This window comes from Bos javanicus, chromosome 9 (genome assembly GCF_032452875.1).
Source record: "Bos javanicus breed banteng chromosome 9, ARS-OSU_banteng_1.0, whole genome shotgun sequence".
NCBI lineage: Eukaryota > Metazoa > Chordata > Mammalia > Artiodactyla > Bovidae > Bos > Bos javanicus.
In genome coordinates, this window is record NC_083876.1 from 54,236,753 (window position 1) to 54,380,931 (window position 144,179).

Consider the following 144,179-nt stretch of genomic DNA (forward strand, 5'->3'; position numbering starts at 1 on the left):
ATGAAAGTACCTCCATTGTTGGGTGAGGGCTCTCTTTTAGGTCACAGACTTGTCATGTGTCCTCATGTGGCAGAGTGTCGAAGAGCTCTCTGGAAACTCTTATGAAAACACCGTGTCCTTCAAGAGGCCTCCACCTGCATCACCCAAGCACTTGCTAAGAACCTCACTTCCTAATGCCCACATTTTGGGGCATTAGGTTTTCAACAGTTTGTGGGGTAGGGGGAACACAAACATGCAGACCTTTTAAATGATCCAGAAATTTCCCCTAATTTGGAGTTTAGGAAAGATTACAAATAAAAATTTCTGACTAGAGAGACAAGAAAAAAATCAAAGAGAAAGCCATTCTGACCACTTGAAATAGCAACAAATTATAATAGAGACTGAAAGGAAGAGTGAACCAAGGGATAAAGACAAGGAATCACAATTTTCCTGAATGCTTTCTTTGGCTGGCTCATATTTCATTCTCAATAGCAGCACTTGACCTCAGATCCAGGAAAGACAAAATCAGTCCTGCTCAGAAGCCCATATATTTTTGGCAAGGTCCAACAGAAATTGCTTAATGAACAACATGATTAGGTAACACACACCTCTCTTGCATCAATCGTGACTCTGGGTATTGGTCTGTTCAGAACATCAGGGCTCCAGAAGGGCCCAGGACAAGGGCTACTGCAGGAACCAGGCTAGCTGACTTCTAACTTATTTCCTTTTTTATTCAGCAGAAAACAAACTTAATAAATAGGCAGGGAACTCTCATATTTATTAACCAGAAAAATAATGTAGTTAAGATATTGATTCCAACCTAAGGATTTAATCAATTTGAGAAATCACTATTTTTAAGCCATACTTAAGTTAGTTTTATATATTATATCCAGAAGTTAGAGTTCAGTTTAGTTCAGTCACTCAGTCATGTCTGACTCTTTGCGACCCCATGAACCACAGCACTCCAGGCCTCCCTGTCCATCACCAACTCCTGGAGTCTACCCAAACCCATGTCCATCGAGTCGGTGATGCCATCCAACCATCTCATCCTCTGTCATCCCCTTCTCCTCCTGCCCTCAATCTTTCCCAGCATCAGGGTCTTTTCAAATGAGTCAGCTCTTCTCATCAGGTGGCCAAAGTATTGGAGTTTCAGTTTCAACATCAGTCCCTCCAATAAACAACCAGGACTGATTTCTTTTAGGATGGACTGGTTGGATCTCCTTGCAGTCCAAGGGACTCTCAAGAGTCTTCTCCAACACCACAGTTCAAAAGCATCAATACTTTGGCACTCAGCCTTCTTTATAGTCCAACTCCCACATCCATACATGACCACTGGAAAAACCATAGCCTTGATTAGACGGACTTTTGTTGGCAAAGTAATGTCTCTGCTTTTCAATATGCTATCTAGGTTGGTCATAACTTTTCTTCCAAGGAGTAAGCGTCTTTTAATTTCATGGCTGCGGTCACCATCTGCAGTGATTTTGGAGCCCCCCAAAATAAAGTCAGACACTGTGTCCACTGTTTCCCCATCTATTTCCCATGAAGTGATGGGACTGGATGCCATGATCTTCATTTTCTGAATGTTGAGCCTTAAGCCAGCTTTTTCACTCTTCTCTTTCACTTTCATCAAGAGGCTTTTGAGTTCCTCTTCACTTTCTGCCATAAGGGTGGTGTCATCTGCATATCTGAGGTTATTGATATTTCTCCTGGAAATCTTGATTCCAACTTGTGGTTCTTCCAGCCCAGTGTTTCTCATGATATACTATCCATAGAAGTTAAATAAGCAGGGTGACAATATACAGCCTTGACGAACTCCTTTTCCTATTTGGAACCAGTCTGTTGTTCCATGTCCAGTTCTAACTGTTGATTCCTGACCTGCATACAGATTTCTCAAGAGGCAGGTCAGGTGGTCTGGTATTCCCATCTTTCAAAGTTTATTAAAATAAATCATCAAGTCCACTCCTTTCCTTTATTTCTTTGAACTTCTATGATATTTTCTGAAGCTACTCTGAGACTACAATAACATAATTTTTATTTGTTTTTCACTAAACATGCAGATTTTTCACTGAACCTTAGCTTGATTTTTAACATAATAGTCTATTTGCATATGTTCTGTGTCATGCTGCTGTTCTCTTTGCTATAATGTTAGCACTTCATTATGAAATCCTATATTTTAGGTTTTATAGCATACCAGTAAATATTCCCTGAAGCTAATACTAACCTCAATTATTTATATTTCCTTTTTATATATAGATATATAATTGTGTATGTGAGTCTGTATTTGTCTGTGTGTGTTTCCTAAGTTTGGAAATAGTAAAAAGTTCAGAAAGTGTTATATTTTGGTTTTTTTCATATCTTACTCTCAGTTTGAAATTTACTTCAGTTTTACAATGACTGAAGTTAATAAAACATCATTAACACTTGTTTTATCATTGCTACCAGTAGTTTGTGTTATGTATATCTGAAGATACATTTTCTACATCAAAAGCTTTCATGTTAAATCATCTCTACTATCTTCTGATTTCTGTGAGTTCTGAATAATGCAACTATTTCTGAGTGGATTTCTTGCAATCCAAATTGACCTTACCAGAACTATGCTCAGGGCTAACACCAGCATAGACTCAACCAGTTTTACTAAATTTAAGAACTCAAGGAGAACATCAAAGCACTGACATCATTTACTTTCCAAGACATAAAACATGTCTAGTTTCTCTTCTAAATTCAACTTTACTAACTTTGAAGAAAATATTCTAAAAAAGCAATTGTGACAATATGGATTGGTTGTCAAGAGACCCAAGTTCTACCCGGCAGTCTGACAGGTAGAAGTCTCTTAGATTTTTTGGTATTTGGTTCATAGTACAAGAGTTTTGATGAGATCATTTATAGGGTCTTCTTTTAAAATTCTGAGATTCTAAGAACTGAAATTTCAATGTCAAAAGACCCATGTCTATATCCCAAATCTACTCTCACAAACTATCAATTGGCTATTAACCGCCTTCAAGTTAGGCTTTTCATCTGTGAAGCAAAAGAGAGTATCTGATCTCCATAGGCTTTCCCTGGTTTAACATTTTCCCTGGTATAAATCTAACATAGGTTACTAGATTCATGTGTTCAGTTCAGTTCAGTTCAGTTGCTCAGTCGTGTCCGACTCTTTGTGACCCCATGAATCGCAGCATGCCAGCCCTCCCTGTCCATCACCATCTCCCGGAGTTCACTCAGACTCACATCCATCGAGTCAGTGATGCCATCCAGCCATCTCATCCTCTGTTGTCCCCTCCTCCTCCTGCCCCCAATGCCTCCCAGCATCAGAGTCTTTTCCAATGAGTCAACTCTTCGCATGAGGTGGCCAAAGTACTGGAGTATCAGCTTTAGCATCATTCCTTCCAAAGAAATCCCAGGGCTGATCTCCTTCAGAATGGACTGGTTGGATCTCCTTGCAGTCCAAAGAACTCTCAAGCGTCTTCTCCAACAGCACAGTTCAAAAGCATCAATTCTTCGGCACTCAGCTTTCTTCACAGTCCAACTCTCACATCCATATATGACCACTGGAAAAACCATAGCCTTGACTAGACGAACCTTTGTTGGCAAAGTAATGTCTCTGCTTTGGAATATGCTATCTAGGTTGGTCATAACTTTCCTTCCAAGGAGTAAGCGTCTTTTAATTTCATGGCTGCAGTCACCATCTTCAATGATTCATGTGTAGTAGCACCAAAATAAATAATAAAACTTCATGTTGAATACACACATTAAGTTCTGCTCCTTCCTAAAATCCCATTACATGACACCAAATAATGTTCATAAGGTAGAATGTTACAAAACAATGAAAATGGGCAACAAGATTTGGAAGCTGGAAAGCAGAGGCATAAAGAAGAATTGATTGACTCAGTGTGCCCGAGAAAACTGAACCCAAAGTCAACAGTGGGAAAAGCAGAGGGACAACTGTATTTATATCATGGATGCTTCAAAGGGCTCCAGAATTTCATAGTTGACTCTGGAAATGGAGTGAAAATAGGGCTACACAAGGCTGACTGAAAATCCCTTTAAGGTACTGGTACAGACCTCCACATACCAGTTGGAGTTGTGAAAGTTGCTCAGTTGTGTCCAACTCTTTGTGACCAGGCCAGAATACTGGAGTGGGTAGCCTTTCCCTTCTCCAGGGGATCTTGCCAACCTAGGGATCGAACCTCAGTCTCCAGCATAGCAGGCAGATTCCTTACCAGCTAAGCCACAAGGGAAGCCCAAGAATACTGGAGTGGATAGCCTATCCCTTCTCCAGCAGATCTTCCTGACACAGGAATTGAACCAGGGTCTCCTGCATTGCAGGTGGATTCTTTGCCACCCGAGCTGCCACATACCTTCAGTTCAGTTCAGTTCAGTTCAGTCATTCAGTCGTATCCAACTCTTTGCAATCCCATGAATTGCAGCTCTCCAGGCCTCCATGTCCATCACTAATTTCCGGAGTTCACACAAACTCATGTCCATCGAGTCAATGATGCGATCCAGCCATCTCATCCTCTGTTGTCTCCTTCTCCTCCTGCCCCCAATCCCTCCCAGCATCAGAGTCTTTTCCAATGAATCAGCTCTTCGCATGAGGTGGCCAAAGTACTGGAATTTCAGCTTTAGCATTAGTCCTTCCAAAGAACACCCAGGACCTATCTCCTTTAGAATGGACTGGTTGGATCTCCTTGCAGTCCAAGGGACTCTCAAGAGTCTTCTCCAACACCACAGTTCAAAAGCATCAATTCTTCGGCACTCACCTTTCTTCACAGTCCAACTCTCACATTCATACATGACCACTGGAAAAACCATAGCCTTGACTAGACGGACCTTTTTTGACAAAGTAATGTCTCTGCTTTTGAATATGCTATCTAGGTTGGTCATAACTTTCCTTCCAAGGAGTAAGCGTCTTTTAATTTCATGGCTGCAGTCACCATCTGCAGTGATTTTGGAGCCCCCCAAAATAAAGTCTGACACTGTTTCCACTGTTTTCCCATCTATTTGCCATGAAGTGATGGGACCGGATGCCATGATCTTTGTTTTCTGAATGTTGAGCTTTAAGCCAACTTTTTCACTCTCCTCTTTCACTTTCATCAAGAGGCTCTTTAGTTCTTCTCACTTTCTGCCATAAGGGTGGTGTCATCTGCGTATCTGAGTTTATTGATATTTCTCCCGGCAATCTTGATTCCAGCTTGTGCTCCTTCCAGCCCAGCGTTTCTCATGATGTACTCTGCATATAAGTTAAGTAAGCAGGGTGACAATATACAGCCTTGACGAACTCCTTTTCCTATTTGGAACCAGTCTGTTATTCCATGTCCAGTGCCACATACCTTACTACTCTGCAAACAGGCAGTGGCTCTTCCTCTATCCAGTGATTGAAGCTCAAGTTTTTGGATTGGGTCTAACTAATGGTTTCTGGGCTAGGGGGCAGCAGACCAAGATTAAAGTGGGATCCATACAGAAAAGAGGGAGGAAGTGAAAGTGTATGTACTGATTGTTGAGTCCTTGAACTTTTTCACACTTGGCCCCTAGAATGCTAGCAGCCAGGCAGGTGATTGAAAGAGTCTTCTCCAATAAGCCTGGATCATAGGAAAAATCTAATGATACTGACAGGAAGTTTCTCAATAAATGGTTCAGATGAATATTTCACATTAAAATGGCACTCAATAAATCCTACCCAGATGTTCTGATCTGGTCTTTATCATTTACTCTGAAATATAAGTAGACAGCCAAAGGTAATCTAACATTTGAGGAATGCATTTAATATGAAAGAGATGGCTAAAACTGAACAAAAAACTGGGTGAAAACATATCTTGGAGGAAACAGAGGCTAGACAATGAAGGGGAGGAAAAAAAAACCTTCAAAATACTTTTTCATGCTCAACTTCTAAAAATATTAAATATTAAAAAAATAAAACCAATTTTAAATAAAACAAGTTAGCAAAGAATGAACAAAAAGATTTGGAAAGATGAGGAGGAAGAACAGGGATGGAAGAATGTGAAGGAGAAAGGAGAGGAAGAGGAGACCACTCTCTGGGTAATGGATGTAGTGAACTGAACCAAATTTCAATCAGCCAATGCCTAGAAAGAAAACTTTCTGTGCTAACTGAGCAGTTCATTTATTTTTTCTTCAACCTGAAGAAATCAAACAAACAATATAACAAAGAAGGTAAATTTTAGGTTCAAGGAATATTCACAGAAACTTCTAAAGTAAGAATTGATAATGAACTTTTATGTAAAGACTTGTTTTGCTCATGGTTATTTGGGTTCATGTCCTCAATTTGTTAATAGAATTCTGGCTACAGTGAAACGAACATGCTGAATTCTTTTTTTTTTTTTCTTTTTTTCATTGTCTGTTTTGGAACTGATCCAGCAGAAAGCCCCAAACAATCCTTTCATATACCTAGAGGTCTTCTAGGGGACCTGTAGGGATAATAATAAAGGCTAGAGTTATACCTATATTGGGAAAAACACTGGATTACCCCTTGTCTTTTCTAGAATTCTGTGATAAAGGGCATGTTGGATGTGTAAAGTGGAAGGATCATGGCAAATCTGTCTGATACAACAGTAGAGTCATCAGATGGAGAAACAGACCCACTCTGTGGTCTGGGACCCCATTGAGGAGCTTCTGGTTGTGCTCTGGAAAGGAAATACAGGTGTACACATATCCATGTGTTTGATCTTCTTCCCTGGAGCATTATCATCCAGCAGAAAGAAACCAGAACCTGCTCAGTGTGTGACATCCTCAGGTCCAATTGCCCACTTTTCTCTCAGCTTTGCAGTACCCAGTTTCCTTATTTTAACACAGTGCTTGTCCAGACTCAGGAGCTCCCACCTCAAGGAGGAACCTGTACTTTGTGAAGTAGATTTGAGAGCCCGTCAAGGAGGCAGAACGTAACTCTTCTGATAATATTTTGTGGAAAAGGAAATCAATATGCTTCCTGTGTTTGTTCCTCGGGTGCTGATTTTTGATGCATAGGCAGCAGGGTAGTTTTTCTTTCACCAGACACCAATTTTTAATTGATGGGGTTTTACCTTGTAACTTTTATGTATGGAAATACTATTTAATTGTATAGTCATCCCTAGTATCTCTTTTTTGTATCTCAGTATCTCAATATTGTTCCAATAATGTGTACCTACTTCACAGAGGTGGAAGAGATTGTCACACTTCAGTGGAAGATCGTCATAAGCTGAAAGTGCCAGTTTGAGAAAGCTGACATTTGAGAAGCCATCCTGTGTTTCCATGGAAACGGCTTGCAGTTTTAAGAAAAACTCAGGTTTTAATCTCAAATGCAAGAAGCACGGAACTATACATTCAAAATGAAGAAGAGGAGTGCAAGAAATGCTAATCTGAAGGCACAAAGTGTTTTCTGCAAATTTTAAACTTTATACAGAAGTTATATTTGTTGTATGTATACAGTTTACCAACAGTGTGTCCAGATTTGATTTTGTCAGCAGTCCAGGCACATTGTAAGTGAAGCATTTTTAGTAAGAGACTCTCATCTTCATTTTTAGGGGGAATTTGGGAATGCCATTTAAGAGGAAAAGTATAATGAAGGGACAATTTTGTGATTATGTACAATGGGGTTATGGAACCTTGCATTGACTCATCTCTGTGGAAGCATAACGCTATTCTTAGGCACCAAATGACAAATTGGTTGTGTGTTAAACTTATAAGGATGGGCAAGAGTGTGAGAAGTGTGTTCAACAAATGAAGTATCAGAATAAGTAAGTAGAACTCTTTTGTAATATTTATAATGAAAAATGGAAGAGGAAATGGCAACCCACTCCAGTCTTGCCTAGAGAATCCTGTGGACAGAGGAGCCTGGTGGGCTGCTGTCCATAGGGTCGCACAGAGTTGGACACTACTGAAGTGACTTCACATAATGAAAACGAAATGGGGAAAAAAGGAAAAAGCTTTGTGACAATTTCAAAAACATTCATGGGTATGTTTGCACATACAAAGAATAAGTTGGAAGGAAGTAAGAAACATTGCCAGCCAGGACAAAGAAAAGGTTTTTACAAAGTTTTGAAAAATCTTTTTGACATTTTCTCTATCTGCTAAAGATCAAAGCTAACTAGAGGATTACTGATTAGGTAATGAATCTTACAAAATGCTCTAACCAATTATTTTTCCTTAGTGAAACTCTTGGAGCAGAAAAGGATCGATTGATGAGAATTTCTTAAAAGCTTGGGTAAATGCTGCTATGTTATTTTAAATGAATCATGGTGGTCAGGAACAAGGAGAATGCAGACAAAACTCCTTACTTCCCAGAAGAAAAAAAATAAACCTGTCAGAAATGTGATAAGATCATCTTTACATTAAATAGCTACAAATAAATTGTAGCACGTAGGTGATGGATCTATTGCATAACAGCAAACATTTTAATGGAAATCTGCCTTTCTATAACTCAACAAATGGTGATATTTTGATACTTTCATTTTCATGATTTGCTGCTGTGCTCATGCTTCACCTACCCTCATGAACTTGTCTGTGTCGTGAAACAGCAATTCGTAAAACAAGGATCCACTAGGAAAGGGAACTTACATACCAGAAAGGAGGCCAGACTCTAAATTTAGCTGTAGAACATTGTCTTTTAGTAAAAGAGCCTTGAAGATGAATACACGGAGTACAGGGAGAAGAAAGTGATATGGCTGCTAGTTTCATAGTATACCTGATACCCGGAGAAATGATTTTGAAACTTTGTAGACAGAGATGTTATATAAGCTGTGGGTAGCAGTGAGCCTTGCAGATATCTTGGGGAGCATCATTCTGGGAAGGGGAAACGATAAGGGCAAAGGGAAGAGGAGGCATGTACCTGCACAGAGTACTCCAGAGATAGCCAGAGGTCTGTGTAACTGGGGTGGAGGGAACAGGGGAAGAATGAAGGAAGAATGGTCAGGCCAGAAGCAAAGGGCTAGATCATGCAGGCTTACATGCCTATGTATATACTTTGGATTTTATTCCCAGTGCTGAAAGGAGTCACCAGATGGTTTTAAGAAGGAAGATATCGTAATATAATTGAACATATTATAAAGGGACATTCAGCTACAAAAGGGTGGATAAACTTTAAGTTTCTGAAAATAAAAACTACATGGGAATGTACAGCCAGGGAAGAAAAGGTGGTGGCTTGAACCAAAATGACTTAGGTAATAGAATGAGAAAGGTTCATATTGAGAACACTTTTTGAAGATAGAATTGACAGATTATCAGCAAAGGAATTGGTGTGGGGTGGGAAATAAAGAGAAGAATCAAGATTGATTCCAGGATTGTGGCAAGAGAAAGAGAGAGTATTCTGGTGTCACTTTCTGTAAATATTTACGGGATTCAAGAAATTTAGAGTTCAGCTTTTAAAAAGTTAAGTTCTAAAAGTTACCTGTTAGAAATCCAAACGCAGATTAGATATATGAGCTTAGAGTTCACATGATGGAGAAGGCAATGGCACCCCATTCCAGTACTCTTGCCTGGAATATCCCATGGATGGAGGAGCCTGGTAGGCTGCAGTCCATGGGGTCGCTAAGAGTCAGACACGACTGAGCAACTTCACTTTCACTTTTCACTTTCATGCATTGGAGAAGGAAATGGCAAACCACTCCAGTATTCTTGCCTGGAGAATCCCAGGGATGGGGGAGCCTGGTGGGCTGCCGTCTATGGGGTTGCACAGAGTCGGACATGACTGAAGCAACTTAGCAGCAGCAGCAGCAGCCGAGTTCACATGAAAAGTCAGGGCTATAGATATATTTTGGGAAATGACATGCATATCCATGAGACTTACTAAAGCCATAAAACTAGAAAAGACTGCCTAGGAAGGGAATATGAATAGAGAAGAGAAGATATGCAAGAACAAAGCCCAGAGCACTGACTTTTAGTCGTTAAGAAAGGCAGAAGGATATAGCAAGGTAGTGAAAAGGAGCAGTCAGTGTTTGAAAGAAAACCGAAGTGGAGGATGTCACCAAAACTAGAAGACGGTGCTCCAAGGACTAGAAGTAATCAACTGTGTCACTGCTGAGAATTTGAATAAGATGGAGACTGGGAATTACCTTTTCAATTGTCAATTTGGAGGTTATTAAGGACCCAAATAAGGGCACTTTATAGTTGACTGATAGGAAAGAAAGATGAATTGAATCAAAGGAGAATAGGGGAAGTAGATAAGAAAATATAAATAACTCTTCTGAAACATTTGGTATATCAGGGAATGAGGGTCTGTAACTGGTGAGAGATGAATTCCATGGAAATTTTTGTTATCATTTTATGATGGGGATATTATACATGCTTCTATGAACATAAGAACTATCCAATAGAAAGGAAAAATGATGGCAAGGGAAAAATAATTACAGGAGCAGAGTCTTTGAAATGGAGAAAGGCAACTGAATCAAATGCACAGTTCAAAAGATGGTTTTAGGAGTATGGAAAGTTAATTCATTTTAACAGAAGAAAAAGTTGAATCATCGAGAAAAAAATGTAGGTAGATTGGAATACTTGATAATGGAGGTAGAAATTCTTTTCTGATGACCCCTATTTCCCCAGTGAGCTCCTGAAGGCACAGACAAGGAATTGGGGTTTTAAGTGTCAATTTGTGGCTCAGCTGGCAAAGAATCTGCCTGCAATGTGGGAAACATGGGTTGATTCCTGGGCTGGGAAGAGCCCCCGGAGAAGGGAAAGGCTACCCACTCCAGTATTCTGGCCTGGAGAATTCCATGGACTATATGGTCCATGGGGTTGCAAAGAGTTGGACATGACTAAGCAACTTTTGCTTTCACTAGGAGAAGGCAATGGCAACCCACTCCAGTACTCTCACCTGGAAAATCTCATGGACGGAGGAGCCTGGTAGGCTGCAGTCCATGGGGTCGCACAGAGTCGGACATGACCAAGCAACTTCACTTTCACTTTTCCTTTCATGCATTGGAGAAGGAAATGACAACCCACTCCAGTGTTCTTGCCTGGAGAATCCCAGGGACGGGGGAGCCTGGTAGGCTGCCATCTATGGGGTCGCACAGAGTCGGACATGAATGAAGTGACTTAGCAGCAGCAGCAGCAGCAGTTGCTTAATGCTGGGAAACATCATCATAATTTAGCAGCTTTAAACAATGAATATTTATCATCTTCCAATTTCTGTGGGTCAGGAGTCTAAGCATGGTTAATATGATTCTCTGAAAGGCTGCAATCAACGTGGCAGCCAAAACTATGTTCTGTTCTTATGACTTGACAGGGGAAGGATTCTTTTCCAAACTCCTGTTATTGTTGGCAGAATTCAGACTTTTTAAAGACCAATGGATTCAGAGCCTTCATTTCTTGCTGCCTGGTAACATGCCTGGCTTTGCCATATATTCCAAATGAAGCCAGCAAGGGGACTTCCCTGGTAGTTCAGTGATTAAGAGTTCACCTCCTAGTGCAGGGGGACACTGGTTTGGTACCTCATCCAGGAAGATTCTTCATGCTTAGTGGCCCATGTGCCACACCTCCTGAGCCTGAGATCTAGAGCCTGTGGTCTGCAACAAGCGAAGTCACTGCAATGAAAAGCCCACACGCTGCAACTAGAGAGTACCCCCTGCTCCTTCCAACTGGAGAAAGCCCACGTGTAGCAACAAAGACTGAGCAAAGCCAAAAATATATAAATAAATAAAATCACAGAATGGGATAAAATTTTAACAAACAGAAAAACCAGCAAGGGAGAGAGTCTTCTAGAAAAACAGACCATACAATCTTATATATCATATTCCCAGATGTGATATTTAGTCACTATGTAGAATCAAGTCACAGGCCACATCCACACTCAGGGGGAACAGATTATAGCACAACTTGAGTACCGTGAGGTTAGGAAAACTTAAGTTGTCTTAGAGTCTGTCAACTACAAGAAAGAATGGGAGCTTGAATAAGAAGAGTTAGTGCCATATGAATTGAGAAAGGCTAATGGGGTTTGGACTTACTATCAGAAGGGCTAACACAAACAGGAATATAGCACACAATGTTTTTCATAATGCTAGTATCTTACGGAGAGATAGATGATTAAATTGAAATGTAAACCCTTTTTGGATCTGGTTTAAAATAAGGTGGGGGTGATTAGAGCTTGGAAAGTCATGGTCATAGTGAAAGTAAGCCAAGCTCTGTCACCCTCCTCATAATTAAGTTGAGAGGGAGAATTAAAGGAGCTAGTGGAAGGTGTTCTTTCCAGCCACAGTTAGCTTACAGTATGTCATTATAGTACAAGTATGCAAGCTCTAGAGTTTTCTAGGTCTGGGTTTAAATCCTGGTCCTATCCCTCGTGAGCTTTGCAACCCTAATTAGGTTACTATCACTTACTTTAACTAATAACACATAATTCCAGGAGGTAAGTGCTACAATTACTTGCATTTTATAGATAAGGAAACTAAAAGTGGAACTAAAATTAGCTCCTTTACCCTACAAGAATGTTCTGAAGGTTTATGAAACAATAAAGTTAAAGCAAAACCATAGACACTCAGAAAATATTAGCCAGAAATATCATCCTCATCTAATCAAAAATATATTTAGGGAGTAATGCAATTTCAACTATTCTTATTTAGAGCTTGTAATTCATGAAAATATGTTGTGGACTATTCATAGTCCACAAAGTTCTAAGCATATTATAAAATGTAAAATATGAAAATTATTGTGGTGTTTAGATTTAAGAATTGAAAAGAGAATTTTATTTTTCTCCTACTTTTAATTCTTCTATTAATTTTTTTTTAAATTAATTTTATTGGATTATTGTTGCTTTAAAATGTTTTGTTAGTTTCTTCTGTACAGCAAAATGAATCCCCCACACATGTGCATACATATATCCCATCCCTCTTGGACTTTCTTCCCATTCAGGTCACCACTGTGCATTCAGATGAGTTCCCTGTGCTATACAGTATATTCTCCTTAGTTATCTATTTTATACATAGTATCAATACTGTATATGTATCAATACCAATCTCCCAGTTGTTCCCCCTTTCCCTTTTGGTATTCATACATTTGTTATCTACATCTGTGTCTCTATTTGTGCTTTGCTAATAAGATCATCTATACCATTTTTTCGGAGAAGGCAATGGCACCCCACTCCAGTACTCTTGCCTGGAAAATCCCATGGACAGAGGAGCCTGGTGGCCTGCAGTCCATGGGGTCTCGAAGAGTCAGACACGACTGAGGGACTTCACTTTCAGGCATTGGAGAAGGAAATGGCAACCCACTCCAGTGTTCTTGCCTGGAGAATCCCAGGGACGGCGGAGCCTGGTGGGCTGCTGTCTCTGGGGTCGCACAGAGTTGGACACGACTGAGGCGACTTAGCAGCAGCAGTAGCAGCATACCATTTTTTTCTAGATTCCACAACTGTGTTAATATATGATACACATACACACACATGATATTTGTTTTTCTCTTTCTTCATTCTGTATGGCACTCTTTAAATCCATCCACATGTCTACTGATGACTCAGTTTTGTTCCTTTTAATGGCTGAATAATATTCCATTGTATATATGCACTAAAACGTCTTTATACATTCCTCTGTTGATGGACATTTAGGTTGCTTCCTTGTACAGCATTATTGTACATAGTGCTGCAATGAACATTGGGGTGCATGTATCTTTTTGAATTATGGTTTTCTCCAGGTATATGCCCAGTAGTGGAACTTCTGGGTCATATGATAGTTCTATTTTTAGTTTTTTAAGGACCCTCAATACTGTTGCCCATTCTGGATGTATCAATTTACATTCCCAAAAATAGTGCATTAGGGTTCCCCTTTCTCCACACCCTCTCCAGCATTTATTGTTTGTAGATTTTTTGATGTTGGCTATTCTGACTGGTATGAGGTAATACCTCACTGTAGTTTTTTTTTTTTTTTTTGAATTATATTTCAATTTTAAATTTTTTTATTTTATTTTATTTTTAAACTTTACAATATTGTATTAGTTTTGCCAAATATCGAAATGAATCCACCACAGGTATACATGTGTTCCCCATCCTGAACCCTCCTCCCTCCTCCCTCCCCATACCATCCCTCTGGGTCATCCCAGTGCACCAGCCCCAACATCCAGTATCGTGCATCGAACCTGGACTGGCGACTTGTTTCATACATGATATTATACATGTTTCAGTGCCATTCTCCCAAATCATCCCACCCTCTCCCTCTCCCACAGAGTCCATAAGACTGTTCTATACATCAGTGTCTCTTTTGCTGTCTCGTACACAGGGTTATTGTTACCATCTTTCTAAATTCCATATATATGCGTTAGTATACTGTATTGGTGTTTTTCTTTCTGGCTTACTTCACTCTGTATAATAGGCTCCAGTTTCATCCACCTCATTAGAACTGATTCAAATGTATTCTTTTTAATGGCTGAGTAACACTCCATTGTGTATATGTACCACCGCTTTCTTATCCATTCATCTGCTGATGAGCATCTAGGTTGCTTCCATGTCCTGGCTATTATAAACAGTGCTGTGATGAACATTGGGGTACATGTGTTTCTTTCCCTTCTGGTTTCCTCAGTGTGTATGCCCAGCAGTGGGATTGCTGGATCATAAGGCAGTTCTATTTCCAGTTTTTTAAGGAATCTCCACACTGTTCTCCATAGTGGCTATACTAGTTTGCATTCCCACCAACAGTGTAGGAGGGTTCCCTTTTCTCCACACCCTCTCCAGCATTTATTGCTTGTAGACTTTTGGATCACAGCCATTCTGACTGGCGTGAAATGGTACCTCATAGTGGTTTTGATTTGCATTTCTCTGATAATGAGTGATGTTGAACATCTTCTCATGTGTTTGTTAGCCATCTGTATGTCTCCTCTGGAGAAATGTCTATTTAGTTCTTTGGCCCATTTTTTTGATTGGGTCATTTATTTTTCTGGAGTTGCTTGTATATTTTTGAGATTAGTTGTTTGTCAGTTGCTTCATTTGCTATTATTTTCTCCCATTCTGAAGGCTGCCTTTTCACCTTGCTAATAGTTTCATTAGTTGTGCAGAAGCTTTTAAGTTTAATTAAGTCCCATTTGTTTATTTTTGCTTTTATTTTCAATATTCTGGGAGGTGGGTCATAGAGGATCCTGCTGTGATGTATGTCGGAGAGTGTTTTGCCTATGTTCTCCTCTAGGAGTTTTATAGTTTCTGGTCTTACATTGAGATCTTTAATCCATTTTGAGTTTATTTTTGTGTATGGTGTTAGAAAGTGTTCTAGTTTCATTATTTTACAAGTGGTTGACCAGTTTTCCCAGCACCACTTGTTAAAGAGATTGTCTTTAATCCATTGTATATTCTTGCCTCCTTTGTCAAAGATAAGGTGTCCATATGTGCGTGGATTTATCTCTGGGCTTTCTATTTTGTTTCATTGATCTATATTTCTGTTTTTGTGCCAGTACTATACTGTCTTGATAACTGTGGCTTTGTAGTAGAGCCTGAATTCAGGTAGGTTGATTCCTCCAGTTCCATTCTTCTTTCTCAAGATAGCTTTGGCTATTCGAGGTTTTTTGTATTTCCATACAAATTGTGAAATTATTTGTTCTAGCTCTAGAATACCGTTGGTAGCTTGATAGGGATTGCATTGAATCTGTAAATTGCTTTGGGTAGTATACTCATTTTCACTATATTGATTCTTCCAATCCATGAACATGGTGTATTTCCCCATCTATTAGTGTCCTCTTTGATTTCTTTCACCAGTGTTCTATAGTTTTCTATATATAGGTCTTTAGTTTCTTTAGGTAGATATATTCCTAAGTATTTTATTCTTTCCGTTGCAGTGGTGAATGGAATTGTTTCCTTAATTTCTCTTTCTGTTTTCTCATTATTAGTGTATAGGAATGCAAGGGATTTCTGTGTGTTGATTTTATATCCTGCAACTTTACTATAATCATTGATTAGTTCTAGTAATTTTCAGGTGGAGTCTTTAGGGTTTTCTATGTAGAGGACCATGTCATCTGCAAACAGTGAGAGTTTTACTTCTTCTTTTCCAATTTGGATTCCTTTTATTTCTTTTTCTGCTCTGATTGCTGTGGCCAAAACTTCCAAAACTATGTTGAATAGTAATGGTGAAAGTGGGCACCCTTGTCTTGTTCCTGACTTTAGAGGAAATGCTTTTAATTTTTCACCATTGAGGATGATGTTTGCTGTGGGTTTTTCATATATAGCTTTTATTATGTTGAGGTATGTTCCTTCTATTCCTGCTTTCTGGAGAGTTCTTATCATAAATGGAAGTTGAATTTTGTCAAAGGCTTTCTCTGCATCTATTGAGATAATCATATGGTTTTTATTTTTCAATTTGTTAATATGGTGTATTGCATTGATTGATTTGTGGATATTGGAAGAATCCTTGCATCCCTGGGATAAAGCCCACTTGGTCATGGTGTATGATCTTTTTAATGTGTTGTTGGATTCTGATTGCTAGAATTTTGTTAAGGATTTTTGCATCTATGTTCATCAGTGATATTGGCCTGTAGTTTTCTTTTTTTGTGGGATCTTTGTCAGGTTTTGGTATTAGGGTGATGGTGGCCTCATAGAATGAGTTTGGAATTTTACCTTCCTCTGCAATTTTCTGGAAGAGTTTGAGCAGGATAGGTGTTAGCTCTTTTCTAAATTTTTGGTAGAATTCAGCTGTGAAGCTGTCTGGACCTGGGCTTTTGTTTGCTGGAAGATTTTTTATTACAGTTTCAATTTCCGTGCTTGTGATGGGTCTGTTAAGATTTTCTGTTTCTTCCTGGTCCAGTTTTGGAAAGTTGTACTTTTCTAAGAATTTGTCCATTTCTTCCACGTTGTCCATTTTATTGGCATATAATTGTTGTAGTCTTTTATGATCCTTTGTATTTCTGTGTTGTCTGTTGTGAGGTCTCCGTTTTCATTTCTAATTTTATGGATTTGATTTTTCTCCCTTTGTTTCTTGATGAGTCTGGCTAATGGTTTGTCAATTTTATTTATCCTTTCAAAGAACCAGCTTTTGGCTTTGTTGATTTTTGCTATGGTCTCTTTTGTTTCTTTTGCATTTATTTCTGCCCTAATTTTTAAGATTTCTTTCCTTCTACTAACCCTGGGGTTCTTCATTTCTTCCTTTTCTAGTTGCTTTAGGTGTAGAGTTAGGTTATTTATTTGACTTTTTTCTTGTTTCTTGAGGTATGCCTGTACTGCTGTGAACTTTCCCCTTAGGACTGCTTTTACAGTGTCCCACAGGTTTTGGTTTGTTGTGTTTTCATTTTCATTCGTTTCTATGCAAATTTTGATTTCTTTTTTGATTTCATCTGTGATTTGTTGGTTATTCAGCAGCATGTTGTTCAGCCTCCATATGTTGGAATTTTTAATAGTTTTTCTCCAGTAATTGAGCTCTAATCTTACTGCATTGTGGTCAGAAAAGATATTTGGAATGATTTCTATTTTTTTGAATTTACCAAGGCTAGATTTATGGCCCAGGATGTGATCTATCCTGGAGAAGGTTCCATGTGCACTTCAGAAAAAGGTGAAATTCATTGTTTTGGGATGAAATGTCCTATAGATATTAATTAGGTCTAACTGGTCTATTGTATCGTTTAAAGTTTGTGTTTCCTTTTTAATTTTCTGTTTAGTTGATCTATCCATAGGTGTGAGTGGGGTATTAAAGTCTCCCAATATTATTGTGTTATTTTTAATTTCTCCTTTCATACTTGTTAGCATTTGTCTTGCATATTGTGGTGCTCCCGTGTTGGGTGCATATATATTTATAATTGTTATATCTTCTTCTTGGATTGATCCTTTGATCATTATGTAGTGACCATCTTTTTCTCTTTTCACAGCCTTTGTTTTAAAGTCTATTTTATCTGATATGAGTATTGCTACTCCTGCTTTCTTTTGGTCCCTATTTGCATGGAAAATCTTTTTCCAGCCCTTCACTTTCAGTCTGTATGTGTCCCCTGTTTTGAGGTGGGTCTCTTGTAGACAACATATGTAGGGGTCTTGTTTTTGTATCCATTCAGCCAGTCTTTGTCTTTTGGTTGGGGCATTCAACCCATTTATGTTTAAGGTAATTACTGATAAGTATGATCCCATTGCCATTTACTTTATTGTTTGGGGTTCGAATTTATACACTGTTTTTGTGTTTCCTGTCTAGAGAATATCCTTTAGTATTTGTTGGAGAGCTGGTTTGGTGGTGCTGAATTCTCTCAGCTTTTGCTTGTCTGAAAAGCTTTTGATTTCTCCTTCATATTTGAATGAGATCTTTGCTGGGTACAATAATCTGGGCTGTGGGTTATTTTCTTTCATCACTTTAAGTATGTCTTGCCATTCCCTCCTGGCTTGGAGAGTTTCTATTGAAAGATCAGTTGTTATCCTTATGGAAATTCCCTTGTGTTTTATTTGTTGTTTTTCCCTTGCTGCTTTTAATATTTGTTCTTTGTGTTTGATCTTTGTTAATTTGATTAATATGTGTCTTGGGGTGTTTTGCCTTGGGTTTATCCTGTTTGGGACTCTCTGGGTTTCTTGGACTTGAGTGATTATTTCCTTCCCCATTTTAGGGAAGTTTTCAACTATTATCTCCTCAAGTATTTTCTCATGGTCTTTTTTTTTTGTCTTCTTCTTCTTCTGGGACCCCTATGATTTGAATGTTGTAGCGTTTAATATTGTCCTGGAGGTCTCTGAGATTGTCCTCATTTCTTTTAATTCGTTTTTCTTTTATCCTCTCTGATTCATTCATTTCTACCATTCTATCTTCTAATTCACTAATCCTATCTTCTGCCTCTGTTATTCTACTATATGTTGCCTCCAGAATGTTTTTAATTTCATTTATTGCATTATTCATTATATATTGACTCTTTTTTATTTCTTCTAGGTCCTTGTTAAACCTTTCTTGCATCTTCTCAATCCTTGTCTCCAAGCTATTTATCTGTGATTCCATTTTGATTTCAAGATTTTGGATCAATTTCACTATCATTATTTGGAATTCTTTATCAGGTAGATTCCCTATCTCTTCCTCTTTTGTTTGGTTTGGTGGGCATTTATCCTGTTCCTTTATCTGCTGGGTATTCCTCCGTCTCTTCATCTTGTTTAAATTGCTGAGTTTGGGGTGTCCTTTCTGTATTCTGGCAGTTTTCAGTGTTCTCTTTATTGTGGTGTTTTCTCTGTGTGTGTGGGTTTGTACAGGTGGCTTGTCAAGGTTTCCTGGTTAGGGAAGCTTGTGTCGGTGTTCTGGTGGGTGGAGCTGGAGTGCAATGAAGTGTCCAGTAATTAGTTATGAGATGTGTATGGTTTGCGGGTGACTTTGGGTAGCCTGTATCTTGGAGCTCAGGGCTGTGTTCCTTTGTTGTTGGAGAATTTGCTTGGTATGTCTTGCCCTGGAACTTGTTGGCCCTTGTGTGGTGCTTGGTTTCAGTGTAGGTATGGAGGCGTTTGATGAGCTCCTGTCAATTAATGTTCCTTGGAGTCAGGACTTCCCTGGAGTCAGGGTTTGGACTTAAGCCTCCTGCTTTCAGTTATCAGTCTTATTTTTACAGTAGTTTCAAAACTTCTCCTTCTATACAGCACCATTGATAAAACATCTACGTTAAAGATGAAAAGTTTCTCCACCGTGAGGGTCACCCAGAGAGGTTCACAGCATTACATGGAGAAGAGAAGTGGGAGGAGGGAGTTAGAGGTGACCCGAATGAGATGAGGTGGAATCGATAGAGGAGAGAGTGGGCTAGCCAGTAATCACTTCCTTATGTGCACTCCACAACTGGACCGCTCAGAGATGTTCACGGAGTTATACAGAGAAGAGAAGAAGGAGGAAGGAGACAGAGGTGGCCAGGAGGATAAAAGGGGGAATGAAAAGGAGGGAGACGGATCTATCCAGTAATCAGTTCCCTAAGTGTTCTCCACCATCTGGAACACACAGAAATTCACAGAGGTGGGTAGAGTACAGAGGGGTTAGGGAGGAGACACAGGCGACCTGGTGGAGAAAAAGGAGAGTCCAAAGGGAGAGAAAGCAGTCAAGCCAGTAATCTCGTTCCCTAGTGAAAAATGGGTACTGAAGATTGGGTTCTTAAAGATACAAAATTGGTAACAAATACATAAAAGCAGAAATTAAAAATCTAGAGTAGAGTTTGGAATTTCAAAAATACGATGTTAAAGAAAAGAAGAAGGAAAAGAAAGAGAGAAAAAATGAACAAACAAAAACAAACAAGGTCGAGAAAATTATAAAGAAAATAATAGGTACAAAATTGATAACTAATACCAAAAAGCAAAAGTTAAAAATCTAGAGTAGAGTTTGGAATTTCAAAAATACAATGTTAAAAAAAAGAAGAAGAATAAGAAAGAGAGGGAGAAAAAAAAAAAAAGAACCAAAAACAAACAAAGTCGCAAAAATTATAAAGAAAATACAGGTACAAAATTGATAACAAATACCAAAATCATAAATTAAAAATCTAGAGTAGAGTTTGGGATTTCAGATATACAATGTTAAAGAAAAGAAGGAAAAAAAAAAAAAAAACAAGGTCAAAAAATTATAAAAAACGTATATATGAAGTTTGCTTTAAAAAAAATAGGTGTTTTTTTTTTTTTTTGCAAAGTAATAGGTTATAAAAGTGAAAATTAAAGGAATAATAGAAGACTTAAATTTTTTTTAAAAAATTAAAAGAAAAAAAAAAGAAAGAATGATCGTAAAAATAGTAAAAATATATCTAGGACTTTCTCTGGTTTTGTTGTGAGTATTGTGGGTTCAGTTCATTTTTGGCTAGTTCCTTGGTCCGACTTATATTTCTCAAGATCTATAGGCCCCTTCCTATGTAGTCGGTACTAACCAACTAACTAAACTACAGGGTTTAAATCTATTGCCTGTAGCTTCCAAGGCGGTTCCCTCTGTTATAGCTTCTTCTGTTTGCTGGTCTCTTCAGTGTGTGGTTTCCGCCCTGACACAAAGGGGATGGTGGAAGACACTTTTATTTATTTATTTATTTTTGGCTCACTTGTTCAGTCGCGCTGTGGGGAGGGAGGGAGGGATGCTGCAAACAAATAACACTGGCGTGTCCTCACAGTGCCTCAGCCACACTGGGTCTGCCCCAGCTCACGGCGCATGTAGCCTCCCTGCCCACACTGCTTAGGCTCTAGGTTGCTCTGCCGGGAACCATGCGTGCCCGGCCCTGGGCTGCCTGCATCTCCCAGGTCCAGGCCGCTCAGGTTCAGGCACTTGGGTAGTCCTCAGAGGCGCAGACTCGGTTGGGCCTGTGTTTTGTGCCCTTCCCAGGTCCGAACAGCTCAGGTGATGAGGTGTTTGGCGAGCACCAATGCTGCGACTTATCGCCTCCCCGCCGCTGGGTTATCTAGGTGTACAACCGGCGCACCTTCTCAGGCAGATGTTGACTGTCCAGACCCCCAAGAAGTTTTAGTTAGCAAAGAAGCCTGCTTACAGTTTTATAGATAATGTCTCTCTGGGGCTGCGATTGCCCCCTTCCGGCTCTGGCTGCCTGTCACCAGAAGGGGATGGTCTGCAGCCGGCTATCTCTGTTCAGTCCTTTGTTCTGTGCGCGGGCCTGGCGGTGTCTTAGGTTAGGGCTGGCTTTTCGTGTGGTAGATCTCCCACAGTCTGGTTTGCTAGCCCAAATTATTTCGCTCAGATAGCGCTCATGGTATTCAGGCCAGAACCTTACCCTAAGCGATGCAGCCCGCGCCGCACCTCCCTGCCCAGCCCCCGCTTGCCAATGGCGTGTGCAGGCGTCTGCGCTGCTTCTCCGCTGGGGGAGTTACCGTAGGGCTCACAATCTGCGGGTTTTAATTGTTTATTTATTTTTCCTCCCTGTTATGTTGCCCTCTGTGCTTCCAAGGCTCGGCACAGATTCGGCAGTGAGAAGGTTTCCTGGTTTTTGGAAACTTCTCTCTTTTTAAGACTCCCTTCCTGGGACAGAACTCCATCCCTCCCTCTTTTGTCTCTTATATTATTTCCTACCTCCTTTCGAAGACTTGGGTTGCTTTTCTGGGTGCCTGATGTCCTCTGCCGGCATTCAGAAGTTGTTTTGTGGAATTTACTTGGCGTTTAAATGTTCTTTTGATGAATTTGTGGGGGAGAAAGTGTTCTCCCCATCCTACTCCTCCGCCATCTTAGCTCCTCCTCCTCACTGTAGTTTTTATTCACATTTCTCTAATAACTAGTGATGTTGAGTACCATTTCATGTGTTTGTTGACCATCTGTATGTCTTTGGAGAAATGTCTATTTAGGTCTTCCACTGTTTTTATTTTTTTGTTGTTTGTTTTTGATTGGGTTTGTTATCTTGATATTGAGCTACTTGTATATTTTGGATATTAATCCTTTGTCAGTTTCTTTGCAGATATTTTCTCCCATTCCAATGGTTGTCTTTTTGTGTTGTCTATGGTTTTATTTGCTGTGCAAGAGCTTTTAAGTTTAAGTAGGCCCCATTTGTTTTTATTTTCATTACACTAGGAGATGGGTCAAGAAAGATCTTGCTCAAATTTATGTCAAAGAGTGTTCTGCCTATATTTTCTTCTAAGAATTTTATAGTGTCTGGCCTTAAATTCAGGCTTAATCCTTGTGTTTGTGTGTGTGTGTTTAGCAGAGTTTTATTAAAGTATGAATAGGGACAGAGAACGCTTCTGACATAGACATCAGAAGGAGGGCGGAGAGTGCCCCCAGGCTTAATCCATTTTGATTTTATTTCTGTGCATGGTGTTATGGAGTGTTAAAAAGGATATGTCATCCTGCTTTTTTTTAAATTGAAGCATAGTTGATCTACAATGTTGTATTAATTTCTGTTGTACATCAAAGTGATTTAGTTATACATACATACATAAATATGCATAAGTATTCTTTTTTATATTTTTTCAATTATGGTTTACATAGGATATTGAATATAGTCCCCTTGTTGTTTATCAACTCTATATGTAATAGTTTGTATCTGTTTACCCCAAACTCTCAATCCATCCCTCCTCTGCCTCCTTCTCCAGGAACCACAACTCTGTTCTATATGTCTGTGAGTCTGTTTCTGTTTTGTAGACAGATTCATTTGTATTATTTTTTTAGATTCCACATATGAATGATATCATATAATATTTGTCTTCCTCTTTCTGATTTCAGTTAGTTTGACAATCTCTTGGTCCATGCATGATGCTGTAAATGGCATTATTTTGTTCCTTTTATGACTAATATTTCATTGTATGTATGTACCACATCTTCTTTATCCATTCATCTGTCAGTTCAGTTCAGTTCAGTCGCTCAGTCGTTCATCTGTCAGTGGACAGTAATGTTGCTTCTGTGTCTTGGCTATTGTGAATAGTGCCACTATGAACTCTATTTCATTTTTTTTGAATTATAGTTTTGTCCAGATATATGTCCAGGAGTGGTATTGCTGGATCATATGGCAACTCTAGTTTTAGTTTTTTGAGGAACCTCCATACTGCTTTCCACAGTGCCTGTACCAACTTACATTCCCAGCATCAGTGTAGGAGGGTTCCCTTTTATGTATACTCTCTCCAGGATTTTTATTTGTAGACATTTTAATGATGGCCATTCTGACCAGTAGGAGGTAGTACCTCATTGTAGTTCTGATGGCGTCTACTCTGGATCCTGATAGTTCTGCCTATAAAAAAATCTGATCTGTAGAAATGTCATTTGCAACACTAAGCTTTTTTTTTTAAAAGAAAGGAAAAGAGGGAAACTAGGAAGAGAGGAAGGGAAAAGAAGGGGCAAAAGCATAAAGCAAGGAAGAAATAAAGAGAAAGAAAGTCAAATATAAAAAGATAAAATTTTTAAAGTTTGAAAATACATTTAAGTTTATTTCCAAAGTGCTTATTATTTTTTTAAAGTGTTAGTGTCACTAATGAATTGTTAGCTCACTTGAAGCTAGTTAGGTAAAATACGTTTCTCATATTCAGAGTAGAAAATATTTTATTTCCTAGAGCACAGTAATTATCATTAAGAAGGCAGGATGCTTCTAAATGGTGAATAAAAACACATTTTCTGGAGTTCTTGGAAATCTGTGCACAATAAAGAAGAATTATTTCAGCTTATGAATGCTTGGATTTATGCCTACAAAAGTTAAAAATTCAAAAAGACTGAAGTGTTGCAGGGTATCATTAAAGAAAATAGGTATTTTCTCAGCTATTATAATAATATATGATGCCACAATGCTAAGAAACAAAAGAACACTGTCGATTAATGAGAGATATCTTAATTAGAGAAAAATTTTGGGAGTTTCATTAATGATAAAGAGATGACTGAAATCAGTCTACATGGCATTATAATCATGTCTGCAGAAAAGCAGATATTGTTTAAATAAAATGAATATTTTATAAGGGCTATTTAGGAGAGAAAAACTTTAAGAAGCTATAGCACATAGGAAAAAAAAAACTATATCAATCGGTATTAGATTTTACTAGATTCTGTGAGCAAATAAATCTGAATCTCTCTCAAAACTGTCAGCTCTTATAAGACCATAAGACATCCTCAGAAATACTTACTTTTCTCCATAGAAATTAAAATTGTTGTAAAACACCCTACTACTACTCAGACATAAGGCATTTGAAAATATCACACTACTGAGTCTCAGTTTATTTTCCTTTGCTTGACTAAATTGCATTCATGGAGAGAACGCCTGCAAACCCATAAAAGCAGTTGTCATGAGTACTATCTGATTCCGTGGTTCAGCCACAGTAGGGGGAATCCTTGATTTTCATAAGAAACTGTACAAAATTGTATGTTTTGTTGTGCAGTTGCTCAGTCATGTCTGACTCTTTGTGACCCCAAAGACTGCAGTGCATTAGGCTTGCCTGTCCTTCACCATCTCCTGGAGCATGCTCAAGCTCCTGTCCTTTGAGTCAGTGATACCATCCAACCATTTCATCTTCTGTTATCCCCTTCTTCTTCCTTCTATATTTCCCAGCATCAGGGTCTTTTCCAATGAATCAGCTCTTCACATCAGGTGGCCAAAGAACTGGGGCTTCAGCTTCAGCATCAGTCCTTCCAGTGAATATTCAGGATTGATTTCCTTTAGGATTGACTAGTTTAATCTCCTTGCAATCCAAGGGAGTCTCAAGAGTCTTCTCCAAAACTATAGTTCAAGCATCAGTTCTTTGGTGCTCAGCCTTCTTTATGACCCAACTCTCATATCCATACACGACTACTCGAAAAACATAGCTTTGACTACAGGGACCTCTGTCAGCAGGTAATGTCTCTGCTTTTGAATATGCTGTCTAGGTTTGTCACAGCTTTTCTTCTAAGGAGTAAGCATCTTTTAATTTCATGGCTGCGGTCACCACCCACGGTGATTTTGGAGCTTAAGAAAATAGAGTCTGTCACGGTTTCCATTGTTTCTCCATCTATATGCCATGAAGTGATGGGATGAGATGCCAAGATCTTAAGTTTTTTGAATGTTGAGTTTTAAGCCAGCTTTTTCAGTCTCCTCTTTCACCTTCAAAAAGAGGCTTTTTAGTTCCTCTTTACTTTCTGCCATTGAGAGTGGTGTCATCTGCATATCTGAGGATATTGTATGTACTCAGCAATAATAGTTCCATTCAGGCATTAGCAGCTCATAGATAGTAGACTTACAGTCTTATACAACTTTATAATTATTTTTCTCAAGCCACATTTCTGTTTTACCCATTGGTCTCTAGTAGGTTGTTCATCTTAATTAAACCAAAGTTCGATGATTTCAGGCCCCAAATTGTACCCCTTTATAAGGAAACCTGGGCTTCCCAGGTGGCACTAGTAAAGAACCCACCTGCCAAGCCAGGAGACATAAGAGACAGGGATTCAATCTCTGGGCCCGGAAGATCCCCTGGAGAAGGAAATGGTAACCTACTTCCAGTGTTCCTGCCTGGAGAATCTCATGGATGGAGGAACCTGGAGGGCTACAGTCCATGGGATCACAAAAAGTCAGAAACAACTGAAGTAGCTTAGCACACAGGCATAAGGAAATCCATCCACAATGAATAAACTGTGTATTAGTTTGAATTCTCAGAACACATGGCAAAAATTTCAAGACCTATGTACCATTAAACTTGTTTTCCTGGAAAAAAAAAAAAAAAAGCATACTGTGGAATTCAGCTGATGTAAACTTGGGCAAGGTATTGCTTTCTACCTCAAAACTGGTGAAAATACTAGAATCTGTTTCATAATGTATGTAATGTACTTAAAATAGTGCTTGGCACATAGTGAGAACTCTGTTTGCCTGTATGTTGAGCCCTTAGACTTTAAGACTTCAGTGACTCCTCTGTGAATGCTTCTGTAACCCTTCAGAAGGGATTGAACTTTCTCTTCCTAATGCCTTCTTCATGCGTACATGCGTGCTAAGTCATTTTAGTCCTGTCCGACTCTTTGCTACCCTATGGACTGTAGCCAATCAGGCTCCTCTGTCCATAGGATTCTCCAGGGAAGAGTACTGAATGGGTTGCCATGTCCTCCTCCAGGGGATCTTCCCAAATCAGGGATCAAACCTGGGCCTCATATGTCTCCTGCACTGGCAGGTGGGTTCTTTACCACTAGTACCACCTGGGAAGCCCATGCCTTCTTCATATCAACCTCTATTTTGAGACTTATGTGACTATATGCAGTTATATTAATCAGGACTCTTTCTGTTCCATGAAATAAACCTAACTAAAATTAACTTGATAAAGAAGATTTACTGGCTAATGGAGTGGAGCCAAAAGGCAGGCATGGTTCAGGGTAGAACTTGAGAGTTCAAAACACACTATCAAGTCTTTATTTCTTTACCTGTTTCTTCTGTTTTCTTCAATGTGTTGCCTTTTTACTCAGACAGAAACTTTCCATGTCAGACAAAATGTATCTATGAAATGTTCCCCGCCTGTATTACTAGAGCTCAACTGAGCTTGGTTCACATGCCTAGCCCTGGAGCTATCACTTAGCAAAGGGAGGAAACTCATTTGCCAGTTGATATCATACGTCCAACTCCAAAATATAGAGATTAATAATCCTATGAGGAATATACAGAGTGGTTCTTCAAATATAAAGGACAGAATTTTTATCAGTGGGGTTCAGGGACACTAGGCAATCAGAGACAACTGATAACTTGTGAAGAAATGATTCTTTCCTTTTAAGTTTGTGAACTCCTTGGACATGGACATATCACATTAATTTCATTCCTCATCATATAAAAGTAAGCACTCTGTGTATGTTAAATGGAAATAGCGGGGTGTAATCTAAAGCAAAATAGAACAGTCAAAAGAGGCTTCATTGGGAAGATAATATTTGAGCAAAGATGTCAAGAAGGTGAGGAATCACCATGGTATATGTATCAAAGCCGGGAACTAAAGTAGGTTGCTTCTGACTTCATTCAGATTTCAGCAGTTGTTTCCTTAATGTCTTTTACTGTTCCAGGATCCATCCTAGATACCATTTTCATTTCATATCTATGTTGTCTTAGTCTTCCCTGGTCTATGACAGTTTCTCAGCCTTCCTTTGTTTCATGATCTTGACAGTTTTGTGGAGTTCTGGTTATTTTTCAGAATGCCCCTCAATTAGAGTGAAGTCTGTTATGGTTTCTCATGACTAGACTGGGGTTATATATTTGGAAAGAATAATACAGAGGGAGCATGCTTTTGGAAGTTGGAAGAAAACAGATCCTGTTTGGTGATGGGAACGATTCACTGGAGAGGGTAAACTTAATGATGTAGAAGTGAAAGGGGATGATTGCCAGAGGAATGTCTGAGCAAACAAGAGCAAATTTTAGAAGATTACTCATAGTTAAAAGCAGGGTTGACAGAGTTTCTGAGCACAGATGATACAAGTAAGACTGTGGTATTGGAAGATTGGCCTTATTTTCCTTTCATCAGGTATTAGTTTTCTATTGCTCTGTAACAAATTATCACAAATTTAGCAGTTTGAGACAACATATATTTTATTATCTCAGTTCCCATGAGTTAGGATACCTGGCATAGCTTAACCTACTTCTCTGCCTAGGGTCTCACCTACTGTAATTTAGGTGTCAACTGGCACTGAAGACTCATGTAAAGTTCAGAGCCCTCTTCCCCACTCCTGTGGTCTTTGGGGAATTTAATTTCCTTGAAGCTCTAGACTCATGGTGGTTTGCTTCTTTAGGCCAGCAAGAGAATATCTCTGTCTTCTGTCTTTAACCTCTGGACTTTCTTTTAAAGGTTTCAAGTGATTAGGTAGGACCACCAAGGATTATCTACTTTTTGATTAACTTAAAGTCAACTATTAGCAATCTCAAATTATCATCCTCAAAAGCTCTTCACCTTGGCCATTTAATAATTACAGGAATGATAACCCATTAACGTTGCCTTCTTCTTTTAGAGGTAAATTATACATCTTACCCATATGCAAGGGAAGGTGATTCTATAAGGGCATGGCTCACTGGAATCATCTTCAATAGCTTCTACTTTCTTAGGTAAGCAAGAAGCAAGATCACACATTGTTTGGATGGAGGAGAAAGTAGTGGAGGTTTGAGGAAATGGAAAAGAGGATGAAATGTATCTAAGAATGTGTGTACTCTGACTCTAAACAATCTATTCAAGATGTGCAGGGCTTCTCCAGCATGTAGTTTTCTAGTGTAACTACTTATCCAACCTAATCCTCATACTGTAGCCAGCTACTAAATATTCCAAAAGATATTTGCGGGGCTTTGTCACAAATAGTAAGAATTAATTTTACTGTCCCTAAGATTTAGTGATCTAGGAGGAATTATGATTAATGGGGAAATGAGGTTAATAGTCAACTCATGGTCTTCTAAATATTAATACTGATTGATATGCATGTCAACATTTACTTTAAAAAATTTTGTGGTCCATGCTGTTTTAATAGCTGTGTTAAATTTAGCAAAATGTTTGGTGGAAGGAACACAGGGATTATGCAAATAACCAGCTACTATGACTCTCTCAAGCATTATACTGTTAAAGTAAATGACAGATTAAAAGTCTATTTAACTAGGACACTTCTAGAATTTCTCCCACTAATATGTTAAATCAATACAATAGCCTTACTTTTATGGAAGGAGTGGAGTTTTTGTGTATTGCTTCTGTTTGCTTTATAGAACTTCTCTAAAATTGACTTTGTATAAAAAGCTCATTAAAAATAATAACATATGAAATAGAGCTACAGTTTTATTTTTAATATCTTAGTTAATGAATAAAATGAAATTACATATGCCAATATTATTTGGTTACAACAATCAAATATGGGATGAATTTACAATCTTCTTACAAGAAGCCCAAGAGGAATAGAAAAACAATAGGTAATGTTCAACACAAACCTTGTGTGAATACCATGTTTTGTATATGCAGAGCTTCATATGAATCTTTCTTCAGTTCAACAGACATCTAATTCACACCTACTCCATGTCAAGCACCGGGACTATAATGGTGGAAAAGATACTCACTAATTAAGGCCAGTTTTAAAAGCTCCAGGGAATGCTGCATTTCATTAAACTTAGTGTTGAATCAATGACTGTATTTTTTTAACTTCTATTTTATTATGTTCTGTTTTCTGTATTATATATTCTTAAAAGAATTGAAACCAAAGATATTTTCTACCCTCAAGGTGCTTATGGTAAGAGATACACATGTATGAAACTTCTTTCCAAACAAAGTAGTAGAAGTTAAGACTAGAAGTGTACTCTGAGTGCCTAGCCTGGTGCATGTCAGAAAAAAGTTGGGTGTAGGGAAATAATACCACTAAAACTGAATGACAGAGTTTGTTCAGCTCTGTCTCTACTCAACTGTGCAACATTGGCAACTTCGGTACATATATTTTCTTAATTATGAAATGAAAGCCAACTAAGAATGTTGGATGAATTGTTGCTGTTGTTGTTTAGTCACTCAGTCGTGTCCAACTCTTTGCAGCAAACAAGGCTTTCCTGTCCTTCCCCATCTCCTGGAGTTTCCTCCAACTCATGTCCACTGAGTCAGTGATGCCATCCAACCATCTTGTCCTCTCAGCCCCTTCTCCTCCTGCCTTTAATCATTCCCAGCAGCAGGGTCTTTCCTAAAGAGTCGGCTCTTCACAGCAGGTGGTCAAAGTATTGGAGCTTCAGCATCAGTCCTTCCAATGAATATTAGGATTCATTTCTTTTAGGATTGACTGGTTTGATCTCCTTGTAGTCCAAGGGACTCTTAAGGGTCTTCTCCAACACCACAATTCAAAAGCATTAATTCTTTGGTGCTCAGACTTTCTTATGGTCGAACTCTCACATCCATACATAACTACAGGAAAAACCATAGCTTTGACTATACACATCTTTGTTGGCAAAGTTATCTCTCTGCTTTTTAATATGCTCTTCAATTTTTTCATAGCTTTTCTTCCAAGGAGCAAGCATCTTTTAATTTCATAGCTGCAGTCATTGTCCACAGTGATTTTGGAATCCAGGAAAATAGAGTCTGTCACCATTCCCATTTTCTTCCCATCTATCTGCCATGAAGTGATAGGACCGGCTGCCATGATCTTAGTTTTTTAATGTTGTTTTAAGCCAGCTTTTTCATTCTTCTCTTTCACCTTCATCACAAGGCCCTTTAGTTCCTCTTCCCTTTCTGCCATAAGGGTAGTGTTATCAGCATATCAGAGGTTATTAATATTTCTCACAGTAATCTTGCTTCCAGCTTGTGCTTCATCCAGCCTGGAATTTCGCATGATGTACTCTGCATATAAGTTAAATAAAGGTGACAATATACAGCCTTGGTGCACTCCTTTCCCAATTTTGAACCAGTCTGTTGTTCCATGTCCCTTTCTAATGGCTGCTTTGTGACCTGCATACAGATTTCTCAGGAGGCAGGTAAGGTAGTCTGGTATTCCCATCTCTTAAAGAATTTTCCACAGTTTGTTCTGATCCACACATTCAAAGGCTTTAGCATTGTCAATGAAGCAAATGTTTTTTCTGGAATTCTCTTGCTTTTTCAATGATCCAACAGACATTGGCAATTTGATCTCTGGTTCCCTCTGCCTTTTCTAAACCCAGCTTGAACATCTGGAAGTTCATAGTTCACATACTGTTGAAGCCTGGCTTGGAGAAGTTTGAGTATTACTTTGCTAGCATGTGAAATGAGTGCAACTGTGTAGTAGTCTGAACATTCTTTGGCATTGTCCTTCATTTGTGATTGGAATGAAAACTGACCTTTTCCAGTTCTGTAGCTACTGCTGCGTTTTCCAAATTTGTTGGCATATTGAGTGCAGCACTTTCACAGCATCATCATGAAGGATTTGAAATAGATCATCTGGAATTCGACTACCTCCACTAGCTTTGTTTGTAGTGATGATTCCAAAAGCCCACTTGACTTCACATTCCAGGATGTCTGGCTCTAGGTGAGTGATCACTCCGTTGTGATTATCTGGGTCATGAAGATCTTTTCTGTATAGTTCTTCTGTGTACTTTTGCCACCTCTTCTTAGTATCTCCTGCTTCTGTTAGGTCCATACTCTTTCTGTCCTTTATTTTGCCCATCTTTGCATGCAATGTTCCCTTGGTATCTCTAATTTTCCTGAAGAGATCTCTAGTCTTTCCCATTCTATTGTTTCCCTCTATTTCTTTGCATTGTTCACTGAGGAAAGCTTTTTTATGTCTCCTTTCTATGCTTTGGAACTCTGCATTCAGATGGGTATATCTGTCCTTTTCTCCTTTGCCTCTCGCTTCTCTTTACTCAGCTATTTGTAAGGCCTCCTCACACAATCATTTTGCCTTTTTGCATTTCTTTTTCTTAGGGATGGTTTTGATCACTGCCTCCTGTACAATGTCATGAACGTCCGTCCACAGTTTTCAGGCATTCTATCAGGTCTAACCCCTTGAATCTATTTGTCACTTCTACTATACAATTTGTATAATTGTAAAGGATTTGATTAGGTCATACCTCAATGTTCTAGTGGGGTTTTTTCCTACTTTCTTCAATTTACATCTGAATTTAGCAATAAGGAGTTTATTATCTGAGCCACAGTCAGTTCCCGGTCTTGTTTTTGCTGACTGTATAGAGCTTCTCCATCTTCAGCTGCAAAGAATATATTCAGTCTGATTTTCTGTATTGGCCATCTTGTGATTTCCATGTGTAGAGTAGTCTCTTGTGCTGTTGGAAGAAGGTGTTTGGTATGGCCAAGTTTCTCCTGGCAAAATTATGTTAGCCTTTGTCCTGCCTCATTTTGTACTCTAAAGCCAAACTTGCCTGTTACTCCAGGTATTTCTTGACTTCCTACTTTTGCATTCCAGTCCCCTATAATAAAAAGGACTTCTTTTTTGGGTGTTAGTTCTAGAAGGTCTTATAGGTCTTCATTGAATTGGTCAACTTTAGCTTCTTAAGCATTAGTGGTTGAGACATACACTAGGATTACTGTGATATTGAATGGTTTCCCTTGAAAATGAACAGAGATCAGTCTGTCATTTTTGAGATTGCACCCAAGTACTTCATTTTGGACTCTTTTGTTGACTATGAGGGCTACTGCATTTCTTCTAAGGGATTCTTGCCCACAGTAGTAGATATAATGGTCATCTGAATTAAATGGACCATTCTGGTCCATTTCAGTTCACTGATTCCTAGAATGTCGATGTTCACTCTTGCCATCTCCTTTTTGACCACTTCCAATTTGCCTTGATTCATGGACCTAACTTTCTAGGTTCCTATGCAATATTGCTCCTTATATCCTCGGAGTTTACTTTCACCACCAGACACATCCACAACTGGGCATTATTTCCACTTTAAATCAGCCGCTTCATTCCTTCTGGAGTTATTTCTTCATCCTTCTCCAGTTACATATTGGGCACCTACCGACCTGGGGAATTAATCTTTTAGTGTCATATCTTTCAGTGTTGCTGGAATAACATGGACAGAACTTAACACAGTTGTTCATACACATTAGATATTTGTTAGAAATATTTATTTCCTTTCTTCCTTTGCTTTTCTTTTCCATTCTCATCCTCTTTCCAGTAGAAGTCAAGAGAGTCAATATCTCCATTCAAGATACCTGGAGTAACAGGCAAATTTGGCCTTTGAGTACAAAATGGAAGCATGGCAAAGGCTAACAGAATTTTGCTAAGAGAATGCACTGGTCATAGCACACATCCTCTTCCAACAAAACAACAGAAGACTCTACACATGGGCATCACCAGATGGTCAATACCAAAATGAGATTGATTATATTCTCTGCAGCCAATGATGGAGAAGCTCTATACAGTCAGCAAAAGCAAGACCAGGAGCTGACTGTGGCTCAGACCATGAACTTCTTACTGCCAAACTCTGACTTAAATTGAAGGAAGTAGGGAAAACCACTATTCAGGTATGACCTAAATCAAATCCCTTATGATTATATGGTAGAAGTGACAAATAGATTCAAGGGATTAGATCTGACAGAGAGCCTGAAGAACTATGGACGGAGGTTTGTGACCTTGTACACGAGGCACTGATCAAGATAATCCACAAGAAAAAGAAATGCAAAAAGGCAAAATGGTTGTCTGAGGAGGCCTTACAAATAGCTGAGAAAAGAACAGAAGCTAAGGCAAAGGAAAAGGAGAAAGGATAGATATACCTATTTGAATGCAGAGTTCCAAAGAAAAGTAAGGAGAGATAAGAAAGCCTTCCTCAGTGATCAATGCAAAGAAAAAGAGGGAAACAATAGAATAATTTGAAAGACTAGAGATCTTTTCAAGAAAATTAGAGATACTAAGGGAACATTTCATGCAAAGATGGGCACAATAAAGGACAGAAATGGTATGGACCTAACAGAAGCAGAAGATATTAAGAAGACCTGGCAAGAATACACAGAAGAACTATACAAAAAAGATCTTCATGACTCAGATAACCACGATGGTGTGATTACCCACCTAGAGCCAGATATCCTGGAATGCCTAAGTGGGCCTTAGGAAGCATCACTGCGAAAAAAGCTAGTGTAGGTGATGGAATTCCAGTTGAGCTATTTCAAATCCTAAAAGATGATGCTGTGAAAGTGCTGCACTCAATATGCCAGCAAGTTTGGAAAACTCAGCAGTGGCCACAGGACTGGAAAAGGCCAGTTTTCATTCCAATCCCAAAGAAAGGCAATGCCAAAGAATGTTCAGTCCTCCACACAATTGCACTCATTTCACATGCTAGCAAAGTAATACTCAAAATTCTCCAAGCCAGGCTTCCACAGTACATGAACTGTTAATTTCTAGATATTCAAGCTGGATTTAGAAAAGGCAGAGGAACTAGAGATCAAATTGCCAACATCCATTGGATATTCAAGAAAGCAAGAGAGTTCCAGAAAAACATCTACTTCTGCTTTATTGGCTATGCCAAGCCTTTGACTATATGAATCAGAAGAAACTGTGGAAAATTCTTGAAGAGATGGGAATACAAGACCACCTGACCTGCCTCTTGAGAAATCTGTATGCAGGTTAGAAGCAACAGTTAGAACTGGACATGGAACAACAGACTGGTTCAAAATTGGGAAAGGAGTATGTCAAGGCTGTTTATTATCACACTGCTCATTTGACTTATATGCAGAGTACACCATGCATAATGCTAGGCTGGATGAAGCATGACCTGGAGTCAAGATTGCTGGGAGAAATATCAATAACCTCTGATATGCAGATGACACCACCCTTATGGCAGAAAGAGAAGAAGAATTGAAGAGCCTGATTATGAAAGTGAAAGAGGAGAGTGAAAAAGTTGGCTAAAACTCAACATTCAAAAAACTAAGATTATGGCATCTAGTCCCATCACTTTATGGCAAACAGATGGGGAAACAATGGAAACAGTGACAGACTTTACTATATTGGGCTCCCAAATCATTGCAGATGGTGACTTCAGCCATAAAATTAAGACACGTGCTCCTTGGAAGAAAAGCTATGACCAACCTAGACAGCATATTAAAAAGGAGAGACATTACTTTGCCAACAAAGGTCCATCTAGTCAAAGCTATAGTTTTTCCAGTAGTCATGTATGGATGTGAGAGTTGGACTGTAAAGACAGCTGAGTGCTGAAGAATTGATGCTTTTCAAATGTGGTGTTGTGAAGCCTCTTGAGAGTCCCTTCTACTACAAGGAAATCCAACCAGTCCATCCTAAAGGAAATCAGTCCTGAATATTCATTGGAAGGACTGATGCTGAAACTCTAATACTTTGGCCACCTGATGCAAAGAACTGACTCCTTGGAAAAGACCCTGAAACTGGGAAAGGTTAAAGGCAGGTGGAGGAGGGTATTACAGAGGATGAGATGGTTGGATGGCATCTCTGACTCAATAGACATGAGTTTTAGTAAGCTCTGGGAGCTGGTGAAGGACAGGGAAGCCTGGCATGCTGCAGTCCATGGGGTCGCGAAGAGTCGGACGACTGAGCAACTGAACTGAATTGAACTTCCAGTAGGAGTAAACTAAATGAGGAACAATAGAAAAGTTATCACTTAAAAAAAAACAAAAAAACAAAGGCCCCCATTCTTCATGCAGTTATAACATAACAAGTTTTGTTTGGCTATCCCTCTGAAAGATAATATTATTGTAGCAGAAATTCTGAGGGAAAAAAAGAACTAGAAGATAAACTCTTTATATAGGCATGGAACAGTAATGGGACATCTTGTATACCTTGTGAAAAAGTTTGTGCTTTATTGTGTAGACAGGAAATTGGGAATCACTAAATAATTTGAAGCAAGAAAATGGCCTAGACTTTGACTTTGGAGGTTGATTTGAATTAGACGATACTGCAGCTTTATACACTAGTTGAGAGGATATAATAGGTCAGGTGAAAAATGATGAGGTCCTGGGTATGACAAGAAACAGTACGCATGGAGAATAGCATAAACACTTATGAGATATCCACAGAAAAAAAGGAAGTAGTACTTAATGTTTGATGGGACTTAAGGCACAAGAGTGTGTGAGAAGGCAAAGAATGACCCCGGGTTTCTGGTGGTATGGCATGAATGACAGTGTGGTAAACTGAGAGAATGAGAAGGTAAGTTGAGAAATTCCACTACTAGTGGAAGTGGAATTGTTGGTTATGTGGTAAAGATGTGATTAACTTAATAAGAAATTGCCAAATGGTTATTAAAGTAGGTGAAATATTTTTTATTACTACCAGAAAATTATGAGAACTTTAGCATTGTCAGTCATTTCAATTTTAGCCATTGTGTCAGTGTGTAGTAATACCACATTTTGGGTTTTCTAAAATTTTAATATATCAGATAGTTTGTCTGTTTTTGTGTATGTTGGTAGAGATGTATAGCTGTAGTTTTGGCAGATGTTGAGACTCAGGTAGTCACTATCCAGTTAGGATACAGAATAGTTCCCACTACTAAAGCTTGGTGACCGCTAATTTAATCTGTTGGTAGATTTGTCTTTTCCAGAATATCATATAAATAGAATCATAAAATACATAATCCATGGAGGCTGACTTCTTCTACTTAATGCATTTGAGATTCATCCATGTGGTTGTATGTATCAGTGCATTGTTATTTATTATTGCCAAGCAGTACTGTATGAATATACCAGTTTACTTTTCCTCTGACCCACTGAAAGACATTTGGGTTGTTCCTATTTTGAGTATAAAAATGACAGTAATGGCCAACATTTGTTGAACATTACCATGTTTCAGGACTGTTTAAGGCACTTTATTTGTACTAACATATTTAATATTCACAATGGTAATTGAAAGGAAAAGATTAGAGTAATAAAATATAGAGAAGACAAAATTTTAAAGTTGGTATAATTTTATAGAATTCTTCCCCCCATGGTAATTTTATTTCTTGATTATAATAGAAATGAAGACTTTTTCTTTTTGTCTTGATGCTGTTGATAACATTAACATAAGAATAATTTTAGTGCTGATTAGCAATCTTAGCCATCATCTAAACCAATCCTTTCATTATAAAGATATGGAAACTGGGCAGATCAGATTTTAGTAAACATTTTGGTTTATTTTTTGTTAAAGAATGATGAGCCATGGTTAATATACTACTGATTCAACAAGTGGAAATCTTTTTCTATATAAAATTCTGAGCTATATAATTTCACTTTCCCTTCTGGAACTAATGTATATTTGACTCAGTTCCTCTCATTTTGATTATGAGAAATATCCATTCTGTCATGGATATAGCTGATCAGACATAAGGAATAAGAAAATGTAAACTGCATCACTTAAAATATAATGCTTTATAAGTTAAAAACTTATGTTTAAGTTTTAACTTATAAGTTTAATAACTTAAAAACTTATCATAAAAGAAAGCTAGCACCAGTACACTCTCTGACAGAAAGTGAAGAAATATTTAATTAATGGATACTCAAAAATAAATTACATGAAGCACTGTTTGAGGCCCATCCACTCCTTGGGATGGATATAGATAGATGGAGACATAACTGCTATCAGTAAATGGTGCATGGCATGATACTGTAATCACATACTATAAAGATATTTGTAAAAAAGTCTTATGAAACTTGATCTTCATGCATTTTAGGGAAGGTGCTGATAAATATATCATATAGTAATAGTATCCTCTTTATGAGAATCCTCAGGAGAAATTCCTCTAATAGCAAAGCACCTATACTTTTCTCTTGAGAAATTAATTTCTGTCTTATACTATAGACATTTTCACAATGTGTAGATAATTACATGTCCTTTTACCTACTGGCCACTTGAAAGCTTAAATTTGTGACCACCAGTATAGCAGTGTATTTACATTATTTAGTTTTCATTTAATGCTGGGTTCAATATTTTTATTCTTGCTCTCTTCTTGGGAATATATTGCTACATGTTAAATATTCCAGCAAATCACTAATATCCTTTTGGAAACAAAGCAGGTAGGAAAGGCAGATGATTTGAGACTAAAGAAAGTTGAATGGCAGGTAGGTAGGCAGGGGCAGACAGGCAGCAAAAGGACAGAAAATAGGCTTCACAAGTGGTGGTGGTGCTGGTGGTGCTGTAGTCGCTCGGTCATGTCCAACTCTTTGCAACCTTGTGGACTGTGGCCCACCAGGCCCCTTTATCCATGGGATTCTCCAGGCAAGAATACTGGAGTGGGTTTCCATGCCCTCCTCCAGGGGATCTTCCTGACCCAAGGATCCAACCTGTGTCTCCGGCCTTAGCAGGGAGATTCTTTACTGCTGAGTCACCTGAGAAGTGGAGACTAGAATTACACTCAATTACCTATTTTTTTTTTTTTCCCTACCTTCTTGCCAGGCATCAACAATGGATCCATATCTAAATAGCAATAGAATAAAAGCATTCCAAGTCTCTTTCAGTGAATACTAATTCAAATCAGCTATTCAGAAGTCAAACTAGGAGGAATAATAGAGATGACTGGCTGAGAGATATGTACCTAACTCACTTTTTGATGCTTTAATTTTTGATAGGACCTAGGGAAAGCTAACACATAATCAGAGCCACAAGGACTCAGTTTCACTGACTTGTGTTTTGCTGTTATATACTTGGAATCTATTGTGTAATAATCATCACAATAACTAGTCTTATGGAATTCCCTTGAGTGTTATAAAATGTTGAGGACGTTTTTCATGATACAATTTTACCTTCTTTACATCAGAAGTCACAAATTAGTGACCAATGAACTGGTCCAACCAGAAAATATTTTTAAAATATTTTGCAGTATTTGCCAACAGGTATAATTAGAAAAATCCCCAAATACGCAGACATACATCCTCATTTTAGGGACGCAGAGCTACAGAGGGGGCAACATAGACAGGAGCTGTTAGCACCTACTCCTATTGGGTTACAATTGTCCACAGCTGCAGGTACTCCATGGGGTATAAATCTCATGCATTTACTTACATTACCTAGTAGTTTCCAGTAGGTTTCTGCAGTTTTGGTCCTAGGTATAATGCCTGTTTGAGAAATGTATTTTAAAATGTATTGACAAGGCAAAGTCTGTCTTCAGAGGGGAGGGGATGCTTCTTTTCTGGCAACAAGAGCGATATAACATCTTGCATTCACTGCTTAGAAGCTCTCTCACTACCAAATGTGTAGCCAACCATATACACTAGTATCATATATACATTCCTTTTAAAATTTCATCATTGATTATATATTAATTTTGTAACTATTTCTTAGAAAAAATATGTCAAATCCTTTCTGCAGAGTCAGTGTGCACATATTCTTATAAGAGGAAACATTAAATAAATTTTAGTTGAGGATGACTCAAGTAAAAAAATGAAATGACAAAATACTATGTTAATGGAATATTTTATTTGCAAATTAAATTAAGCCTTAAGCTACAAACACATAATACTCATATGAAGAAAAATAAAATTTGAGTTCAACTACTGTTCATATAATGACTGTCACTACATATTGTTCTTACATGATATCTGAAAAACCAAGAACATAGTTTTCAAGAATGTACTTTAAAAAAATGTAACACAGCAAATTTTCAAGGAAGAATTTAGTAATCAGATTTGCAGTTGACTTTTACATGATGTCAGACTGGACTGCTCTATCATAATACTAATAGCTTAATAGTCTGTCATATGGATAATATGGGTGATTAAAAAACGTTATTATAGAATGGTGGTCAAGAAATATAAATTTAGTGTATATAAACTGAAGAAGCATGGCAGCTACTCTTAAGTGACTCTGTTCGAACATAAATTTCTAAAATGTATTGCATGTATTACAACTGAATTTCCTTTAAAGTATTTTCTCTTTTGGATTTGATATTTTCAATATCAGGATAAAGGTCACTTTAGATACTATCATCAAATTAACATGGTGATATATAGTGTTTTCAAAATGGCTTCTGTAAAACTGACTCAAAAAGACTTTTCTCCATGGACATAATCCCTTAATTAATACATTTAGTTTAAATGCTGTTAAGTAGCTGTAGACTGCCACTTTGTGTTGTTTATGATTGTTCAGATTTTTAACCTATTCTTTTAAAAAGTCAAAAACACAAAAGCATGATGACACAATCACAAACTATAAATGAACTGTATATAGAATTATTGCTACTGTGGTACATCATTAGTTTGTATAGTGAAATAATTATTTCAATGGGATAGACTCTAAAAGGCATTTTAACTTCATGGTTACATTTATGGTTATATAAATTCAATATGTAAGCTACCTTAAATGAACTTTAGAACATACAATATAAAAAGTGCTACAAGTTTTGAGCTTAATAAATTTTAGATTTGCAACTACTTGCCTATTGGGTCTTAAATTATTCTGCCTTTTGATTCGTAAATAGTGATTATAACAACAGCAAAATCTAGTCACATTGAAAACCGTTCTTCCCTTCACTGATAGTTGGAATATAACAGCACTACCACTAAGTTCTTTGATTTGACTAAGGAGGAATTAAGTAAGCCAAAGTAGTACTTGAATTTTCCAGGATAGTAATCTTACATTAAACATAGAGTAACATTTAGCCTTTATGTGGACATACAACAATCAGTATACAATTTAAAGTACATTAATATTTGTAAAAATGACTGAAATTTTGCTGGTAGTAAAAAAAAAATATTGCTTCTACACTAGGGCACATAAGTGTCCACCCTTAATTCAAAATTTGGGTAAAAACTTTTAAGGACTGCTTCCACATGTAAGCACTGTAGAGTTTATAAGCAGTCTTTATGTTTAAATTTCATAACTCTGGTCAGTTTCAAAAAAGGTTTGGTTATGGCTCAATCAGTAAAGAATCCACCTGCAATGTGGGAGACCTGGGTTGGGAAGTTCCCTTGGAGGAGGGCATGGCAACCCACTCCAGTATTCTTGCCTGGAGAATCCCTATGGACAGAGGAGCCTGGTGGGCTGCAGTCCATAGGGTTGTAAAGAGTCCAACATGACTGAGTGACTAAGTACAGCACAGCACAGGAACTTAGTAGGTTCTCTAGTGGTTTGTTACTTTGATGTTTTCAAGTGAAACTGAAATTGTTAGTCACTCAGGCTCCTCTGTCCCTGGAATTCTCCAGACAAGAATATTGGAACGGGTTGCCATTTCCTTCTCCAGGGGATCTTCCCAACCCAGGGATGAAACCTGTATCTCCTGCATTACAGGCAGACTTTTTACCAACTGAGCTGGTTCAGGAAAGATCAATTTCCTAAAGGATGTCAGAGCAATATGATTATGCCCAAAGAATAAAAAATAGGAAATTTTTAAATTTGGGAAATGGTTTCTTATTTTTCTGTATATAACACAAATTCACAGATTTTAAAAGTATGTACAGTTAAAAGATGTGTTCTTTTTAAATGCTATATAGAGTGCAGACTGAATACTACTTTTTAACTGTTAATCAGAAAGTAAATATTTCATAAACAATTTTTTATATCTAAGATAAAATTTATTCTGTGCATGCTCTTATAAGATGAAAGTTAACTATTTTATATAACAAAATAGTCATTTTTAAATTGTACTCTTAAAAAAATTAATATAGAACTGAGATCAACATTAACAGTAGTTTTTTATAATATCAGTCCTTAAAAAGAGAGTAGTAAAAGAAAGATTTGGTTTCTATACAGTCAAAAAAATTAGCCTGATTAAACCTTAAAATAATAATAATTCATTTAAATCCATGCATTATATATATTACACTACTTCTCCTTTTAAACAGTTCCTTTAGTTTATTGAATTAAATAAAAGCAAATAATTTTTGTGATTATACAATCTAAACTTGTTATGAGTTAAATGGTAACGAATACCTGAGGAAGATTTTGAAGCATTCTTCCCTAAGAATAACAAAATTATTAGAGATAATTCTTTCAAATAACTTTTTTTAAAAAAGAAAATAAACATATTCAAAGAATTATAAATTAGTAAACTATCTTTAGAGCTGCTTCCAAACATTCTTCCCTTGAGAATTAACTTTCTGCAATGAAGACAGAATCTATTTTATCTTAATTTGAAATCTGACAGTTAGTGGCTGGTTGGGGTAGTGTGTGTTGGGAACCACAACAAAGCTCAGAGGTGAGTCTGTGATCCTAGATCTATATCTGTAATGAGAGCAGGAGACAAATGGTGGTGTCCGTGCTGAGGATTTCTGACCTTGTTTTTTATGCTTTCTCTTAACCTCAGAACTATTTCATAAAATTGTCTATTATGGGTTCAAGCATATAACATAAGCAAAGACAAAAATTCCTGTGTGGTAGATATCTAACTAAACTTTAATAAAATATAGTAAGTAATAAAAATTATTAGGTATGACATATTTAGAGTTTATCCCTAATAAAACATATAGTGGCAAACTGACTATAATAAAAACAAAAAAAAATCCACTGGTTATATCAGTATGAGTGTTCCTATGAATATGGTTATAATACAATAGTGAATTATTCTTGTAATCTCTTCTAGAAAGTTAATTTACTAATTACCATTGTACTAATTTCCCATGGTCTTAATATTCTGAGATATGGCAAATTCTCAAGTTATAAATCAATTTAACATTAATCATGCCTCTTTTCAAAGACATAATAGTTTGCTTTGAAAGCACTGCTTAAAAATAACTCAGTAGACAATGACATTTATGACAAATTCCACTATTTGTTTCTGAATGAATGTCCTTATATTCTGACTATATGTATTCTATATTGCTGACATTTAATAAATATCTAAAAAATATTCATGTAAGAGCATATATATTAGTTTTTTTCTATAGTTCTAGTTACAAATATTAACTAAAATAACAGAGTGTCTTTTATTCTTTAGTTTTTAAAGAGATTCATTTTTTACAGATGATCAATTTGTCACACTATGACAACAGACCACAAGTCTTTATCCTGTTAGGTAACATAAAAGTATAATGTTTTTAGATGGGGATATTATTATATACAATAATTTAAAGTCTTTTAAATAAAACATTTCCATTATTAAATGTTACATCTAATAAAAAGTCAAACATAGGAATGAAATTTTATTTCCATAACCTTAAAATCTGAAATGCTAAGTAAATTTTCTCTATTAGTTTTGGTAAAAATAGCTTAAAAACTTAAAAGGTGGCAATCCAATGTTAGTATCAACTTTTTCTTAACAATTCATCTGTAATTAAATTTAAAATCATGAATAATAAAACAAGTTAAAGATTGACAAGATACCCTAAAAATAGTATTTTAGGCATTGTATTTCCAGAATAATTATAAATTGGCTATGTTTTTTCAATAACTGAGAAGCAATTCTTAACTTTTATGAAAAGCCTTTATGAAAAGATTTTCCTTCTGAAGTCTGGAATTCATCACTACAAAGTAGAAACATCAGACATGCAAAATACCTAGCAAGCTCTAGGAAACCAGAAATCTGCATATGATGATATATATTGTGTTACAGAAAGCAGGCCTTCATCTCAGTAAGGCTTAAGGCATATTTTCTTCTGAAGAATTATTGGAATGTTTTCCAGAGTCTGAATGCTAATAGGACAAAGCTGATTAGATCATTAAAAAATGAACCATGTATATTATCTTTTACATCTTTGTTCTTCAACAGACATATCAAATATATACACAGTTCTATTTCTTTGGGCGCAGAATACTAGTAGGATTAATTGTGTGCTAACTACTCTCTGAAATGCAAGCAATTGCCTATTGTGAAATAGAAACAGCTATCAAAGCAAGATTTCAATTCCAGTCACAGATTCAGCAAATTTATGCCATAAGGAATATTATTTGCACAACTTTTCTCTCAGTGTAACACTGTGAAAGGTGGCAATGATATTACGATCCTTAACAATGTACAAATTATTTTTATTAGAGATAATGGTAACAGTACATATTGATTTTGACAGTTTTCTTCCCATAACCCAAAACAAAAGGAATGTATTGAAATTAGGTAATTTCTGTAATTATTAAACTTAAGTCAATCCATTAAGAAACAGGTTGTGTGCTAAGTTCCTGGTGACCTAATGCATAAATTGCTCTTTCCTTTCTGTATTTTTCAGACCACTTGCGAGTTAGCTCTAGATAAAGACTTGGTTTATGAGGCCGGTAATCCAGGTACACGATATTACTGGTTCTTTTGGGAACAGCACTTTCAATCTGAGTTCCTTCATGCCACTCATTAAAAGAGGTGATGGAAATTATACTGGGGTGGGCTTGGAGTGCAGCACTCAGAGCAGTCTCATAATATTTCCCGTTGATTCTGTTACGAGTGTTATGAGAGTTCCATGGTCGGATGCTGGTATCTATGTATCCTGGGCCCACACTTGGGATGAACATTAGGTCGAACTGATCACAAAAATATTTTATCTTAGCCCAGTTTTCATAGGATGAGCCATAAGTAAAGCCATTTGTGGCAAAGTATGTGTAAATTCCATCAAAACCACCTCGAAGAATTCTGTATCTATGCTTTTTATCTACTAGAAGTGCAATAAACAATGCATCATAAGGAGAGTTGCGAATGCTCTGAGACCCTGAGCTGGTTAAAAGATTGGCCCATTTTTGAGATGCTGTGATATAGGAATCATAGACATAAAACATTGGAAGAGCATTGCCGTTCTTAGTCTTGTACCTATAAAAGGCAGGATGATTTCCATACCTAGAATATAAACATATATGAAAATAAAATGAAAATTCATGCCTTATTTCCCATAGCCAGTTATTTATGTACTGAAAATGAAGGTAATCAGTACAGTTTAAGTGTATTGTTCACCTTCTTTGTGGAATTAGCTACGTAAGTGTAATCATTAAAAACACATTTTTAATTTTACACATTGGGAAATGAGATACTGGATACATTAAGACATTAACAAACAAGAAAGTAATTACTTATATTGAGGTTTAAAAATTATGACTAACACAATAAAAAATCCATTTTTCTACATGAAAATACTGCTTTTGTGTCTGTGTGTGTTCTAAATGATACATGTCCCAGCTGTTGCTGACATGTTTCTTTATAAGAGTATGGCATCTGTCACAGACTATTATCAGTAAACCCTTAAACAAAATGAAACTGTATTAATAAATTCTTTCCTTGTAAACATACTGAAACATAAATGAAAATATTAGATATGAATCTACCATATCTAATACCAATTCATATTTCATATTCTGAACATTTTTTTTAAAAAGACAACTTTATATTCATAAAATTTACAGAATAATTTTGTAAATTATTTTTACAAACATGTTACAAACAATTTTGTAAGAATTTAAAATGTTAGATGACAAACATCATAGTCTAATATACACATAAGAGTAAAAACAGCAACTTATAATTATTCATAGAGAAATCAAATTATAAGAAAATTCAGAAAAGTTCCTCAAAATGCTTGCAATATTCATTACAAAAATAAATTGATATTAATGTCATACTATGTCATTCAAATCTCTCAAATATAATTTAAATATACTTATAACAGCAATTATAGGAGAGAAGAAACTCACTTGTCTATAATGTACTTGACATTTTGGTACATGGTTTTATCATCTCGATTCTTATATGGTTCAATATGAAAAGTGACCTAAAACAAAAAATATTGATAGAGAAAAAATTATGATTAACAATGAAAATGAAATAATAAACTGACTTAATAAACTGACTTACCTTAACCTTATTGAAGTTGACTTATATAGCTGAGTAACAATGTGTTAATTATTGTTGTACAGTAAAGTGACTCAGTTATACACATATACATTCTTTTTTATATTCATATTCTTTTCCATGGTGTATCATGGGACATTGAATATAGTTCTTTGTGCTATGCAGTAGGAGCTTGTTGTTTATCCATTCTCTATATAAAAGCTTACATATACTAACCCAACTTTCCATTCCATTCCTCCCCACCCTACAGCACCCAACAGTCTGCTCTCCATGTCTGTGATTCTGCTTCATAGATGGGCTCATTTGTGTCATGTTTTAGATTCCACATATAAGTGACAGCATGTGGTATTTGTCTCTTTCTTACTTCACGTTGTATGCTAATCTCTAGGTCCATCCATGTTGCTGCAGATGGCATAATTTCATTCCTTTTTAATGGCTGAGTGGTATCCCATTGTGTATATGTACCACATCTTCTTTATCCATTCATCTACTGATAAGACATTTAGGTTGCTTCCATGTCTTGGCTATTGGGAACAGTGCTGCTATGAACACAGGGGTGCAAGTATCTTTTTGAATTATAGTTTTGTCTGGATATAAACCCAGGAGTGGAATTGCTAGATAATATAATTATATTCAGTTTTCTGAGGAACCTCTGTAGTGTTTTCCACAGTGGCTGCACCAAGTTACATTCCCACCAAGAGTGTAGCCGGGTTCCTTTTCTCCACACCTTCTCCAGCATTTGCTATTTATAGACTTTTTGATGTTGGTCATTCTGACTTGTGTGAGGTGGCATCTCATTATAGTTTTCATTTATATTTCTCTAATAATTAGTAGGTTGAGCATCTTTTCATTCGGCTACTGTCATCTGTATTTCTTCTTTGGAGAAATGTCTAATTTAGGCCTTCTGCCCATTTTTGGATTGGGTTGCTTGTTTTTCTGTTACTGAATTGTATGAGCCGTTTATGTATTTTGGAAATTATACCCTTGTTGGTTGCATCATTTGCAAACACGTTCTTCCATTCTTTAGGTTTCCTTTGCTATGCAAAAGCTTATAATCTGATTAGGTCTCATTGTTTGTTTTCATTTCTATTGCCTTGAGAGACTGGCCCAAGAAAATACTGGTACAATTTACATCAGAGAATGTTTTCCCTATGTTCTCTTCTAGGAGTTTTATGGTATCATGTCTTAAGTCTTTCAGCCATTTTGAGTTTATTTTTGTGTACGGTATGAGGCTGTATTCTAACTTCATTGATTTTGCAGCTTTACAACTTTACCAGTAACACTTGCTGAAGAGATTTTTCTTTGAATTATCCTTAGTTTCCTTTATTAATGTTTTACAGTTTTCAGGGTATAAGTCTTTCTTGGCAAGGTAAGATGTATACTTACTGAACACAGAGGTTGCTAGAGAATTCTAACAAACAGTAATAATGTTTACTAAGTGCTTTCTCTTTTAAATAATGCTCTAAATATTTTATACTTTTTACCTTCAGTTAATTCTCACAAGTCTATAAGGTAGTTACTATTAGTATCTCCATATGAAGCAAAGATAAGGCAGTTCAATGAGTTGTCACCTAGCCAGCTGGAGGCAATATAAGCAATCTGAATTCAAAGGGCAAATGTTTGATCACTGTGCAGTGGTTCATCCTATATACTTATTCCTTTTAAAGAATAAGAATATATTCTATATTCAGATATATCTTTCTTTAAAAAAAGGCAAAACAAAGTATGATCTAGAAAAACCTGGATTCTTTTTTCATGCGTGAACATTAAGTTTACATTTAAATGCTGCTGCTGCTAAGTCGCTTCAGTGGTGTCTGACTCTGTGCGACCCCATAGACAGCAGCCCACCGGGCACCCCTGTCCCTGGGATTCTCCAGGCAAGAACACTGGAGTGGGTTGCCATTTCCTTCTCCAATGCATGAAAGTGAAAAGTGCAAGTGAAGTCGCTCAGTCGGGTCTGACCCTCAGTGACCCCATGGACTGCAGCCCACCAGGCTCCTCCATCCATGGGATTTTCCAGGCAAGCGTACTGGAGTGCGGTGCCATTGCCTTCTCCAACATTTAAATGCAATCAATAGCAAATGTCTTTAAATGACAGATTCTCCTATACAATTAAAATAGCATTTTACAAAATAATACACATTTAATATGTACTATTCAAATAATTTATAACAAAATTACTTAAAAATCAAAAACATACTATACTGAACAATAATTTTCAGAATACTCATTATTAAATACTCGTTATTGATGTGGTTTATACATCACTACCATGATGATAGAAAGCAGAAACCAAAAATACTTTTAAAGCACTGTACACAGAAAATTCAATTTTTCTAACCAAAAAAAGGTTATATATAAATCAATAAAAACTAATTTTGGCTACCAAAACCATTCTGTAGGTCATTTATTACTAGCGGAATAGACTGTCATTTAAAGGAAAGATCATGTGTACTATCTACTTAAGATTTGCAAAACAACTATGAGAATTTTCATATTTATTACTAATTTTACTGACCATTAAAAATCTTTATGGGAATCTGATAAACTTATTGATAATATTTTAATTTTAGAGTGGTTCCTATGAAGCATGTATGGAATTAGAGACTTATGTGCTACTGCAATATAAAATGTCTTTGTTTTCAATTACCTTAATTAAAGTGAAATGTATTTTGCATTAATCAGTGCTACTAGTTCTCACAGAATTAATTTTAAAGTCAGACAACATTCCAGAGAAGGCAATGGCACCCCACTCCAGTACGCCTAGAAAATCCCATGGACAGAGGAGCCTGGTAGGCTGCAGTCCATGGGGTCGCTGAGTCAGAAACGACTAAGTGACTTCACTTTCACTTTTCACTTTCATGCATTGGAGAAGGAAATGGCAACCCACTCCCGTGTTCTTGCCTGGAGAATCCCAGGGACGGCGGAGCCTGGTGGGCTGCCGTCTATGGGGTCACACAGAGTCAGACACAACTAAAGCGACAGCAGCAGCAGCAGACAACATTCAGTATAACTCATTTCCTACTTTTAATAAAATTTCAGTAATATTATACAAAGAAAGGTTTTAGTAGTAACAAAATATATTCATTTCTGCAGTATACTCTAAGTACTGCTAGGGCAGACTTTGCAGTAGCTCTGATATTTGCTTTTTAACTTCAATTGAAAGAAAATTGACAAGGATATTTGTATTTTCATACTCTTACATAATGTAACCTTGGATAATCTCCCTTTAGATGCAACACTTTCTAAGGAAGTTTCATTTTATATATAAAGGATACCATATTTAAACAAATATCCTACATTAAAATGAATCTGCTTGTAAAGTTGCAAAGTATAAATGGCTTTCTTTCTATAAAATGCAGATCAATACATTTATAGTAATTCAAAAAGCTATTATTGATATATAACACTCATATTATCCTTCATATTTCTAACTCATTAATGGTCATTATATTTCTTTATAGGTTTAATTAATAATGTGATGTATCACCATTTCACTATTCTGTTTGGAAAAAAATCTATTAGACTAATACTACCACTTTAAATATGACAGAATCCTATATATATATATATATAATATATATATATATAATATATATATATATATATAAAATCAGATCTTTGTAATATCTTTAGAAGGGGAAGTAAGAGTCATATAGATGCTTCCTCATTTCATGCTTCCAATTTTAACCATGCACCCAAAGTGAACCTCTTAAGTTAAAACCTGATGATCCTGGAGAGTGGGATTAGAAACGTGATGGCATAAAATGTTCCTATTATTTATTCCCTTTTAAATCAACATATGAGATATTCATGCATGAGCAAAAGTGCCTCTGTGGTGTTTTAGGACCTAGTGTCTTACGCCAAGGAACCCAGGAGTTGTCTCACCCACTGTGAAGATGATAAGAGACAAACTTCTATTTGAGCTGGGAAACAGAGGAGTCAGCCAAACTGCCTAGACTTTTGTTCCTGTCAGGCAAAAACTGGGTCAGTGAAGACCCAGGCAGGTACTCACATATGAGACAGAACCTGCCGAAGTCTAATCCTCCCAAAGAGAGACTTCAGCACATAACTGGAGACCAAAAGTAAGTAAATAAGTAAACAGATAAATGCTAGTTTGGTGGCAGTAGACAAACTTTCTAAGCATCCAGTTCTGCCCAAGGAAACACTGAGAGGGGAAAAGAAAGCTGGTAAGTAAGTGCCTGGCTAAGTGCCTTTCCAGCTGGACTGGAAAGTGGCTGAAAAAATCCATTCTCTCCACCAGTACCTAGAGTACTAAGATATGAAAATTATAACTAGGGGAAGGGAGGATATTAGGAAAGATGCAAATAAGAACTTCACTTGGTGGGAAAGGGATTGTTCTTAGCAGAAGTCCACCTAGGAGCCACCGGGATTACCCTATTGGATCTGCAGGCACCCCCAATGTACCCAGTGCTAAACTCACACTTTACTGCCACTCTATGTTGGCTCCATGTATGGGTTCCCAGTGCCACTGCCAAGAGAAAGCTCCAGTAGAGTGAGGGCGTGCTCAGAATCTACAAACTGGAGGTATAGAAACTTTTTAAAAAGCAAAAGAGAGGGCAGAAGTGTTTAAAAATTCACTCAAAAGAGGAAACAAAGAAGACTAGAGCAGATACAAATTCACAAAAACAAAGTAAAAACTCTAATATCAACACTACAATAACATACCATCTGCTGAAGGCAACAAGAAAAGAGTGAAGGAGGTATCTACTAATTCATATGCAAAAACAAAAGTGCAAATCTAGAACACATAAGAAATATCAAGGAAACATTGCATCACAGAAAAATTATCTATTTCTAGTGGTCAAACTCAGAGGCACAGAATACTGCAAACTATCTGATAGAGTTGAAAACAGATGTTAATCAACAGGTTATAAGAAAACTCAAGACAATTCAATAAAATCATGAATAAAATATGTGAATAAAACAATTCTTTATTAGAGAGACTGAAGTTTTCAAAAGAATCAAACAAAAATTCTAGAACTAGATAGCATGCAGTACAGAGAATATTTAGCAGGGCAGAGAACATGAAGATAGAATGACTGACTTGGAGGAAAATTTTGAAATCACATAAAGGAGAAGAGAGAACTGAAAGAGAAAAAAGAGAAAAGATCAAAGAAAGCCTACATGATCTACAGATATGCATCCATATATCCTGAAAAATGTCAGGATAAATGGGATTCCAGACACAGAAGGCAGGGTCAGGGAGTTAAAGAAATAATAGATGAGAACTTCAAAAATCTGAGGAAAGACTTGGATATACAAGTCCACAAAGCTAGTAGATTATTCTATTCAGCTCAGTCATGTCTGACTCTTTGCGACCCCATGAATAGCAGCACGCCAGGCCTCCCTGTCCATCACCAACTCCCGGAGTTCACTCAGACTCACGTCCATCAAGTCAGTGATGCCATCCAGCCATCTCATCCTCTGTCGTCCCCTTCTCCTCCTGCCCCCAATCCCTCCCAGCATCAGAGTCTTTTCCAATGAGTCAACTCTTCGCATGAGGTGGCCAAAGTATTAGAGTTTCAGCTTCAGCATCAGTCCTTCCAATGAACACCCAGGACTGATCTCCTTTAGGATGGACTGGTTGGATCTCCTTGCAGTCCAAGGGACTCTCAAGAGTCTTCTCCAACACCACAGTTCAAAAGCATCAATTATTATCTCCACACAAAAAGACAGTCTCTAAGATATTAAAAGATAAGCAGTAAAAAAAAAAAGCATGAACCCTACAGTGCACTGCCATTAGGCTATCAGAAGATTTATCTGTAGAAACTCTAGGCCTCAGGGCAGTGGAATGACATATTTGAAGAAATGAAAGATAAAAATGGCCAACCAAGAATACTTTATCGAGCAAAGTTATTCTTCAGCTAGAAAAGATAAGTAAAGGCCCTTCCAGAATAAACAAAATTTGAGGGAGTTCACCACCACTGAATCTGCCTTGCAAGAAATGCTGAAAGGAGTTCTTCAAGCTAAAAAATAACAAAAAATTACACAGTACTCTGGTAAAGATGAGAAATACACAATTAGACTTAAAACATTGTAACTCTGTAGTAGGATGGTGCATTAACATATTATTGTCTGGAAATGTATTAAAGGCCATAGGCATTAGTTTCTGTAGAAATCCCCCAGTCAATAATGTGTTAACTGATTCCCAGGTGGCTCCAGTGGTTAAGAACCCGCCTGCCAATGCTGGAGATGCAAGAGATACAAGTTCAATTCCTGGGTTGGGAAGATCCCTGGAGAAGGAAATGGCAACCCATTCCAGTATTCCTCCCTGGGAAATCCCATGAACAGAGTATTCTGGCAGCCTACAGTCCATGGGGTTAAGAGTTGGACTTAACTGAGATGCCACACAATCACTCAACTATAGTCTAAAGGTTAAATGAAAGTAGGAAAAATAACTACTATAAGTTGTTAATAAATATACAATAAAAGAGGTAAAACTTCTCTGGTGGCTCAGATGGTAAAGCGTCTGCCTACAATGTGGGAGACCTGGTTCAATGTGGTCCACTGGAGAGGGGAATGGCAAACCACTTCAGTATTCTTGCCTGGAGAACCCCATGAACAGTATGAAAATGCAAAATGATAGGATACTGAAAGAGGAACTTCCCAGGTTGGTAGGTGCCCAATATGCTACTGGAGATCAGTGGAGAAATAACTCCAGAAAGAATGATGGGATGGAGCCAAAGCAAAAACTATACCCAGCTGTGGATGTGACTGGTCATAGAAGCAAGGTCCGATACTGTAAAGAGCAATATTGCATAGGAACCTGGAATGTTAGGTCCACGAATCAAGGCAAATTGGAAGTGGTCAAACAGGAGACGGCAAGAGTGAATGTCGACATTCTAGGAATCAGCGAACTAAAATGGACTGAAATGGGTGAGTTGAACTCAGATGACCATTATATCTACTACTGCGGGCAGGAATCCCTTGGAAGAAGTAGAGTAGACATCATGGTCAACAAAAGAGTCCGAAATGCAGTACTTGGATGCAATCTCAAAAACAACAGAATGATCTCTGTTCAAAGGCAAACCATTCAATATCACAGTAATCCAAGTCTATGCCCCAACCAGTAAAGCTGAAGTTGAACGGTTCTATGAAGACCTACAAGACCCTTTAGAACTAACACCCAAAACAGATGTCCTTTTCATTATAGGGGACTGGAATGAAAAAGTAGGAAGTCAAGAAACACCTGGAGTAACAGGCAAATTTGGCCTTGGAATATGGAATGAAGCAGAGCAAAGGCTTAATAGAGTTTTGCCAAGAGAATGCACTGGTCATAGCAAACACCCTCTTCCAACAATGCAAGAGAAGACTCTACACATGGACATCACCAGATGGTCAACACTGAAATCAGACTGATTATATTCTTTGCAGCCAAAGATGGAAAAGCTCTATACAGTCAGCAAAAACAAGACCAGGAGCTGACTGTGGCTCAGATCATGAACTCCTTATTGCCAAAATCAGACTTAAATTAAAGACAGTAGGGAAAACCACTAGACCATTAAAGTATGACTTAAATCAAATCCCATATGACTATACAGTAGAAGTGAGAAATAGATTTAAGGGACTAGATCTGATAGGCAGAGTGCCTGATGAACTATGGATTGAGATTCGTCACACTGTACAGGAGACAGGGATCAAGGCCATCCCCATGGAAAAGAAATGCAAAAAAGCAAAATGGCGGTCTCAGGAGGACTTACAAATAGCTGTGAAAAGAAGGGAAGCAAAAAGCAAAGGAGAAAAGGAAAGATTTAAGCATCTGAATGCAGAGTTCCAAAGAATAGCAAGAAGAGAGAAAGTCTTCCACAGTGATCACTACAAAAAATAGAGGAAAAAGACAGAATGGAAATGACTAGAGATCTCTTCAAGAAAATTAGAGATACTGAGGCAACATTTCATGCAAAGATGGACTCGATAAAGGACAGAAATGGTATGGACCTAACAGAAGCAGAAGATATTAAGAAGAGGTGGCAAGAATACACAGAAGAACTGTACAAAAAAGATCTTCATGACCCAGATAATCACGATGGTGTGATCACTGACCTAGAGCCAGACATCCTGGAATGTGAAGTCAAGTGGGCCTTAGAAAGCATCACTACGAACAAAGCTAGTAGAGGTGATGGAATTCCAGTTGAGCTATTCCAAATTCTGAAAGATGATGCTGTGAAAGTGCTGCACTCAATATGCCAGCAAATTTGGAAAACTCAGCAGTGGCCACAGGACTGGAAAAGGTCAGTTTTCATTCCAATCCCAAAGAAAGGCAATGCCAAAGAATGCTCAAACTACTGCACAATTGCACTCATCTCACATGCTAGTAAAGTAATGCTCAAAATTCTCCAAGCCAGGCTTCAGCAATATGTGAACTGTGAACTTCTAGATGTTCAAGCTGGTTTTAGAAAAGGCAGAAGAACCAGAGGTCAAATTGCCAACATCTGCTGGATCATCAAAAAAGCAAGAGAGTTCCAGGAAAACATCGACTTCTGCTTTATTGACTATGCCAAAGCCTTTGACTGTGTGGATCACAATAAACTGTGGAAAATTCTGAAAGAGATGGGAATACCAGACCACCTGACCTGCCTCTTGAGAAACCTATATGCAGGTCAGGAAGCAACAGTTAGAACTGGACAAGGCACAACAGACTGGTTCCAAATAGGAGAAGAAGTACGTCAAGGCTGTATATTGTCACCCTGCTTATTTAACTTATATGCAGAGTACATCATGAGAAACGCTGGGCTGGAAGAAGCACAAGCTGAAATCAAGACTGCCGGGAGAAATATGAATAACCTCAGGTATGCAGATGACACCATCCTTATGGCAGAAAGTGAAGAGGAACTAAAAAGCCTCCCGATGAAAGTGAAAGAGGGAAGTGAAAAAGTTGGCTTAAGGCTCAACATTCAGAAAACAAAGATCATGGCATCCAGTCCCATCACTTCATGGGAAATAGATGGGGAAACAGTGGAAACAGTGTCAGACTTTATTTTTTGGGGCTCCAAAATCACTGCAGATGGTGACTGCAGCCATGAAATTAAAAGACACTTACTCCTTGGAAGGAAAGTTATGGCCAACCTAGATAGCATATTCAAAAGCAGAGACATTATTTTGCCAACAAAGGTCCGTCTAGTCAAGGCTGTGGTTTTTCCAGTGGTCATGTATGGATGTAAGAGTTGGACTGTGAAGAAAGCTGAGTGCCAAAGAATTGATGCTTTTGAACTGTGGTGTTGGAGAAGACTCTTGAGAGTACCTTGGACTGCAAGGAGATCCAACCAGTCCATCCTAAAGGAGATCAGTCCTGGGTGTTCATTGGAAGGACTGATGCTGAACCTGAAATTCCAATAGTTTGGCCACCTCATGCGAAGAGTTGACTCATTGGAAAAGACTCTGGTGCTGGGAGGGATTAGGGGCAGGAGGAGAAGGGGACAATAGAGGATGAGATGGCTGGATGGCATCAGTGACTCGATGGACATGAGTCTAAGTAAACTCCGGGAGTTGGTGATGGACAGGGAGGCCTGGCGTGCTGCAATTCACGCGGTCGCAAAGAGCTGGACATGATGGAGCTACTCAACTAAACTGAAAAGAGGTATATTGTAACATCAGTATACAAAAGGGAGGAGCAAAATATTGGATAACTTACAAGGTTATAGATAAGTTTCTATAAACCTAAAATGCACTGTTATATCTAAGAGATGTTTTATATAACCTCCCTTGATAACCACAAAGCAAAAATTTAGAGTATATCCACAAGAGGAGGATAAAAGAGCTTATCACCATGAAAAATAACCAATTTACAAATGTAGGCAGAAAGAGATAAGAGAAAAAGAAATAATGACAATACAAAACCAGAATGCAATCAATAAGACTATATATAATAATTACTCTGAATGTAAATATATTGAATTCACCAGTCAAAAGGTACATAGTGACTGGATGGATAAAGAAATACGACCAAACTGTGTGGTGTGTTATCAAGAGACTCAGTTAAGCTTTAAGGATGCACAGAGACTCAAAGTGGAGGGATGAAAAAGACACTACATGCAGGTGAAACTATAGTGGAATATCAATTTCAGAATGTAAATTTAAACAGGACTGAAAAATGACCAAGTAGAAGTTGTTTATGGAAAAGTTTCCATGTGCTGTTACAATTGGGATGTTGTATTTTAAAATTATTTTTTGTGTTTCTTCTGGTTATTTTCCTTCATATCAACATATCTTTACAATTCATTGTACTTATGATTATTGTTAACTTTCTCATTTACAAAATTCAGATAATTTCAGTGATCAAATATTTTTGTTTCTTTACAGTTTTACTGTATAATATTATTGAAATAACTATATCTCTGTTATGTTAGGAAAAATAAAATGGTTCTGCTTCAAGAGGGTGATGAAGGAGATTCTGACTTACCTCCCTCCACAGACAAACCAAATCTACAGCTTCCTCTAGAAAGAACCTGCTGGAGTGACCTCATCACATGTGGTAAATGAGAGGGAAATCAAACCAAAGCAGGTAGGAAAGGCTGAGACAGAATCTCGTCATAAACCCCATCCCCAGTAGTGACATACAATCCAGAGGGAACTCAAAACCCAGAGCTTCTCCCTGAGGAATAAACAGTTTGTATCCCACATCTGGCATACCAATTTCTAAGACCAGCACATGAAAGATGAGTCCCCAAGATATCGGCTTTGACTATCCAAAGGGATGTAGCTCTTAAAGGGCTTGTGTGCAGTCTCATTCAGTCCAGGGACCAGTGCAAAAGCATCCCTATTGAAAAGTCCCCAGATTTTATGTAAAAGAAACCCATTTTCTAATTTTAAAAGCAATGGTCTGAGAGGCAAAGGCCTGCTGGGATATTCTATGTGGAAAGAGGCAGGAGGTCTCTGTCCACCCTCTGCTTACTAAAGCCAGCAGGTGCCATCCTTGAGCTCCACCCGCCTCACTCCAGGTAGTGCGTGGCATTACTGGGGTCTCCCTCTGTCATGCTCCAGAGCACAGTATTTCCAAGAGAGGAGCTTCTACATGCCCTGTGACCTAGATTTTGCAGGTGCCATGAAGGAACACCTGTTGATCACCTGGATCTGGAGGCCAGGGGAGCTTACATTGTGGTCCTATAAGATTGAATATATTCATACTTTTTAAAACCTGCTGCCTGAGGGTCTGACTTTCAATCAGCCACAGTCAACAGAAGGCTTTCAGGTAGCACCTAAAGGATACTGGTCTTGGCATACCTTTAACTATTCAGTTCAGTTCGGTTCAGTCACTCAGTGACTCTTTGTGACCCCATGAATCGCAGCACACCAGGCCTCCATGTCCATCACCAACTCCCAGAGTCCACCCAAACTCATGTGCATCGAATCGGTGATGCCATCCAGCCATCTCATCCTCTGTCGTCTCCTTCTCCTCCTGCCCCCAATCCCTTCCAGCATAAGGGTCTTTTCCAATGAGTCAACTCTTTGCATGAGGTGGCCAAAGTATTGGAGTTTCAGCCCCAGCATCAGTCCTTCCAGTGAACACCCAGGACTGATCTCCTTTAGGATGGACTGGTTGGATCTCCTTGCGGTCCAAGGGACTCATAAGAGTCTTCTCCAGCACCCCAGTTCAAAAGCATCAATTCTTCGGCGCTCAGCTTTTTTCACAGTCCAACTTTCACATCCATACATGACCACTGGAAAAATCATAGCCTTGACTAGATAGACCTTTGTTGGCAAAGTAATATCTCTACTTTTTAATATGCTATCTAGGTTGGTCATAACTTTTCTTCCAAGGAGTAAGTGTCTTTTAATTTCATGGCTGCAATCACCATCTGCAGTGATTTTGGAGCCCCAAAAATAAAGTCTGACACTGTTTCCACTGTTTCCCCATCTATTTCCCATGAAGTGATGAGACCAGATGCCATGATCTTAGTTTTCTGCATGTTGAACTTTAAGCCAACTTTTTCGCTCTCCTCTTTCACTTTCATCAACTATTAGGAGCTATTAAAAACAAAATAGGCTGCTTAAACAACCACAAAGGTTTGAGACAGTTAAGGAAGTATTAAATGATACGATTCATCTTATATACAAGGTCAGTGCTTCAAGACAGAGAAAGGTGAGTGTGTTATTAAATGCACAGAAACTAATACAGAGAGTCAAGCAAAATGAAGAACTGTATTTGGAGGAATATGCTCCAAATGAAAGAACATTAAGATAAAACCTCAGAAAAATAAAACAAACTTTAAAGAGCCCGAGATAAGTAAGTAACCTGATAAGAGCTGAAAGTAATGGTAATAAAAATGCTAACCAAATTCAAGGGGAGAAGAAAGGTTGAACACAGTGAAAATGCAACAAAGAGAAAATATTAGAGGTCACAGCGCTGAAGAATATAATAGCTGTACTGATAAACACACTAGAGAGGTTCAACAGCAGACTAGAAGCAGAAAAAAAGGGCAAGAGGCTCTTACCCAATCTGAGCAGCACAAAGCATGACAAACAGGGAAGACAAATTAAGGGACTTCTGGGACACTTACCATGTGAATGCTTACTTGATGTTATCCTATAAAGAGTGGAAAGAGAGAAAGGCACAGAAAACTTATTGGGAGAGGGGGTAACTGAAAAAACCCCTAACCCAAGGAAGAAAATACATCCAGGTCAAAGAAGCCCAAGAATGCCAAATCCAATGAGCCCAAAGAAAACCACACCAGGACATATTATAATTAAAAGGTCAAGAATCCACGCACATACAGTCAAGTAATCTATAACAAAGGAGCCAAAAACATACAATGGGTAAAGGACAGTCTTCAATAAACGGTATTATAAAATAGTGTCAGAAATACTGTGCTCTGGGTCATGACAGAGGGAGACCCCAGTGATGCCGCCCACTTCCTGGAATGAGGTAGGTGTGGAGCGCAAGGATGGCACCTGCCCTGCTGGTTTTAGTACGTAGAGGGTGAACAGAGACCTCCTGGCTCTTTCCCCACAGAATATCCTAGCAGGCCTTTGCCTCTCAGACCAATGCTTTTAAAATTAGCAAATGGGTTTCTTTTATGTAAAATCTGGGTGCTTTTCAAAGGGCTGGACAGAATACACAAGAATGAAACTACATCACTCAAACACAACTAAGAAAACAAAAGACAAAAAAAATCAGAAGTGAAAGAGAATAAATTATAACTGACAGTACAGAAATACATGTGAAAAGAGACTACCAGGAATAATTATAAGCCAGAAAAATCAGATAACCTAGAAGAAGTGTACACTTTCCTAGAATCATTCCTAGACTGAACCAGGAAATGACCATAATATTTAAGGAGACTGAGTTCATGAACTGGAAGAGTTAATACTGTTAAAATGTCAATACTGCCCCAAACTAATTACAGATTCAACACAAATTGCATCAGAATACAATGTCATTTTTCACAAAAATAGAAAAAATAATCCTCAGACTTGTATAGAACCACAAAAGACCCTGAATAGCCAATCTTGAGACAAAAGAACAAAGTCAAAAAGGGATTAATCTCCAAAATACACAAACAGCTCATGCAACTCAATATAAAAAAACCCAACTGAAATAATGGGTAGAAGATTTAAACAGATGTATCTCCAAGAAGGCATACAGATGGCCAAAACACACATGAAAAGATGTTCAACATTGCTAACTGAGAGAAATGCAAGCCACAACTACAAGGAAGTATCACATCACATTGCTTAGAATGGCCATCATCAAAAAATCTATACAAAATAAATTCTGGAGAGGGTGTAGGGGAAAAAGAACCCTCCTACACTATTGAGGGGAAAGTAAATTGGTACGGCCACTACAGAGCACAGTATGGAGGTTCCCTAAAAAGTTAAAAACAGAGCTACCATATGACCCAGTAATCCCACTTTTAGACATATACTGTAGGAAAATCATCATTTGAAAAGACACATGCACCCCAATGTTCACTGCAGCTCTGCTAACAATAGTCAGGATACGCAAGCCACCTAAATGTCCATCAACAGAGGAATGGATAAAGATGTGGTGCATATTAATATATACAATGGTATATTACTCAACCATAAAAAACAAAACAAAGCAAAATAATGCCATTTGCAGCAACATGGATGGACCAAGAGATTGTCATACTGAGTGTAGTAAGTCAGAAATACTAATAGACAAATATATGATGTCATTTATATGTGTAATCTGAAAAAAAAGTACAGGAGAACTTATTTACAAAACAGAATCACAGATGTAGAAAGCTAACATGGTTACATGGTATATGAGGGGGAGGGATAAATTGGGAGACTAAGAATCAGACACGACTGAGTGACTTCACTTTCACTTTTCACTTTCATGCACTGGAGAAGGAAATGGCAACCCATTCCAGTGTCCTTGCCTGGAGAATCCCAGGGATGGGGGAGCCTGGTGGGCTGCCATCTATGGGGTCGCACAGAGTCGGACATGGCTGAAGTGACTTAGCAGCAGCAGCAGCAGCAGCAGGATTGGCATACACAAACTACTATATATAAAACAGAAAGGTGGTAAGAACCTACTGTTTAGCACAGGGAACTCTCATTTAATACTCTGTAATGACCTATATGGGAAAAGAACCTAAAAAAAGAGTGGACATGTGTACACCTGAAACTAACACAGCAGTATAAATCAACTATACTCCAATGAAAATTTAAGAGTTATCAATGAAAAAATGAATAAATAAAATGTGTGCACACACACACCATGAAAATATATTCAGTCATGAGAAAAAAGGAAACGCTGTCATTTGTTTACAACGTGGATGAACATTAATATCATGATGTGAGACAGACCCAACAATGAAAGACAAGTATTTTATGTATCTCTTATAGTGGAATCCAAAATAAAATGAACTTGAAAACTCAGAGAGGAATGGTGGTTACCAGAGGCTGGGAGGTGGGGGAATGAAATAGATGGTGTTTAAGAATATATTTGGGCTTCCCTGATAGCTCAGTTGGTAAAGAATTCACCTGCAATGCAGGAGACCCTGGTTCAATTCCTGGGTTGGGAAGATCTGCTGGAGAAGGGATAGGCTACCCACTCTAGTATTCTTGGGATTCCCTTGTGGCTCAGCTGGTATAAAGAATCTGCCTGCAATGCAGGAGACCTGGGTTCAATCCCTGGGTTGGGAAGATCCCCTGGAGAAGCGAAAGGCTACCCACTCCAGTATTCTGGCCTAGAGAATTACCTGGACTGTACAGTACATGGGGTCACAAAGAGTCGGAGACAAATGAGCAACTTTCACTTTTCACTTTCACTAAGAATATATACTTGCAGCCAGTAGATAATTAAGTTATGGAGATCTAATCTAACCATAATTATAAACAACAAAACTGTATTACAGCAAACTTGCTAAGAAACTAGATCTTAACTGTTATCATGAGAAGAAATGATAATTGTGTGTCATGATAGAGAGGTATTAGCTATCAATGACAGTGATATTACAATAGAAATAAATGTTATAATTTTAAACTTACACAATTTTATGTCAATTATACCTCAGTAAAATTAAAAAAAAAAAAAAGCAAAAATCTGATATGCTTTTCTGCTTCTCAAAGTCCTCTAAACCTGCTTCACTCCTGCACACCCTCCATCCCCCAATGCAGTTAGAACGAGGCAGATCTTCCTACTCTTACGTGCTGCCATCGTACTCCTCCTCTAATTACTTGTGTTTGTCTCTGACCACCAAGAGATTGCAAGGTCTCAAGTACAAGGAGAATACCTTTCTTAGTACTACCAGCATCTCCAACAGTACCTGCCACATAGCAGACCCTGAATGATTTCCATGAAACAGACAACCATCAAATTAAATTCTAGGTATGCCATTTACATACCCCATTTAGGTAACATTCATCAAGTTTTCACCATAAATTCACTTTATTATATAAAGAGCAATAAGGTAAAAAAAAAAAAAAACAAGGTCATAAACAGTAAAATGTTTTCCAAATGAAACTGAAAAATCTTTTAGAAAAGAACCATAGATGTAATACTCATAATTTTAAGTTTCACATGGTCAAAAATCTGCAGAAGCCTGAGTAGCAGACATTATGATGACTCTCGAGCAATAGGTCAAATAAATAATGGATGGTGATAAGTCAATAGTGTAAGAAATATGATTTATATATAAAGTAGAAAAAACTTGCTCTTTTAAAATATGATTTTATTTAAAAAAAAACTTGCTCTTTTAAAATAAATTTATTTAAATGCGAGAACATCACCAGTGGCTGAGTTAGTTCTTTCCCCTATAATTCTGATTTTCTTTTACCTAGTTGGATAATTTAATTCAGTCAGGTTTAAGGTAATGATGTTTTATAGTAATAACAACCCACAATCTGAGTGTCTTCAAAGACAAACATTTGTTTACTACACATAGGTCTATGCACTGGCTATGCTGGTTTTGTTCCAGACTATGGATCAAGTTCAGTTTTGCTCCATGTCTGTCATTCTGGGTCCCAGACAGAAGGAGCATGTGGGGCATGCTGCTCGCATGGAAGAGGAACACAACCATGGAAACACATACTACTACTGCTCAGACATGGTATACATGACTTTTTTAACATCTCATTAGTCAAAGCAAGCCATCAGGCCAAGCCCAACATCAATGGGATGAGAGGTATATTTGCTCTTCCCATAGAAAAGAAGGAAAACAGGAATAGTTGTTGAAAATCTATCAAAACTATCTATTGTGCTTCATCAAAAGATTATTTCACTGCTGCGTTATTAATGATACAGTGGTAAATACCCAGCTGTGAAATTTATAGTCTCTGCAAAACCAGACTACTCAATGACAGTTAAAACTGCTATAATACTTGTTCTAGTGAATATGCAGGCAAGTATATAAAACAGCAGATCTCTAAATCTTTTTGAAAAATCATGATTTACATTTCAGTATTGAGCGACTTTCACTTTTACTCAATTACTCTTCCAAAAGAAATTAGTGTACATTTGCAAAATATAATGTAGAATAACATTTTTACTATTGTCAAACATTTTCATTTTTCTTATGACTTAAAAGGCACTCACTAAATGACTTCCAGTTGAAGTTAATAAATCAAAATTGCAATCACAATGTATTTAGAGATGAATATTAAAGCATTATGTAATCAAAACTACTGAGCTATGACAAAAGCTTAACTGTGAGGCTAATTCCTTAAAAACTCTCTATTCCTAAACAAACAAAGGATGAAAATAAAAACACTTTCATCTCAAAAAATAGAGTAAAACAAACTCAAGCAAAGAATGAGAAGCACATTAATCAAGAATGAAGTAGATGATATAATCATTAGAATATTTTAAAAGTAAAATCATTGATAAATTGAAGGGTCATTTTGGGGGGGAAAGGGTGAAGTAAATCTATACTAATCAAATTGGGGGAAAGGGCAGATTATTTCCTTAAAGATTAGCAGGCAAAAAGTGTTAATAATGAACCCATTTATTTTACATTTAAGGTTTCAGGTGTGAACAGTTATGTGAATTTAGATCCAAGTTTATCAGCACAGAACTCATAATACTATAATTCTTCTATTTGTATCATATTGCCTTAGAAGTTTCAGTTATTCTAGTAAATTATTATCATTAATTAAACATTAACTTTCCCTCCTATTTGGAAGCAAAGCTTTTCACTCTTTACAGAAACAAAATTTTACTACAAACAAAATTTTCATCAAATTATAAAAAATGTTGATGGTGAACGTCAACACAACAGAAATCACACAAAAGTATAATAAATAAAACCATCTTATCACTTCATCCTGTCATTCTACAAATGAAGCAGATAAGCCAAAAAGATGAAGTAAGTAATTGAAGATTCCAGAGTACTCAGCTGGGACAAGAACTCCAGTCTCGTGATTCCTAGTCTATTTTTTGGTACTGGATAGAGTTCATCACCAGACACAAGGCCAAGAAATGTTTCTAAAATTTTTGCAAATTATTACCCTGACTGGTTCCACATTTTTCTGATCATGACATACACAATCTGAAGCACAGAGAAATTAAGTATGCTGGTGACCACACCTCTTGGCCACATTCTCCTTCTGCACAGAGGCTTTAAATAGAACTAGTCAGCTATCTCAGAGAAGGCGATGGCACCCTACTCCAGTACTCTTGCCAGCTATCTTCATGCATCAGAACATTTCACTTTACCTTTAAGAATGTCCTGAAAGTACTAAAATTGCCAGCTCTCTTGAATTGTGGCGGCTTCTTACTTCCCATCTCCCAGGATAACAGTAGAGCCTGGACAAAAAAAGTGGCCTTTGGATCTGTTTTATGGAAAATAAATCATGTTTGTCCAGAATCGACGGACTTCCCTGTAGCTCAAATGGTAAAGAATCTGCCTGCAATGTTGGAGATCCAGGTTCAGTCCCTGGGTTGGGAAGATCCTCTGGAGAAGGGAATGGCAATCCACTCCAGTAATCTTGCCTGAAGAATCCCATGGACAGAGGAGCCTGGCAGACTACAGTCCACGGGATCACAAAGAGTTGGACATGACTGAGCGACTAACACTACACCACTAACCATCCAGACTCAGACCTGATGTCCGTTTACTCACAGATTTCAAGCACCAATAAGAGCTCACTGAAAGAAACTGAGGACATGGCATATGACAGCTCTTGCCAGTCAGCTAATTTAAGAGATGCTTCCTTACCTTCAGGATTATAAAGTAGGAGCCTTCATTGACAGGAATAAAAAATTCTTGCCTATTTAGCTATTTCTCTTTCTCTAGAGTTCCACTTATATTCCCCAGTAGCTACCGAGTCTTTAAGCTGCAAAAAGAATATTAAGACTAATTTTCCACATTTTAATTTGGACATTAATATTTCAACTGGGATCCATATTATCTCTTAAAAGAACTTACTCAATTATTGTATTGTACTGTATTGGACAAATCAGCCTATGTTCCATTTAGCTATATAAACTGCAAGAAGTTTTTAAGAGTGAGAACAACCTCAGGGCACATAAGTCTCTGGTTAAAAGATATTCCAATTCATGTTTTCAGTAAGATTTGCAAACACACTGCATTGAAAAAGAATAAACTTGAACAAAGAACAATTTGAGAAGTAGAATTATTAGACGTGTAAATTAATGCCCAAGGACACAAAACAGCAGGGTAGATAATTCAAAACACTAAACCAGTATCATGAAGTTAAGATCATTAATAAACATTCCTTTTACACCTCACTCTCAATGATTCTTGAATTACGTTAGATTCTCATATAAAATGACTCTATTATTTTCACTGATCTCTGTGTGTATACTGATGCTAATGCCATACTCTTAATTTCTGTCATTTTAAAACACACTTTAGTATCTGGGAAGACAAGTTTTAAATGTTTAATAAATACTTTCCTAACATTTATAAACTTTGGAATAGCCTGCCAAATTCTTCATTTAAAATCTCACTGAAACTTTTATCTGGGATTGCATTTAATTTATAAATTATATTGAAAATGAAATACAAATGTTAGAGAGAATGGTTACTTTTGAATCTTTCCATAAAATTCATGTTTTCCCATTTATGTAAATCTTTCATTTCCTTCAATAAAATGCTAACAAATCTTTGTGCATCTACTGCTAATGTTATTCTCAATGTAGTTTTTCCCATATTTTCTCTTGTAATATATGAATCCTATTGACTTGCATATTTCTTTGGTTCTAGTTACCTTACTAGACTCATTAAATCTAGTATATTCACAGGTATTGTAAATATTTTCCATGTACAAAAATGAAAATTTTACTTAGAAAACATTTTTATACTTAGGTTAAACCACTTTGTTCAGACTTTCTATTATAATATTAAGTGACATTGACTATCGAGGGCATTCTTGACTGATTGTGGTTTACTGAGCATTAATGTTTATCCATTAAGTATGGTGTTTGATATAGGTTACTAAAGAATATCCTTTATCAAGTTAAAGAATGTTGGTTATTAATTCTATCAGTAAAGAGTTTTAATTCCCTCAAAAGTTTAATATCAAGATAATCATGTCTCCTTTAAATAATCAATAAAACTTGATTTACTTAACATGTGCCAGTAACTGTTTCCCATGTATTACCCTATGTAAGGTATTAATAGATTTTGTTACTTTTTCCATTGAGAAATGGGGAAACTGAAGCAAAGCTAGTAAGTGGTTGAACTAGGACTGAATGCAGGCGGTTTGGATTAAGATTTCATACTCCTGAATCCACTCATAGATTCTTGTTAATAAACACTTCTAAGTTTTCTTTGGAAATTTTGCATATATTTTCATTAATGAGGTCACTCTATAAATTTCTTATGCTATCCTTGTTTATTTTTTGAATCAGAATTGTGTTATCATTATAGATTAAATTTGCAAGTCTTCCTTGGTAACCAGTCTCCAACATGGCCACCGATGATCCCCAACTCCTGATATTTCAAAACCTGTGCATTTGCCTTGCACACTGTATGAGGACAGGTTTATCAGCAGAAAAACCAATAAAATAGGGCATACGTGACAATCACTTCCTCAATTAGATCACAAAACACTGCACCTTCTACATGGAACTCTCTCAAGCCATCATTATGGGAGAAGCCAGCAACCATAAGGAGACATAGGGAGTCTTGTGGAGAGGCTGTCCACAAACTATGTCTCATATACTGAAAAATTGTAAATCAACTACACTTTAATTAAAAAAAAAAAAAAAAAGGACTGAGTCTCATTTCCAAGAGCTAAAAGAAACTAAGGTATATCAACTACCACATAAGAAAACTTGGAAATAGATCCTCTAGCTTCAGATAACTATACTACCAGCCAACAGCTTGATTACAACCTTCTAAGAAATCCTGAACCAGACTCACCAGGCTAAACCACTTCCGGATTTCTGATCTTTAAAAACTGCGAGATACAAAGTCTTTGTTATTTTAAACTGCCGAGTTTTGAGGTAATTTGTTATAAAGCAGTAGATAATGAGAAAACCTTCCACAGTATTTCACTACAACAAGCATCAACTGGTTCTGAAAGGTTGAACAGAACTGCTAGATAAGATCTGGTATTTGAGGAAGACGTACATTCAATAAAAGTTTTCCAGGATACAAGTCAATTTAGATTTTTTTAAACTTCTCTCTGCAAAAAAATAAACTTTGTGTTTTCCAAGAATACTATTCATTTTTTATATATTTTAAATATGGAAGTGTTGGTCACTTAGTCGTGTCCGACTCTTAAGACCCCAGGGACGTAGCCCACCAGGCTCCTTTGTCCATGGAATTGTCCAGGCAAGGACACTGGAATGGGTTGCTGTTTCCTTCTCCAGGTGATCTTCCCAACCCAGGGATCGAACCTGGGTCTCCTGCATTGCAGGCAGATTCTTTACCATCTGAGCCAGCAGGGGAGCCCATATTTTAAATGTGGCAATATACAATCTTAAATGCACTTCTATCTCTATAGGTCTAGTATTCCCTTTCAAGTTTTGATATTATGTTTTGTCTATTTTTCCTTTTTTTTCTAATCTTGCTAGTGGTTTATTTTATTCTTCCCCAGAGTGGAAAAATAATTTATCAAGGCTACCAATTTTGAAGGTCTTGTATTTATTTAATTAATGGCTTATGTCATCCTTATTAATCCCTCCTTGTAATTTTCATTTATTTCATCATCCATGTCCCACATTGGTATTGATAATCTTAGTGCTGTCTATTTTTATATCATCCTAAATTTTCACTTCTGATCTTTACTTTAAAAGAAGTGTTATTTTCAGTTATAATGTTATAATTAAAATTTTAGACAATTTTATACTAAAAAGTTGAAAAAAATGTTTGAGGGCTTCCTTGGTGGCTCAGACAGTAAAGAATCTGCCTGCAATGCAGAGACCCCAGTTCAATCCCTGCATCAGAAAGATCCCCTGGAGAAGGAAATGGCAACCCACTCCAGTATATTCTTGCCTGGGAAATCCCACAGACAGAGGAGCCTGGCAGGCTACAGTCCATGGGATCAAAGAGATCAACACAACTTAGCAACTAAATGATTAATGAAATGTTTATTTTGGCATTACTTTTAATGTTCAGTTGAACTGAATATGGACAGAGAATGCAGCCTGTATGGTTATGTTTTTTTGTGAATTTATTAAGATTAATGTTGCTAACTACTACACAACCAATTTTTGAAAAGCATCCTTGGATTTTAAAAATAATTTCTATTCTCTTGCTATTCATTGTAAAAATTTCCTTTGTAGTGCTATTCAAAATCCTTTTAATCATTACTTCTATTTGCTTCCATGATTCATTAATTTCTGAAATAAATGAAATTTTCCCACAGTTGTAACACATCTTACTATATGGGTAGAATATACTTGATCTTATAACTGCCTTCAGACTTTCACCTGCATTTTTTAGGTACATGAGTGTATGAGTGTGTCTGTGTGTGTGTGTACATACATGTATGTATGTGTATACAAGGTTTAAATTAAAATCCAATTTTGACAGATTTTTAGACAGTAGTTTGTTTTCTATCTTAGAAATATTTAAACTCATATGGTTAACAAAATTTATTTTTAGTAAATCTTTGACATCCAAGACACTTAGATATGTAAATCTCACTAGATGGTTTAGTCACTCAGTCGTGTCCAACTCTTGTGACCCCATTGACTGTAGCCTGCCAGGCTCCTCTGTCCATCGGATTCTCTAGGCAAGAATATTGGGAGTGGGTTGTCATTTCATTAGCTTTATAAAAGAACACTGCAATTCTCTCTTTTCTGCCATAATGAAAATAGAACATATACAGAAAAATTTTAATAGAATGGAACATTAGCAAATTATACTCTAGATGAGGTTTGGAACTCAGAAATTTTTCATGAGAAAATATATTATTATAAAAGATTCTAAGTCATTATTTTCACATCAAGTTTTAATTAAAATGACTACTACAAAAACTGCAATTACTCTCCTCATATCCCAAAGAATAATCCATGAATATTTTATTATCAAATTGTCAATAATTTGATAATAAAATACCTTTAGAAGTTCTAGTTCTTGATAGCAATGTAGGGGGATTCATAACTTACCTCCTACCAGGGACACACCGAATCTACAACTATACAAGGAACAATTTTCTCTGAAAGAAATCCAAAAACTAGCTGAGTGACTCCTATATACTAGTGAAAAAAATAAAAAGACTGATACTGAAATGGGTAGGAGAGGCTGAGTCACAATCTAACTATAAACTCCACTCCTGGTATGGAGACCCACAAATAGGAGGAAAACACACAACTCTTGAGCTTCTTTTTGAGGAGCAAACAATTTGAACTCTATATCTGGTACCCCAGCTTTTCAGACCTGCACCTGAGCAACAAACACCTAAAACATTTCACTCTGATAGTTAACAAGGCTCGTGTCCATGATACACACGAGGCTATAGCGAACTCAGAAAAATTACATAGACAGTTCAAGAGGATTCGCTATGCCAACACCCAAGGCCCAGCAAAAAGACAGACGATTAAAATTGCCTAGTCTTTCTGTAAAAGAGACTTAGACACTTATATTAAAGCTTCAGTTTAAGTGGCAGGCATCTAATTTAGGGCATACCTAGAAGCTTACTGAGTACTCTCCAAAGACCAAAAAGGCTGGCAAGAGCCATGCTGGTGTCCTCTTCCATCTCACTCCAGGTCACCAGTATCTCCCAGAAAGAAACTTGTGCACATGTCTGGTGGCCTGGTTTTTGCTGCGGCAGCTAAGGAGGTACTACCTTGATCATCTGGCTCTGGCTGTCACAGTGGTTAGCATTTGTCAGCCCCGGAGGACTGAAACAAGTGGAGAAAGAGAACATAAGCAGCAACAACTCAGTGGACAAAGCAGAGAGGTAACAGACAGGCATCCAGTCTTCCTGTGAAAGAGGACTATTGTCCTATTTTCATAGATTTGGCCTGAGGGGAGGGCGTCAAATTAAACACAAGTCTAGGGCCAGCTGCAATCTTGGGAACGAACTGGACATCAACTTCACAAAGACCCCGTGCCCAGCCCCAGGTCACTGGTAACCTCTGAGAAAGGAGCTTCTGCCCATATTTGGTGCACCAACTTTTGTGGTTGCTGTCCAGAAGAAATAACCCTTGATGCCTGGCTCTAGTGGCTGGTGGGTCTTGAGTTCATGGATCTATTTAGATGACACAAAGGAAGAAATGGTTCTTAACTATCATGCAGGACTCCGTACACAGAGAGCAGAGTGAAAGGTCCATCTCCCAGATGTCCATGGAAAGAGGTGTCTATGTATAACTTAAAAGCTGCTGCCCAAAGTCTGGCCTGAAAGTTTCAACCAAGATGAATTTAAGAAGACCCACACTAATATATAATACAAATAAATTGTCAAAAGTTAAAGGACAGACAGACTCTTTGAAGAAGCAAGAGAAAAACCTCTTATATAAAAGGGAACCCCTATAAGACTATTAGCATATTTTCTAGTTGAAAAAATATAGAAGGGCATGGTATTTTAAAGCTCTGAAAAAAATTAAACAGCCAAAAAAGAATACTCTGCATAACAAAGTTATCACTCAGAGTTGAAAGAGATTTAAAAAGTTGTCCAGAAAAATAAAACGTAAGAGTAATGACCAATAGTCCAGTCCTACAAGAAATGTTAAAGGGACTTTTGAAGATGAAACAAGGAAAAAATATAAACATATAAACCTCACTGGTAAAAATTAAAATATAGTAAAATTAGAAAAAGCTAATGTAAACAAGATTAATCACTTCTATAAAGTGCTAGCATGAAGGTTAAAAGACAAACAGTAAAAATAATTATAAGCACAGTAATTGTCAGTGAATAAGCAAGGTAAGATGATGTAAATGAAGACTTCAAAAATATAAAATATGAGTAAGTAAAAACATAGAGCTTTAGACTGTTACCAAAGTTAATTTGTTGTCAACTTAAAATAGACTATTATAAATATAAATTGTTTTATGTAGGCCTTATGGTAACTATAGAGCAAAACCTAGAGTAGGGACACAAAAGATAAAGAATATAGAATTTAAGAATGCCACGACAGAAAATCATCAAATCACAAGAGTAGCAAGAAAAGTAGAAAGAAAAAAAAAAAGAAATTATAAAAGAGCTATAAAATTATTAACAAAATGGCAAGAACTCCATACCTATCAATAATAAAAAGTCATCTTTATCTTACCCACAAGATTCTCACAAATGTACAAACATGTGTGTACAAACACACACAGACTGAAAACAAAGGGATGGAAAAATATACCCCACACTCTTGGAAACCAAGAGAAAGCTGTAGTGGCAACACTTATAAGAGATAAAGTAGAACATAAAACAAAGACTATAATAAGAGACAGAGGAGAAAGAGGTCATTACATAGTGATAAAGGGATCAATATAATAAGAGGATAGAACATTTGTAAATATGTTAGCACCTAACATAGGAGCATCTAAATATAAATACAAATATTAACAGACCTAAAGAGTAAAACAGCCACACAATAATAACAGAGGACTTTAATACTCCACAGACATCACAAATAGATATATTTCTAGAAATACAACCTTCCAAGACTAAATCATTAAGAAACAGAAAAATTTGAACAGACTGGTAGGTAACTTGAAAGGAAATAATCAGTAATCAAAAATCTCCAACAAACAAAACCCAGCATCAGACAGCTTAACTGGTGAACTTTACCAAATATTCAAAGAAGAATTCATACTAATCCTATCAAATTCTTCCAAAAATTTGAAGAGAAGGGAATACCTCCAAACTCATTATATGGGACAAGCAATATGCTGATACTAAAAGCAGTCAGGACACCACAATAAAAGATAATTAAAAGCCAATAACCCTGATGAACAGAGATGCAAAAATTCTCAACAAATATTAATAAGCTGAATTCAACATACAACAAAAGGATCATACATTGTGATCAAGTGGGATTTATTTCCAGGATGCAAGGATGAATTGACACCCTCAAATCAATGTGATACACATTCACAAAATTAACCATATAATTCATACGAGCATCTCAAAAAAAGCAGAAAAAAAGCATTCAACAAAATTCAACACCCATTCATGATACAAACTCTCAACAAAGTGAGTATAGAGAAAAAGTACTTCAACAAAATAATGGCCGCAATCACAATACTGCAGCTAAAATCAGACTCAAGGGAGAAAAGCCGAACGTTTTTTTCTCCATGATCAGCAACAACTCGAGGATACCTACTCTCACCACTTTTATTCAATACAGCACTGGAATTCATAGCCAGAGCAATAATGTAACAACACAACAAATGAAAGGCATCAAATTCAGAAAAGAAGGAGAAAAATAGAAACTGTGTTGTCTCTATTTACAGACAACAATACGTTGTCTCTATTTACAGACAACAACATGTGACATCCTGAAAACTCTTAAGACTTCATTGAAAAACTTTAAACGAACAAATTCAGTAAACTTGCAGGATATAAAAATCAATATACAAAAATCTCTTACATTTCACTAAGAATGAATGAAGAAAGATAAATTCATGAAACAATTCCACTTATCACTGCATCAGAAGGAATAAGCTACCTAGAAATAAGCTTAACAGAGGAGGTGAATGATCTGTACCCTGAAAACTATATGTTAATGACAGACATTAAAAAAACACAAGTAGATGTTAAGATATCCCACACTCGTGGATTGGAAGAGTTAATATTATTAAAATATCCATATTACCAAAAGCAATTTATAGATTCAATGAGATACTAAAGGCATTTTTCACAGAAATAGAACAAACAATTCTAAAATTTGTATGCAACCACAAAAGACCCTACTGCTACTGCTGCTGCTAAGTCACTTCAGTCGTGTCTGACTCTGTGCGACCCCAAAGACGGCAGCCCACCAGGCCCCGCCGTCCCTGGGATTCTCCAGGCAAGAACACTGGAGTGGGTTGCCATTTCCTCCAATGCATGAATGTGAAAAGTGAAAGTGAAGCTGCTCAGTCGTGTCCAACTCCTAGCGACCCCATGGACTGCAGCCTACCAGGCTCCTCCATCCATGGGATTTTCCAGGCAAGAGTACTGGGGTGGGGTGCCATCTAAAGCCAAAGCAATCTTGAGAAAAAGGAATGATGTTGGAGGCACCATACTTCATTTCAAACTATATTACAGAACTATAGTAATCAGAATAGTTTGGTATTGTCATAAAAATACATAGATCAATGGAATGGAATGCAGAGCCCAGAAATAAATCCAGGCACCTGTGGTCAACTAATTTGCAACAAAGGAGCTAAGAATATACAATAGGGAAAGGACAGTCTCTTCAATAAACAGCATTGGAAAAACTGAACAGCCACATGCAAAAGAATGAAACAGAACCACCTTACACTATACACAAAAAATATCTAAAAATGGACTAAAGTCTTAAGCATAACATCTGAAAACATAAAATTTTTAGAAGAAAACAAAGGTGGTAAGCTCCCTGAAACTGGTGTTGGCTGTGACTTTTTTGGATTTGACACCAAAACCAAAAACAACAAAAGTGAAAATAAACAAATGACACTACATCAAACTACAGAGCTTCTGTACAGCAAAGGAAGCCACTAACAAATGAAAAGGTAATATAATAAATGGGAGAACATACCTGCAAACTGTGTATCTGAAAAAATGTTAATATCCAAAATATATAAATGAGTCCTATTAACACATTAGCAAAAAACAAACAAACGCTTTGAAAAACGTGCATCACTTCTGAATAGACATTCTCCCTAGAAACATATACAGAGAGCCAACAGGTACTTGAAAAGGTGCTCAACGTCACTAATCATCAGGGAAATGCCAATCAAAACCACACTGAGATAGTGCCTTATACCTGTATGAATAGCTATTATCAAAAATTAAGAAATAAGAACTGTTAGTGACCATGAGAAGAAAAGGGAACACTTGTTCACTTTGGTGGGAATATAAATTGATGAAGCCACTATGAAAATAGTATGGAGCTTCTTGAAATAATTAAAAATAGAAATATGCTATCCTGCAATTCTCCTTCTGGGTACTTATCCAAAGGAAGCAAAAGCACTAACTTGAAAATACATCTGCATCATTATTGATAATACCCAGGAAATGGAAGTGCTTATGCTGGAAGCATCCATAATGATGAATAACAAAAAATGGTGTGTGTATACACACACACACACACAAATATTATATTATTCAGTCAAAAACAAACAAACAAACAAACCAGGAAATGTTGCCACTAGTGACAACATGAATTAACCCTGAGGGTGTTATGCTAAGTGAAATAAGTCTGTCAGAGAAAGACAAAAACCATATGATCTCGCTTATATACAGAATCAAAAACAAAACAGCAATCACACACACACACACACGTGCACACAAAACATAAAACAACCAACTCATAGATACAGAGAACAGGTTTGTGACTGCTTGAGACAGGGGGTGGGTAAAGTGTGTGAAGATAGTTAAAAGGCATAAACTTCCAGTTATAAAACAAGTAAGCTTCCAGGATGTAAAGTACAGCTTCATAACTATAGTTAATAATACTGCATGGTATATTTAAAACTTGCTAAAAGAATACAACTTAAAAATCCTCATCATAGCAAACAGACAAAAAAAAAACAGCACTATGTGTGGGGATAAAAGTTAACTAGACTAATTGTGACAATTATTTCACAATATATACATATATCAAATCATTATGCTGAACACCTTAAACTAATCTAATATTATATCTCAATAAAATAAATTAAATACCTTCAGATTATATTTATGAGCTTTATCCAAAATAGTTGGCACCAAGTTATCAGTAGGTTCTCCATTCTCATCATTCAAATCAGGTGGGTACCAAGATAGGGCTAGTACACCTAATAGAAACGACCAAAAAGAAAATAAAAATAAACATAGGAACAGAAAAGACTACAGGTATTGTTAAAAGAAAAAAAAAAAGGCAGACAAGGACAGTATTAACAATAAAAAGAAACATATTCAAATAATGTTATTTTGTTACTTTACTTAGATATCACTTTTAGTTATTCGATTACTTGGTATACTCAATACTTTAACCTTTTTCTCAGGCATTAGTATCTTTTAATTAACAGATTTTAGTTTTTAAAATAAGTTTTAGATTTACTGAAAAGCTGTACAGAAAATAAGAGTTTCTGCATTCTCCTCTCCTACTCACCATCCTCCCATGCCATACAGTTTTTCCATTAATATTAATATCTTACATCAGTGTGGTAAATTTGTTACGACTGTGATGAACCAATGTAGATATATCATTTTTAACTAAAGTCCACAGGGTTTACATTAGGGTTCCCTCTTTGTATTGCACAGTTCTATGGCTTTTGACAAATGTATAGTGTCATGAACCCACTATTTATTACAGTATCACACAAGGATAGTTTTACTGCCTTCAAAACCCATTGCACTCCACTTAATAACTCCTCTTTCTTCTTTTCAATCCCCCAGAAAATAACTGATCTCTTAACTGTCTCTATATATTTTGTCTTTTTCAGAATGTTATATAGATAGAATCATAAAGTAATATTTTCAGACGGGCTTCTTATACTGTGAAATGTGCACTGAAGTTTCATTCATATCTTTTTATGACTTGACAGCTCATTCTTTTTATTGCTAAGTAACATTTCAGTCTATCAATATGCTGTAGTTTATCCATTTACCTGTTGAAGACATCTATGTTTCTTAAAAGTTTTGGCAATTATAACAATAAACCTGCTATAAACATATAAGTGCAAATTTTTGTGTGGATCAGTATCACTTAACAAAAGACTCAGTGATTTTAAAATTACAGTTTATCCCTATAATACCTACTTGCTTTTGAACTAATAAACTACAAAAGGAAAGTTTTAAAAACAATAAGCTTGCAAAGAAATTACTAACTAGAGGAAGAAATCTTTGAAATCAACTAATTCAAAGCCTCATTTAAAGCAAGAGGCCACTAAAAGTATGGTGAAAGTGAAAGTGTTAGTAGCTCAGTCACGTCTGAGTCTTTGCCACCACATGGAGTGTAGCCCACCAGGCTCCTCTGTCTGTGGAATTTTCCAGCAAAAAATACTGGAGTGCGTAGCCATCCCTTTTTCTAGCGGATGTTCAGGGATCGAACTCAGGTCTCCCACATTGTGGGTAGATTCTTTAGTTTGAGCCACCTCTAAATCATTTAACAGACTCTTTATGACAAGAAGAAAAATACAATGTTATCAAAAGACAAGCATGTGGAAATGAAAATAGAAAACAATAAAGGCAAAGTTAGAAACCAGCAGAGAACTAAATTTAAGACTTAAACCTTGTGTTACCTATGTCATGTAAAAACAGAAGGGCTTCCCCAGTGGCTCACTGATAAAGAATCTGCCTGCCAATGCATGAGGCATGCGTTCAATCCCTCAGTCAGGAATATCCCCTGGTGAAGTAAATGGTAACCCACTCCAGTATTCTTGCCTGGGAAATCCTGTGGACAAGGAGCCTGGCAGGCTATAGTTCATAGGGTCACAAAAAGAGGTGGATACAACTTACCAACCAACCAAACAAAGCAAATACAAGAAAACCAGTACAAACAGAGCAGTTTCACCTACAGAAACAAAACAGAACTCGGAGGTTAAGTTAACAGAAAAAAAGGTATCTGTCCCCTCTACAATTTTATTTTATGAAAAATATAAAAACAGCAACAAGAACACTGAGGCAGAAAAAAAATTATAATACATGGGGCTCCAAGGGAGCTTTTAGTTAACCATGAAAGCAGTCATTAAAAAAAAAAAAAAAAAAACACTGATGAGGAAACTCTGGAGACAACTGATCAAACATTTAAGCTGCCAACGTTCCCGGCTTTATAAAAAGTACATCAATTTCTTGCAATGTGATTGTAAACTTCATATAAATTGATTGCAAAGTATCACCAATGAAAAGCAACAATACAAATTTTCTCAACATGGGACCTATCGAAAAACCCTGGAAAAAAAAAATGGAGAAAGAACATGAGAAAAGAATATAAAGTAGAAACATACAAAAGAAAGTTTATGCCACAGAGTTCAGAAAATTATGAACATGGCATGTTTCCATGAAATTAAAAGCAAAACAAGATTCCTGTTTCTAATAGTAGATTAGGATACTCAGACCAAAATTCCCAACAAAAACAAATTATTAAATAAAAATGGGAACAAAAAACTTCCAAAAGTCAAAGAGCTGAAGACAGTAAAGAACTACCTACCTGTCTAGAATGAAGTGAAAATGTGAAGTCCGAGAGGTAACTGAGCAAGGAAGTCAGTCTGCCCTAAGCATAACTGGCAGAAGTAAACCAGCCCTCAAAGTCAGTAGATGAAATCCCAGGTGGACAATGCATGGGAAGTCCTCTAACCCCACAGAGAATGTAAAGTAGCTAGTATTTCCTACTGTATTGGCAAACACAGATATAGCATATTTTCATTATCACAGAAATTTCTATTGTACAGCATTGCTAATACACTGATTCTACAAACAACTTACCAACTGGTTCTTGTCCAGTGATTTTTCTTCCTCTTTATCCTTGCTGAAGATATACTCTAAGGCTTAGGGAAAATGTTCCTTGTTCTTCCTTATCCTATCATTGTGTTTCAGCTGTTTTACTGTATCAATTATCACTTCTACATGTTGAATTATATCCCCATATTGTGCTCCATAATCCAATTTATCTTTGTACAGTGTATTTTGGGCTGTGTTACCATGAGCTTTGAATAAGTAATGGCCTGGGAACCAAGCCAATGATGGTCCTACTTCGGGAGGGGAACTGGTCCATTTAAAATGTTAATGAATCCTTCAGAGTAACCTGAAAGGTTTCTCTAAAATATGTCGACCAAGTATCATTTATACATAAAATCTATTAGAGCATATTTCTACCATTCCAATTGCTAAGTGAAAAAGGATACTCTTTAAGGTCCATTCTTGGAACATTAGTATATTAAATGCAGATCACTTCATATAATGATCACGTCCTCCCTCCACATCACTTATCACAAGACCTTCAATATAAGTGAAACCCAACAATAATATTTTTGTTAAGCTAAGTGATTCTAAACAGGGTAATACTTAAGAATACAGGTAGGAAACAGAGAGACCCAGAAAATTCAGTCCAATTTTGTCATCTGATAGATGTTTATCTTTAGGTAAGTTAGCCTACTTAAGTCTTCACATTTGTAAATGGGAATAAATTTAGTTCATAACCTAAAAGTCTGTTTTAAAAATCATACATGAGAGAATGCATTATGCAGAGTGGGACTTCTTCCAAAAAGTAATTTAAAAAATTTATAAAAAGAATTATTAAATAAAATATCTAAGACAGTAAAATGGTAAGTAAATTTGTTTTTGTTTACCTCAACAGAGCTTGTGATAGTTTCTCTTATATATGGGGAACACAGTGCTTCTTTCAAACATCTCAAACATTCTTTCAAATTAAAGATTTCATAGAAAGAAAGGCAAAATGGAAATGCCATTTCCATACATAAACACTACTACACAGGATGACAATTTCAAAAAAAAAAAAAAAGACATTACAAAAGCAAGAAAAATAATGCACAAAGCATTCAATAGAGAAAGACTGGCTCAGATCTGAAATAGATGCTGATATCATTAAACAAGGAATTTAAAATTATTATTATGATTCAATGTTAAAAGATCTAATAGGAAAATAGTCAACATGTAAGGTCAGGTGGGAAATACTAGCAGAGATGAAAATTAAAAGAAGTAAATAGAAATGCTGGGGGAAAAAAAACAAAACAAGCAAAAAAATCACTAAAGGTAATAATAAAAAATGCCTTCAAAAGATTTATGAACGTCAGAGCTGAGGAAAGGGTCATGTAATTAGGCAAGTCACAAGAAATTACCAAAAAAATGATTGGGGCAAAAATACAAAACAAATGCATCCAATACCTCTGGGATAAATTTCAAAGCTCTAATATACATATTTTTAACCTTATGATTTGAGACTGGAGAAGGGAATGACAGACAAACCACTTCAGTATTCTTGCCTTGAGAATTCTGTGAACAGTGTGAAAAGGCAAAAAGATATGACAACAGAAGATAAGCCCCCCAAGTCCGTAGGTGTCCAATATGCTACTTCAGAAGAGCAGAGAAATAGCTCCAGAAGAATGAAGAGGCTGGGCTGAAGTGGAAAAGACGCTAAGTTGTGGATGAGTCTGGTGGTGAAAGCAGAGTCCGATGCTGTTAATAACAATATTGCATAGGAACCCAGATTGTGAGGTACATGAATCAAAGTAAATTGGATGTTGTTAAGCAGGAGATGGAAAGAGTGAACACTGACATCTTAGTAATCAGTGAACTAAAATGGACGTGAATGGGTGAATTTAATTCAGATGACCATTATATTTATTATTGTGGGCAAGAAACCCTTAGAAGAATAGAGTAGTCCTCAGAGTCAACAAGAGAGTCCGAAATGCAGTACTTGGGTGTAATCTCAAAAACAACAAAAAGATCTCAGTTCATTTCCAAGGCAAACCATACAACATCACAGTAATCCAAGTCTATGCCACAACCACTAATGCTGAAGAAGTTGAAGTCACATGGTTCTAAGAAGACCTACAAGACTGTCTAGAATTAACACCAAAAAAGATGTCCCTTTCATATTAGGGACTGGAATGCAAACGTAGGAAATCAAGAGATGCTTAGAGTAACAGGTAAGTTGGATTTGGAGTACAAAATGAAGGAGGGCAAAAGCTAACAAGAGTTTTGCTAAGAGAACACACTGGTCATGGCAAACACCCTCTTCCAACAACAGAATGATTCTACACGTGGACAGCACCAGATGGTCAACAATGAAATCAGACTGATTTTAATCTTTGCAGCCAAAGACAGAGAAGCTCTATACAGTCAGAAAAAAAAGACCTGGAGCTGACCGTAGCTCAGATTATGAGCTACAAATTGAAAAACTCAGACTTAAATTGAAGAAAGTACGGAAAACCACTAGGCTATTCAGATATGATCTAAATCAAACCCCTTATGATTATACAGGATAAGTGACAAACAGAATCAAGGGATTAGATCTGAGAGACAGAGTGCCTGAAGAACTGTGGACAGAGGTTCATAACATTGTACAGGAAGCGGTGACCAAAACCATCCCCAGGAAAAAGAAAGGCAAAAAGGCAGAATGGTTGTCTGAGGAGGCCTTACAAAGAGCTGAGAAAAGAAGAGAAGGGAAAGGCAAAGAAGAAAGGTACATATATACACAAATGAATGCAGGGTTCCAGAGAATAGCAAGTAGAGATAAGAAAGCCTTCTTAAGTGAACAATGCAAAGAAATAGAGGAAACAGTAGAATGGGAAAGACTAGAGGCTTCTTCAAGAAAATCAGAGATACCAAGAGAACATTTCATGCAAACACAGGACTGATAAATGACAGAAATGGCAAGGACCTAACAGAAGCAGAAGAGACTAAGATGAAGTGGCAAGAATACACAGAACTCTACAAAAAAGCTCTTAATGACCTGGATAACCATGATGGTGTAATCACTCATATAAAGTCAGATCCTGGAATATGAATCATGTGGGCCTTAGAATATACTACTAGGACCATAGCTAGTGGAGGCGACGGAATTAAAGCTCAACTATTTCAAATCCTAAAAGAGAATGCTGTTGAAATGCTCTATTCAATATGCCAGCAAATATGGAAGACTCAGCAGTGGTCACAGGACTGGAAAAGGTCATTTTTCATTCTAATCCCAATTCTAATGCCAAAGAATGTTCAAACTACGAAATGATTGCCCTCATTTCACATGCTAGCAAGGTACTGCTCAAAATTCTTCAAGCTAGGCTTCAACAGTACGTGAACCAAGAACGTCCAGATATAAAAGTTGGATTTAGAAAAGGCAGAGGAACCAGAGATCAAATGGTCAACACTTGCTGGATCATAGGATAAGCAAGCAATTAAAAAAAAATCTACTTCAGGTTCATTGACTACATTAAACACTTTAACTGTGTGGATCACAACAAACTGTGGAAAATTCTTAAAAAGAGAGGAATACCAGAGCACTTTACCAGCCTCCTGAGAAACCTGTATTCAGGACAAGAAGCAACAGTGAGAACTGGACATGGAACAATGGACTGGTTTAAAATTGGGAGAGAAATACATCAAGGCTGAATACTGTCACCCTGCTTATTCAACTTATATCATGTGAAATGCTGGGCTGGATGACTGTAAAGTTGGAATCAAGATTGAGAGGAGAAATACCAATAACCTCAGATATGCAAATGATACCACTCTAATGGCAGAAAGTGAAGAGGAACCAAAGGGCCTCCTGATGAGGGGTAAAAAAAGAGAGTGAAAAAGCTGGCGTAAAACTCAACATTCAAAACACAAAGATCACTGCATCCTCCAGTTCCATCACTTCATGGCAAATAGATGGGGAAACTAATAGATTTCGTCTTCTTGGGCTGCAAAATCATTGTGGATGGTGACGGCAGCCACGAAATTAAAAGATTCCTCCTCCTTGGAAGAAAATCTATGACAAACCTAGAGAGCATATTAAAAAAAAGCAGAGACATCACTTTGACAACAAAGGTCCGTATGGTTAAAGCTAATTATTTTTTCCAGTAGTAATGTACAGATGCGAGAGTTGGACCATAAAGAAGGTTGAGCACCGAAGAATTAATGCTTTCAATATGGTGCTGGATAAGACTCTTGAGAGTCCCTCAGACACAAAGAAATCAAGCAGTCAATCCTAAATGAAATCTACGCTGAATATTCATTGGAAGAACTGATGCTGAAGCACCAATACTTTGGCTACCTGATGCAAAGAGCTGTCGAACTGGGAAAGATTCTGATGCTGGGAAAGATTGAGGGCAAGAGGAAAAGGGGGCGACAAAAGATGAAATGCTTGGATGCCATTGTCAACTCAATGGACATGAGTTTGAGCAAGCTCTGGCAGATAGCGAAGGACAGGGAAGATGGCGTGCTCTAGTTCACATGGTTGCAAAGAATCGACATGCTTTAGTGACTGAGTAACAACAACAAAGCAAATAGCAGGCACTAAATGTAATCATAAAAGTTTAATTAACCCAAAGGAATGCAGAATAAGAGAAATAAAAAATGGAAGAAATACAAAGACTGAGAAGACAGTAGATTTCAATCAGTCCAACAACATAAATAAACCATATTATGAGAAAAGAGAAGTGAAAGGCAAAGGAGAAAAGGAAAGATATATCCACCTAAATGCAGAGTTTCAAAGAATTACAAGGAGAGATAAGAAAGCCTTTGTCAGTGATCAATGCAAAGAAAAAGAAGAAAACAATAGAGTGTGAAAGACTAGAGATGTCTTCAAGAAAATTAGAGATACCAAGGGAATACTTTATGCAAAGATGGGCAAAATAAAGGACAGAAATGGTATGGACCTAACAGAAGCAGAAGATAGTAAGATGAGGTGGCAAGAATACACAGAAGAACTATACAAAAAAGATCTTCATGACACAGATAACCATGATGGTGTGATCACTCACCTAGAGCCACAAAGCCTGGAGTGCGAAGTCAAGTGGGCCTTAGGAAGCAACACCACAAACAAAGTTAGTGGAGGTGATGGAATTACAGCTGAGTTATTTCAAACTATTGTACAATTGCATTCATCTTACATGCTAGCAAAGTAATGCTCAAAATTCTCCAAGAGAGGCTTCAATAGTATATGAACTGAGAACTAGATTTAGAAACGGCAGAGGAAACAGAATAAATTCCCAATATCCGTTGGATCATAGAAAAAGCAAGAGAATTCCAGAAAAACATCTACTTCTGCTTCATTGATTACAATAAAGCCTTTGACTGTATGGATCACAACAAACTGTGAAAAATTCTTAGAGAGATGGGAATACCAGACCACCTTCCTTGCTTTCTGAGAAATCTGTATGCAGGTCAAGAAGCAAGAGTGAGAATCAGACATAGAACAAAAGACTGGTTCAAAATTGGGAAAGGAGTATGTCAAGGCTGTATACTGTCACCCTGCTTATTTAACTTATATGCAGAGTACATCATGAGAAATACCAGATGGATAAAGTACAACCTGGAATCATGATTGCCAGAAGAAATAGCAATAACTCAGATATGCAGATGACACCACCCTTATGGCAGAAACCGAAGAAGAACTAAAGAGCATCATGATGAAGATGAAAGAGGAGAGTAAAAAAGCTGGCTTATAATTCAACTTTCAGAAAGTGAAGATCATGGCATCTGGTCCCATCACTTCATAGCAAATAAATGAGGAAACAATAATAGACTTTATTTTCTTGGGCTCCAAAATCACTGCAGATGGTGACTGCAGCTATGAAATTAAAAGACACTTGCTCTTTGGAAGAAAAGCTATTACCAACCTAGACAGCGTATTAAAAGGCAGAGTCATTACTTTGTGACAAAAGGTCATATAGTCAAAGCTATGGTTTTCCCAGTACTCACGCATGGATGTGAGAGTTGGACCATAAAGAAGGCTGAATGCCAAAGAATTGATGCTTTTGAACTGTGGTATTGGAGAAGACTCTTGAGAGTCCTTTGGACTGAAAAGTGATCAAACCAGTCAGTCCTAAAGGAAATCAGTCCTGAACATTCATTGGAAGGTCTGATGCTGAAGCTGAAGCTCCAATGCTTTGGCCACCTGATATGAAGAGCTGACTCATCAGAATAGACCCTGTTGTGGGGAAAAATTGAAGGCAGGAGGAGAAGGGGATGACAGAGGTCAAGATGGTTGGATGGCATCACCAACTTAATGAATATGAGTTAGAGCAGGCTCTGGGAGTTGGTGAAGTACAGGGAAGTCTGGCATGCTGCAGTCTATGGGGTTACAAAGAATCAGACATGACTGAATGACTGAACAGAACTGAACCATATGCTGTGTCCAGGAAAGCCACTTTAAGTATAAAGACAAAGATAAGTTAAAAGCTAAAGAATGATAAAAGATACAGGAGACAAAAGTTAATCAAAGAGAGGAGCAGTTGTAATAACAATGTGAAATAATGTAGACTTCAAAACAAAGAATATTACCAGCATAAAGACGGATTATTTTATAACAGTATAGGTCTCAATTATCCCCAATGATATAACAGTCCTAAATGATTATGTACTTAAAAAAGACCTCAAAATATATGAAGCAAAATCTGACAAATCTGAAAGGAGGAATAGATGAATCCACAATTTTTTTCTGAAGACTTGAAAACTGCTTTATCAGTAATTGATAAAAGAAACAGAAAATAGAAAAGGATAAGAAGATCTGAACAATACCGTCAAGAATGTGAACTAACTGACATTTATAAGATAGTCCATTCAACAGCAGCAGAACACACATTCTTTTACCAAGGAATCAATGAAACCAAAAGTTGGGTCACTGAATGAGTCAACAATAATAATCATACTCTACAAACACTGACCAGAAAAGAAGAACAGAAATGGATTATCAAAAGTAGATGTGTAAGAGGCTCTAAAAGCATTAGAAAGAAATAATACATACAATTCCATGTCCAAGAACTAAAAAATTCAATGAAATAGACCGGTTCTTTAAAAAATAAAAGGATATAAAGTCACTGTAGAATAAATAATATGAACAGTCCTATGTCTATTAATGAAATTCATTTTGTAGTTAAAAAAAATAATGAACCTACCAGCCCAAAAGGATTTCACAGGTGAATTCTATCAAGGTAAGAAAGAAAAAAAAACCAGTTCTATGAAATTTCTTCCAGAATATCAAAGAAGGAAGACTTCCTGACTAATTTCATGAGGTCATAAACTAATCTAATAACAAAAGACAAAACACATCAAAAAAGGAAAACCACAGACCAATGTCTCCAATATTTCATATGAAAAAGGATGCAAAATCCTTTAAAAAGATTGTAGGAGACAGGAAGAATAAAAGAAAAGCAGGCTCCAGCAAGGACCGCAAAAGAAATTTATAATTACTGATAAACTGGATGCTATAAGGCATGAGACTCTTGGAACAAGTCCAGAGGGAACAGTTCATAATCTTGAAAACAAGATATGATCCTGAGGTCGGAAAACCGACCCCAGACTGTTTCTCAACTGGCGTCTCAGAGTCACATGTTTTACGTATCTGGTGGAAAATCTGTAGATGAGAGTATTAGTCTTAGTTACTGATTTGTTATTGATGACTGTTTCCTAATTACTCAATGGTTGATGATCATTTTGTTCTTTGGCCCTGAAGGCCACATGAGTTATAGTTTAACTCCCCGCTTATCCTTTCATTCATGGCTGAAAGTATAATCAAGCTGGCTTGGATTCAGTTTCAGCACCTTCACCTCGGAGCAGCGTTGGTCCCCTGATCCTCGCTTTTCTCTGAATTCTTGTGTCTCGTTTCTCATTCTCTCGCCGGTTCGCACTTTCAGAAACCCTGCTTGTCGAGCTGGTCTCGACAAAAGATGAGCAAATAGGATTTAGCAATATACAAATAGGATAACAAATCATCACCAAATAGGGTTTATTCTAGGAATAAAGAATGAGATTCAACATTTAAAAACTAATCCATATAAGTAACTATGTTAAAAGTAAAGATTAAACTGCCAAAGGATTAAAGAAAAAAAAAATTAAAGGGGAAACTGGAAAACACTTAAGAGATGAATAAAACAAAAATATGATATAACAAAACTTATGTGGCCAAAGTGATACTAAAAGGTAAACTAATAGCTGTAAATGCTTACATCTATAAAACAACGAAAATCTCAAACAAGTTAACTTTACAAACTTAAGGAACTAGAAAAAGAACAAAATAATTCAAAAGCTAGAAGAGGAAGAAGATAATAAAAGCTTAGATAAGATATAGATGAAACAGAAAATAGAAAAATAATGGAGAAAATCAATGAAACCAAACTTTGGTTTTCAGAAGAGGTCATAAAATTAACAAACCTTAGCTGGATGAACTAAGAGGAAAAGAGAGACGGTGGAAATTACTAAAATCAAAGACAACAGTGAGAGTATTACTACTGATTCTACAGGAGCAAAATGATTTTTATAAAGTACCAGGAACAATTTTATACCAGCAAATTTGATAGCCTAGATAAAATGGGCAAATTCCTAGAAGCTCAAAACCTACCCAGACTGAATTATGAAGAAATAAACAATTTGAATAGACATCACTATTCAGGAAATTGAATCAACAAACAAACATCTCCTGACAAAGGAAGAAAAAGCCCTAAACGAGATGGCTTCACATGGGTGAATTCTACTAAATATTTAAAGAAGAAATGAAACAATCATTGTCAAACTGTTCCAAAAGCCAAAGAGGAGAAAACATTTTTGATCTCATTCTATGATATCTGTATTACCTTAATAGCAAAGCAAGACCAAAACACAAGAAAACTATAAACTACTATCCCTTATGAGCATTGATGCAACTCTTCAATAGAATGTTAGCAAGTTGAATTTGGCAGCACACTAAAAGGATTACACAACATGACTAGGTATGGTTTATCCCTGGAGTGCTAGGATGATGCAACACATGGAAACTGATCAATGCAATATGCTGCCTTAACAGAATGAAGGGAAAAATAAACGGTCATCTCAAATGATGCAAAAAAAAGCAACCGGCAAAATTCAACACTTTTTCATGAAAACGCTCAAATGCTAGGCATAGAAAAAATAAAACAAAGCTACCATAAGAGAAATTTTATATGAAATAGCCACATTGAACAGCATACTCAATACCAAAAGACTAAAAGCTTTTCCTCAAAGATTAAGAACAAGGCAAGGAGGTCTACCTTCACCACTTCAATGTCACACAATACTAGAAGTTCTAGACAGCAATTAGGAAACAGAAAGAAGTAAAAGGCATTCATATTGGAAAGAAAGCAAAATTATCTCTGTTTACAGATGATATGATCTTATATGTAGAAAACTCTAAAGATTCCACTACACAAAACAAATATTAGAATAAGCGAATCACTGAAAGATGAACTCCCCAGGTCAGTAGGTGCCCAATGTGCTCCTGGAAATCAGTAGAGAAATAGCCCCATGAAGAATGAAGAGATGGAGCCAAAGCAAAAACAACACCTAGTTGTGGATGTAACTGGTGGTGGAAGTAAAGTCTGATGCTGTAAAGAGCAATACTGCATAGGAACCTGGAAGGTTAGGCCCATGAATCAAGGTAACCTGGAAGTGGTCAAAAGGAGATGGCAAGAGTGAACATTGACATTTTAGGAATCAGCAAACTAAAATGGACTGGGATGGGTGCATTTAACCCAGACAACCATTATATCTACTACTGTGAGCAAGAATCCCTTAGAAGAAAGGGAGTAGCCAACATAGTCAACAAAAGAGTCTGAAATGCAGTACTTGGATCCAATCTCAAAAACAACAGAATGATCTCTGTTCGTTTCCAAGGCAAACCATTCAATATCACAGTAATCCATGTCTATGCCCCGACCAGTACCAATGAAAAAGCACAAGTTGAACAGGTCTATGAAGACCTATAAGACCTTCTAGAACTAATATCCAAAAAAGATGTCCTTTTCATTATAGGGGACTGGAATGCAAAAGCAGGAAGTCAAAAAATACCTGGAGTAACAGGCAAACTTGACCTTGAATACAGAATGAAGCAGGACAAAGGCTAATAGAGTTATGCCAAGAGAACGCACGGGTAATAGCAAACACCCTCGTCCAAAAACACAAGAGAAGACTCTACACATGAACATCACTAGATGGTAAATACTGAAATCATATTGATTTACTCTTTGCAGTCAAAGATGGAGAAGCTCTTGTACAGTGAGAAAAAACAAGACCACAAGCTGACTGTGGCTCAGATCATGAACTCCTTATTGCCAAATTCAGACTAAATTGAGGAAGGTAGGGAAAACCACTAGACCATTCAGGTATGACCCAAATCAAATCCCTTATGACTATACAGTACAAGTGACAAATAGATTCAAGGGATTAGAGCTGACAGACAGTGCCTGAAGTACTATGGATGGACGTTTGTGACACTGTACAGGAGGCAGTGATCAAGACCATCTCCATGAAAAAGAAATGCTAAAAGGCAAAATGGTTGTCTGAGGAGGCCTTACAAATAGCTATGAAAAGAAGAGAAGTGAAAGTCAAAGGAGCAAAGAAAAGATACACTCATTTGAATGCAGAGTTTCAAAGAATAGCAAGGAGAGATAAGAAAGCCTTTCTCAGTGATCAACACAAAAAGTAGAGGAAAACAATAGAATGGGAAAGACTAGATCAGTTCAATAAAATTAGAAATACCAAGGGAACATTTCATGCAAAGATGGGCACAATAAAGCACAGAAAAGGTGTGGACCTAACAGAAGCAGAAGCTATTAAGAGGCGGAGGCAGGAGTACACAGAAGAAATATACACAAAATATCTTCATGATCCAGATAACCATGATGTTATGATCACTCACCTAGAGCCACATTCCATCCTGGAATGCAAAGTCAAGTGGGCCTTAGGAAGCATTGCTACAATCAAAGCTACTGGAGGTGATGGAATTCCAGTTGAGCTATTTCCAGTCCTAAAAGATGATGCTCTGAAAGTGCTGCACTCAGTATGTCTGCAAATTTGGAAAACTCAGCAGTGGCCACAGGACTGGAAAAGGTCAGTTTTCATTCCAATCCCAAAGAAAGTCAATGGCAAAGAATGCTCAAAAACCACACAATTGCACTCATCTCAAATGCTTGCAAAGCAATGCTCAAAATTCTCCATGCCAGGCTTCAATAGTATGTGGACCATGAACTTCCAGATGTTCAAGCTGTATTTAGAAAAAGCAGAGGAACCAGAGATCAAATTGCCAACATCCACTGGATCATCGGAAAAGCAAGAGAGTTACAAAAAAACATCTACTTCTACTTTGTAGACTATGCCAAAGCCTTTGACTGTGTGGATCACAACAAACAGTGGAAAATTCTGAAAGAGATGGGAATACCAGACCACCTGACCTGCCTCCTGAGAAATCTGTACGCAGGTCAAGAAGCAACAGTTAGAACTGGACATGGAACAACAGATTAGTTTCAAATTGGAAAAAGGAGTACGTCAAGGCTGTATATTGTCACCCTGTTTATTTAATTCATATGCAGAGTATGTCGTGAAAAACGCTGGCCTGGATGAAGCACAGCCTGGAATCAAGATTGCCAGGAGAAATATTAATAACCTTATATGCAGATGACACCACACTTATGTCAGAAAACAAAGAAGAACTAAAGAGCCTCTTGTGAAAGTGACAGAGAGTGAAAAAGTTGGCTTAAAATGCAATATTCAGAAAACTAAGACCATGGCATCCGGTCCCATCACTTCATGGCAAATAGATGAGCAAACAGTGGAAACAGTGTCAGACTTTATTGTTGGGGGCTCCCAAATCACTGCAGATGGTGATTGTAGCCATTAAATTAAAAAGATGCTTGCTCCTTGGAAGAAAAGTTATGATCAACCTAGAGAGCATATTAAAAAGCTAGACATAAACTTTGCCAACAAAGGTCTGTCTTGTCAAAGCTATATGGTTTTTCTGGTAGTCATATGGATGTGAGATTTGGACTATAAAGAAAGCTGAGTGCCGAAAAACTGATGCTTTTGAACTGTGGTGTTGCAGAAGACTCTTGAGAGTCCCTTGGACTGCAACGAGACCCAACCAGTCCATCAAAAAGGAAATCAGTCCTGAAAATTCATTGGAAGAACTGATGCTGAAGATGAAACTCCAGAACTTTTGCCCTCTGATGCAAAGAACTGACTCATTTGAAAAGACTCTGATGCTGGGAAAGATTGAAGGCAGGAGGAGAAGGGGACGACAGAGGATGAGATAGCTGGGTGGCATCACGGACTCGATGGACGTTGAGTTTGAGTGAACTCCAGGAGTTGGTGATGACAGGGAAGCCTGGCGTGCTGCAGTCCATGGGGTTGCAAAGAGTTGGACTGAGTGACTGAACTGAACTGAATTAATCAAAATTGCAGAATACAAAGTTAACACACAGGGATTAGTTTCATTTCTATACAAGCAATCTGAAAATTAAATTACAAAAACAATTCCAACATAACATGCAAAAGAAAAAAATACTTCAGATGTAACTTAACCAAGGAGGTGAAAGACCTGTGCAATGAAAGCTATGAAACATGGCCAGAAGAAATTAAAATACAAAAAATGCAAGCACATCCCATATTCATGGACTTAAAGAATTAATTTTGCTAAAATGCCACACCTATTCAAAGTGATGCATAGATTCAATGTGATCCCTACCAAACTCTCAATGACTTTTTACATAAACAGAAAAATGCATTTGAAATTCATATGGAAATGCATTTGAAATTCATATGGAATTTCATGTGATCCTAAAAGCCAAAATAATCTTGAAAAAGAGCAAAATTAGAGGATTTATACTTCCTGACTTCAAAACTTATTACAAAGCAATATTAATCATCCTCATGTGGTACTGGGATAAACACAAACATGTAGACTAATGGAATAGAATAAAGACCAGAAATATACCCTTGCATATACATTCAAGTATTTTTTGGCAAAAATGCCAACATCATTCAATGGGGCAAGGACAGTCTTTTTATAAAAGCTGTTGGGAAAACTAGACTTTCACATGCAAAATAACTAAGGTGAACCCTAACACCATACACAAAAATTAACTCAAAATGGACCACAGATCTAAATTTAAGACCTAAAACAATAAAACTCTTAGTAGAAAACAGATTGTAAAAGTTTTATGACATTGTATTTGGTAATGACAATTTGAATGTGACAGCAAAAACACAGGCATCAGAAATATAAACAAACAGGACTTACTGAAATTTTTAAAAATGTGTACATCAAAAGATACTATCAAATGAGTAAAAATGCAGCTCACAGAATGGGAGAAAACACGTGTAAATCACATATCTGACAAGGGATTAAAACATCCAGGGTATAGAGAAAACTCTTAAAACTCAATAGTTACAAAAATAAACTACCAGACATAAAAGAAAAAAAGAGCAAAGGACTTAAATAAAAAATTTTCCAAAGAAAATATATAATGGCCAATGAGCACATGAACAGATATTCAACATCACTAGGGAACATATTAAATCATTAAGGAAGAACAAATCAAAAGTATAATGGGATACTACCTCATACCCATAAGGCAAGCTTTTAACAAATAACAAAACAACAACAACAACAAAACAGAAAACAATTGCTGGCAAGGACGTGGTAAGATTGGAATCTTTGTGCATTGTTGGTAGGTATGTAAAAAAGTAGAGTTGCTGTGGAACATAGTAGGGTGGGTTCCTGAAACAATTAAAAATAGAATTAGTACCTAGTCTAGTAATTTCACTTCTGAGTATACAACTAAAAAACTGAAGGCAGGTTATTAAAGAGATATTTATGTCCTTACACTTATGTTCATAGTAGCATTATTCACATACCTAAAATGTGAGAGCAACTAAAGTGTCCATCCATAAACAGATGCATATATAAGCAAAATGTGTATCTACATATAATTCAATGTCATTCAATCTTTAAAAAGAATGAAATTCTGCAATATGTTACAACATATGGATGAATGAATCCACTGGATGAATCCACTGAAATAAACCAGTCACAGACAGATAAATTCAGTATGAATTATTTAAATACTGTATGAATTATTTGTATCAAAAATAATAGAGAAAGTATAATGATTGCTGCCAAATGTGGGGTGGGGAGAATAGGGAATTATTATTTAATGGGTAAAGTTTCTATTATGAAGATGCATGGGGGTGATGATTTACAACATTATGTATGTATTAATATTTAATATCACTGAATTTCACATTTAAATATGCTTACAATGGTAAATTTTATATTATATGTATTTTACCATAATAAAAAGAATTTGAAAATTAAAAAAAATTACAGATCAATGGATACAGAAAAAAAGCATTTGATAAAACTCAACATGATGAAACGCTCACGACTAGTAATACACATGAACTTCCTTGACTTGACAAATGACATTTATAAAAACTCTACAGCTCATATAATACTTAAAGAAGAAAGATTTCTTTTCCTCTAAGATCAAAAACAAGTCAGGTATATCCTCTTCTCTTACCAGTTATATCCACATAACATCAGAAGTCCAAACCAGTGTGAAGAGAAAAAGAAACAGAAGTATGCAGATTAGAAAGGAAGACATAAATATGTCTTTATTTTCATTTGATTGTCCATAAAAAATGCTCCTAGAATCAATAAGCTGAGTTTATTAAAATCACAAGACATAAGATATAGATATATAGTATTCCTATATACTTCTGATGGGCAAAAAATAAAAATTTAAGAAATAGTTTATTTACAATAACAAACCTCCCCAAAATACTTAAAACAAAAATATGTACAGGACCTGTATGTGGCTAATAATAAAAACCTAAAGTAAGTTAAAAAAAAATAAAGCCCTGTATAAATGGAAAGATACACTATGCTTATGCAATAGAATATTCAACTTGTTATTGTTCAATAGTGGTATTATATTATTTTAAAAATGTCAACTTTACCCAAATTTATCTATATTCAAGGCAATCCCACTCTAAATTCCACCAGGATATTTTAAAGATATGGAATAGTTGATATAGATAAGCAAAGAAATTAAATAGCAAAAGAAACTTTCAGAGAACAAAAAGGAATAATATCACTTGCTTTCAGGAAGCGAAAGCAATCAAAACAGGATGGTATTGATGAAAGGAACAGACATATAAATTAATAGATTAGGAAAGAATCCTGAAATAAACCCAAACAAATAAGTATAGGCATTGGACATCTGATAAAAGTGAAAGAACACATAAATTGAGATGCTACCGTTTTCTTAATAAATAAAGTGAGAAACTTCCATACTACATTCTTATCATAAAGAGAGCCATGCCCATTTTCCAGAGATGAAAGCCCTAACAGTCAACACAAGAGACCAAAATGCAGTACTTGGGTGCAATCTCAAAAATGACACAATAATCTCTGTTCGTTTCCAAGGCAAACCACTGAATAGCAGAGTAACTCAACCAACCACTAATGCTGAAGAAGCTGAAGTTGAAATGTTCTATGAAGACCTACAGACCTTCCACAGCAAACACCAAAAAAGATGTTCTTTTCATCATGGGGGACTGAAATGCTAAAGTAAGAAGTCAAGAGATTCTGGAGTTAAGAGGCAAGTTTGGCCTTGGAGTACAAAATGAATCAGGGCAAAGGCTAATAGAGTATTGTTATGAGAACACAGGGGTCATAGCAAACACCCTCTTCCAGCAACACAAGAGAAGACTCTACACATGAACATCACCAGATAGAAATAACGAAATCAGATTGACAACATTCTTTGCAGTCGAAGGTGGAGAAGCTCTATACAGTTAGCAAAATCAAAACTAGGAGCTGACTGTGGCTCAGATCATGAATTCCTTATTGCCAAATTCAGACTAAATTGAAGAAAGTAGGGAAAACCACTAGGCCATTAGGTATAGGCTAAATCAAATTCCTGTCAATTATACTGTGGAAGTGATAAACAGATTCAAGTGATAAGAGCTGATACTGGGTCTGAAGAACTACAGATGGTGGTTCATGACACTGTACAGGAGGCAGTGACCAGGAGTATCCCCAAGAAAAAGAAATGCAAAAAGGCAAAATGGCTGTTTGAGGAGTCCTTACAAATAGCTGACCAGAGAAGCTAAAGGCAAAGGAGAAAAGGAGAGATATACGATCAGAATGCAGACTTTCAAAGAATAGCAAGGAGAGATAAGAAAGCCTTCCTCAGTAATCAACGCAGAGAAATAGAGGAAAATAATAGAATGGGAAAGACTAGAGATATTTTCAAGAAAATTAGAGATAGCAAAGGAATATTTCATGCAAAGATAGTCACAATAAAAGACAGAAATGGTAGGGACCAAATAGAAGCAGAAGACATTAAGAAGAGGTGGCAAGAATACACAGAAGAACTATACAAAAAACATCTGATGCAGATAACCACAATGGGTGTGATCATTCACCTAGAGCCAGACATCCTGGAGTACGAAGTCAAGTGGGCCATAGGAAACATCATAATGAACAATGCTAATGGGGGTGATGGAATTCCAGTTGAGTTATTCCAAATCCTAAAAGATGATGCTGTGAAAGGGCTACACTCAATATGCAAGAAAATATGGAAACTCAGCAGTGGCCACAGGACTGGAAAATGTCGGTTTCATTGCAATCCCAAAGAAGGGCAATGCCAAAGAATTTTCAAACTATCACACAATTGCACACATTTGACATGCTAGCAAAGTAATGCTTAAAATGCTCCAAGCCAAGCTTCAACAGTACATTAAACGAGAACTTCCAGATGTTCAAGGTGGATTTAGAAAAGGCAGAGGAACCAGAAATCAAATTGCCAACATCCACTGGATCACAGAAAAAGAGTGTTCCAGAAAAATATCTACTTCTGCTTTACTGACTACACTAAAGCCTTTGACTGTATGGATCACAACAAACTGTGGAAAATTCTTAAAGAAATGGGAATACCAGACCACCTTACCTGCCCTCTGAGAAAGCAGTATGTAGGTTAAGAAGCAACAGTTAGAACCAGACATGGAACAACAGAATGGTTCCAATTGGGAAAGGAGTACGTCAAGGCTATATACAGTCACCCTGCTTATTTAACTTCTATGCAGAGTACATCATGCAAGATGTCAGGCTGGAAAGCACAAGCCGGAATAAAGATTGCAGGGAGAAATATCAATAACCTCAGATATGCAGATGACACTACCCTTGTGGCAGAAAGTGAAGAGGAACTAAAGAGCCTCTTTATGATGGTGAAAGAGGATAGTGAAAAAGCTGGCTTAAAAGTCAACATTCAAAAAACTAAGATCATGGCAAACAGTCATATCACTTCATGGTAAACAGATGGGAAAACAATGGAAACAGTGACAGACTTTATTTTCTTTTGCTTCAAAATCATGACAGATGGTGACTGCAGCCACGATATTAAAAAATGTTTGTTCCTTGGATGGAAAGCTATGACAAACCTAAGTGTTAGTTGCTCAGTCGTGTCTGACTCTGTGCTACTCCATGGGCTATAGCCTGCCAGGCTCCTTTGCCCATGGGATTCTCCAGGCAAGAATACTGGAGTGAGTTGCCATTCCCTTCTCCAGGGATCTTCCCAACCCAGGGATCGAACCTGGGTCTCTTACACTGGTAGGCAGATTCTTTACCATCTGAGCCACTAGGGAAGCCCATGACAAACCTAGACAGTGTATTAAAAGGCAGCATCATTACTTTGTGACAAAAGTCCATATAGTCAAAGCTATGGTTTTCCCAGTACTCATGCCATGGATGTGAGAACTGGACCATAAAGAAGGCTGAATGCTGAAGATTTCATGCTTTTGAACTGTGGTGTTGGAGAAGACTCTTGCGAATCCCTTGGACTGAAAGAAAATCAAACCAGTCAATCCTAAAGGAAATCAACCGTGAATATTCACTTGGAAGGATTGATGCTGAAGCTCCAATACTTTGGCCACCTGATGGGAAGAGCTGACTCATTAGAAAAGACACCGTTGCTGGAATAGACTGGAAGAAGGGGACGACAGAGGACGAGATGGCAGGATGGCATCACTGACTCAATGGACATGAGTTTGAGCAAGCGCCAGCAGGTGGCGAAGGAAATGGATGCCTGGCGTGCTTCAGTCCCTGGTGTTGCAGAGTCAGACATGAGTAAGCAACCGAACAACAACTCTGAACCTACAAAAGATAATATGCTTTCAAGAAAAAAATGGCAAGGCAATTGGAAAAACAAGGAAAATTCTGGCACACTCCCAAGAGGAAGCTATCAATAGAATTAAACTCAGGTATCTATAGCAATATGAAACTATCATCAACCTACATTTAAATATGAACTTTAAACTTAATACAAACAGAGTTATTCTAAAAGGAAATTTTATGACATTATGTTAGATCCTAATGGGTTCATTCAAACTTCAAAAATCTAATTTGTCTTACTAAAGGAGAGGTCCCAGCAAGATGGTAGGAGGGGCAAAACTGCATTTAGAATCAAACCCCATACCTACCAGAGATGCTTGGAGGGCTCAAACGAAACTTCATGTACAACAGGACCCAGGAGAAAGGAGCAGTGACCCCACAAGAGACTAATGCAGACCTGCCTATGAGTGTCCAGGAGTCTCCAGTGGAGGTGTGGGTCAGCAGTGGCATGCTTCAGGGTCAGGAACACTGAGTGCAGCAGTGAGTGCATGAGATCTTTGGAAGGAGGTCACCGTTATCTTCACTACCTCCACCACAGTTTGGTCTCAGGTCAAACAACAGGGACGGAACACAGCCAACAGAAAATTGTATTAAAGATTTACTGAACTTGTCCCTGCCCATCAGAACAAGACCCAGTTTCCCTCACAGTCAGTCTCTTCAGGAAGCTTCCATAAGCCTCTTCTCCTTATCCTTCAGAGGGCAGACAGAAGGAAAACCACAATCACAGAAAACTAATCAAACTGATCACAAGGACCACAGCCTCGTCTAATTCAATGAAACTATGTTCTGTGTAGGGCCACACAAGACAAACAGGTCATGGTGGAGAGTTCTGACAAAATGTGGTCCACTGGACAAGGGAACTGCAAAACACTTCAGGATTCTTGCCTTGAGAATCCCGTGAACAGTATGAAATGGCAAAAGATAAGACACTGAAAGATGAACTCCCCAGGTCAGTAGGTGCCCAGTATGCTACTTGACAAGAGTGGAGAAATAACTCCACAAAGAATGAAGAGGTGGAGCCAAAGGGAAAACAATGCCTAGTTGTGGATGTGACTGGTGATGGAAGTAAAGTCCAATGCAGTAAAGAACATTATTACATAGGAACCTGGAATGTTAGGCCCATGAACCAAGGTAAACTGGAAGTGGTCAAACAGGAGATGACAAGAGTGAATATCAACATCTTAGGAATCAGTGAACTAAAACAGACTGGAATGGGTGAATTTAATTCAGATAACCATTATATCTACTAATGTGGGCAAGAATTTCTTAGAAGAGATGGAGCAGCCCTCATAGTCAACAAAAGAGTCCTAAATGCATTACTCAGTTGCAATATCAAAAACAATACAATGATATCTGTTCATTTCCAAGGCAACCATTCAATATCACAGTAATTCAGTCTATGCACCAACCACTAATGCTGAAGAAGCTAAGGTTGAACGGTTCTATGAAGACCTATAAGAGTTTCTAGAACTAACACCCAAAAAAGATGTCCTTTTCATTATAGGGGACTGGAATGCAAAAGTAGGAAGTCAAGAGATACCTGGAGTAAAAGGCAAATTTGGCCTTGTAATACAAAATGAAGCAAGGCAAAGGCTAATAGAGTTTTGCCAAGAGAATGCACTGGTCATAGCAAACACCCTCTTCCAACAACACAAGAGACAACTCTACACATGAACAGCACCAGATGGTCGATATCAAAATCAGATTGATTATATTCTTTGCAGCCGAAGATGGAGAAGCTCTTGTACAGTGAGAAAAAACAAGACCACGAGCTGACTGTGGTTCAGATCATGAACTCCTTATTGCCAAATTCAGACTTAAACTGAAGAAAGTAGGGAAAACCACTAGACCATTCAGGTATGACCTAAATCAAATCTCTTACGACTATACAGTACAAATGACAAATAGATTCAAGGGATTAGAGCTGATAGACAGAGTGCCTGAAGAACTATGGACAGAGGCTCGTGACATTGTACAGGAGGCAGTGTCAAGACCATCTCCAACAAAAAGAAATGTAAAAAGGTAAAATGGTTGTCTGAGGAGGCCTTATAAATAGCTACAAAAAGAACAGAAGCAAAAGTCAAAAGAGCAAAGAAAAGATATACCCATTTGAATGGAGAGTTTCAAAGAATAGCAAGGAGAGATAGAAAGCGTTCCCTCAGTGATCAGTGCAAAGAAATACAGAAAAACAACAGAATGGGAAAGACTAGATCTTCAAGAATCAGAGATACCAAGGGAACATTTCACGCAAAGATGGGTACAATTAAGGACAGAAATGGTAGGGACCTAACAGAAGCAGAAGATAATAATAAGAAGAGGTGGCAAGAATACACAGAAGAACTATACAAAAAATATCTTCATGACCCAGATAACCATGATGGTGTGATAACTCACCTAGAGCCAGACATCCTGGAATGCAAAATCAAGTGGGCCTTGGGAAGCATCACCACGATCAAAGCTGGTGGAGGTGATGGAATTCAGTTGAGCTATTTCAAATATTTCAAATCCTAAAAGATGATGGTGTGAAAGTGCTGCACTCAATATGCCAGCAAATTTGGAAAACTCAGCAGTGGCCACAGGACTGGAAAAGGTCAATTTTCATTCCAATCCCAAAGAAAGGCAATGCCAAACAATGTTCAAGCTACTGCACAATTGCACTCATCTCACAGGCTAGCAAAGCAATGCTCAAAATTCTCCAAGCAGGCTTCAACAATTCGTGAACCATGAACTTTCAAATGTTCAAACTATATTTAGAAAAGACAGAGGAACCAGAGATCAAATTGCCAACATCTACTGGATCACACTGAAAAAGCAAGAGAGTTCCAGAAAAACATCTACTCCTGCTTTATTGACTACATCAAAGCCTTTGACTGTTTGGATCACAACAAACTGTGGAAAATTCTTAAAGAGATAGGAATACCAGACCACCCAACCTGTCCCTGAGCTATCTGTATGAAGGTCATGAAGCAACAATTAGAGCTGGACATGGAACAACACACTGGTTACAAATCAGGAAAGGAGTACATCAAGGTTGTATATTGTCACCCTGCTTATTTAACTTATATGCAGAATGCACCATGCAAAATGCCGGGCTGAATGAAGCACAACCTGGAATCAAGATTGCTGGGAGAAATTAATTAAAAAAAAAAAAAAAAAGATTGCCAGGAGAAATCAGTAACCTCAGATAAGCAGATGACATCACCCTTATGGCAGAAAGCTAAGAACTAAAGAGCCTCTTGATGAAAGTGAAAGAGGATAGTGAAAAAGTGGCTCAAAACTCAACATTCAGAAAATGAAGATCATAGCATCTGGTCCCATCACTTCATGGCAAATAGATGGAGAACAATGGAAACAGTGAGAGACTTTATTTTCTTGGGCTCCAAAATCACTGCAGATGGTGACTGCAGTCATGAAATTAAAAGAAGCTTAAGAAACTATGACCAACCTAGATAGCATATTAAAAAGCAGAGACATTACTTTGCTGACAAAGGTCCATATAGTCAAAGCTACGGTTTTTCCAGTAGTCATGTATGGATGTGAGAGTTGGACTATAGAGAAAGCTGAGCATGGAAGAATTGATGCTTTTGAACTGTGGTATTGGAGAAGACTCTTGAGAGTCTCTTGGATTGCAAGGAGATAAAACCAGTCAATCCTAAAGGAGATCAGTCCTGAATATTCATTGGAAGGACTGATGCTGAAGCTGAAACTCCAATACTTTGGCCAGCTGATGCAAAGAACTGACTCATTGGAAAAGACCCTGATGCTGGGAAAGATTGAAGGCAGAAGGAGACAAGGACAACAAGAGATGAAATGGTTGGATGGCATCACTGACTCAATGGACATGAGTTTGAGCATGCTGTGGGAGCTGGTGAAGCCAGGCCTGCTGCAGTCCATGGGGTCACAAAGAGTTGGATATGCCTGTGTGACAGAACTGAACTGTCTTACTATAAGTTCTGTTTCTTCTACTTTTATGTACAAATTTTAAAGGCAGGAGTTGCAGAAATACAAAGTGTTGCCTTATAAAAACTGATAATTTTCAGCTTTGTTTCCATCTAGCGCTTTTCAAGTACCAATAAAGAAAACAAAAGGAAACCCAGGAGATGTGACTTACTCATCTTGAATCCAGCACAAGGCTGGGACATGGTAGAAACTTAATATATAAACAGTGTTAAACGGATTGAAAGGGAAGATAGTTTTAAAGATATAGAGTAAATTATGTTTTGCTGAAGTGTATTAGTTTTCTATTACTGCCGTAATGAATTAACACAAATTTAATGGCTTAAAACAATGAAAATTTATAACCTTACAGTTTTATAGGTCAGAATTTGACATGGGTCTAGTAGGCTAACATCAAGAGGGTTCAGTGAACTACATTCCTTTCTAGAGGTTTCAAGAAAGAGCTGTTTCCTTGCTGTCGTTAGCTAACAGAAGACACCACATTGTTTGGCTGTTGACTTTTCTAACCCCATTTTCAAAGACAGGCCTGCAAACTAAGTCCTTTTTAGATCACTCATCTCCAGCTTAGATCACTTATCTCTTATTTCGATCACTTATCTCTCTTTTCCCTCTTCTACTTTTAGGAACTCCAGTGATTATATTAGTCCTATTTCAAGGTCAACTGATTAGCAACACTAATTATACATCTGCAACCTTAATTCCTTTTGACTTGTAAGACAACATATTCAAAGATTCCAGAGATTAGAATGTGTACATCTTAGGGGCCATTATTCTGAATACCCCTCTATGTTTTTTTGAGCATTTTATAGAAAATTAAAAAATGGAAAGTACTTGCCTATGGTACTTTAAAGACTTGAAAAGGGTATATATCTATCAGTGGCTACTTCTATCTGATACATGATTATAATGGTTAGAGTTTAAATATTGCATTAATACTTCATTCTAATTTCATCATTCTTGGGAAAAAAAAAAAAAGGTTAGACCACTAATATTTAAAACACATAACACTTTAATTGTAAAACAAATAATTAACGAGCTTGTACTGGGTGATACAAAAGTATAATTATTTCACACAGCAATTTCAATAAAAGGAAAAACAAGGCCATTTATATCAAAGGAAAAATATGAATTTTAAACAAGCACATTCATATACAATTTAAATAGCCTTCACTGACTATCTTCTTCAATTCAAAAAATGCCAGTGTCAGCAGGAAAAGTCCATGGACCAAAATAGTGTTCTATGTTCACAATTTTTATAACAAGTCCAGTTATTCTTTGTCTAATAATGATAAGCCTAATAGGAAGTGACATCAGCAACATGGTGCCATTAAGATGGTCAGTGAATGAGACATCCTTATATTACTTTTGTGGTTATTTTGGGATCTAGTACCTTACTCCAAGGGACCTGTGAGGAATCTCTTCCAATAATATGGCAAGTAAGAAACAGACAAACAGGGCTACCAAACCAGTGTGTGCTCAGGCACACAGCCATGTCCAACTCTTTGCAACTCCATGGACTGAAGCCCACTAGACTCCTCTGTTCATGGGATTTTCCAGGCACGAATACTGGAGTGGGTTGCTATTTCCTCCTCCAGGGCATCTTCCCAACCCAGGGATTGAACCCAAATCTCCTGCATTGCAGGCGGATTCTTTACTAGGCCAGTAAATCTGCCTAGACTTCCACTGGCTGCTATCAGGCAAAAACTGACAGAATGCTGTCCCTGGCAGGCACTTAGGCATGAAAGAAAACTTGCATAAGTCCAGCTTTCACCAAAGGATCTGAATTTGGTCAGATAGTATGAAGTATGAAAAACTTCCTGGTGCTGCAAACACTGAACAAGGCTGATTTATCCAGTGGAGGCAACTCCTCCCTCACGGGATAAAGAAAGCAGCTGGGCAGGATATGGCTGGAGAAATCCATTTCTCTTCACCTGGAGTACTAAGGTGGGAGCTTCACAACTCAGGAAAGAGGGGATGATGGCAAAGAGGAGGAAACGGACACCACTGGGCAGAAAGTCTACCCATGAGCCTACTGGAAATCACCCACTGATGTGGCTCACCGGGCCTACTGGCACCCTCAATGCACCGCAATGCTACAGCACACACCTCCCCCCTCAATGTACCTCAACGCTACAGCCCACACCTCCTCCCACTTTGCCATGGGCTCCTTGTGCTTGCTCCTGTGTAAGCCTCCAGAAAAGCATTCTGGCAAACAGGAAGTCCACCAAGAAAACAAACCACCACAATCAACGCATGAGTGAGAAACCACAAAAACCTTGATCTACAGTGGCCACTTTCTGCACAACAAGAGGTTTCCAAAAGCCAGCCTGGGAAAATGTTAAAAGCTGAGTAGGCATTTACGCTTAAAAATTTTCCCCTAAGGGTAAGAAATATACTGGAGCAGATACAGCTTTACAGGGGAAAAGAACTCAAATATCAACATTATAAAGATACAATGGCATATGTGAAAGGCACAAGCAGAGTTAAGGAGGTATCAACTACTTCAAATGTGACAGCATCAACATATATCCACAAGAACAACAACAACAAAAATCAAGGAAACACAGCATCACAAAAAGAAAATAGTATTGATATTTTCCAACAAGAAAGCTAGAACATGCCAAATATACAATCTAATAAATAATTCAAATCAGTTGTTCTAAAGGAACTCAACAAATTACAAGAAAACTTAGAAAGACATATCAATGAATTCAAGAATAAAAAGATGAACAAATGATTCTTTATTAAAGAGAAGGAAGTTATTAAAATTGTTAAAAAGAACCAAATGAAATTCAATGAATGACCTGAAGCATGCAGTGCAACAAGGCTGCCTATATGGAAGAAAAAAAAAATGTAACTTAGAGGGTAGGAATTTTAAAATAATAGAAGAAAAGAGGGAATTTAAACTAAAAGAGAACAAAGAAACTCTACGTGATCAATGGAAATCCATCAAAAAGACAAATATCAGGATAATCAGGATTCCAGACAGAGAAGGGGGAGGGCAGGGAGTTAAAGAAATGATAGGTGAAAATTTCCAAAATCTGAGGAAAGACTTGGACATGTAAGTTTACAAAGCTAATAGATCATCCTGCTATCTCAAAGCAAAAAGACACCCTCTAAGACTTTAAAGGCAGGCAGGGGGGAAAAAAAGAGAAAGCAATGGAAGCTACAATGGACTGCCATTAGGATTTCTCTGCAGACACCCTTCAGGCCAGGGGACAGTGGAAAGACATGTTTGAAGAGTTCAAAGATAAAAATGCCCAGCAAAGAAGGGTTTATCTAGCAAAGTTGTGCTTCCCTGGTGGCTCAGATGGTAAAGAATCTGCCTGAAATGCAGGAGACTTGGGTTTGATCTGTGGGTCAGAAAGATTCTTCTGGAGAAGGGAATGGCTACCTGCTCCCGGAGAATTCCTTGGACAGAGGAGCCTGGTGGGCTACATTCTATGGGGTCTCAAAGAGTCGAACACGACTGAATGACTAATTTCTCTGCAGAAACTCTTCAGGCCAGGGGGATGGTGGAATGACATATTTGAAGAGGTGAAAGATAAAAGTTCCCAACCATGAATGGTTTATCTAGCAAAGTTACCCTTCAGATACAAAGAAGTAAAGACTTCCAGACAAACAACATCTAAGGGAGTTCACCACCACTACATCAGCCTTGTACTTAATGCTAAAAGGAGTTCAAGCTAAAATGAAAACAAGCTAATCAGTCACATGAAAGCACACAAAACTGCACAGTACACTGGGAAAGAAGAGAAACGTGTGGTTAGATTTAGAACACTGTAACTGTGTAGTAGGGTGGTGTGTTAACCACTCAACAAGAGTACAAAGTCTAAATGAAAGAGGAGGAAAAGTATACTATAAGTTATTCATAAAGATACAACAAAAAGAGGTAAACTGTGACATCAGTAATATAAAGGGAGGAGCAAAATGGTAGACACTTTATTGTTGCTCAGTCCCAAAGCTGTGTTTGTCTCTCTGTGATCCCACAGAATGCAGCACGTGAGGTTCCTCTGTCTTCCACCATCTCCTGGAGTTTGCTCAAATTCATGTCCATTGAGTTGGTAATACTATCTAACCATCTCATCCTCTGCACACTAAGGAAAACCTTTACAAGTTAAAAAGAAATTGCTATTAGCCTAAATTGGACTGTTTTATCTGTAAGATATTATAACTAACCCTTTGGTAAAAATAAAACAAAAATCAAGAGCAGATCAATAAAAGACAAAAAAGGAGGAGAAAGAGCATACCATCATGGAAAAATAACCTTTACAAATGCAGGCAGAAAAGATAATAATGGAAATACAAAACCAACACACAATAAGGTAGCATTAATAAATGCTTTTAATTTAATGCCATTAATAAGAGAAGCTAAAGGCAAAGGAGAAAAGGAAAGCTATACCCATTTGAATGCAGAGTTCCAAAGAATAGCAGGAGAGATAAGAAAGCCTTCCTCAGTGATCAATGCAAAGAAATAGAGGACAACAGAATGGGAAAGACTGGAGGTATCTTCAAGAAAATTAGAGATACCAAGGGAACATTTCATGCAAAGATAGGCACAATAAATGACAGAAATGGAATGGACCTAACAGAAGCAGAAGACATTAAGAGGTGGCAAGAATACACACAAGAACTATACAAAAAAAAAACATCTTAATGACCCAGATAACCATGACCGGTGTGATCACTCACCTAGAGCCAGACATCCTGAAATATGAAGTCAAGTGGGCCACAGGAGAAACGACGAACAAAGCTAGTGGAGGTGATGGAATCTGAGTTGAGCTATTTCAAATCCTAAAAGATGATGGTGTGAAAGTGCTGCACTCAATATGCCAGCAAATTTGGAAAACGCAGCAGTGGCCACAGGACTGGAAAAGGTCAGTTTTCATTCCAATCCCAAAGAAGGCAATGCCAAAGAATGCTCAAAGTACCACACAATTGTATCCATCTCACACGCTAGCAAAGTAATGCTTTAAATTCTCCAAGCTAGGCTTCAACAGTATGTGAACTGAGAACTTCCAGATGTTCAAGCTGTATTTAGAAAAGACAGAGGAACCAGAGATCAAACTGACAACATCTACTGGATCATTGAAAAAGCAAGAGAGTTCCATAAAAACATCTACTTCTGCTTTATTGACTACATCAAAGCCTTTGACTGTGTGGATCACAACAAACTGTGGAAAATTTTGAAAGAGATGGGAATACCAGACCACCTTAGCTGCCTCCTGAGCTATCTGTATGCAGGTCAAGAAGCAACAGTTAGAATTGGACACGGAACAACAGACTGGTTCCAAATCGGGAAAGGAGTACGTCAAGGCTGTACATTGCTACCCTGCTTATCTAACTTATATGCAGAGTACACCATGCAAAATGCCGGGCTGGATGAAGCACAAGCTGAAATCATGATTGCCAGGAGAAATATCAATAATCTCAGATACACAGATGACACCACCCATATGGCAGAAAGGGAAAAGAAACTAAAGAGCCTCTTGATGAAAATGAAAGAGGAGAGTGAAAAAGCTGACTTAAAACTCAACATCTTGTCTCATTTGCTTTTTCAGTGGGGTAGCACATCCCATATTTTAGAACAAGTAGGGGTGCCTTGCTTAAATAAAAATAGCATTTAATGTATAACTGTGTGAAAGGTTTATGGGTAAAGCTGTATTTCTGTCACATTGTGGCAGTATCTTCTGCTTTAATATTAAACAGCTTGTTATTTAAATACTGGATCAAAATGGCTGGCTTCAAATTGTAGTCATTAATAAACTAACTTATGTGCACCTGTGTACGAGAATCAAAGTTCTTTATAGTTTCTTTGCCTTGTTCCCCTTCTCAGGGTGACAACTGTCACGTGCTTACCAGGAGATGCAATTCTAGTTCTTAAAGTTGAATTAGCCCAGATTTCTGAGAGGTGGTATCTGAAAGAGAGATTATGCCTTCTCTCACTTAAAACATAACCATCTTTGAATACCAGCTAAGATGAAATCGCTGTACTGTAAGTAGTCAATAAATGAAGACTTATTTCAGGCTGAAAAAAAAAAAACTCAAAAACTAAGATCATGGCATCAGATCCCATTACTTAATAGTAAATAGAGGAGGAAACAATGGAAACAGTGACAGACTTTATTTCGTGGGCTCCAAATTCACTGCAGATGGTGACAGCAGCCATGAAATTAAAAGACACTTGCTCCTTGGAAGAAAAGCTATGACCAATCTAGACAGCATACTGAAGAGACATTATTCGCTGACAAAAGTCCATCAAGTCAAAGCTATGTTTTTCCAGTAATCATGTATGGATGTGAGAGTTGGACCATAAAGAAAGCTGAGCGTTGAAGAAACTGTGCCGTCAGAGAAGACTCTTTGAGAGTCTCTTGGACTGCAAGGTGATCAAACCATTCAATCCTAAAGGAAATCAGTCCTGAATACTCATTGGAAGGACTAATGCTAAAGCTGAAGCTCCAATACTTTGACCACTTGATGCAAATAACTGACTCATTGGAAAGACCCTGATGCTGGAAAAGACTGAAGGCAGGAGGAGGAGGGGACAACATAGGATGAGATGGTAGGATGGCATCACTGACTTGATGGACATGAGTTTGAGCGTGCTCTAGGATTTTGTGATGGACAGGGAAGCCTGACATGCTGCAGTCCATGGGGTCGCAAAGAGTCGGACACAACTGAGTGAGTGAACTGAGTAAATCCTTAAGTATTAATAACTACTCTAAACAAAAGTGGATTGAATTCAGCAATCAAAAGGCACATGAGGGCCTGGAAGGATGAAAAACAATAGCCAACTCTATGGTTCCAACAAGAAAGCTTTAAGGATCCCCATAAACTCGAAGTGAAAGGATGAAAAGGCATTCCATTCAGGTGGGAACCAAAAGGAAGCCATGGCAGCTATACTTCTAACAATCAAAAGAGTTGGAAAATCTACAGATACATGAAAAATAAACAAGAAACTCCTGAGCAACCAATGGGTAAAAGAAGAAATCAAAATAGGAACCAAAGATTACCTTAAAACAAATGAAAATAAAATCCCTTTCTCTTAAACCTATCAGTTCAGTTACTCAGTTATGTCCAACACTTTGTAATCCCATGCACTCCAGCCCTCCCTGTTCATCACCAACCCCTGGAACCACCTCAAACTCATGTCCATTGTGTCGGGGATGATATCCAACCATCTCACCCTCTGTCGTCCCCTTCTCCTCATGCTTTCAATCTTTCCAAGCATCAGAGTCTTTTCCAATGAGTCAGTTCTTCACATCAGGTGGCCAAAGTATTGGAGTTTCAGCTTCAGCATCAGTCCTTCCAATGAATATTCAGGACTAATTTCCTTTAGAATTGACTAGTTGGATCTCCTTGCAGTCCAAGGGTCTTCTCCAACAGCACAGTTCAAAAGCATCAATTCTTCAGCGCTCAGCTTTCTTTATAGTCCAACTCTCACATCCATACATGACTACTGGAAAAATCATAGCTTTGACTAGACGGACTTTTGTTGGCAAAATAATATCTCTGCTTTTTAATATACTGCCTAGGTTGGTCATAACTTTTCTTCCAAGAAGCAAGCATCTTTTAATTTCATGGCTGCAGTCACCATCTGCAGTGATTTTGGAGCCCCCAAATAAAGTCTCTCACTGTTTCCACTGTTTCGCTATCCATTTTCCAGGAAGTGATGGGACCAGATGCCATGATCTTAGTTTTCTGAATGTTGAGTTTTAAGCCAACTTTTTCACTCTCCTCTTTCACTTTGCTATGGGATGCTCCAAAAGCCATTCTGAAAGGGATATTTGTAGTCATAAAATGAAGATGTTATGAAATGGGGAAACTTACAAAGAAACAATCTGGCTTTATACCTTGAGGAGCTAATACATGACAAGAGGATCAAGAACATCCTTTGGCGCTGGGAAAATTGGATAGCCATACAAAGAAAAGAAAGTTGGGTCTATCCTATACTACTCACAAAAAGCACCTTGAAAGAGATCAAAGACTTAAAATATAAGACAGACCTGATATAAAACTCCCTGAAGTAAACACAGGAAAGAAGATCTTTGACACTGGTCTTTGCACTGATATTTTGCATATGACACCAAAAGCACAAATAACAAAAGAAAAAAATCTTCAAGTAGGACTATATCAATCTTAAAAGCTTCTACAGAGCAAAAGCAACAATAACACAATTAAAAGATACATACTGAATAGGAGATATTATTTTGCATATCATATAATAAATAAGGGGTTAATAGCCATCATTTACAAAAATTCATATAACTCAGTAACAAAAGGACTCCTGCCTGGAAATCTCATGGATGGAGGAGCCTGGTAGGCTGCAGTCCATGGCGTCGCGAAGAGTCGGACACAACTGAGCGACTTCACTTTCATTTTTCACTTTCATGCATTGGAGAAGGAAATGGGAACCCACTCCAGTGTTCTTGCCTGGAGAATTCCAGGGACAGCAGAGCCTGGTGGGCTGCTGTCTATGGGGTTGCACAGAGTTGGACCGAGTCGGACACAACTGAGGTGACTTAGCACCAGCAGCAGCAGCAACAGTAACAAAAACCAGGCCATCCAGCCATCTCATCCTCTGTTGTCCCCTTCTCCTCCTGCCCCCAATCCCTCCCAGCATCAGAGTCTTTTCCAATGAATCAACTCTTCACATGAGGTGGCCAAAGTACCGGAGTTTCAGCTTTAGCATCATTCCTTCCAAAGAAATCCCAGGGCTGATCTCCTTTAGAATGGACTGGTTGGATCTCCTTGCAGTCCAAGGGACTCCCAAGAGTCTTCTCCAACACCACAGTTCAAAAACATCAATTCTTTGGTGCTCAGCTTTCTTCACAGTCCAACTCTCACAATCATACATGACCACAGGAAAAACCATAGCCCTGAATAGACGCATCTTTGTTGGCAAAGTAATGTCTCTGCTTTTCAATATGCTATCTAGGTTGGTCATAACTTTTCTTCCTAGAAGTAAGCGTCTTTTAATTTCATGGCTGCAGTCGCCATCTGCAGTGATTTTGGAGCCCAAAAATAAAGTCTGACACTGTTTCCACTGTTTCCCCATGTATTTGCCATGAAGTGATGGGACCAGATGCCATGATCTTAGTTTTCTGAATATTGAGTTTTAAGCCAATTTTTTCACTCTCCTCTTTGACCTTCATCAAGAGGCTTTTTAGTTCCTCTTCACTTTCTGCCATAAGGGTGGTGTCATCTGCATATCTGAGATTACTGATATTTCTCTCAGCAATCTTGATTCCAGCTTGTGCTTCTTCCAGTCCAGCATTTCTCATGATGTACTACTCTGCATATAAGTTAAATAAGCAGGGTGACAATATACAGCCTTGACGTACTCCTTTTCCTATTTGGAACCAGTCTATTGTTCCATGTCCAGTTCTAACTGTTGCTTCCTGACCTGCATACAAATTTCTCAAGAGGCAGATCAGGTGGTCTGGTATTCCCATCTCTTGAAGAATTTTCCACAGTTTATTGTGATCCACACAGTCAAAGGCTTGGGCATAGTCAATAAAGCAGAAATAGATGTTTTTCTGGAACCCTCTTGCTTTTTCGATGATCCAGCAGATGTTGGCAATTTGACCTCTGGTTCCTCTGCCTTTTCTAAACCAGCTAGAACATCAGGAAGTTCACGGTTCACATATTGCTGAAGCCAGGCTTGGAGAATTTTGAGCATTACTTTACTAGCGTGTGAGATGAGTGCAATTGTGCGGCAGTTTGAGCATTCTTTGGCATTGCCTTTCTTTGGGATTGGAATGAAAACTGACCTTTTCCAGTCCTGTGGCCACTGCTGAGTTTTCCAAATTTGCTGGCATATTGAGTGCTGCACTTTCACAGCATCATCTTTCAGCATTTGAAATAGCTCAACTGGAATTCCATCACCTCTACTAGCTTTGTTCGTAGTGATGCTTCCTAAGGCCCACTTGACTTCACATTCCAGGATGTCTGGCTATAGGTCAGTGACCATCATGATTATCTTGGTCATGAAGATCTTTTATGTACAGTTCTTCTGTGTATCTTCTATGTACATATCTTCTTAGTATCTTCTGCTTATGGTTAGGTCAATACCATTTCTGTCCTTTATCAAGCCCATCTTTGCATGAAATGTTCTCTTGGTATCTCTAATTTTCTTGAAGAGATCTCTAGTCTTTCCCATTCTGTTGTTTTCCTCTATTTCTTTGCATTGATTGCTGAGGAAGGCTTTCTTATCTCTTCTTGCTATTCTTTGGATCTCTGCATTCAGATGCTTATATCTTTTCTTTTCTCCTTTGCTTTTCGCTTCTCTTCTTTTCACAGCTATTTGTAAGGCCTCCCCAGACAGCCATTTTGCTTTTTTGCATTTCTTTCAATGGGAATGTTCTTGATCCCTGTCTCCTGTACAATGTCACGAACCCCCGTCCATAGTTCATCAGGCACTCTATCTATCAGATCTAGTCCCTTAAATCTATTTCTCACTTCCACTGTATAATCATAAGGGATTTGATTTAGCCCATACCTGAATGGTCTAGTGGTTTTCCCTACTTTCTTCAATTTCAGTCTGAATTTGGCAATTAGGAGTTCATGATCTGAGCCACAGTCAGCTCCTGGTCTTGTTTTTGTTGACTGTATAGAGCTTCTCCATCTTTGGCTGCAAAGAATATAATCAATCTGATTTTGGTGTTGACCATCTGGTGATGTCCATGTGTAGAGTCTTCTCTTGTGTTGTTGGAAGAGGGTGTTTGCTATGACCAGTGCATTCTATTGGCAAAACTCTATTAGCCTTTGCCCTGCTTCATTCCGTATTCCAAGGCCAAAGTTGCCTGGTACTCCAGGTGTTTCTTGACTTCCTACTTTTGCATTCCAGTCTCCTATAATGAAAAGGACATCTTTTTTCGGTGTTAGTTCTAAAAGGTCTTGTAGGTCTTCATAGAACTCTTCAATTTCAGCTTCTTCAGCGTTATTGGTTGGGGCATAGACTTGGATTACTGTGATATTGAATGTTTTGCCTTGGAAACGAACAGAGATCATTCTGTCGTTTTTGAGATTGCATCCAAGTACTGCATTTCAAACTCTTTTGTTGACCATGATGGCTACTCCATTTCTTCTGAGGGATTCCTGCCTGCAGTAGTAGATATAATGGTCATCTGAGTAAAATTCACCCATTCCAGTCCATTTTAGTTTGCTGATTCCTAGAATGTCGATGTTCATTCTTGCCATCTCTTGCTTGACCACTTCCAATTTGCCTTGATTCATGGACCTGACATTCCAGGTTCCTATGCAATATTGCTCTTTACAGCATCGGACCTTGCTTCTATCACCAGTCACGTCCACAACTGGGTATTGTTTTTGCTTTGGCTCCATCCCTTCATTCTTTCTGGAGTTATTTCTCCACTGATCTCCAGTAGCATACTGGGTACCTACTGACTTGGGGAGTTCCTCTTTCAGTATCCTATCATTTTGCCTTTTCATGGGGTTCTCAAGGCAAGAATACTGAAGTGGTTTGCCATTCCCTTCTCCAGTGGACCACATTCTGTCAGACCTCTCCACCGTGACCCACCCGTTTTGGGTGGCCCCACAGGCATGGCTTAGTTTCAATGAGTTAGACAAGGCTGTGGTCCTAGTGTGATTAGATTGACTAGTTTTCTTTGAGTATGGTTTCAGTGTGTCTGCCCTCTGATGCCCTCTTGCAACACCTACCATCTTACTTGGGTTTCTCTTACCTTGGACATGGATACACACAAATAATTAATGATTCTATTTTTATTTAATAGTAAAACATTTACAACAACTACTCTATATGATACATAGTTTCCTTGAATGTAGGGAGAGCTGAATAGCAGACAAAAATTTGGGGGCTATAGAATATTTTACTTCATAATTGGGACGATATCTACACAAATGTATAACATAAAGTGAGAGAATTCATTGTATCTTATGTCAATCATAATTTAATAAAATTCACAGAGTATTAAATTAGAAATCAATAAAAATAATACACCCAGAAATTTTAGTGTTAACATGTTATAACAACAGTTTAATCTAGAGTTTGTAAGTTTAAAATTATAAACTTATAACGCGAGACTAATTAATAATTTCTGACCCCATGGACTATAGTCCGCCAGGCTCCTCTGTCCATGGGATTTTCCTAGCAAGAATACTGGTGTGGGTTGCCATTTCCTTCTCAGGGTATCTTTCCAACCCAGGGATCAAACCCCTGTCTCGTGCATTGCAGGCAAAATGTTTGCCACTGAGCCAGCAGGTAAGGTCAATTAGTAATTAATGTTCTACAAAAATTTACTTATATATGCACATACATATCTAAAATACTTACCAATTGAAGCTGAGTACATTTGTTTCATGTGAGTTTCAATGACAGAAGGATCCCGAGAGCTGTAACTTCCCAACTCAGGATAAAACCTGGAGCCAATGTCATCAGGGGGGTTGTGCTTCCCTTTGGGATATTTCTTGGTTATCTGAGGGTCCCAGTGTGAGAGAACTGGATGGTTCCAATGTATATATTTACCGTCAAATTGTGGATTTCCATACCAACTGTAATAAAATACATGTAAGTAATAATTCAGAGGTGGCGGTTCTTCTGGATGAGGTTCAGAGGCTACGGAAGCTTTCACAGTGATTTCCTCAGATTTTAAGTTCTTGATGTTTGTTTCACTGCTGATTTTGTCACTCTTTTGGGAATCAAAAACTTTCGTCAAATGAGTTTGTTGCCAGATTTCTGGAAGAAGGTCAAGTCCAAAAGGATCTCCAAAAGCTGCTTTATTTGGTCTCAGCATTTTTAAACCCATCATCAGAGAGAAAATAAATAGAATAAAAAGTGACAAAATGAAGCAAGTCCTTCTTCGAAATTTTGCCATGATGTCATCCTTTAAACTCCAAAATGGTAAATGTTTAGCTGTAATGTATTGAAAAACAACTATTAGTAAGTGGTATTAATAATATTTTCCAATATATTCAAAAGGAAAACTAAAATTCATAAAGTTTGTTACACTGAAAAATTTTAAAGAGTATTATGATGTTAATTATATAATCAAATATTAATAGCTATAGAAAGAATCTATACATAATTAGACTGAATAGCAGTATTTATTTGGAAATATCACAATTACATTTTTGTCAGATAAAGATTTTAAGCATGTTTTTTAAAAAGTAAATATATTCTTCATCCTTTAGACAGATTTTACATATACTGATATAGAAAAGAAACATTCCACTCAGAGACTAAAATTTTCTAAATATAAAATAAAAACTTCAGATATAAAAAGGAAATATTTAGGAATATATAAAAAGCCTAGTCATTCAACAAACTTATTATTTGACTGCCTCAATTATAATCACCTTTTTTTCCCCACCCCATTTCACCAACTCAAGTGTTATACTCAATTTTGATCTTGTCTCTCATCTCGCATTATGGAATAAATTACACACATCAGAATTTTATGTCCCATGTGTTCCTTAAACATTTTAAAAATGTTCCTCCTTTTGTCTCTCTATGGTTCAGTCTGAATATCTTCTTCTGAACTATCTTCAATTTCCTGACTCTTCAGTGGCAACTAATTTCAGTTATAAATTTAGTCTTAAAATTTTCATTTAATTCTTCTCAAAGATAGCAGTTTTCTGCTAAAATTTCCTATTCCTTGAATTTTGTAATACCATTTATTTAAAGTCTACCTCTAATAACCTGAATTTGAATCTTAGGATTCTGTTTCTACTGCCTGTTTGGTTTTTCCTCTTAATATCCAGACAGTAACTATTTTTTTATAGGCTAAATTATTATTTTTACTAAATGCTATACATAGAATATGAAAAGTTTCAGAGATAATGTGAGGCTCTACATGACATCTTCCTTCAAAGAAAGCTTATTTTTATTTCTTGAAGACTTTTAGGGTAGAGGAAGATTATCTTAGTATAATCACATTGGAAGGGCTGGTGCTGAAACTGAAGCTCCAATACTTTGGACACGTGATGCAAACAGCTAACTCATTCGAAAAGACTACGATGCTGGCAAAGACTGAGGTCAAGAGAAGGGGGCAACAGAGGATGAGACGGTTGGATGGCACCACTAACTCAAAGAGACATGAGTTTGAGCAAACTGAGGGAGATAGTGAAGAACAGGGAAGCCTAGTGTGCTATAGTTCATGGGGTCACAAAAAGTTGGACACAACTTAGTGACTGAACAACAGCAATCACAGATGGAAATCTTCAAAACTGGGTTTGCTGCTGCTGCTGCTGCTGCTAAGTCGCTTCAGTCGTGTCCAACTCCATGTGACCCCATAGACGGCAGCCCACCAGGCTCCTCTGTCCATGGGATTTTCCAGGCAAGAACACGGGAGTGGGTTGCCATTTCCTCCTTCAACGCATGAAAGTGAAAAGTGAAAGTGAAGTCGCTCAGTCGTGTCCAACTCTTAGCGACCCCATGGACTGCAGCCTACCAGGCTCCTCTGTCCATGGGATTTTTCAGGCAAGAGTACTGGAGTGGGGTGCCATTGCCTTCTCCAAAACTGGGTTTAAGCCCTTGCAAATATTTGGTGTATTTCTGATTCATCTTTACTCCATTATACTTACAGGTTCTGAAATCAGAGTCACAAGTATTTACCAAGATTCTTCCTCTAGGATGGGCTTTAGAAGGGCCCTGAATTCCAATTTTGGTCCCCAAAGAGCCATGAAACTACCGAAAGCTCTGTTCATTTTCTCAGCTGCCATTTTTGCCTTATATTCCCAGCTTCTCTGATGCTACTTTGAAGCAGAGGTTTTAAATAATGCCCCTATTTCCCACCTTAATCTCTCAAAGAATAATGTAAGTTGTAGGGTTCAGAATCATTCAAATATTCATATAATCCCACCTGAATTCGCTTATATCTTTAGTGTAATAAAAGACTCAAAATTCAGATGCAATAAATAAAAAACAATTAACTACGTAAATTTTTAAATATATATATCAAAAAACACTACAAAATAAAGTGAACAGACAACTGACAATCTTAATGAAAATATTTGAAAGATCTTCTGTATCATTCAATATTAGAAAAATGTAAATTAAAACCACACAAATGTAAGATTTCTTATCTATGAGGTTGGCAAAAAATAAAAAGCATGAAACTACATCCTGTTGGCAAGAACACTGAGAAAATAATCACTCTTATGCGTTGATAGTGAATGAAATCTGTACAACCTTTTTTGGAATTTGGCAGTATATAACAAAATTACACATCCATTTTCCTTTGGTTCAAGAATCCTACTTCACAGAATTTACCTTGAAAATCCACAACCAATAAGTAAGTACATAAGTTAATATGCAGCATTGTTTGTAAAATACTGAGTATTCAGAAAAAATGAGGAAGAGCTCTGAGATGAAAGAAAGTGATTCTGTGGCTATACTGCTAAGTGAAAAAAAGCAAAATGACAATAAGAAAAAATAGATTTTCCCAAGTGAGCAAAAGAAACAGAAAAACAAGAATCTAATAAGGTTGATTATCTATAGAGGGTAAAAAGAAACTGAAAAATATGGGGTGATTAAAACAGGGTAGAAGTGTGGATAATGAAAGTAACTGAGTATAACTTTTTATATAGGTTTGACATTTTAAGTTATGTTACATTTCACATACTCAAAACAAACAAAATATATTAAAGGTTAAATTCCAGTTAATAAGTAAATTTTTTTATGCTATGATGAAGGTTAGCAATTCTTAAAATATTTAATGTGCATTGTAAAAATAAGCAATATAAGCCAGAAAATGGGGCTCAGGTTGTTTACTGACAAAAAAAAAAAAAAAAGAAAAAAGTGTTACAAACACAGAAAGTAGGAGGCTAAAATGAAACTTGTGTTGTCAGACTGCAATTGGCAGTATCAATATGGATGCATGGCTTTTAAAAGATAAACAAATTCATGTGTAGGGGTGGGTAAATGGGTGTGTACATATACAAATACATGCACATTATTTCCTACTTCTGTCCACTGAGAGTCTAGAACCGAAGAAATCCTTGCAGCAATAAACCCATCTGATGCCAAGATTTTGAATTTTATATACCCTTCTCTACTTAATAGAACCAGGTTGATTTCAAGAATGTGGCTAAGAAAGTACAAGATGAGCTTGGAACAACTTGTAAAGGAAAATCAGCCTGAAATGAAAACCAGTATGGCCTGAAAATCAGGAATTATTCAAAAAACGTAGAGATATGTTCATAGGACACAGTAAAGAGGCAACTACTGACTAAATCTGGGATGCTTTCAACATCAAAATTATGAATAAGAATAATAAATTACAGACATAAAATAAGACTTTATGAATCTATACTGATATTTTTAAAATGTGAAAATAAATGGAATAAAAAAGACATAATCAAATACCAATTCATAAATTTAGATGGAATAATGGAATCAGACTATCACCACTTGGCTACTACTGTATTAAGCAAGAATCATTAACGGATATTAATGAGGGGTTCAAAGAAATAGGGTTTATGAGAAACAGGATATCTACATATTGGCAGAGTATCCCTCCCCCAAAAAATATACCAAATTAACTACAAAGGGAGATATATACAGCCACTTAACAGTGCAGATGCAGAACCTAGCAGACATCACCTCACACAAGTGATCAAAATTAACTTTACCAGCTGATTTGAATAAATAGATTAACATGAGTCTATAGAGTGAATGCCCTAAGAAAAACATACAATCATTGCTGCAGTATTTCTGTCAACATTAATCTGGATCTAATCATGAAGAAACGGCAGACAATATATTAAGATACTCTCATACACATATAGGAGAAGGCAATGGCACCCCACTCCAGTGCTCTTGTTTGGAAAATACCATGGACAGAGGAGCCTGGAAGGCTGCAGTCCATGGGGTCGCTGAGGGTCGGACACGACTGAGCGACTTCACTTTCACTTTTCACTTTTATGCATTGGAGAAGGAAATGACAACCCACTCCAGTGTTCTTGCCTGGAGAATCCCAGGGACGGAGGAGCCTGGTGGGTTGCCATCTATAGGGTGGCACAGAGTTGGACACGACTGAAGTGACTTAGCAGTAGCAGTAGCAGCATACACATGTATGTATACATATATGCATATGTACACATATTACATACAATGTGTATGTAAAATTATATACAATGTAATATATGAGTGTGTGTGTCTGTGTCACAATAAAGCAAATGTTTACAGCAAAATATTACCATTTGGTGAATCTACAGGAAAAATATACAGAGATTTTCAAGTTGTTTATTTTTTGAAACTTTTAAGTCTAAAATCATTTAAGAACAGGTAAGAAAGGAAAACAGCTATCACCAGCAAACTGCAGGACTCCAGGGATTTAACATTCCTTTGTATGGAATGTGACAGTCTGACCTGCCTCTATGATTTGTTGTCCTAAAATTTCAAAGTTGACAAGACAAAAACAAATCCTTCCCTTTACTTAAAGAAACTGAGAATTACTGACAAGTCATTAAGTAGGAAAAAAAAATATGGATTTAATAGGAGCTCAACTATATTAAGGAGACAGAGAGGAAAGAAGTACACTTAAACAAGCATAATGACTACCTGTGGGTAATCATTTACTTACTGATATTTTCTTATGTTGTCTTCTAAAGTTAGAACATAATATTTCATAAGGAAGAAATATTTATATGGAATAGGTATTTTAATAGGCTCCCTCCTTTACCTATAAATCTATTTCTCTTTTCCTTTCATATTATTTCCAATAAGTCTAATCTACCTAAATAAAGACAGGCCTCCTGTGCTTAAAATTTGGACTCTGCGGTTCAAATTCTAGCTGGGCTTTTTTTAGCCATTTCACCTATATAAGTGACTTGAAAATTTCCCTTCCTTTCTCATCTTTACAATGAGTTATTACCTCACTCAAAGGATTTTTATGAGGATGAAATAAGTTAATATTAAAAAATCCTTGGAATCATTTCTGGCTTTGTTATTAAAGATAGGTGTCTGGCAAGCAATCAATTAACACACAGTTTACTCTCTCTAAATACCTACTCTCCATATGGCTAATTTCTGGACTGCTACACTAATCCATCAAGACAAAGCTAAACTGTTGCCTCTTCTTGATACTTCTCCCAATGATTCCAAACTGAAAAATACTCACTTTCTCATATAGTCTATTATGACACTATTATCTACTTTTTAAATTGGCATTTATCTATTGCACCATGCTATTTAATGCATTATACATCCTACTAGATTGTTCCATAAGATCCAAAAATGGAGTCCTTATCTTTACACTATAGTAGAACCCAATATATCTTATATTTAGTCAATGACCATTAAATGTTCAACTTTAAAAATTTAATTTCTGGCCCTTTTGTTTTTGACATTGGTATCTATTGAGGCAGTATGTGTACAAACAGGTTCTGCAGACTATACATATAGTTGACATGCCCAGTCCATACTGAACATATTATATAGGAAGAATCATAGCTAAATAGATAGATCCAATAATTTTTAAAATCCATTTTATTAAAAATTATTGTGTCCAAATTAGCAAAACAATGAAACTTGAGATGCCTAACACGGTCTAATGATCTTTAGTAGAAAAACTGTGGTGGGACTACTTAATTGGTTTCAACACAAAAAAGTTCCAGAAGTCACCTCAGAGGAAAAAAGTTCCAAGTTAATTACAGATGTATAGATTTCCAAAGGAGTAACCTACTCAATACTCAGGGTATTGGATAAGAGAAAAATCTAGTGTCTTCAAAGGGCACATGATAAAATAACACACAGAAGTAATACATTTGTTCTTTTGAAACTCTACGGCTTCTACTTTTGCTTTTTGTGATTTGGAGGTCTTTCAATCTTTGAAATGATGACTTTAACTTGTAGGTCTAGCGAGATATAAGAGATCCAGAATCAGTATGATACTATGATTTCAAAAAGGATTACCTCCCATCCTGCTATGCAGAAAGCCCCCAAAAACCTCATTTTTTAATTTTTATTATTATGTTATACAGACTTCTGATTGCTTTCTTTTTCTAGCTGTTTTCCTAACATTATTTTCTAAGAAACCATTGAAGAGAAATATAACTAATTCTAGTTTTTGACTGTGGTGTTGGAGAAGACTCTTGAGAGTTCCTTAGACTGCAAGGAGATCAAAGCAGTCAATTCTAAAGGAAATCAGCCCTGAATATTAATTGGAAGGACTGATGCTGAAGCTCCAATACTTTGGCGACCTGATGCAAAGAACGGATTCATTGGAAAAAACCCTGATGCTGGGACAGATTGAAGACAGGAGGAGAAGGGGACGACAGAGGATGAGATTGTTGAATGGTATCACCGACTCGATGGACATGAGCTTGAGCAAGCTCAGGGGATGGTGATGTACAGTGAAGCCTGGCGTGCTGCAGTCCATGGGGTCGCAAAGAGTCAGACACGAATGAGCAACTGAACTGAACTAAATTGCCAATAGAGCAGTTGCCAACTTTTTCCCAGTACCTGGGCTAACAAATCGGAGAAGGCGATGGCACCCCACTCCAGGACTCTTGCCTGAAAAATCCCATGGACGGAGGAGCCTGGTAGGCTGCAGTCCATAGGGTCACTAGGAGTCGGACACGACTGAGCAACTTCACTTTCACTTTTCACTTTCATGCATTGGAGAAGGATATGGCAACCCACTCCAGTGTTCTTGCCTGGAGAATCCCAGGGATGGCAGAGCCTGGTGGGCTGCCGTCTATGGGGTCGAATAGAGTCGGACACGACTGAAGCGACTTAGCAGCAGCAGCAACAGGGCTAACAAATGGCCAAGTAACCTGTGGTTAAGCAGTGAGCAAAGAGCAGAGAAATACAGTTCTAGAACTCAAGCTCCTCCTGTTATCACACCTTCCTACATTTTAGACAAAGCAAGCTTAGAGAATACACCACCATAAATTTTGTGACAGATGAAACCTGCTGACATGTGATTATGTTTTTGCTTACAGTCGATTATCTGTTATTTCCTACTCATAAACTGTAGTCCAAAATAAATCTGAAGAAAGTTTATTTTCTTACATACTCAATACTCATCGTGTGACTGACAGCAACAGCTCTGGTAATGTTTTATGCATAGAACCTAGAAATCTGCAAGATTCCCTACACAACACTATTTTTTTAAGGTTTACATATAGTTCAATATGAATGGAGCAACATACTGTCATGAAAATGATGTGCAATCGTGTGACTTAATATTACCAATATCTAGATTTTATTTTGTATTTTTCTTTCAACTATTGTCTAAATTTGGTTGTTGTTGTTTAGTTGCTAAACATGTCTGACTCTTTGCGACTCCATGAATTGTATGTAGCCCACTCCTCTGTCCATGGGATTTCCCAAGCAAGAATCCTAGAGTGAGTTGCCATTCCCTTCTCCACGGGATCTTCCCAACCCAGGGATCAAACCAGGATCTCTTGCACTGCAGGTGGATTCTTTACCACTGAGACACCCAGGAAGCTCCTGTCTTAATACTTTAACATAACCAACTCATTCCAGGCTTACGTGCCTTTTTCTGAAGTCATATAATTAACATTATCTTCCCTTGTTTTATTTTTTTAAAGTACTGCCACATTTTTCCTTAACTCATATCTGCAGGGTCTCTAACTGTTGAAACAGAAACCAACAATCCTAACTGCCTAAATTTTCATTGGTTCCTCTGGAAAACAGGAAAAGATACTATTCCAGCAGAGTTGCATCCTTCGATTTAGCAAACGGTAACAGGCTAATATGACAGTCCCAAACGTGGAACAGGTGAATGGAAATGGCATCTATGCGTTGGCCTCTCCACCCTCGCTCTCCTCTCCCTACGCCTCGGCGTCCGGAGACCGGAGCCTGCCACTTTCCTGCAGCCCAAGCCAGGTAGGCCTCGACCTTCCCACTTGCCCCTGAGGCACAAGGCCGAGTTTGGGGACAAAAGGATAAGGCGCTGAAAGGCTTTTCATTTACTCCTAAAATTCCCAACTTCCTGGGGAGGGAAAAATACCGAGGCGACAAGAGGTTCCGCTGCAAAACAGTGGCGGAGACGAGGCCGACAGGCCCGGGATAAAGTAGAATAGAAGACAACAAAACTAACCCTAACAAAATTAGGTATAAGAGCAACGGAGTGGGGTTCCCGAGTTCCTGAGGCTCGCAGCGAGACGCAGCCCGCCGCGGCCGGCGCAGGGTGTTGGGGCGCAGGGTCAAAGGCCATCTGCAGGCGAGCAGATTGGCTGGCGGGTAAGAGCGCAGGCGCTGAGGGTGGCCCCAGTGCCGGCCACGACTGAGCCAGCTGGGCCCAGAAATCTCCAGCTACTCACCAGGGTCCGGGAATCCGGATCAGCCAGCGGAGACGTTGAAGCTGAGAGCAGAGGTAGCCCGCTGCTGCCCGGCAGTGAGCCTGAGCAGCCCCGCCTCCCGAAGGGCGCGCGCACAGTGTACTGGAAGACCCTAGGGGCGGGGCCAGAGTGGGGTGGGGCTCGCTGAGTGGGCGGGGCTCTGGTTTTCCGGCACAGGTCCCTCTGGAGTGTAAGGGATGGAAAGGGGTGTAGATGCATGCAGGGAGAGATTTTTCAGAGTTGAGTTAAAGCTGGACTCCCCCCGCCCCCTTTCCCCAACTAGAGAAACCCATTCCTTAGAAACTGGTGTTCTAAGGTTCTGCTGGAAAGCTTTGAAAGTGAAAGTGAAAGCCGTTCAGTGGTGTCCGTCTCTTTGTGAATTCTCCAGGCCAGAATACTGGAGTGGGTAGCTTTTCCTTTCTCCAGGGGATCTTCCCAACCCAGGGATTGAACCCTGGGTTGCAGGCGGATTCTTTACCAGCTGAGCCTCAAGGGAAGCAGAGGTATCCAAAAGTTCCTTTTAACTGGATTACATTGGCAGTTTTCAAACATTGTAAATTAGAGAACATCTTGCCCTCCAAAAAATAGATATAGATCTCTCTCTCTATATATGAAACTTTACTTGGAAGCTAAAAGACAGAAATGACACTTATTATTTGCAAACAGATTGCGTAAAATCACGTATTGGAATACTTTTAGAAATAATTGAGAACAATGAGGCAGCTGTGAAGAAAAAGAACTTTTGAAATAGCGGTTACAACTGAAGGTTTTCACCTTACGTCAGAAACCAAGAGAATTCTCTCTTTTGTTTGGTTACCTAGTAGCAAGGAAATCCTCACTGACAGTCTAGAAGTTGCTGATACAAACATTTTGTAAGAGTTCTTCTTTAAATCTCACTGGATTTTCTAAACAAATGTTAATTGTGAAATATATATATATATATGTGAATGTATCCCATATGTGCACATTTTAAAGGATAATAATAAAAAAGAATACCCAGGTACTCACTACAGACCGGAAGATCCAGAAAAGTGCCAGCATTTTTGAAGACTTCTAAGAGGCCTCTTTAAAACTTTTTCCATCCCAGCCAGAAATAATTATTACTCTGAATTTTATATTACTCATTTACTTGCTCTTTTTGAAAATATTTATGTATGTAATTCCCTAAAAATATAGCTATCCTGGTATTGTATTTTGATCTAATAAGTTTACACTTATTTTTCCCTCTTTTTTTCACTGCACATTCTGTTTTTGAGGTTCATCTACACATAAATCCATTTCACATGAACTGGACTGTCACATCATTATTTGTAACACCCACACTATTGTTGATTACTATTGTAATCAACCTACACTGATTGTTATATTCAGATGGTGGTAGCATCTGATTGATCTTTTAATTTGTATTTTCTGTCTTGCTAATATGGTTGTGCATCTTTATATGTTTAGTGGCTATTTGGGTTTCTGTGAAATGCCTGTTCTCTATTTTGGCTCATTTTTTGGTTGACTTGTTTTTTAAAATTAATTTGCAGATAATCTTTCTATGTTTTTAAATTTTAATTACTCCTTTTTTGTCAGATGTATGTGTTACAAATAGTGTTTCTTAGTTTGCAGGTTGTCTTTTAATTTTTTATGGTGTCTTTTGATGACTAAATGCTATATATTTTATGGTACTGCTAGCTGAATTGAACAACTTTTTAGGTTATATTTTGTGCTCTCTACTTTCTTGTTTACAAGAGTCTTAACAATCAGAGTCTATAGCTACAGTCTTTTATTTTCTTCTAAATTTAAGTTAATTGTGAAATATTTTAGACAAACACAGAAAAATACAGATAAAATAATGAACTCCCATGCACCCTATACAAACATTTTCCAAGTCCCACTTCCATATGATTCTTCTCTAAAATTACCTTGGCTATTCTTGGCTCTTTGCTTTTTCATATAAAGATTAAGATGAATCACCCAAGACCCAAAAATTCTGCTTGAATTTAATTGGAATGGAATTGGCAGAGGCCTACTGAGGTCTATGTATATAACGACTGGATTGTGCCACCAGACTCCCAGAGTTCCTAGAGAGACTAGTGAGTATTGGTTCTGCCTGGTGTTTCCCATCCTTGTTCACATTTTGCCAAACAGATAAAAAGAATATTTTCATAAAGCTTTGAGGCAAACGGCCTTCTTGCAGTGAACATGATGGATCTGTGGCTCTGAATATCCCAGACTCTACAGGGTAAATCCTAGAGTTAAGGAGACTGATATTTTGGCACACACATTGATGGCACCCTAGATGAGAAGCTCTTCTGTAACTAACTAATTTCACTTCACCAAAAGACACCACTATATAAAAAGTCTCAGGAAACTGGGGCTCCAACAGTTATGCTGGCAGAAGACCACAGTATATGCCACTGTGGCTTGTGGATAGATTGGGAAACCATCCATTAGTAACATCCATCTATGAGGGAGGACGAGGTTTGCACAGTCTCCTTATCAGTACTCTTTGTAAGTAAACCCCTGTGAATCTTCCATGTACTAGTGTTATTTCCCAGCTCTGCATCATGTAATTTTGTTTTATAATATAGTGCATGCCTTTATTTTCTCTTGAAGTAGTGGGGGAATTGGAAAATGGTGAGACATCAGTATCATTTTGGTCATGAGAGATACATTTTGTCTTCTTCCTTTTCTGATTGGCTAGTGAGTTTATACCACTTCATGCTTTAAACTCCCTATTCTATTCAATTACAGTTTCAAGAGGGCTATTAGAATTGTAGCAATAGAATTTTAATCCAAGCCTGGGTATCTCAGGAAGAAGTTGATACGTGCCTCGGGGCAGCTGGGTCAAGAGGTAACTAGCAGGGCAGAGTTGATGGCACCAGCCTTTCTACTGTCATATGTGGAATCTCACTTCCTTATTTTTTGTACTGTATTATTTTACATAAACTATTAAATTTATGATTAACCATAACTAGCAAATAGGTATGTATTCATAAAATAGAGAATGTAGCCCTTAAGATCCACACTCTTTTACTTTCATTCTTCTAGTATTATTTGATATAGGAAATTTTACTTTATTTCTATTTCTGTCAATTTTTAAAAGTAATAAATGGATTACAATAATTTGCCCGAGAGAGAGAGAGAGATCAAAATGGTCAAATTAAAAATTGAAAGGAAGACTTCCCTGGTGGTTCAGTGGTTAAGAATCTGCCTGCCAATGTAGAGGATGCAGGTTCAATCCCTGGTCTGGGAAGATCCCACATGCTGTGGGGCCACTAATCCCATGTGCCACAACTACTGAAGCCCATGTGCCCTAGAGCCCATGCTCTACAACAAGAGAAGCCACCACAGGGAGAAGCCTACGCACTGCAACTAGAGATTAGTCCCCACTTGCCGAAACCAGAGAAAGACTGCACACAGCAATGAAGACCTAGCACAGCCAAACAGTCACTCCAGTCAGAACGGCTGCGATCCAAAAGTCTACAAGCAATAAATGCTGGACAGGGTGTGGAGAAAAGGGAACCCTCCTACACTGTTGGTGGGAATGCAAACTAGTACAGCCACTATGGAGAACAGTGTGGAGATTCCTTAAAAAACTAGAAATAGAACTTCCATATGACCCAGCAATCCCACTGCTGGGCATACACACTGAGGAAACCAGAATTGAAAGAGACACGTGTACCCCAATGTTCATTGCCGCACTGTTTATAATAGCCAGGACAGGGAAGCAACCTAGATGTCCATCAGCACATGAATGGATAAGAAAGCTGTGGTACATATACACAATGGAATATTACTCAACCATTAAAAAGAATACATTTGAATCAGTTCTAATGAGGTAGATGAAACTGGAGCCTATTATACAGAGTGAAGTAAGCCAGAAAGAAAACACTAATACAGTATACTAACACATATATATGGAATTTAGAAAGATGGTAACGATAACCCTGTATGCGAGACAGCAAAAGAGACACAGATGTATAGAACAGTGTTTTGGACTCTGAGGGAGAGGGCAAGGGTGGGATGATATGGGAGAATGGTATTGAAACATGTAAATGATCATATGTGAAACAAATCGCCAGTCCAGGTTTAATGCATGAGACAGGGTGCTTGGGGCTGGTGCACTGGGATGACCCAGAGGGATGGGATGGGGAGGGAGGTGGGAGGGGGGTTCAGGATGAGGAACACATGTACACCCATGGCGATTCATGTCAATGTATGGTAAAACCAATAAAATATTGTAAAGTAAAAAAATAAATAAAACTGGAAAAAAGAAAATCGAATAGAAAAAAAAATTTTTTTAATGAAAGAAATTTGTGCCTTGAAATTCACTACTCCTCTGGAAAAGACTAGTGTCTCCTTGACTACATAGATTTTGCCATTTTATCTTTAAGTGTCCAGAGCCAACAGAATTGTTGCCATATAACAAGAATTCAACAAACAATTTTTGGGAGTGATAAGAGTGAACAGTTAGGAGATCACTTAGTCATTATTGGGCTCCCCAGGTGGTGCTAGTTGTAAAGAATCCACCTACCAAGCAAGAGACATGGGTTCAAGACATGGGATTGGGAAGATTCCCTGGAGTAGGAAATGGCAACCTAGTCCAGTATTCTTGCCTGGGAAATCCCATGGACAGAGGAGCCTGGCAGGCTATAGTCCATGGCCAAGAAAGAGTCAGACATGATGGAGCGCACACGTGCATACACACACACACACACACACACACACACACACACACGTCATTATTGTTTAACCCTACTTCCCGATATGTACTATTTGTCTAGTCCCCAAACTGTCCTTATTATCTGTCTCCTGAAGACAGTTGTTGTTCTTCAGTATCTGCAGAGGATTGATTAGTTCCAGAACCACCCCCCCATACCAAAATCTTAGTATATGCTCAAGAACCTTATATAAAATGGTGTATTTGCATATAACCCAGGAACAGCCTCCCTTATACTTTAAATCACACCTAGTTTGTTTATAATACCTAACTCAATGTAAAAGCTATGTAAATAGTTGTGAATACAATTTAAGTGCTCTGTAAATAGTTGCCAGAGTGTGGCATATTCAAGTTTTGTTTTCTGGAACTGTCAGTAATTTTAATTTTTTTAAATGTGGAACCTGTGGATAGAGAAGACCAGTTATATTTCAAGTCTGTTTTTCCCCTCCAGTCTTGGAAGTTTTATTAGAATCTCCTAGATTAAATCATGCCATTTTATTGCCATTTACTTGAGGTGTCTTTTTGGTTCATTTTCACATCCTCTCCATTCCCACTGGACTTCTCTGGTGGCTCAGTGTTAAAGAATCCTTCAGTCAGTGCAGGAGATGCAAGAGACCCAAGTTCAACCCCTAGGACAGGAAGATCCTCTGGAGTAGGAAATGGCAACCCACTCCAGTATTACTACCTGGGAAATTCCATGGACAGAGGGGCCTGGTGGTCTACAGTCCATGGGGTTGCAAAGAGTCAGATACAACTGAGCATGCATGCATGCCACTGCCATTAGTCACAGTTACTTTTTGCAGAGAATAGAAGCTGAATCTTTCAGCTAAACACAGATAGACTTTATATGAAAAGCTATACAGTACTGCATGAAGGTAAAGGCTAGTATCAGTACTTAGGCAATGGCAATGGACAGGAACCCAGAGGGGCTGGGCGTTGGGAGCACAGCCTCATACCACAGTACAGATTAAGGCACTGATAATTTCAGGATGTACTGAACCCTCAAAGTCGTTGATACCACAGTGAATAATTTCTCAATTCTGCCTGTATTATTTCTCTCATTTCTTCAAGATTTAAATTTTGGGCAGGAATAATCTGCTTAGCTAAGCCTAGGTTATATGTGTGTATCTCCTTAGCTTCCCCACGTCATGGTATTAGAAGGTGGGGCCTTTGAGAAGTTATAAGGTCATGAGAGCAGAGCCCTCATGAATGGGATTAGTGCCCTTATTAAAGAGGCTTCAGAGAGATCCCTTGCCCCTTTCTGCCATGGGAGGATAAAATGAGAATTTTAAAACCCAGAAGAGAATCATCACCTGACCACACTGGCACCCTAATCTTGGATATCCAGCTACCTCCAGAACTATGAGAAATAAATTATATTTATATGCCATCTTGTCTACAGTATTTGGTTATAGCATCCCTGAGCAAATTAAGACACTAACTAAACACGTTAAATCCCTTGACAAAAGCACTTTTCATTCTCTGATTCAAGCACTATCCTGGGTCCTGGTAGCCCTGACTGATGGAGATAGAAGAGAGTTCCAGTGTGGTAACTTCCCATTTAGAGGTGGCAGATTGTTCACCTCTGGGTATCAGGCGATGCTAGATGTGAATGCACCAATGCTGGGTATGGACCAGCTCTTCTGAGGGAGACCCTGTTCCTTTCACAGGAATGGTGGGAGTTGAGACAGATACATGCCTTTAGTTGAAAGCTGGGCCAGCCTGGAGATGGAGCACTTCCTGAGTGAAACTACTCTATAGGTTGATCCAGAACCTCTTGGTGTTTTGAGGGGAAGAAGTTTCACATATTGTGATAGTGTGTTAGCTTTATATCCTAATCAGCCAAACTCCCAATGTTACACCATGAAATCTAGGTTTTATAGAGTCATTTCCTAAGGCATTCATGTTTGGGTTTCTTCCTTTTTAGAATGCCTTAGGTTCCTTAACCAAATTGACCCAACTTGTCTTCTTCCATAACACCACCCTCTCCTTACATAAAACAGGAGCGGTTTATAAAGTCACTGAAAGGTGGGGTTGGCGGGGCTGGGAAGGCTTGCCATTTCATAAGATAGATGAGCCCACTCATTCTCTATTTATACATGAGAGTCCGCAAATAATTCTTCTCAACAGTATCTGCTGCGAGGTGATTTTTCTGTGCCTGCTTATTCTAAGAAGTACCTGGCAATTTCTGTTGTTAAAAGAGAAAAGGAAACAACATGCATTTACTCTCTGATAAAACATTTTTCTGTTAGAGAGCTCAATTAAAAAGTAGGTCGGTGCCTTGTATAATACATCTTGTCTACCTCCCACTGTATTAAGCTCCATCTCTGCAGGTGCAGAGATGTCTGACTCACAGCAGTGTCTCCTACATCCAACATATAGTAAGTGCTTTTTGGAAGATGAATTGATTGGTTGGTTGGTTTGTTGCTCAGTTGTCTCCAACTCTTTATAACCCATGGACTGTAGCCTGCCTGATTCCTCTGTCCATGGGATAATCCCAACAGAAATACTGGAGTGGGTTGCCATTTCCTTCTCCAGGGGGATCTTCCCAACCCAGGAATCAAATCCACATCTCCTGCAAGTCTCTTGCATTGCAGGCAGATTCTTTACTATTGAGCCACCAGGGAAGGCCAGGAAAGTCTACTACATCAAGTGTGTTCTCACAAAATCATAGGTGGCCCTCTAACGTATCACATTAGAATACATGTGAGAATCAAAGAATGAATCAGTTCAGTTAGGTTCAGTCGCTCAGTCGTGTCCAACTCTTTGCAACCTCATTACCCGAAGGAAAGAGCTGCTTTCTAGAATATACAAAACCACTCAGTTCAGTTCAGTTCAGTCACTCAGTCGTGTCTGACTCTTTGTGACCCCATGAATTGCAGCACGCCAGGCCTGCCTGTCCATCACCAACTCCCAGAATTCACTTAAACTCATGTCCATCGAGTCAGTGATGCCATCCAACCATCTCATCCTCTGTCGTCCCCTTCTCCTCCTGCCCTCAATCTTTCCCAGCATCAGGGTCTATTCCAATGAGTCAGCTCTTCTCATCAGGTGGCCGAAGTATTGGGGTTTCAGCTTCAACATCAGTCCTTCCAATGAACACCCAGGACTGATCTTTAGGATGGACTGGTTAGATCTCCTTGCAGTCCAAGGGACTCTCAAGAGTCTTCTCCAACCACAATATTTATATTACACTTAATATACATATATGTGTGTGTGTGTGTGTGTGTAGCTCAGTTGGTAAAGAATCTCCCTGCGGTGCAGAAGACCTGGGTTAGATCCCTGGGTCAGGAAGATCCCCTGGAGAAGGACATGGCAAACTCCAGTATCCTTGCCTGGAAAATCTCATGGACAGAGGAACCTGGCAGGCTACCGTCCATGAGATCGCAAAGAGTTGGGCACGACTGAGTGACTAACACATACATATGTATACCTTTGTGTGTATGTACATTGTTGTTTAGTCACTAAGTCATGTCACACAAATATATACACAGAACCACAGGGATGAGGAAAGAGAAAAATAGAGAACAATATTGATGATAATAAAAAATAAATATGTGTGCATATAGAACAATTTTCTGGAAATACACATACCAAGCACTTTTTACGGAGAAGGCAATGGCACCCCACTCCAGAACTCTTGCCTGGAAAATCCCATGGACGGAGGAGCCTGGTGGGCTGTAGTCCATGGGGTCAATAAGAGTGGGACATGACTGAGCGACTTCACTTTCACTTTTCACTTTCATGCATTGGAAAAGGAAATGGCAACGCACTCCAGTGCTCTTGTCTGGAGAATCCCAGGGATGGGGGAGCCTGGTGGGCTGCCGTCTATGGGGTCGCACAGCGTCAGACACGACTGAAGCAACTTATTAACAGCAGCACTTTTTAACAGTAGTTATTTCTGGGAATTGGAGTTTTAGTTTTTATGTGTACTCTTAAGAATGGTTTGCATTTTTACAATAAGCACACATTAATTTTGCACTTAAAAAGTAAAAGAATAGCAAAGTGATGAATGATGCTCAAGATACTTAATCAAAATCACCAGAGTTATCTCCTAATATAAACATCCAGGGAAAGAAATGGTCTCTGAATAAAATATATGTTTCTTGAATTATTCATGAAAATCAATTGGCAGATACTTTCCCACAGGTGCTTTATGCTATGAATTGAGGAAATTAATCTTTAAACTACTAATTGGCTGAATTGTTACATAACTAAATAGACCAGCCATTTTTAGCATAGAATAATCATATTGGTATCACTATAATAATAATTCTAATAACACTATTATGCCACAGTGATAGTAACAGTGTAAATAATAAACTGTTTATATCTTAATGGGGTATATGCTACCATTTTAAAGCATTTTTAAAAGCGTTCATTTTGTAAATTCTCACAAGCATTCTACAATATTAATAGGCAAAACAGATAATATTATCATCCCTTTTTGGAAGAAATAATATTCAGAAGACTTAGGAGTTGCCCAAGGTCCAAAAGTTCAAAATTATACAGAAACAAAATAAGTACTTAAATGTTCTGTTTAAGGAACTATGTACAATTTAAAAATAAGTATGACTTCTGTTCTAATGAAGTTAACACATAGAAATGGAGAGAAGACACGTATGTGGGTGGTCATACTCAAGGCTGAAAGCTGTGAAAATCACAAAAAGGGTACCTATGAAGCCTTATAAGAGTTTAGAGAAAAGTTGATTGCTTGAGTATGAAATTATTGGTCAAATACGCAGAATTTGAACTAGGCTTTAAATAATAACTATGGTATGATTTTACCAAAACAGGAGCCGAATTTGAGGTGCAGGACTTTGAGACCAGGATTGAACAACAGTGGCCCTCTTAGTATCAACGACAAGGACAAGCCTGAGAGAAGCAACAATCATTGTGCAATTAGAATTAATATCAGAAAACAAATGAAAGAAACAGATCCAAAATGAAGATAAGTTTTCAATTCTGGATACATAGAATAGTAGACTTCCCTGGTGGCTCAGAGGGTAAAGTGTCTGCCTACAATGTGGGAGGTCTGGGTTTGATCCCTGGGTTAGATCCCCTGGAGAAGGAAATGGCAACCCACTCCAGTACTCTTGCCTGGAAAATCCCATGAACGGAGAAGCCTGATAGGCTACAGTCCATGGGGTCGCAAAGAGTCAGACACGACTAAGCGACTTCACTTTCACTTTTCAGTTTTAGCAGTATTCATTAGAAAAGACCCTGATGCTGGGAAAGACTGAAGGCAGGAGGAGAAGGGGACAACAGAGGATGAGATGGTCGGATGGCATCACCGACTACCAACTAGATGGACATGAGTTTAAGCAAGCTCCGGGAGTTGGTGATGGACAGGGAAGCCTGGCATACTGCAGCTCATGGGGTCTCAAATAGTTGGACACCACTAAGTGAACTGAACTGAACTAGCAGTAGTCATAAGAAACATTTCCTTCGAATGGTTATTGCTTGTAATACTTTTCAGAAATTGCTTTTCTCAAGTTTTCCAGAGGCTTCCTTGCACTAAATACAATAAACACACATCAGTCTCTACCATAATTAAGGTCTTGGTTGTAATCAGCTCTATAGTTGGTTTCATCTATATTGAACAATTTCTTCCTTTGACTTCCTTGACTCTACACTCTGTGGTTTTACATAAACCAATCCATGCAAAGTGCTTACTGCACTCAATGCTCAGTGAACATACACACTCAAAATATATTAGCTTAGTCCTGATTCTTCCTGTTATTTTTTTGATGACTTACCTTCCCCATCTTCTTTGCAGGCTTCCATTTCTTGGTTGAAGAATCTGGAGCCTCTCTCTTTTCATGTGGTGTACTCACTGTTGGCAATCTTCATTTAGTTTCATGCTTTGAATAACCTTTCATGCCCTAAGGCTCACTAAGGCAAAGTTTCCAGTTTAAATTTTTCTCTTAAACTCCAGACCCATTCACTTTCTACTGATTATTTATGCTTATACTTAAAGAAACTCAAGTGCAACATGTTTAAGATTGAACTCAAATTTTTCCTTTCTAAACCTGCTGTTTTTCTGTTCCACTTCTCAGTAGAAGGCTGTAGTATAACAAAAATAAATATTTGGTCTTTGTTCCCCATTCCTGACACCCAGCTCCTAAAATCCTTGAAATTTCCTGACTGATAAGGGTTATAGAAACAACTTTTATTCTAATGAGGTAACTGATGAAACCTCCATAAAACCCCCTCAACCACAGAGTTCAGAGAGTTACTGGGCTGGTGAACATGCCAAGGTGTTAAGAGGGTGGTACACCTGGAGAGGGCACGGAAGCTATGTGTCCCTTCCCATATGCCTTGCCTTATGCATTTCTTTCATTGGCTAATCCTGAGTTTTATCCTCTATAATAAAGCAGTAATAGTGAGTACAGTGTGTTCCTGATCCTCATGAGTTATTCTAGGAAATTATTGAGACTAGAAAATGGAGGATGTGCATACTGTGGAAACGCCGACTCTCTAGCTTAGTGAGACAGAAGTGAAGATAACATGGTAACTCAGTACTTGCAACTGGCATCTGAAGTGATGGAAAACTTGAGGACTGAGCCTTTAGGTCTGTGGAGTCTGCTGCTACCTCCAGGGTAGTCAGTATTAGAATTTAACTGAATTGTAGGACATCCAGTTGGTCAGAAGAAAACACACACACACAGATATCCTTATACATCCTATTACTCAAGATATAAATCATTGAATTTTCTCCCTTTAAAGCCCCAATTAATGAAATCACCATGACCTTCAAAATATATTTTAATATCCTTAGCTTTTCTCCATTTCTAATGTCATTGCTTCAATCAAAGATTTCATCATCTCTCATTTCATTCTAATTGTTATTTCCCCTGTCTTTGGCCTTTCAGTGTGAATGTAACCTTCACAGTGCAGTCAAAATGATATTTGTAACTTCAAATTTGATCAAATTATCCTTCTTTTTAATCCTCCAATGTTTCCTCTGTCCTTTTGAATAAAGTACAAATTCTTTAACATGACTTAAAGAGCACTTATGGGTTTGGCTCCTGATTCCTTTTCTGGTGTGAAAACTCACTATTTCATACCCCTAAGAAGCATCCAGATATAATGAAGATCCCCTGGAGAAGGAAATGGCAATCCACTCCAGTACTCTTGCATGGAAAATTCCATGGACAGAGGAGCCTGGTAGGCTACAGTCCATGGGGTCACAAAGAGTCAGATACGACTGAGTGATTTCACTTTCTTTCTTTCTATTTTCTAGACATGCTTGTGTGCCATGATTTTTTTTTTTTTTTTTACTGTTATACTCACTGTCTTCCTTACCTTCTCTCTTTTACATGGATAAAATATTACTCGAGCTTTAGCACTTAACTTAGATGTTACTTCCTTTAAGAAGCTTTTGCTGACACCCAAGTCAGGATTAGGTGCTCCCTTTGTTCTTTCATTCTATCCCAATATCATCATGACTTGGTACTTCTCATGCCATCCCATACTGCTAACTTGTATGCTGCGTGCATGTCTCTTGATTCTGTGAAAATCTCCTCAGAGGACTGAACTTGTCAGCTATCTTCACTAATATATATCCAGCAACAAGACTTGATACAAAGGAAGTATTCAATAAATACAATAATGAATAAAGGTATAAATGAACAGATGAATGAGCATACAGAGAGATAGATATGGAAAGGCAATGGATATGGAAAAATATGGAGTTTTGAACATGTTTCTTTGACTTAAAAGCATCATCATAATATCCAAAGCAGGAGTAAACACTCATCTGAATGGTGGAACCAGAGCCTATGCGAAAAGCAAAAGTAAGTAGATCTGGGTATATGTGGGTGGATGGGTGGGTGCGTGTGTGCACATGTGTGTCACGCGTGCTCAGTCATGTTGGGTTCTTTGTGACCCCGTGGACTATAGCTCACCAGGATCCTCTGTCCATGTGATTTCCTAGGCAAGAATACTGGAATGGGTTGCCATTTCCTTCTCCAGGGGATCTTCATTATATCTGGATGCTTCTTAGGGATATGAAATAGTGAGTTTTCACACCGGAAAAGGAATCAGGAGCCAAATCCATAAGGGCTCTTTAAGTCGTGTTAAAGAATTTGTACTTTATTCAAAAGGACATTGGAGGGATTGAACTGGAATCTCTTGAATCTCCTTCATTGGCAGGCAGAGTCTTTACCACTGAGCCACCTGGGAAGCCTAAGATCTGGGATTTATCCATAAAGTAGAGATGGGAAACTGGATGAAATTATATATAGGAAATATAGAAAAAAAGATGAGAGCTAAAAATGAAACAGAACCCACTAGTACATTAAAAAAATAATACACCACAACACATTTAGATTCATTTTCACAGTGGAATAATAGTTTGACATTAGGGAATTAATTAAAATAGTATGCCCTATCAATTAGTCAAATGAGATAAATATAAAAGTGTCTGTCTCACACTGTCAAAAATTTAAATGGACTTGAAGTAAAAAAAAAAGAGAGAAAATGATAATCAAAATACTAATTTCAAATTCTATAAAAGTCTCTGTACTCTAGGTTTCAAGGATTTGGGCTGAAGATGTGTCCTATAATTCATGCCTTACTCCCTACCACAGGTCAATAACCAGAGACTACTGACTCAACACAGTTAAGAACTCAAGAACTTAAGTTCCTGTGTTAAGGAACTCAAAACAGTTCCTTAACACAGGAAAGTACCCTAAGGGACAGTTTGTCATACTTCTCTAATCTGTCTGACTAATAGCAAGGAGTTTCAATAGAAACGGGATGTGTAAAGTCCGAATACAAAGGTACATCCAAATTGCTTAGACCAGAGTCCATAAATGAAGGCCTATAGATAAAAAGGTACAAGTGCAGGCAAAACATACATGCATGCAACAAAAAGAAAGCCAGCAGGGAGGTTTTTGTTTGTTTGTTTCTTTTCAGTCTCTTTAAAATTTTTACCAGTGTGACAAGTTCACAACAAAATGAAAGAGTAATCTATATTAAACACTTTTGTAATAGGTAGTTGATACTGTACTGGATGAAGTAATTTAAAAAATAAAATTCCCTAGACTTTGGTGGTCTGAGAGTATAGTTCTCGATTCTCTCTTTAGGCAGCTAAACAAATGAGTAGGTGAATAGGTAATAAAATCTTACACCCTGCCAATCTGTTAAACTGAAGTTCTAAGTGAATGATCAAATGGGGCCCACTGAAGAGAAAACTTGAGAATTCAACCAAATTCTTCTAGCAGAAAAGTCACTCATCTGCAAATTGTAAATGACATTCTGACAAGTACTTGAAGCTATCCTTTTCTTTTCTTTTTTTTTTTTTTTCATTCCTTTATTTCTCATGTGTTCCCCATCCTGAACCCTCCTCCCTCCTCCCTCCCCATACCATCGCTCTGGGTCGTCCATATACAAGAACCTGATACAGTCCATGGTGGACTCTCCCTTTGGCACAGAATGCAAAAAAAGGTGAAAAACAGACCTCTAGAAGAAAGGACATGAGGACCACAAACATGATTAACATGCAAAATAGCCTGCATTTTTTTTTTTTTCCTTCGAAAAGATCAAATCTAAAAGAATAGACTTAAAAATATGTGGGGCCCATAAGAAAAAAAAAATATGTTAATGAAATACATGAATAAACACAAATATGGAGGTTTACATCTTGTTTTCATGTGTGAAACGTTAATGTTTGAAGACACTGATATGTAAAGAAGACAGCTAGTGGAAGCACAGGGAGCTCAGCTCAGTGCTCCATGATGACCTAAGGTTGGGATGAGGGGTGGGAGGGAGGTTCATGAGGCAGGGAGTATATGTACACATATAGCTGATTCACGATTCTGTACAGCAGAAAGTAACACAACATTGTAAAGTAATTATACTCCAATTAAAAATAAACAATAAAAAGGCATTCATTTATGCAGTTGGATCAACATATTCACTGCTTTTGCAATCAAAATCTGAAAGATTCCATTACCAACTTGATGAAACAAAAAATGCAGGTTAGAAAATTAACAAGAAAATAAACGAATATTATTGAAAGTAGAGGAATAAAAGGAATCATAGAGCTACAGTAATTAAAATAGCGTGGCTTGGGGGAAAAACAAGTTAGATCAATGGAACTGAATAGAAAATCTAGAAATTTGTTCCTATATTTTTATTGGCATGTGAAAAAAATGTAGCATTTCTAATCATTGGGGAAAATATAGATTGCAAGATAAATGATATCAGGTCTACTGAATAACTAGTTTGGTGAAAAGAAAATACAGTTAAATTCTGACCTGAAGTAAAAAAAGACATATAACAAGATTAAATATTTACATGCAATTTAAGTATAAAGAAAAAATCATATACATATAAGAAAAATTAGATAATGCTTCCATAATTTAGGCATGAGACTCTAAATTTTTTACAAATAACTGAAAAGATACACTGGTCATAGCAAACACCCTCTTCCAACAACACAAGAAAAGACTTTACACATGGACATCACCAGATGCTCAATACCAAAATCAGGTTGAATATATTCCTTGCAGCCAACTATGGAGAAGCTTTCTACAGTCAGCAAAAACAAGACCAGGAGCTGACTGTGGCTCAGGTAATGAACTTCTTACTGTCAAATTCAAACTTAAATTGAAGAAATAAGGGAAAACCACTAGACCATTCAGGTATGACCTAAATGAAATCCCTTAGGATTATATAGTAGAAAGGACAAATAGATTTAAGGTATTCGATCTAATGCACAGAGTGCCTGAAGAACTGTATGCAGAGGGTCGTGACATTGTACAGGAGGCAGTGATCAAGACCATCCCCAAGAAAAAGAAATGCAAAAGGCAAAATGGTTTTCTGAGGAGGCCTTGCAAATAGTTGAGAAAGGAAGAGAAGCGAAAGGCAAAGGAGAAAAGAAAAGATATACCCAAGTGAATGCAGAGTTACAAAGAATAGCAAGGAGAAATAAGAAAGCCTTCTTCAGTGATCAATACAAAGAAATAGAGGAAACCAACAGAATGGGAAAGATTAGAGACCTCTTAAGAAAATTAGAGATACCAAGGGAACATTTCATGCAAAGATGGGCTCAATAAAGGACAGAAATGGTATGGATCTAACAGAAGCAGGAGATAGTAATAAGAGCTGGCAAGAATACACAGAAGAACTATACAAAAAAGATCTTCATAACTCAGATAACCATGATGGTGTGATCACTCCCCTAGAGCCAGACATCCTGGAATGTGAAGTCAAGTGGGCCTTAGGAAGCATCACTATGAACAAAGCTAGTGGAGATGATGGAATTCCAGTTGAGCTATTTCAAGTCCTAAAAGACGATGCTGTGAAAGTCCCACACTCAGTATGCCAGCAAATTTGGAAAACTCAGTAGTGGCCACAGGACTGGAAAAGGTCAGTTTTCATTCCAATCCCAGAGAAAGGCAATGCCAAAGAATGCTCAAACTATTGCACAATTGCACTCATCTCACATGCTAGCAAAGCAATGCTCAAAATTCTCCAAGCCAGGCTTCAGCAGTACCTGAACCATGAACTTCCAGATGTTCAAGCTGGATTTAGAAAAGGCAGAGGAACCAGATATCAAATTGCTAACATCCTTTGTATCATTGAAAAACCAAGAGAGTTCCAGAAAAACATCTACTTCTGCTTTATTGACTATGTCAAAGCCTTTGACTGTGTGGATCAGAACAAACTGTGGAAAATTCTTCAAGAAATGGGAATACAAGACCACCTTATCTACCTCCTGAGAAATCCGTATGTAGGTCAATAAACAACAGTTAGAACCAGACATGGGACAACAGACTGGTTCCAAATTGGTAACGGAGTACGTCAAGGCTATATATTGTCACCCTGCTTATTTAATTTATATGTATAGTACATCATGTGAAATTATGGGCTGGATGAAGTACAAACTGGAATCAAGATTGCCAGGAGAAATATCAATAACCTCAGATATGCAGATGACACCACAGTGACTTAGCAGCAGCATATACATATAAACACATCCGTATCATATATAGAGATACAGAATAATATGGAAAGATAACCATGAGTCTTTGCTAAGTGAATAACAGGCTATAAAATAACAGAGTGAAATGCTATGGGTAGCTATAGAATATTTTTTACATATATGTTATAAAGTCAGAAAAGAAAACCAAAAAGATATTTTTCTCTGGATTACAGAAAATTTTAAATTTGTTGCTACATCTTTTATTTTTTAACAATGAGCTCATCGCTCAGTCTCTCAGTCATGTCAGACTCTTTGCGACCCCATGGACTGTAGCCTACGTCTCCTCCGTACATGAGATTTTCCAGGCAAGAGTGCTGGAGTGGGTTGCCATTTCCTTCTCCAGAGAATCTTCCCAACTCAGGGATAGAGACCGGGTCTCCCACATTGCAGGCAGACGCTTTACCGTCTAAGCCACCAGGGACATTAATGAGCTCACAGTTCTATTAAAATCAAGAAAAAGCATTTTATTTTAAATTAATATGATTTAGGGCATTTAATTGTGCCTGGCATCACTAAACATTTAAATATATAATTGCAAAAATAATTCTAATTTGGTATAAAACAAGGAAAATGACATAGAACATTTTGAAAGAAAAAATAGGCAAAATTAAAAATTATAGTAAGTTTTAAACATTATAGTAAATTGTTTCAATCATGTGATGTATAAATTAAAAATTAGAAGGGTAAGCTCAACCTATACTGATTTCCTCATCTTGAAGTAAATAAATACACACTGCCTTAGTTTTGACATAGATAATTAAATTAAAGCAATATAGATTAAATTTTGTTTTTGCAAATCATAAAGGTAGAATTTATAAGGATTTTTTGAAGTATGAAAAATTGTACTGAGATCATGTACTGACATGATTTTTAGATAGAATATAAGGTTATATGTCTTGACCTGGAGTAAAGAATAGTACTTAATGTGAAAAATAATAATTGACTTAGATTCAAATTTAATTTAAAAGAGAAGAAATTATATCATACTTAATGAACTGCAGGAAAATTAGGTATTTCATCTAGAAAGAAAACTAGATGTGTAACTGAATCCAGATGATGTATTACAGTCATTGAATTAATTCTCTATGTTGATTAAAGACATAATCTCCAACAAATTGCTTCCTGATAGTCCTTTAAGTTGCTTTGCTTGAAAGGAGTTTAAAATGGAGAAAAATAGAGACATCTAAAGTAAATTCTGGACCACCTGCAGTTTGACTCTTAGAAGTCTGATGAGTAAAGATATTTTAGTCAAGTGTTTGACGTAAAGTCGTTTTTCTATCACCATTTTTGATAGGAAAGGGGATTCTTACAGGTAATCCAGCATAATATGTCCATGAAACTGTAGCAGAATACCACTTTTATCTATATAAAACTGTGTTTTGAGCTATTAAAACAATGTTAAAGAAAATTAATGGACATTTACTTTTCTTGCCAAATTCATTTACAGTTTATTAAATCATGCTTTCATTCTTTGAAAATATTTGAACCTGTACTGTCAAAGTGGTAGAATAAAAAATTTATATACAAATTCAAAAATTGAACCCATAGTGTCTGTATTCATTAAGTTGATAGTTGAATAAAAGAATTTAAGCTGTTTAAAAAGTTAATTGAAAAATTCATATGAGTTCTCAAAAGTAATACTAATTTAATGAATGCTAATTTGTAGAAACCAATATTTCTTTTAAATAAGGCTGACCCTGTACAGCAGCAACTAGCTTCAGTGACAAAATTTGGTGACCTTAAGCCAAAGAATGCTTGTGCTAACTTCAAATAATAGAGGATTAGATGAAAAACAACAGAAGTAGCTGATGGTTTTTTAGTCAGCATGGACCATCTGCATAAGGAGGACCAGCTGTGACCTTTTAGTGAAAGTGTTCATTCAGATATTCAGGCCCTGGTTCAGGATGACCAAATTCAAATTTATGAGGTAAAACCCAGGAATTACATCTTTGTAATCATCTTTACATCTGCATCTTTGCCAAAACCTTTCCAACACCTTCAAGAAGTCTCAAAACCAGTACTCATAGGATGAGAAACAAGAATCTATAGTAGGGGAAAGGGAAAAGCACAGGGAGCTAAACACAGGTCACTAGCTGATTCTCTGAGAGCAGCTGACATCACACATCTCATACCTGTGATGCATAACTCCACAGATTCTTTGGAAATTGCATTAGAAAGATAGATATCAGGAGAGTTATTCAGACTTATTTAGATGTCTCAGAATAAGTTAAGAGAGGATGGTGAAGGAACCTGCTTTATCAGCAGTTTTGCAGACAAAATTTAGGAATGAAAATTAAGAAATGTACTCATCTTCTTACTTGCTATATGAATTTTGGTAAAATATGTTTTTATATCTATTTCAGTATCATGTATAAAGAATAAAAATGTTTACATTCTCCCAACTACAGATAAAATTTTTTATGAAAATTAAATATCTTAAGAAGCTTTGGTTATGTTTACAGAACTGACTTAACTAGGCCCACTATTTATTAAATCAACTGTTTCCTTTCACTAAACTATATCCCACCCCCACTACTCACCCCCTCTCTCTTTTTTTTCCCCCCTATATACAAAGAAAATCCTGATAGACTTCCTTGTGGACTAATATTTTAACACAATACCTAGCATTGTCACCAAGCATCATGCTCATGCTTAGTCGTTCAGTCCTGTCTGACTCTTTTCGACTCCATGGATTGTTGCCTGGAGGCTCCTCTGTCCTGAGATTCTCCAGGCAAGAATACCAGAGGGGGTTGCCACTCCCTTCTCAAGGCGGGTCTTCCTTACTCAGGGATCAAATGCGGGTCTGCTGCATTGCAGACAGGTTCTTTATCATCTGAGTCACCAGGGAAGCCCCATCACCAAGTATATAATTTATTAATAAGAAATAGTTAATATTATTGGTAATTGTTAACATTTCATTTACATTTCACATTCATCTATTTTTCTTCATTCATTGACCAAATATTTTGAGTCTCTACTTGTACAGGATACTGCTAGGGCTAGTCTGGAACTGATGAACCAAATAGCACCATGAAGTTTAGAGGATAATGGCAGAAACAAATATCAGACAAGCGTGGAAACTAAGAACTTTTCTAAAAGCTAGAAATGCTACTAACAAAATGTACAGGGTGCTCTCAGAGAATATAACAGTAATCCAACAGAAAGTTCGGTCCTATATGAAGAGATACTGGTGCCTAAAGGATAGATTTACTACTATTTGTCCACAAGAGTGAAGGTGAAAGGGTTCTGAACACACAGAGCTATAAATCACACTTTCACAATCCAGAAGGCAGTCCAGTATGGCTGGAACTTAATGAATGAGAGAGAAAGAGTAACTGGAAAAGAAGTTGAAGCTGAAGGTATTAGTCAAAGAAAAGGCTCAGAAGGCCTAAGTGAAAACAATGAGGAGGACCCTGAAGGCTTTGAAACAGGGGGTGATTGTATCCTCTTTGCTCTCTATGCAGAAGAGATGGGGGAAGAGATAATAGTTAACTTGGGGAGCACCTTAGAGGCTATTTTATTCTAGGTAAATATAATGGTGACTTCATCCTGGGTCTTCTAATGGAATTAGAAATGTATTTAGGGATGGACTAGCTATGGACTTGGCTGGAAGGAGAGGGAAGGAAACATCAAGTGTATCTTAAAGATAAGAATGTGTTGTTTATGTGGCACATTCTCATTTTTTAATATGACCAGTATGGCCTAGGAAATAGAGTTTGGATAATCCTAGAGAAATCCTGACCTTGACCCAGGTATAATGAAAATTTTGAAACAGAGCTTGTTTCCAGGAGTCAGGAAGAGTGCATTTTGGGAAATAGATTATAATGTTGAAAAGAAATCATAATAGATGGCAACTTTAAAGCTGTGGTGTCAGAGGAAGCCTACTGAGAGGACCAGGTTAGAAATTCCACCCAGAAGGCAGAGAGGCAGACAGGCAGCAGCTGAATGTCCTCCTCAGACCAGGCAGCAGACCTTGAGCAGGGCAAGATTACAGCCCCTCCCATTGTTTCAGGGGATAAGTAAACCCAGAGGATTTAAAATACTGGGTAAGTAACCAAGAGAGGGATTTGAGGCCTCAGGGGAAAACACAGTGCCCAGTTGCTGTAACTCATATGTGAGAATGAAACAAAGGCAAATTTTTCAAAACTATAGCATGACAAGCGGCACAAGTGACGAAGGTTACTGTCAGAAGCTTTGGCTAGAAGTCATTAGAATAGGCTTGTTCTGAAAACTGCAGTGTTGTGGGTGGGGGTTGGGAGACACCAGTTGTAGGGAAATGGGAAACAAGCTGATAGGGACCTATAGGTAAAAAAAACGTTTCATTTTAAATCACTGGGTGATGATAGTGTTATGCAAATTATTGGAGTAAATGCTACAGAAACCCAAAATGTTGTAAAGATTTGTGCTGTGCATTTAAAGTAATGAGCATAAGCATCAGAATCAATTCTGTTAGCAATGCTTGATGAAGTCTTCCCAAATTCCAAGTATGATATCCATAAAAATATTAATATATTCATAACCCCCAAATCAAGACAACCAGTTTTATCTTTACAAATTACACTTTTCTTTGAACTTAAAAAGGAAGCATAAGTAATGAGTGATACTTTGCCTTTGGAAGGAAGCAGTCTCCAGAGAAACAGAACCAATAGGTTAGATAGACATAGATACATAGACTGATTGTAGGGAAATGTCTCATGAGATTATAAAGGTCAAGAAAACTCACAATCAGCCATCTTACAAGGCCGGGATCCAGAAAAATAAGTGGTGTAATTCAGTCTAAATGTGAAGACCCAAGACTCAAGGGAAGTTGGTGATGTAAGTCCCACTCCAAGAGTAAGAGAAGATGAAATGAGATGCGCCAGCTCAAGCACTGAGGTAGAAAAGAAGGGGCAAATTCCTCAGTACTCTTTTATGTCCTATTCGGGTCTTCTGTATATTGGATGATGCCAACTATGGGGAGGTTTATCTACTCTACTGAGTTCACAGATTCAGATGCAAATCACATCTGGAAACAACCTCCCAAACACACCCAGAAATAAATCGGCATCTCCTGATCCAGGCAGGTTGACACATATAATCAACTATCGCAACAGATAACTAATGTGTAAGCCTAAATGTCATTAGCCTTAGCTTCTGGGTCTCAGTGCCCAATGTCTGCACCAGCCACAACACTAAACTACTTTTCCTGTAACATGAAGGAAAGAGCTGCTTTCTAGAATATACAAAACCACTCAGTTCAATTCAGTTCAGTCACTCAGTTGTGTCCGACTTTGTGACCCCATGAATCGCAGCATACCAGGCCTCCCTGTCCATCACCAACTCCCGGAGTTTACTCAAACTCATGTCCATTGAGTCGGTGATGCCATCCAACCATCTCATCCTCTGTTGTCCCCTTCTCCTGTCCCCTGTCCCTCCCAGCACCAGGGTCTTTTCCAATGAGTCAACTCTTCGCATGAGGTGGCCACAGTATTGGAGTTTCAGCTTTAGCATCAGTCCTTCCAATGAAAACCCAGGACTGATCTTTAGAATGGACTGGTTGGATCTCTTTGCAGTTCAAGGGACTCTCAAGAGTCTTCTCCAACACCACAGTTCAAAAGCATCAATTCATCGGCGTTAACTTTTCTTCACAGTCCAACTCTCACATCCATACATGACCACTGGAAAAACCATAGCCTTGACTAGATGGACCTTTGTTGGCAAAGTAATGTCTCTGCTTTTGAATATGCTATCTAGGTTGCTCATAACTTTCCTTCCAAGGAGTAAGTGTCTTTTAATTTCATGGCTGCAATCACCATCTGCAGTGATTTTGAAGCCCAAAAAAATAAAGGTTGACACTGTTTCAACTGTTTTCCCATCTATTTGCCATGAAGTGATGGGACCAGATGCCATGATCTTAGTTTTCTGAATGTTGAGCTTTAAGCCAACTTTTTCACTCTCCTCTTTCACTTTCATCAAGAGGCTTTTGTGTTCCTCTTCACTTTCTGCCATAAGGGTGGTCTCATCTGCATATCTGAGGTTATTGATATTTCTCCCAGCAATTTTGATTCCAGCTTGTGCTTCTTCCAGCCCAGCGTTTCTCATGATGTACTCTGCATATAAGTTAAATAAGCAGGGTGACAATATACAGCCTTGACGTACTCCTTTTCCTATTTGGAACCAGTCTGTTGTTCCATGTCCAGTTCTAACTGTTGCTTCCTGACCTGCATATACGTTTCTCAAGAGGTAGGTCAGGTGGTCTGGTATTCCCATCTCTTTCATAATTTTCCACAGTTTATTGTGATCCACACAATAAAAGGCTTTGGCATAGTCAATAAAGCAGAAGTAGATGTTTTTCTGGCACTCTCTTGCTTTTTCCATGATCTAGCAGATGGCAATTTGATCTCTGGTTCCTCTGCCTTTTCTAAAACCAGCCTGAACATCTGGAAGTTCACAGTTCACATACTGCTGAAGCCTGGCTTGGAGAATTTTGAGCATTACTTTACTAGCGTGTGAGATGAGTGCAATTGTGCGGTAGTTTGAGCATTCTTTGGCATTGCCTTTCTTTGGAATTGAAATGAAAACTGACCTTTTCCAGCCCTGTGGCCACTGCTGAGTTTTCCAAACTTGCTGGCATATTGAGTGCAGCACTTTCACAGCATCATCTTTCAGGATTTGAAATAGCTCAACTGGAATTCCATCACCTCCACTAGCTTTGTTCGTAGTAATGCTTCCTAAGGCCCACTTGATTTCACATTCCAGGATGTCTGGCTCCAGGTGAGTGATCACGCCATCATAATTATCTGAGTCATGAAGATCTTTTTTGTATAATTCTTCTGTGTATTCTTGCCACCTCTTCTTAATATCTTCTGCTTCTGTTAGGTCCATACCATTTCTGTCCATTATCGAGCCCATCTTTGCATGAAATATTCCCTTGGTATCTCTAATTTTTTTGAAGAGATTCCTAGTCTTTCCCATTCTGTTGTTTTCCTCTATTTTTTGCATTGATCACTGAAGAAGGCTTTCTTATCTCTCCTTGCTATTCTTTGGAACTCTGCATTCAGATGTGTATATATTTCCTTTTCCTTTGCTTTTCACTTCTCTTCTTTTCACAGCTATTTGTAAGTCCTCCTGAGACAGCCATTTTGCTTTTTTGCATCTCTTTTCCATGGGATGGTCTTGATCCCTGTCTCCTGTACAATGTCATGAACCTCCGTCCATAGTTCATCAGGCACTCCGTCTATCAGATATAGACCCTTAAATCTATTTCTAACTTCCACTGTATAGTCATAAGGGATTTGATTTAGGTCATACCTGAA

General features: G+C 37.6%; 1 protein-coding gene across 2 annotated transcripts; it reads right to left on the reverse strand.

Moving 5' to 3' along the window:
• Positions 1–38,997: 38,997 nt before the first annotated feature.
• On the reverse strand, positions 38,998–120,304 carry MANEA (mannosidase endo-alpha). 2 transcript variants are annotated; one of them, XM_061427793.1, is made up of 5 exons: positions 120,161–120,304; positions 111,201–111,779; positions 73,987–74,096; positions 45,138–45,214; positions 38,998–44,289 (listed from the first exon to the last, which is right to left on the reverse strand). In XM_061427793.1, exons 2-5 carry the CDS (start codon positions 111,739–111,741, stop codon positions 43,620–43,622), a joined length of 1,398 nt encoding a protein of 465 aa, XP_061283777.1. In that variant the 5' UTR covers positions 111,742–111,779; positions 120,161–120,304; the 3' UTR covers positions 38,998–43,619. The 2 variants fall into 2 exon arrangements, with proteins under 2 accessions (XP_061283777.1, XP_061283776.1); XM_061427792.1 differs by lacking the exon at positions 120,161–120,304 and adding an exon at positions 119,938–120,092.
• Between the last annotated feature and the right edge of the window lie 23,875 nt (positions 120,305–144,179).

Coding starts and splice junctions, on each gene's coding strand:
- MANEA (XM_061427793.1), bottom strand. CDS start 111,741: ATGGCAAAATTTCGAAGAAGGACTTGCTTCATTTTGTCACTTTTTATT. Junction 74,097..111,200: donor AATGTACTCAGCTTCAATTG/GTAAGTATTTTA, acceptor CGTTTCTATTAG/GTGTACTAGCCCTATCTTGG. Junction 45,215..73,986: donor CTCATAAATATAATCTGAAG/GTATTTAATTTA, acceptor TTTTTGTTTTAG/GTCACTTTTCATATTGAACC.